Raw genomic sequence first — 140,476 nt, forward strand, 5'->3', positions numbered from 1 at the left:
TGTTTCAAAAGGGACAGGGAGGGAGGTAAAAGAGGTGGAGGAGCAGCATTGCTAATCAGAGATAGTATCACAGCTGTAGAAAGGGAAGACGTTCAAAGAGGGATCACCCACTGAGTCAGTGTGGGTGAAGGTCAGAAACAGGAAGGGAGCAATCACTCTATTGGCAGTATTCTATAGACCCCCCCAATAGCAACACACTGAGGAACAGATCGGGAGGCAGATTTTGAAAAGGGGCAAAAATAACAGGGTTGTTGTCATGGGTGATTTCAACTTCCCTAATATTGATTGACACCTCCTTAATGCAAAAGGTTTGGATGGGGCGGAATTTGTTAGGTGTGTCCAGCAAGGATTCCTGACACAATATGTAGACAGGCCAACTAGATCCTTCTGGATCTGGTACTAGGCAATGAACCTGGTCAGGTGTCAGATCTCTCAGTGGGTGAGCATTTCAGAGACAGTGACCATAACTCCCTGACCTTTACCCTTGCCTTGGAGAGGGATAGGACTGATTGGGGATAGAGGAGGAAACATGTGCCTGGAGTTGGAGGAGGTAGGGGAGGTCCTTAATGAATACTTTGCTTCAGTATTCACCTGTGAGAGAGAACTTGATGTTTGTGAGGACAGTGTAAAACAGGCTGATAAGCTAGAACGTGTCGATGTTAAGAAGGAGGATGTGCTGGAACTTTTGAAAAACATTTTGAAAAATTTTTGAAAAACATAAGTTCTTGGGGCCAGACGGGATTTATCCCAGGATACTATGGGAGGTGAGGGAAGAGATTTCTGAGCCCTTGGCGATGATCTTTGCATCCTCACTGGCACAGGAGTAGTACCAGATGATTGGAGGGTGGCAAATGTTGTTCCTTTGTTCAAGAAAGGGAGTAGGGATAACCCTGGGAATTATAGACTAGTGAGTCTTACTTCAGTGATGGGAAAATTATTGGAAAAGGTTCTTACGGACAGGATTTATGAACATTTGGAGAAGCATAGTCTGATTAGAGATAGTCAGCATGTCTTTGTGAGGGGCAGGTCATGCCTCACGAGCCTGATTGAATTCTTTGAGAATGTGACAAAGCACATTGATGAAAGTAGAGCAGTGGATGTAGTGTACATGGATTTTTAGTAAGGTGTTTGATTAGGTTCCTCATGGAAGGCTTATTCAGAAAGTCAGGAGGCATGGAATCCAGGGAAACGTGGCTGTGTGGATTCAGAATTGGCTCGCCCATAGAAGGGTGGTGGTAGATGGAGTGTATTCTGCCTGGAGGTCGGTGACCAGTGGTGTTCCACAGGGATCTGTTCTGAGACCCCTGCTCTTTTGTGATTTTTATAAATGACTTGGATGCGGAAGTGGAAGGGTGGGTTAGTAAGTTTGCAGATAACACGAAGGTTGGTGGTGTTGTGGATAGTGTAGAAGGCTGTCGAGGGTTACAACAGGACATTGATAGGATGCAAAGCTGGGCTGAGAAGTGGCTAATGGAGTTCAACCCAGAAAAGTGTGATGTGATTCACTTTGGAAGGTCGAATTTGGAGGCAGAATACAGGGTTAATGGCAGGATTCCTAGCAGTGTGGAGGAACAGAGGGATCTTGGAGTCCAAGTCCATAGATCCCTCAAAGTTGCCGCGCAAGTTGATAGGGTGTTTAAGGCAGCGTATGGGGTGCTGGTGTTCATTAGCCAGGGGATTGAGTTCAAGAGCCGCGAGGTAATGTTGCAGCTCTATAAAACCCTGGTTAGACCACACTTACATTATTGTGTTCGGTTCTAGTCACCTCACTATAGGATGTAGAAGCTTTAGAAAGGGTGCAGAGGAGATTTACCAGGATGCTACCTGGATTGGAGAGTATGTCTCATGAGGATAGGTTGAGTGAGCTAGGGCTTTTCTCTTTGGATTGAAGGAGGATGAGAGGTGACCTGATAGAGATGTACAAGATGATAAGAGGCATAGATCAAGTGGACAGCCAGAGACTTCTTCCCAGGGCGGAAATGGCTAACACGAGGGGGCATAATTTTAAGGTGATTGGAGGGAAGTACAGGGGGGATATCAGAGGTAAGTTTTTTTTTACACAGAGAGTGGTGGGTGCGTGGAACACGCTGTCAGGGGTGTTGGTAGAGGCAGATGCATTAGTGATATTTAAGAGACTCTTAGATAGGCACATGGATAATAGAAAAATAAAGGAGTATGTGGGAGGGAATGGTTAGATTGAGCTTAGACTAGGCTAAAATGTCGGCACAACATCATGGGCTGAAGGGCCTGTACTGTGCTGTAATAGAACATAGAACTTAGAACAATTACAGCACAATTCAGGCCCTTCGGCCCACAAAGCTGTGCCGAACATGTCCCTACCCTAGAAATTACTAGGCTTACCCATAGCCCTCTATTTTACTCAGCTCCATACACCGATCTAACAGTCTCTTGAAAGACACTAACGTATCAGCCTCCACCACAATTTCCGGCAGCCCATTCCACGCACTCACCACTCTGAGTAAAAAACTTACCCCTGACATCTCCTCTATACCTACTCCCCAGCACCTTAAACCTATGTCCTCTTGTGGCCACCATTTCAGCCCTGGGGAAAAGCCTCTGACTATCTACCCGATCAATACCTCTCATCATGTTATATGCCTCTATCAGGTCCCCCCTCATCCTCCGTCTCTCCAAGGAGAAAAGGCCGAGTTCCCTCAACCTGCTTTCATAAGGCATGCTCCGCATTCCAGGCAGCATCCTTGTAAATCTCCTCTACACCCTCTCTATGGCTTCCACATCTTTCCTGTAGTGAGGCGACCAGAACTGAGCACAGTACTCCAAGTGGGGTCTGACCAGGGACCTATATAGCTGCAAGAATACCTCACGGCTCCTAAATTCAATTCCCCGATTGATGAAGGACAATACACCATATGCCTTCTTAACCACAGAGTCAACCTGCGCCGCGCCACTTTGAGCGTCCTATGGACTCGGACCCCAAGATCCCTCTGATCCTCCACACTGTCAAGACTCCTACCATTAAGACTATATTCCGCCATCATATTTGACCTACCAAAATGTTCATTGTTTTCTCTAAAGTTCTTGAACACAGAACAAAGTTCTCCCATCAGGTGTTCAACCTGAATTCACTGAAGTGACAAACAATCTACTGGAGGAACTCAGCAGGTTAAGCAGCATCTGATGGTGCATGATCCGCTGAGTTGCTCCAGCAGATTGTTTGTTGCTCTAGATACCAGCATCTGCAGTCTCTTGTGTCTTCACTGAAGTAGCCTTGATCAAAGGCATAAATGATATTCTCTATGTAATGCACTGTCCTTCCTAGTTTGGCCCTTAGGATTTGTCCACCCTTATGTGTCCCAAGACATCAAACATCTCTACCTTCTTAATACCTACATGGTCCAGACAATCAACATTTCCCTCCCTGAACTCACTACCCTCCACGTCCTTCTCCTTGGTGAATACCGCAGGAAATATTCATTTTGGTCCTTGCCCACATGCCCTGGCTCCACGTATTGATTACCCCTTTGGTCCCTAAGGAAACCCATTCTTTCCCTAGCTATGCTCTTGCTCCTAATGTACTTATAGAGTGACTTATGATTCTCCTTAATATTACTTGTCAAGAATATTTCATGACATCTTTTTGCCCTCCTAATTTCCTTCTTAAGTACTCTCCTACACCCTGTATAAGCCTCAAGGGATGCTCTTGATTGTAGTTGCCAATACCAGTGACACACTACCTTCCTTTTCCTGATCAATAACCTTTATCATCCAAGGTTCCCTAATCTTGCCATCTTTTCTTTTCACCATTACTGGAACACGCTATCCTTGAACTCTTACCAACTCACTTTTAAAAGACTCCCACTTGTCAGCTGTTGTTTTACCTGCAAGCATCTGCTCCTAATTTACTTTCGCCAAGTCTTCACTTGCACTTTCAAAATCAGCCTTCCTAGATTTAGGACCCTAACTTGAGGATCAACCTTATTCCCTTCCATTTAAACTGAAAAAAAAACTGTGATCACTCTTTCCAAAGTATTCCCCAGCCAACACTTGTCGGTTTCATTTCCTAAGAAAAGGTCAAGTACAGCCCTTCTCTGGTTGGACTATCTATGTTTTGTTTCAAAAAACTACCTAGGATGTAACAAATTCTGCCTCATCAAAGCCCCTTGCACTAAAAGGTAAGATTTATCAGTCACACGTACATCCAAACACACAGTGAAATGCATCTTCTTGCATAGAGGGTCCTGGGGGCAGCCCACAAGTGTCACCACGTTTCCGGCGCCAACATAGCATGACCACAACTTCCTAACCTGTATGTTTTTAGAATGTGGGAGGAAACCGGAGCACCTGGAGGAAACCCACGCAGTCACGGGAAGAACGTACAAACTCCTTACAGACAGCAGTTGGAGTTGAACCCGGGGCACTGGCGCTGTAATAGCGTAACACTACCGTGCCTCTAAATTGCCTAAATAAAGGCAATCCCAATCAATACTGGCAAAGTGAAAATCCCCCTCCTTGACAATACTAATGTTTTTACACTTTTGTTTGCACATCTGTTCTCTAATTCTCTCTGACCATTAGGAGACCTATAATAAAGTGATTGCCCCTCACTAAAATTATCTAATCTAATAGTACACCAGAGCTGGGTAAGTAGGAGGGAAAAGGTATAAGAGGATGTACAAGCAGAGTTAAATGAAATAGGGTGGGATAAGACTCATTTACAGCATACCAGTTTGGACAAATGGTCCATGGTGTCAATCTCACAAAATTGGTAATTGCTTGCAGTTCCTATTTGTAAAGAAAATCTTTAATTAAACCTTTCCAGTACCAAATAGAAATTCAATCCTTTGGTGAACTTGGAAACTTTTTGGAATATTTTTGAATATGGTCCCCAGTTCCATATAGAAATCACATATCAGAGGAGAAATTCAAGCATCAGTAACATCTACACTTCACTTCTCTCCTGCTATCAGCATGCATTGATGCCAGCATACAACTGACTTGTAAAGGTGATGGTAAAATGTGTGGCCAGAGAAAGGTATTCCCTCGTTAAAGAAGCACTGCCTATAGCTTTGCAACACAGCAAAGTATTGGTAGAAACTTTATAACTTGACTTAAAATGATGAATTCCTTCTTTCTAGAATATTAGTCAAATGGATTAAAACTCAAAAACTCATGTAGCTGCAGAAGGCCTATTTTTTCATGGAAACCCATGTACTATTATTGCCACTATTGCAAAATGCACAGCTATTTCAGAACTAAAACTGTTGCTGGTCCTGATTGGACTGCCCATTAAAATTATATGAAAAGATTTAATCATCCTAAGAGAATAAGCAAATAACTGATTGACATGCACCTTCACCCTACTCTAGGATGTGAGAGATGGATAGGAAGAGGATGTCGTCGTAATTTGTCTTCTGGAAAGGGGCTGTTCTGGATATTTCATTAGAATCTTAATTGATCCTTATTACCATCCTCTAAATTGTACCCATTCATTTGGTTTTAGATACAGAAATTGAACTTTATTTTTGTACCTCTTCCCATTCTACTGTCATCTATACCACACACACTCTCTTAACTCCTTAAATTTAGGAGATCACTCAAGATTTCCTAAGTTTTCCACTCACCCTAGGTTCATAGCATATTAGGTTCACATCAATAGACAGTCGACCTACTTTCAGATTCTGTGAGATTGTAAGGTGCCACATTTTCTGGACCCTCCCATACCTGCTGTTAAATCTTCTCTGGTGACCTTGATCACAAGAAAACTTTAATCAGTCTATGATCCCTTGAGATCCGTGCAGTCTCAATGCAGGACGCATTATAAGCAGCACTCCTCGAATCTCTGGAGCTCAAATTTAGTCCACAGTAATAACCAGGACAGTAACAACTTTGAAAACAGCTAAGAAAAAAAATGGTAATTTTCTACAGTGTTACTGGCAAGGGCATTGTCTTTTCATGAAGGTTTTCCAGGTCAGTTAGATTTACAGATTTATAGATCTGGTAATACGATGGCCAATTGCAAGATGTTATTGACAGTGCAATGTTTCACATCAAGTCCAGAGGATATCACACAACACAGTTAAGTCAATAATGTAAAAATAGGCTAATTACTCTTTAGTACATCTTAATGTAACCCTGCAGCAGTATTTCTAAGATGACTTCCACAACAAGTATTGGCTAACACTCTTAAATATGCTAAAGGTGAGCAAGCTAATTATAGATTAAATATTAACACTGTTTACTAAACTTCACATCTAAAATTTTAATATCAAATTGGACTGACCAAATATTTGTCAGTTCTATGTTGTTTAGAATTATACTGCAGTATAAAAAGAAAAACATAACTACGTAGCTTGACAAATGTATAAGAGATTTATGCATTTTCCATGCATAAAACCTCAATGGCAGTTGCAGTGATTTGTGATTGAATATTTTCATCAACAATTTTTATTTAATTTTTCCGTGTTAATGCTTATACTGTGATTGCAGGCTCTGGCCACCTTCTGTGAAGTGAGTTTCTGAAGTCTCCCTCCCAACTGTTACTATGTTGTATACAAATGAAAATCATATTGATCAATTGTCCATGAGCAATGCCCCAGGCAAGTTATTAATAATATATTAAACTCTTGCATACAACATGCACTGCCTGTTAGAGCAACATTTTCTTTGTTATACTTCCTTGTCATGCTTTTCGTCTCACGGTCTTATACTTACCTAAATCCTTCACCCCTGCATTCTCTTGGGAGTCATCACACAGTGAAGATCACGTCCATTGTGCCTCATGAAGGCGGAATCAGCACTTTGATTCAGGGAGCAGCTCTTTGGTCATTGGGTGCAGGAGGCTGAGGACGACCCTGACGATGACTTGCCCTGTAGAAGATAGGAGAGAGAAAGAGACCCCTATGTAGTTACTGCAATCAGATTTGTCTCTCGATGGTCACAATTACAGTGTCTCTGAGGTCCCCTGACATGTGCTTTCTTCCCAGGCATGAGATGAGATTGTGAATTTGTGTCTGAAGTTCATCTCCAAGTTTTAGAACTTCAGCAGGGATATCATCTGGTCTCTTGGTCTTGTTGCTTCGCATTTAATATATGATCTTGCCATTCTGGGGTGGTCGTAAGACTGTTCTGGATTGTTAGCTGTGCGATGGGACTAAGAGCACTCAGAAGCTCTTTTAAATGTTCTTCCAGTGGCTGCTGACTCCCTCTATCATAAATTTACCTCTGTTTGCAGTTATTGGTCTTCACATCACTGAACAGTCAACCATGAGATGGTTTCCAAAGATCTTTTAGACCCATTTGAAAGAACCAATGAGGCCCCAGACTAATAGCTTTCCTGAAAGATGGCAGCTCCGGCAACATAGCCCTGTAGTGAAGTGGCAAGACAAATTATTGCTCTGGAGTGGAACTTGAACATTCAATATTCTGATTCAAAGTTCCAACAGAGAGCCAGTGTTTAAGGTCAAGCCTACATACCACCTCAAACATCCAGGACTTTTAGGTAGTTGAAGAACTGATCATACTTGAATTCTAAACCTAGATCATAGCAAGGGTCATTTTCGGTTGGAATGATTCTAACCTTTCCATCCCAAAAGAGCTTCTCGGTGTTAAGTTTGTTGCGGTTAAAGTTCTTAAACCGTAGAGCCATAGAACAGTACAGCACAATACAGGCCCTTCGGCCCACCATGTCGTGCCAACCTTTAAACCACGCCTAAGACTAGCTAACCCCTTCCTCCCACATATCCCCCTATTTTAAATTCCTCCATATGCTTATCTAACAATCTCTTGAATTTGACCAATGTACCTGCCTCCACCACCACCCCAGGCAGCGCAAAGTATTCAAGATATTTTTAATAACAGAATAGTATTGAATCTTTATTCCGCTATATTCCACTCCCCTTAAATTACTACTTGTCTTCAGATCATTTGATGTCCACCTTTTGCTCAATTGCAATCTTCTTATACAATGCTCAACAAAGGTACAACTAATAATCATATAATAATAATGACAAATAATCAACCCACACCTCACAGTGGGATGGGGCCACTCAAGGCACTCCACTCAATGAGGGTAGACGATGCAAATCTTTGCACCCGATCCCCTACCTCAACTCCCCAACTTTTAATGCAGCTATTTTAAGAGAGAGCTATCGAAGGTCTGATGTCCTTCCCAGCAACTGGTGCGGCAAAGATGTGGCGGTTGGAGAGATATTGTTATTTTTAATGCATTTTTACCCAATTTCAAGACTTGCTGCAAGGGATCTGATTGGACATTAACCCTTTACACTGCATATGTTTACAGCATCAGAAAAAGGATGAAATCCAACTTCTTCTAAGATGAAGCAGGACAACAGGACTGAAGATTCACACACACTGGAAAAGCCTTCAGTAAACCACAATTACTTTCTCTGAAAGAACTTTGGTAAGAGTGTTTTATGGTGTTCCAAAACATCATACCCACAGTATATCTACATCTTTATTTGCACTTGCAACTTTTTGTCACACTATCATTTACAAAAGCTCAGGTTTATTTTTCTTTGTTTTAGAGATTAAATCTGTTCTTAGATTAGGTTTAAAGAAGCTGTAATTTTGATGCCAACACAGTCGAATATATAATTATATCTGGATTCTGATTAATCCACCAAGATTACCTGGGGTGATCTGTAAGCCTGTTGATCATTGCTTACAATGCTACTTCAAATAGACTCAAGAATTAAATGACCAGTAATTTCCATACTAAATTCACAAACTTACTGTTGAGAACTGCTGCATCATTATTTTAATTACTTTTTTTTAAAGCCAATCATTTAGATTCTCCAGTACCAAAGCACATGTCACAAATCATTTTTCCAGAGTCAATACTGGTGATTAAAATTCAATTAAATTACTTTTGCAGGACTATGTATTTTTATTTCAAACATCATTCCAGTTAAAGCTCTTTTAAAACAATGATTGCAGGTAAATAGTTTCCACACTTAAAACAAGCTCTTGCTAGGAACTCCTTTGGGTTTACTGATCACCTTCAAGGGAAGATCAGCATTTCTAACCTTCTGTTGAAAATACAATATCTGATCAGGAGAACTCAACAAGGAAATTCCAAGGATTATATCCATTAGAGTTTAAAAAAAAGTTATTAGCTTTATACATACAAAATTGTAATAGTAAGGATGATCACAATTTTTTCCAATATTTAGGGTACTTGTGAGGTATTGGTGCTAGTAAGGGTGACAAAAGTAAAAACTTATAGGAACATAAGAATTTCTGGACAAGTAAAGACAAAGGTCCATCTAGTTTTCCTCCCACCATTCCAGTAGTTGGAGGAGGATAATGAAGTTGTTGACTACTCAAAGTTAAAAATATCTTTTCAATTAGTCAACAACTAGAAATGATGCGAGGAAAATGCCAATGGTGAAAAGTTTTAGAAATTAGGAACACAAAGTCACCTTTTCCCATCCAAGCATGCCACCCTAACTGTGGTATGTCTCACATTATTCATACAATGTAGTCAAAATGTTATTTCTTGTAAAAAAAAATCTATTTAAATCAATACTGATTTAGTCAAAATTCTCCTCAGGGAGTCTTTTCATGGACTGACCTAACTATTCAATCACTGAAATATTGTTTCTGCAAATTAGTTTGAATTTATCCCCCTTCAGGCAAATGTCATGTTCTCTGCTTCCACCATTCTGTACAAAATGAAATAGTTGGCCATGATCTACATTATCTACTCCCTTTAGAATTCTGAATAAAGCAAACTTATCACTTCAACTTTTTCCATTCCAATGAAAATACAGAAACCAAAATGAAAATGATTTCCAAAAAATATGATGGAAAACAACAAATACCATGAGAATACAGCATCAGCATAAAGTAAAGCATCAAGTGAAAAGTCACAGACAGATGAATATCCGATTTTAGCCACATAATGAGTCCTTAAACTCCCTACATTGCACTTAGAAAGAGATAATGGACCAAATCTCATTGACCCAGGCCTGTCACTCAGAATTCATGCTAAAAGTGTCCCAACACCTATACTTACCTAGTTCAGATACAGGGGACTTATCTTGTTGGCCCAAAATGTCCTGGACATCAGATATGACTGGGTGCAGGACCTCCAATTGCACATAGGAAACCACATCCTCAAAACAACCTTGAATGCTTTGACCACTGGCAAAGCCCTGCCACTAACGTTTGCCATTGCAGAAACTGAGAGATTTTGAATAGTTTGTAAACACCTGACATACAATGGCATTAAAAAACTATAAGATAAGATTTCTTTATTAGTCACATGTACATCGAAACACACAATGAAATACATCTTTTGCATGGAATATTCTGGGGGCAGCCCACAAGTGTCGCCACGCTTCGGGTGCCAACATAGCATACCCACGCCAACATAGCATACCCACTTCCTAACCCGTATTCTTTGGAATGTGGGAGGAAAATGGAGCACCCGGAGGAAACCCACACAGAAACGGGGAGAACGTACAAACTCCTTACAAACAGTGGCTGGAATTGAACCTGGGTCGCTGGCACTGTAAAGCATTACGCTAACCACTACACTACCGTGCCTGCCCAAAAGAGGATGGCTAAAGCACATGCTTGGACAGCATGGGGATTGAACCCACAACCTCAGCATTATTATCACCACGCTTTGACCAGCTGAGCTAACTGTCCTGCCTATTGAAAATAAATTAAGTTTATTAATTTAAAAATATGTTGGCTAAAACAATTAAAAACATTAAGAGCTTACTTCTGTGAAAAATTAACTTACTTTCAATTTTGCTTGGCATGCACAGAAGCACAGAACTAAAATCCTTAGGAATAGAGAGATTTCCCTGCATAAGTGCTATAGAATCTCAGCAAAATGGGGATCTGCCATGCAATTCCATGAGCAGTCCAGTGGCAGAGCAAAAGGACAAATTCAGTATTTAATCCCAGACTTGCTTCCACTTACTTGGGCAAATGAGTACAAGGACAAAGGTAACTGCCTGTAAGTGGATTTTACAGTCGAGTTGCATGCTTGGCTTAAGGGGAAGCATCCTTATGGATGGAAGAAAAGGGTTTGTTTCTCCAAATTATGACAAAGTTATCCTCACAGTCGTGTAAAAAAAAGAAACACATAAAAATCTGAAGGTATTTATTAGCAATACACACGTTCCATCCCATTAAGTTTCAGGGGAACACACTAAGCAGCTCAGTAGATGGTGTCCACTAACTGGCAGAGTTCAATGAAAAACATTATAATTGTAAAATAAAAAAAAATAATTAATGCACAATCAGACGAAGAGCACAGTTGGCAGTTATGCTACGTTGGCGCCGAAAGTGTGGCAACACTTGTGGCCTGCCCCCAGAACATTCTACGCAAAAGATGTATTTCACTGTGTGTTTCAATGTACGTGTGACTAATAAAGACATCTCACATCTTACATAATCACATAATTCACATTCCTGCAGTAAACTAAGGTTCAGCAATGTTAACAGCCATTACTATAAATATTCTACATCAATTAATAGACATATTTATTAATATCATTTGGCTGAATAAGGTAACTGCTGGACAATAAGGACACAAGACTTCAAACCAGTGTTAAATGTATGACTGTACATTTTATTTCTGCCACTAGATAAGTAGACTTGTAGTAATAGCACATTTCACATAGTGTTTACACAGTTTACTTACAAATATGAGCGTGCACAATCACGTCTGAGCACTTAATATCATATACCAGTGTACTTGTTGGATACACAGTAATTAGGCATTAAAATGCCTAAAGGATACAGTGAATTTTCAGGAAACTCTTATCTCTTAGGAGAGTTCAGAGTTGTAAAGAACATGCTTTCCTTTACAATTAAGATAAAATTGTACAGAAAAAATATACTTTTACAATATCCAATTATGAAATACAGGGAGCTCAAAAAAAGTTAGGCAGGAGTTACTTTTAGTTTCAGCAAATTAAAAGCTACATTGAATCAGTACCTGTAAACCTACTCCAAATAAGTCAACTGGTTAAATACTATTTCAGCCTATTTTAGAAAATACAAATATAAAATCCAATAATATCCATCTCAATAGCAATGCACCCTGGTATTTATGTACATGCTATACCTAGTAAAAGACAAGTACATACATTTTGTTGAGTTACCCTTAGGAAGATGAATACTGACCCTTGTCAGGAAAAAAATTTATATTTAAATGCCCCTTTCTAAGAACATGACAATTCTAAAACAATTAATATGCTAAATGTACAGCAATACAGTAATCACTAGACTTGGGGAACTATTATCTACACAATGCCATATTCAAAATGGTTCTGGCTACTAGAAAATCTCCTACTGACTTAATGTTAAATGTATTAGTATAGACCTAAAAGTACAAGCAATTGCATAATAGCATAACAGCCATCTAGATTTCAATTTCAACAAAACTGATGAAAACAAAATCAGGAATTGAGAACAAAGTATGCAAATAATATTGCTACATAAAAAGCACACCAAGGAGATTTTAGTCCAGTAGAGAACTGCTTGTTGTAAAAGAACAAAAACTGAATCATGCCCGAAATGTATTTTTAGTTTTGTTGCATTCTGAGTTTTTGCAAGGGAAGAATCATTGTATGTATCATGCTTTACAATATTACCAGTGTTAACGTCTCTATACTTTGCAACATGACCTGGGACCTGAAGTAGTTGAGTGCTCATCATCATTAACTTAAAAGTATGAATCCCAAAGTGGCTGATCACTGGAACACACATGCGTGGAAAGCTTTCATTTTTCCCAACACTCTGACAGGTGGCATTTTGAATGAAAAGAACCATACTCTCCTCACTAGAATCATAGCTCCTCCAGACAAAAGACAGCACTGATGGTGACTGTGGAAGGAGTTAGGGCATTCTGCCCTCCTGGCTAGAATAGTACATGCATCTCCAAGCATTTTGCAATGGAAGAAAAGGGCAGGGATGGAATTAAAAACCAAAATAATTATTATAGTTTATATTTCATACTTTAAAGGTATGGTGCTAATGCAAAAATAAACTGTATTTCAAGAAATTGCAAGTAAACAAGAACCTCTGCAAATTTATGTGGGGGACTGTTGTTAAGTTTTTGTTTAAAATTAAACAGCCAAATCACTTCTGCTGCAACCAAAGATAACTATCCACAGTTGTTACACACAATGCTAAACAGGAATGTCGCTTCCTTACTAAATTGGAAGTTAGAATAGTGTTCGTAAATGTGTCAGTGAAATTGAATGCTTCATTTCCTGCTGCCATAAGGTTCCTCAGGCAAAAGGACTATCTTTCCGAAATGATTAGGGAAACATCTGACTTGCTGCTTATGCTAATATCTAGCACTAGCTATTGTAAACTATCTTCTTCATTGTATCTACAGCTTTTTCCAAATTGTGGCAAACCTACAGACAGAATTCTTCCTGCTGATTGGCTGGTGATCTATTTATTGAATTATATTTCTGAATATATGCAGAATTATTTGAGCTTTTAAGGAAATCAAGCATTTTCAAATAATTTTAAGGTTATAAATAGCTTATATTGTTGCAGTGATCTACTAAGCCTTCTAATGGGGAATAGAATGCACTTTTACTAGGTGCTAATAGGAAAAGACCAGATCAAATTTACAGCAGATTAATTCATCACTATCAGATAATTTTAGGAAGCTGTCTGTGCCATTAATAAAGAAAATGATGATTCAGTTACTGGGAAATTTTCTTTTGATGGCAATGAAATTTCTACCATTCCAGCACCAGTGCGAGGAAGATTCGCATTAACCACATGCCGCTGCAAGTGCTTGATCCAATCTTCTTGGACAGAAAGCGGACCCCGGAAGACCAGATCACAGAACCTGCAGATTAGCAACAAAAGCACAATTCTGATTAATCTAGCATTTATGTTGCTGGTTCTATTGCTATGACATTGTTTTTTAATTTAAGACCACAAATTAATATCCAATAAGATTAATTCAGAAAAAATTGCAAGTAATGAAAATGTTATCTATTTATTGAAAATACCTTAGAATGTAACTAAATCCATTTCATCTAAAACAATCCTCAAATCACCATTCGGCAATATTGTTATTGAGATGTAAATAATTTTAATCTGCAACATAAGCCTGAAACACACTTGTAATCAAGCTCCTCACCTGCATTTGAGTACATAAGCATCATCAAGAGAAGGAACAAATAGGGAAGACTTCTTTTTGGTCCCAGACCGTGATCTTGACCTCTTTTGCTTGCAGTCAAAAGCTGGAAAAAGATAGCTTTAGGAATAGGTTTCATCTTTCTTGCAAACAGTAACTAACTTAAACTTTTCATTTAGCCAGATATTACAATATTATAAGAAATGCTTCAAAAAGGAAATACTCTATTTGTTACCAAATTGATACAATTACAAAATATTTAACTGCATCCACAAAATCTTCCTGAATATACCACTTATATAGTACATATAAATATCTTGATCATTCAAAAATTTCTAATTAATATTCAATTATTCACTTCAGTAATATCTGTTCCTCCACTAGCTCAGAGAGCAAAACACACCACATGTGGTAATGGACCATACATATAGATCCAGGATTGATTTCTCATCTATTAAGTCCTAAAAAGTGTCAGCTGGATTGGAGTCAGTGCAACAACTGTCTTCATAGGATGGAAGAAAAAACATTAATCAACTACAATGCCATTTCCTACTATTGGAAAATCTACAGGTGTGGACCATGTTGGGCTTAATTGTGACAATGCACAACAAAAAAAAACCTGCCTGCTATGACTCATTTCATACAAAAAGAATATCATATGGCTCACTACCAAAGGCCCATTGTTAACTAGAAGTTACACCACAACATGGGTCACCCCGCTTTCAGGAGGTGAGATAAATTGGTGGGTGAAGACAAACATATCATGTACTATAAAAGCAATAATGATCATGGCATTACAACTGTATATTTCTCTCATTTTAATTACATTGCTCCAGGTTTATTTTTAAAAAAATAAAAAATGCAAATCTTAAGACTAGAGCAAGAATCAATTAAAATTATAAATAACCTTGTTATTCACGATGAAAGAAAATAAGTGCACAATCAGTCTGAACTGATGCAATTATTTTACTGTAATGAGTAGAATAAACCACTAAAATAATTTTTGAAGTTAAAACCTCAAATTTAACCATAGTGTTCTGTTATTCATATTTGACTGGTCTCCAATAGTGTGCTGGTTCATACCTTACCTCAAATACATAAACAAGTATTCATTAAATCTCATAACTGAAAACTCACTGCTTCATGATAACTAAGGCAACTTATGAATTCGAACAGAACTAACAAAAATTCAAACGATTCACATCAGAGTTGCAATCATCCATTTTCCTGTTAAATGGATCAGTGGGAGTCACAGGTCCAAGCTGAAACACATTCTTATTTATAGGATCACAACTTCGTGCCAGATCTTATCCATACATTTTACTGCAAACTACGTGCACTGGGCTGCAGAGTGAGATCAGGAAAGCTTCGTATTCGTGTTGGGTCAAGGACTGAAGTTGGATCAAGTCCTTTATCCAACACAAGATGAAACTGCCTGTATACCTGGGTTTAACATGAAGGAATACTTTAGGAGTCATGATATCAGATAGAATAGATTTGCCACAACTTTAACAATTTCGATCAATCACCACAGTGGGAAGTATTAATCTCAATGCTAGTTAGTAGTCAATCCACTGTTCACAAAAATTATTATAAAAATTTCAAAGTTAACTACTTAAGATGTTATAAGGCAAGTGCTCAGCAATTTGTCCACTTAAAATTTTTTTGCATGCTATTTAAAGCCTACCCAAAGAATCTTTAAAAACAAAAATAATGAAAACTTACGAGTGCCAGTCAGATCCCCAGCTTGCTTTCTTCTTGCATAGACTCTGAGATGATTTGCCAGGCTAACTGCACTTGTAAAGGTTGCATGACAATGGACACAAGTTCTTAACTTCACAGGATGTCCTTTTGACAAGAATGGAAAGTAATAATTTTAGGTAGATAAATTTTATTTGCTTTTAATTAAAACTTTTGGAAATTTGCAAACATGTAAAATAAGGCAATTTTTATAGTTTTACTTTCTGCATTTGATCAGTATTAATATAATATCTGTATTTATATTGCATTTGATAAATTCTAGCTTTTTACTCAAAATACTAAAAGTGACTGGTTAATATTTCAATTCCTCTTATACTCAAGGCAAATGTTCACCATAAGTGATTAAAAGCCTTGACATTCAAAGTGGGGATTAATGATATCGTAAATTACCTAATGTCTATTCACAATCACTTCTATATTGAACACATCTTGTGCTACAATGTACAAGGTGTATAAACAAAGGGTTTTATGTAGGATCCACAAGACACTGGATTGCATTGGGAAGACTTATGGCACTGGATATGCTGGAAGTCAAGCAGCACTAAAGTATTGACAAAGTTGTAAATACAGTGTTTACTCAAGAATTGAGGAAAGCTGTTCGGGGAATGAAGGGACTGTAAATGGCTCTTTTACTTCACATGAAATAGCTGATGAAGGCATGGGAGGTAAGGTGGTAAAATAAAACAGACTGGTGAACAGCTGTTAAATACAACACTTAAATTAGTGCTTTTGTACAGTCATCACTTTGCATGTGCAGTCAATAATGAAAGCTAATGATATGTAATTCTGATGGCTGCACTCAAACCTCTGCATTGAACAAAAGAATGGACCAATATCTAAGCAATTATATAAACAAATAGTATACACTATAGTATGGATAAAATGTAGCATCAAAAACATGTCCAATTAGTAATCTTGCATCTACTATTGTAAGTTTTTAAAAGATGGGCGTTATGATCAAGAAATCTAAGCCAGCTGTTTACCCTGTAGTGGTGAGATGTGCAGACTGCTATTTTAGGCAAATACAAAAACACAGGAAAAAATTGACAGCTTAACTATTTTGATTAAGGGATTGCAAAAACCTGAAAACATTGTCCTTTTTCCAACTGTGTTGTCCTTCTGAACTCTCTCTTAAAATTCACTTTTTTTTCTCAAAAAAAAACAAAATATATCTAAATGATTTTAGCATCCACAGGACAAGTGTCAAGTTTCCCCCAGAATGGTCACAAAGTGGAAGATGTATGGTAGAGAGATAGTGAGGGAGAATGATCACATTACTTGCTGGATGTTTATGACGCTTACGCTATTTTCACCTATCCTCCTTATTCTAAGTAATGGGGGCAAGTTAACACCACAAAGGGCTAATCATCAGGATTCAACTGGGGAAAATGCTATTCAAAGCTAGACTGTAAGACTTAAAGGAAAGACACTGTGTGCATTGTGGTGCTGCACCGCAAGTATTACGATCATTTTATTCTAAAGCTAACTACTATTAACATTTATCTGTTTTCTGCAATGTCCTGTAAATGCTGAAGACAAAGGACATGGTTTTTCCTGCCGATGGAAGGACAGCATTTTGACAGCATTTGTTTAAGCTAGAGGAACATGTGAATGCTGAAAGATTATCACCTGGCAGTAATACCATGTTTAATGATTGACCTGGGAAACTAAGTGTCCCATTCGAAGTTTTTACTTTAAATTCCATTGAGTCTTGTTCCTCTTTACTGTAACAGGAGCGATAAAATTATTACATTGCCCATTTGCAGAGTTTGTCTACAAAAGACCAGAAAGATAAAGCATATCCCGCTGACATCTACCAAAGGGTTTTACCATGAACATACAAGGCCATGAATGTGGAGCTGATGGATGCCCAATCTTTGCTTTGTAGGCTCAATCGAGAGAGTTTAAGCACCTGGATCAAGCAGGTATCTCAGGTATCCCTGTCGAATGCAGGCATGCACAGCAATGCTACCTGCATAATAATAAACCAATCATAAAATTTCAAGGCCAGTCACTTTCTTAGCCACAGGTGTAATATTCAACAAGCGAAGCGGAAATCACTCAATGTGCTTCTCCTTAAGGAAAGGAATAGATGACCTGTACACCCACTTGGATTAAGCCGTGATGCAAGCTTCTATCCTTCTGCTTCTTTCCGAAGCTCTGGGACTCTGGGCTCTTGCCTGCTACTCTGTTCCTCCTTCTCTTCCTCTTCCAGTCATATATGAATCCCAATTACTACATCTATTTAGTAACCCAGGATTTGCCATTGGCACCAGGTCAAAATGTCACTAGATAATCTTCTGGAAAATTTTAAGTCAATTTCAGCAACTAACACAACCTAAAACACAAAATCAACAAACTTACGATTTGCCTAAGACTGGGTGATAACTGCTCTATATGAATGTGATAATGAAAAGGTCCCATTTATTCATGATTTGTAAGTCTATTGTAGAAATGAAGAATACGACAATACAAATCCTGATTTTGATATCTGGAACCAAACCTTACCTTACATGAATAAAACTGGCTTTGTTCATTTCAGGACACACTCAAAATGACAGGGGATATAAATGGAAGGTAAAGGATAGTCAGAAATTTTTACCAATTTTCAGGGTCCAAGAGACCACATTATCTTGTTGAAACTTAATTCTTATCCTTCAATAGCACAGAATGAAACATCAATTATCTCCCAAGAAAGCTTTGATATTAACCATGGTAAATAAAACTAGTCAATCAACGAAGTTTAACAGATATCAGTTTCAAAATGCTTGTAAGTGCATCAAAATTTCTAAAACCCTTTATTTATATATTCCATCCTCTCAATTTCTGTTTATTTCATAAATTAAAGATGGCTAACCTGTTTGATAGGTTATATCTGCACTTGTCATTGGTTGCAATGATGCACTAGGCTGTAGAACTGAACTGCCAAACTGTGGCTGAAAGGGACGTCTGTGATTAGGCAGTCGTTTTTTTGCAGTTTGAACATGACCTCTTCCTGGCTGAGATTTTGTTGGTGATGATGTTTCCTTTCCAAATTTATTCTTAAGAATTTGCATCAGAGAACTTGACTGTTCATGTGCCTCACTATATTTTCTTGGCTGCAGGTCTGGGAGATCATCATTGAAGTCTGATTGTGGTAAGGGGAAGGATTTTGTCTTCATCTCATTTTGCTGCAGTTTTATAGTTATACCATTTGGAGCAAGAAATAAGCCATCACTTGTCGCAAATTTCTGTGATACAAATGGCTTATATCTAAATTGTTTGCTACTCAACAACTTTGCAATATTTTCAGCTTCTGCTTCATTTTGCATCATTTCAGTCAAAATGCTGAGTGGGGATTTGTGTGCTTCCAGTTCTGTTTTCCCCAACCTCTTCAAGTGACCACGGACATGATTTGACAGGCCAACCTTTGTGTCAAACCAACCCCCACAAAGAGGGCAGGTATTCTCAGTTGATGATCCAGATTTTACTTCTGTGGAAACAAAATGAGAATGAGATTACCCAGTCTAATTAATTTAAAGAGGAAAAAAGTAATCATGTGACTTCTAAAATTTAAAAAAGTGATTAATCAATTAGGTCTGATTAATGTGAATAAAAATCAGTTTAAAAATTTAATTTAATGGAATCATTAACAGTTGAGTCAAATTTATTTCTGCCTAATAATGTCACGATTTAATGCAGAACAACTCATCAATTTTAAATACACTCATTTACACAAAAGAGTGACTAGTTTCTTTTAAAATGTTTGACAAGGAGAATTCAGTACATATTGCCATCATGGTGGTTGTTGAAACAGCTAGATTACTAATAACAAATCACAATGCTTAGGTTAGCAGTATGAAATCACAACTTGTATGGCTTCTAAGGATCTTTGTTTAGCCTAATAGCTCTTGTCACTGTATTCTATGATACTGGACTCATGTTTCTGGGTCAAAATTTATCAAAAGCCGAATGCAGAAAATAACGCTGATTTAAAATATGTTTCTATACCTTTTTTTATTTTGCTCTAACTCAACACTTTTAGCAATTCATCGCAATTCACAGCCAGTGAAAATTTGATGAGTCTTTAATAAAGTACTCATCTGTTTCATTTAATGAAATCTGTGACAATAATTGCACCATGATCTGTACTTCAACAATTTTTTTAATTCTCTATATTTCCAATTTTCATTTCTATATCTTGTTTCAAGTGTCCATCTTTTTCTTCTCTGTAGTCGATAATTTCAAACCATTTTTCCTTGCTTACAATTTATTTTTCTTTCTGCTTTTTTTTAAAACACTAGAATCACAATTTTTGTTGTTTGCCCTTTCTCAGTTTTCAACAAATTTATACGTCGAAGCTCTACACATTGAGCTGCTAGATGCTCAAACTAAATCTTTATGAAGCAATTGGAAAAGAAAACTCTGAACAAAGCCATCTGCCTTGGGAGAAGTGACCAGTCTTCAAAGATCAAAATGTTTTGTGACCCAACTCACGGCTGGTTTTATGGACAATGGTTATGATACATGAAGTGTTTTACTAGAATGTTGCCGGGTCTTCAGGAGTTGAGTTACAGCGAAAGATTGAACAGGTTAGGACTTTATTCCTTGGAGCGTAGAAGAATGAGAGGAGAGTTGATAGAGGTTTACAAAATTATGAGGGGTATAGACAGAGTAAATGTGAGTAGGCTCTTTCCACCTAGATTAGGAAAGATAAGTATGAGAGGACATGGCTTTAGGGTGAAAGGGGAAAGGTTTAGGAGGAACATTAGGGGGAACTTCTTCACTCACAGTGGTGGGAGTATGGAACGGGCCGCCATCTGACGTGGTAAATGCGGGCTCACTCTTAAGTTTTAAGAATGAATTGGATAAATACATGGACAGGAGAGGTCTGGAGGGTTATGGACTGGGTGCAGGTCAATGGGACTAGCGGAATAAAGTTTAATCACAGACTAGAAGGGCCGAATGGCCTGTTTTCTGTACTGTAGTGTTCTATGGTTCTAAGTGATGATGTCATCAAATCAAGCATCTCAGAAGACAGCTCAGCTGGAAAACTGGTTTTCCTGGAAAGACCTGTGTTAGTTGCCAATAAGTCCTTGGTAGATCAATGTCCTGATATATTTGAAGGAGCTGCTAACAAACTCTAAGGTCATACAAGAGGCCAACATTCAGTTGCCATTCAGCCACTGGATGCTTTAATAGCAATTCCTAGCAGAGATCTTTGATTTATGTTTACTCCCTTGCTAACCTGAAGCTAAAATAGAGAACCAAGCTTGGCAAAAATTTTCTGGAGTGCATCCATTTGTAAAATGGAAGACTCATCAAGTTCTTCCACTAAACACAGGATGTGTGCACAAAATAATCTGGCAAGTACTCACCAGAGCAGAAAAAAAAAATCCAGTACAAACCTGGAACCCCAGTGTCAGTAAAAAAAAACAATAGGTCAAAAATCAATCAACCATCGCTAAGGTGAAACAAGCCAAGTAGACTAAACCATAGAAGAACTGACTGGAAAAATAACTGAACTGTAATTAACAATATTGCACATTTGTGCAGCTTCATAGTAAAAAGTACTAGTTTTTCAATGTACTACTTTTCAATAACTATAAACAAAAAATCCTTACCAATTGAAAAACTTTTGGATTGGTGAACAGCTAACATGAATGTGGAATATCATCTTGGTTGGTCTACTAAAAATTTAGGTTGCAGGGTTGTGGAAGTAGTGGAAGGGAAAGAGAGAGTTACAGAGCTTGGGTTAAACAGGATAGAAAGTATGTCATATTTATGTTGGAGGAACTCGTTTCCAATTGAGACCCTTCATCTGGGCCCGCTGAGTTCTTCCAGCAGTTTGTTTTTTGTTCTAGACTCCAGCAGCTATAGTCTCTTGCGTCAGTTTTATGTTGTTCTCCAGTGGGTGGGAAGTTTTGGGTAGTGCAAGTAGAATGCTGCACACATTAGCATATTCTGGCCAAATTTCTGCTCGATTCAAAACTTAAGTATCAGTTCTCTCCGGAAGATTACAAGATAGCTTTTTTAGTGTTGAAATTGTGGTTCATTATCACTCCATTGTGATTGGATTTAGTCATAGCAAATTTTCTGGTAGGATTTATTAGAGTTAGAATAACAAGTGAGGCAGGTGTGCATCATTCTAACTTGCATGTAATAAATGATTTGTACTTAATGAAAATTAATGTAAACTCTTAGTAAATGTATGGAGTCACATTCTAAGTAGAAGCTACAGAATTAAGTGGTAAGTGAACCTTGATTTTATGTATATATTTACGAGTTTTGGTATCAGCACACATTATCAAAATTTCCAAGCTACATAGTGAAAAATCAGACCACTTACACAAAATATAAATGAGTCTCAATTCTATCTGTAAGTATTGATTTATCACTCTCAGTATTCTACTGTACAACACTAGTTGGCTATTACAGTCCATAAGAATCTTCTCTAAAACAATTGGCAGTTGGCATGCAAGAGTATTCCACATAAGTTGTCATCAGCATGTTAGTTACTTCCTAACACACACATACATTGGCTATCCCTACTTTCAAATAAGAAATATGCTCAATACTCTGTCATGGATAAATATTCTTGCTTCTGAGTCAGAAGGTTCCAAGTTCACATCACACACCAGAAACCTGAGCACTAAAATTTGGGCTGACTCTTCAGTGGAGTACTGAGGGAGTGTTGCACTGCTGGAGGTCCTGTCTTTTGGATAAGATTAAACCGAAGTCCCATCCACTTTCTCAGGAGGTCTTAAAACATCCCATGGTAATATTGTGAAGTAGTATGGGAGAGATATCACTTAAATCTTAGCCAACATTAATCTTGCAACCATCATCAAAAAAGGAATATTTGGTCATTTTCACTTCACTATATGTGGGAGTATGTTTTGCACAAATTGTCTGCCCTTGTCCTACAATAGTTACTACAGTTCCAAGATACTTCACTGACTGCAATTGTGCTTTGGGAAGTCTTAAATTAATGTGAAAGGCATTATATAAATGTATCTTTTTACTTTTTATGCCTGCTCCAACTACAGAAACTATTTGGCACTTTGATTTTTGTTTGGTATAAGCACTCAGATTTCTCAACAGAACACAAAATTGGACTTGATAGATTTTTCTAGACACTATGCAGGACTTGAGAATATATCAAGTCGAAATGGCATGGCTCCCTAATTGTCACTCCACACCTATTTCCCACAGATTCAGGCACATTCAATAAACTTGAATTGATTGCTGAATCATGCTGCAGCCACAGTCAACTATTTCTCTTTCTGATTTGAGTAGAAGAATGCATTATTGGAACCAAAATATTTCTCTTAAGGATGATTTACTGTTATTTCCTGATACTATGCAGCTGGAAGACTTTTATCAGCTCCATTCAGCAAAGGTGGCAATAACGAAACCATTTTCTTAAAATTCAGATCCTCAAAAAAGTCAGAAATGTTTACATTTTACTTCTTTTTCTTTTCCTTTTTGCACCATATCCACTCTCCTGTTTTGGACAATGATTCTAGTCATTCTCTAGACATTGCATTAGCATTCAATTCAACAACAGAAAGTATTAGAGCTAAAAATAATTTTGCCTTTGCATGTCCATTGCCATGCACTTCCAGTCAGAGATGCACTGAACAGCAATTGGAATCCCGATGGTCCTCTTCTCTGAAAAGGCAATAAGGTCAATTGTGGTGTCCCTCACTGCTTTCTGTTGTCCCAACTGTGACAGGAAACAGCACAACCTAGTGGATTGAACTCATGCCTAGATCTTTAGAGATAACAACAATCAGATATATACATCTGCATGCAAAGCTAACCAGTCCAGATCAATATTAAATCACTAACATTTTATTTTAAAAAAATCAAAGAAATGATTCCTTATTGAAAATAGGAATCAGAAACGAAAAATTCCAAGAGGCTAAGAGAAGTGTGAAATTTGCCATCAAAAAAGGCAGCAATACAAACTGTACAAATGGACTAAAGAAAGATTTCTGGAGAAGGGAAAACTATTTTAAGAATGTGTGGGTAAATATATATCAACTAGCATAGACTATCAACACAAAAAATAAAAATAGATAGGCATGATCATTCAGATTAGATGTATCTTTTTTAAAAATTCTTTGGTGTCTTTTCTGGTCATCCAAATACCTTGTATTTACTAAATTCAAGTGTAGTTATAACTCAACACTAAGGTATTGGGTGGTTTTCATGTACTACCTGTAAGAATCAATCTTCATTCCCATTGGCAAGACACAATATATGCCCAGATTCCATTCCTCTGCATTTGAAAGGAATATGCTGACTCCTTTTGCTATTAATTGACATTATCAATGAAAAGAAAGATTTAAATATAGCAAAAATCTAGTGTTGAAACATATATGCTCTCTCAAAGTACATTGGGTAGTTTGATCATATTAACAATCTCATCTTTGAGATTTCATCTTTGATGCTGCCATGATGGTCTTAGATCCATCAACTGGAGCAGAAAAGATCTCAATGCCAATCAGAGAGTTCTCTAACCAACCTGTTGCACCTTCATGTTACTGTAAGCAACTCAATGGAATACTGAATTACTCTTCAGCTGAAATTCTTTTGATAGGGAGTTCTTGTGAGGAAGTCATTGGGAGATGAATAAGTTCTGCATTCTCATATGTTGATTCTTACCGAGGATTTAGTTGGTCCTCTGATTGGAAGAGAGGGCACACATATCACCTATCTAGTTATATAACCTTCCTTTTATCTGGTCTTACTCCATCCATTGGGAATTGATCCTCTGAAATACAGTATGCTTTGAATATCTGGACTGATGTCTTTTGTCCTTTGGTATCATTTTGTTTCACTTGTAATTACTGTCTGTGTGTTTTAGATATTTTTAAACAAGATATGTGCATTTCTCACTAAAGTTTTACACATATTGAACAAAAATTCAGGACTTAAAATCTCAATTTTGATTAATTTTAGATACGCACATACAAATGAAGCTTACCTTTCTTTATTCTCCTAACAGGAGCATCATTTTTTTTGATCCGTCGCCTCTTATCACTGGATGCTATTTGCTCTGGTGGAACCAAATGACGGGCATCATAAGTTAAGCCAACTCTATAAAGATGTCCTCGCACATGATTTGACAAGCCAACACCTGTGTCAAATACAGCTGGACAGTATGGGCATGGTCGCTTCTCAGTGTGAAAATCAGTCCAATTGTAGGTTATATTAAGTGGAGCATTATGTTGATAAAGAACTGGATCCATAACTTCTATACATTTAGCATCATTATTGATATGAAAATCTTCATTAATAAAATGGTTGTGAGTAACATCTTGATATTCCGCTGAGTAAAGGCTTTGGTTACCGTAGTCATTGTTGCCATAATCATGAATGTCATTATCAAAATCAAAATCATCGTCTTCTTCACTCTCATCATAAGTATCAAAATCATCATCATCACCAATGCCATTTTCATCAACTAGCTGTACTTCAGTACTGAAGTACTGAGTTTCTTTATCACCAATATCAAAATCATTCTCAGCAATAGTCATTGCAGAAGCATCACTCATACAGTTAGCAGTTTCAACAATATCACTTTCTGGTGAGTTTTCTTCACCATCACATTCTAATGCATTTGCACATGGATCAAGTTTATTCAAAACAACAACAGGTGCTTTGTGAAATACATCTGGATATTGATCCAAAATATCATTGCCAACAGAGACACTAACCATGACATCCTTAACAGATTTTCTAACCGATATAGCTCCAGCATCTGCACATTCTGTTTCTCCTGACATTTCTTCAGCATCAGACTGATGGAAGTTCAAAGCCGATTGTATATCTGTATGTTTTGTTTCTATTAATGTAGATGAAGGAGGCAAATCTTTTACTATCTCTACATCATTTTCAGATTTCTCAAGATTCTGATAACCAACAGCATGATCCTTCGACAACAGGATTGCATTGTTCCCTTTGATGTCAATTTCTCCCTGCTTTCTAATATGATCTTGATGTAGGAAGCTAACCTTTTGGTTAACAGAGTTTAATCCTGTCAGAACCTTTGTTGAAGATTTACTATAATCTATCACAGAATCAGATGAATGGTGTATATTTTTTGTGGCTGTATAGCTTGGCTTCTGAGTAATAGCATTATCAGTGACCTTGCTGTACAATCCCGAGGAATTCCCCAGTGTATCAGGTGCTTCAAAACCCCTTTTTATACCTCCCCTTATAATAGATTTGTTTAGATATTCAGATTCCTGTGATGCAGCCTTATTGTCACTCACCAAATTAAATGGTTTTGAGCTCAAGCCAGGTATCTTTATTCCATGTTCATTTTTATGCTGAACATGATAAAGACGCTGATGCAAGTATTTGACATGCTTTTTAAAGATACTCCTAGCTGGTGTGGTAAAAGGGCATTTCCTACATACATATATGCCTCCTGACTTACAGTGACTTAATAAATTTTCTAATGATACACCTTTCAAAGGTTTTTGAATGGACTTGTTAATAACTGCATCATGAATATAAATTTGATGACCTTCAAGTTCATCCATTGATGCTGCCATGAAGTTGCATTTATCACAGCAGTAGTATCTTTTGTCCTTCTCATGTGTTTTAGCATGCTGCACAAATGTTTTGGGGCAGTTTGTTCCAAATACACACTGTGGACACTGTAATTTTGCATTCCGGCCTTCATCCTGAAATGTGCGGAGCTCACGAATCTCCTCCATCAACCGCTCTCTTTTTTCTTGATGAAGACTCCTATGCTTTTGGAGAGGTGCACGGTCACGAAATGCAATTCCACATTCTTTACATATATATGGTCTTGGCAAATTTGTTTTACTGTGTCCTTCTAAGTGATAAATCATGTGTCTCTGCAAATGTTTTTTTTCCCTGAAATTGACATTACATTTAGTGCAGGGGTAAAATGATGGTTCTGTCTCAGTATCATCATCTGACGGCGACTCAGAACCAGTTTGTAGATCATCTATCTGTATAGCACTACCTGGAGGAAAAACTGTTGAACCAAAAGGTAAACTTTCTTCTATGTATGCAGTTGCAGCAACATTTGTTCTTGCTGCTTCTAGGTTTTTGACAGGAAATTTATAATCACTGAAGATTAACTGTTTAATTGCTTCCACTGTTTCTTTGGGAAGGTTTGATCCTGTCTCGCCAACAAGATTTTTTTTGGCAGGCAAATATTTTGGTTTTACAACTGAAACTTTTGCTTCACCATGTTCCATCCCTTCCAAATTAACTGCAGTCTTTTTAGGTATAAGGTGCATGTCTGGATTTTCCATTTCAGAGAAATCCACCATCTGAACAATTTCCATTTTCCGTTTCCTTTTTCTTCCATAGTTTAGATTTGATTGGACTTGAGAATTTCCATCAATTTGAACCATCTGATCATCCTTTTCCTTTGTAAGCAGAAACTGCATGAATTCTTTTTCAGGGTCCCAATTTAAGCCAACATCATTTAAAGTTTCTGATTCAACCACATGAATATCAGAAGAACTTAACATTCTTTTTCCCCTTATATCTCCTCTATTATCTTTTGTCTTTTCACTCTCTTTACAATATAACAGCTGACTTGTAGAAGCACCATTTGACTGGACTGTAGATGGGTGGTCCACTATTGGCAAAGGACTCATCATTTTAGGCTGTGTATTAACTTGACCCTGAAAAGGCACTAAATTGGGGACCAGCAAGAGGACTGGGGCTGGGGCTACTGGCTGAACTCTATCTGAATTGCCAGATGATGTTGGAACTTGAACAGACTGAACAAAGTGAGATGATGGGCTAGAATCTGCAACTGGCTGGCACAGAGATTGAGAAATATTTAAGGAAACATCAGCCTGCTTTGCGTTGGAAGATTTAGTTGAGGAGGGCTGTGGAACTACATCCCTCACAGCAGTTCCTGTAGGCAAGATAAGTTTTGCATTTGAAGCAGTAGGAGCACCAGTTTGCATTAACACAGTCTGCTGGGTTCCACTTAAGGCTTTTATAGAACTGTCCCTGGACAGATGTTTAGACAAGTTTAACGTATTGCTTTTGGGAACTGACATTTGATTCTCTGTTAAGGTCTGAGGTATACTTGTGGTAACAGTGGTTGATGGGAGATCTTTTTCGTCTCCAAATCCGCTCTTAGCACCAGGAGAACTAATGTGGGTCTTCATGCTATCTGTATTACTCATCTTCAATCCAGAGGCTTCAATTTTGTTAATCCTGAAAATAATAAAAACAAGTTATTGCACATGTACAAGTAAAAAGTAAAACCTTTTTTTAAAACCATGAATATTAATGACAATGATGTTCTTGAAATTCAAGAACCATCTACCATTAAAATGGTTGCACCAGGCATCGAACAATACAATTATCATCAGTAATAAAACAATCCACAAAGGAAGGTTATAATTTTTGCGTTTACAGCATCATCAAGGTTCAAGATAGGCCTTTTATGATGGAATGCAATAAAATCACATCCATAATAGAGATCTCTGAGACAAGTGCACAACCCAAAGGCTTTGGGTTAACCTGGTATGCAAACCTATAAATTTAAATGCCAATTAAATTATAACCTTGCTGAACACTAAAAGTATGAACTCTTTATACTTCTATATTCCCTTAGTATATTTTGATCTGTGTATTTCTATACACATGTAATTTTTGCACATACAGTTTTACATAAGAACACTGCTTAAATATGTTAAACATTGTCAAAGACAAAATCGATAAATTTAAGCTAGTGTTTTATATCTGCAATGTGTATTACATAATCAGAATGGAGTAAAGTGTTTGTAAATTATGAAATAAGTTTAACCTATAAGCCTTCATGGGCTTATAAATCATTCAAAATCTCGAGAATACATTCAATTATATATTAATCAAAGACTGCTCAACAGAATTCTTAAAACAGACAATTAAATTTTATTTATAATATTTTTACCTTAGCTTAACTGTATGAATAAAATAATTATAAAGACTTAAATCAACTGAGTTAAAAGGTGCAACTGCTTCATCAACCAAGAGATTAGTGGTTTCAACAACTATTACATCTACATCTTGTCTGTTGCTGAAGAAAAACGATTCCTGCTGTCGTTCTCAAATACTGGGGACTTTAATTATGTGTGAAGAATCAAAATTCCACACATTTTAGTTACAACCTTCCTGTTTCCCCTTCAAAACTCTCAGCTGCTGCTAAAATTGACCAATTTCCATGGGAACAAAATACACTTCCAATGAGATCATATTCAATGTTATCACTCTAAAATGGTGCTAAAACAGTTCCCAGCATGAGTCTCTGTGTTAAATACGCAGCAGAAGCTAAGGGGTGGGCACGTACAAACAGGTGCTAAGAATCACGACTGAAAATGTCAATGAATAGGAAAACAAGCCTGGAAATGCTATAATGTTTGTCTCATTTACCTTAACTGATTTTAATCAATATGAGCAACCTGTACAGAACAAGTGCTGTAAAATTAATTGCTGTGACAGTGAGCAATGGGAGTTTTATAACACATCCTTCCTTCCAAAAGCTCTCATTTAATTTGTAATCAAACAAAAAAAATAACAAGCATTTAAAACCAGCTGAAACACACACAGAAATGGTGAAAGCTTTAATTTCAAAATGACTCTGGTGTCCAAGATCCATAGCCAAATGTATGCTCAGTTAATTTAATATGCTGTACCTGAACTAGCTTTTCTCAACAGGAAGCAACGTTGCTAACGAAGTGGTAAATTCAGTGTTAATGAGTGGTGGCTTCACTGTTACCACCTCAGAGGTAAAACCTTCCGTGCTCCATATTCTACCCATCTGTTCTGGTGTTAGGGGTTCAAAGAAAGAACAGACGTTTCCCACTAAAAGCAAACTTCAGTGGTACCCTCTGAACAGCAGGATAGCAAACCCTCACAAAATCACGAATGGTCTTAGATTGCTGTTCTCATTATTAGAAGTTTTATATTAACAGCCCCATCTACAAGTTACATAGAGGCAGCACATCCAAGTCCCATAATTTCACAACCTTATGTGCTTTTAAATCAATGTCCGGGATGGAGAAGGATGAAATCATCTAATTAAATTCTGTAAGGATAATAAAAATCAACAAAATTAAAAGATACCAGTGCAATATAAACATAAAGCAGCGGTATGAATTCTTTGTGCACTCATTATTGGGGTGTTTGACAAGTCATTAAATTCACAAATTACAACATAAAATATTGTTGAAAATGCAGACCTTGCAGCATATGCTGGATTCCTTTCAATACTGCAATGAATGTGGATACCTTCCTTTATAGCTGTGCATCCAAATCACAAACAAAACCCACGCTCATGAACAAAACATGTATATAAAGGTCAGAAATTTTTTATTCATTATGATAAGAGACCATAATGAAGCTATCCTTATTGACTTTCCTTAGAAATCTCAAATGTCAGTATTTTTGCAAACTATCAGCACTTGCTATAACACCCATATTGCACTACATCTTGAGGGTAATGCAGAAAAAATGAGGTGATAATTGCATATTAACATAATTATTCTGTAATCCCTTTGAGCAGCCTTCCTGGGTCATTTAGTAATGCAGATTAAGTACAACCTTTCTGTCATCAGAGGTATGTTGCCCACTTTTTTGTTCTCTAACGATTATTTATGATGGAATAGTCATCCAAAATTAAATCAACATGGCCAGCTTAAAGGACAATTTTGTATGATTACATCTGACTAATATTTCTGAAGTAGAATGCCAACAAAGAATCCATGCACAAAATTATGATAATATTCATATAAAGACAATTAAAGCAAATACTTCAACAAGTCATTGTTATACTGATCCATCACAGATAGCAATTCATAGTTGTTTTTCAATATTATGCAGTTTTCAATGGGTTTCAAAAAATCAAGGCCAAACTGCACATTGTAATGTTCAATTAATAAGATAACAAAATTACAACTTTTATATCCAGAGAATTAATAACATTCATTCGGAAGCTACACGAGGCATAATGTTTATCTCCTCTTTCCTCAATCCTATTTTTGCCTCTTAGAAAGATTTCACCCTTCTGTAGCATTCCTCCGAAAGACACCACAACATGGTGGTGGGATTGAGCTATGATTAAGTCTTTATAACAAAATAATTTGGAATCTCATCCATTTGTTTTCTTCAGCATGAAATTGAACACTAGCTCAGGCACTGTGGAATTGGAAATCAGTATTTTCCTTTCTCCTTCATTTTCTATCTTTTTTACCAAAAATAACAGAATAGTTGTAGAGCATAAATTATCATACTCACATTGCAATGATCAGTACATTGCAGATGGCGTCTTAAAGAGCCAATGAGGTGAAGACCTGGGTCCTATCCATGCACAGCAGAAACAAATTGCCTGAAGCTGAACTAGATAACTAGAATATGGTGAGTTGGAAGATTCTTCTATCAATTAAAAAACTAAAAAAGATTAAAGTGGATACATCTATTGCTGTATCACTGACTTTTTGACCGACTAAATGAAATACCATGATACAAGAAATAGCAATGGGGAGCAAACAAGCACAAAAGGCAGCTAATAAAACAAGACTAGCAGTCAACATTTAATGAAACACAAAAGGAGTAAAAATGTAGACAAAGCAGGAATGGGTCATTTGGCTAGGAAGTATGAAATCTCATCCATAGTTCTTCATCTTAGGCAGATCTTTGGCATATAGGATAACTTCCTTCCATTCTAGTTCTGTGGATTTCAAAGAGGCTCACGAGACCAATGAGGGACCCGCAAATTCTGCCATGCGTGGAGCAGGACAGGCAGGTGGACAGTATTGGTGCTCTTTCCATTAATTACACTAGCTTTCTGTTTGCTCCTGGTAAAGGGACTCGAGGTTCTCCATACCATCACAAATGTTCCCTTTCATTTTGAACAGTCATGGGCGAAGTTGTAATGCCCCACCGATGCCATGAGTTGGTGAGGACACTACAACTTTTCAAAGAGATTTTCAGAACAGCCTTGAACCATTTCCTCAGTCCACCTGGTAATCACTTCCCTTAAAAAAGCTTGAAATAGAGATTCTCAGTGCAAGGCCTGCAAACTACATAGCCTGTCCATCAAAGCCACCTGAGTGTAGATGGGAATTTTGGCAAGAGAGATTTCACTGATATTGATTTGCTTACCCTGCTGGTTAATTTGGAGAATTTTGCAGAGACGGTGTTGGTGGTACCTCTCCAGTTCTCTGTAGTGCCCAATGTAGGTAGTCCATAACTCAGAGGCATACAGATGAGCAAGGATCACTGCTACCTGGTAGACTGTAAGTTTTGTGCCAGGTTTGAGTTTGAGTTGAGGAGGACAACGTGACAAGAAACCTCAGTCACCGTAAGCGTGACCATCTTCAAGACAGAAGTAAAATGCAATTGCAGAAACTACAGCAGAGCTCCCAGCTACCTACCACAGGGAAAGTCATCGCAAGTGTACTCCTCAACCACCTCCCCGTAGCTGCTCCCCAAATGGTGTGAAATTCACCCATCTCGAGGCAGAGTGGACATGAGTCTCAGTGCATCAACTCCATTCAAAAATGCAAGGAAGCAACTTCAACTAATGTACACTGTCTTTCTGACCTCCCAAAAGCCTTTGACTTTGTCAATCAAAAGGGACTGTGGCACATCTTTGCTCCTTCTAAAATTTAGTTGCCAGCAGTAATTTATCCCTATGTCACGTCTGCTACATGACCATAACCAACAGGTCCATCACAGACTCGTGCCAAGCAATGTCACTTGGTCATATAGCATGGAAACAGGCCCTTTGGGTCATCGAGTTCTTACCAATCATCAAGCACCCAGTAACACAAATTTCATTTTATTCTCTCCACATACCCCCTTCCGAATTCTAACACACACCTATACAGTAGGGACACATCACAGTGACCAATTAACCCACCAACCTACACATCTTGGTAATGTGGGAGGACTGAAGCACCTGATAGAAACCCACATGGTCAGAGAGGGAGAACATGCAAGCTCCACACAGGCAAAACCAGAGGACAGGATTGAAAGCAGAGAGAGGAGCTGTAAGGCAGCAACTCTACTAGTGGCACTTGTGCCACTCTCTATGTTGTGTCACTGCCCCAACACTTTTTCCAAAGCTTCTCACTACAATGCTGTATCTCAGCTAGAACAGAGCTAATTTGCAGGACAATTAGAAAAAACATTCAACCAATAGGATTAGTTAGATTGGCATGGTTGGCACACACATTGTGGGCTGAAGGGCCTGTTCCTGTGACATACTTTTCTACGTTCCATGTTCTATCCTATTTTGGTCTCTCAGCTGTTCAGATTGCCCCAAATCCAAGCAGATTGGGACTTCTGGATTGATTTTATGGAATCCATAATACGCAAGAATGAACATGAATTTATAAAGCAAATTTCATATCTTCGTATTTGTATTGGTTTATTATTGTCACTTGTACCGAGGTACAGTGAAAAGCTTGTCTTACAAACTGATCGTACAGGTCAATTCATTACACAGTGCAGTTACATTGAATCAGTACAGAGTGCATTGAGGTAGTACAGGTAAAAACAATAACAGTACAGAGTAAAGTGTCACAGCTACAGGGAAAGTGCAGTGCAATAAGGTGCAAGGTCACAACAAGGTGGATCATGAGGTCCTAGTCCATCTCATTGTATAAGGGAACTGTTCAATAGTCTTATCACAGTGGGGTAGAAGCTGTCCTTTAAGTCTGGTGGTACGTGCCCTCAGGCTCCTGTATCTTCTACCCTCTCAAAGTACTTCACAGGCAATCAATTGCTTCTGAAGGGCAGTCGAAGCTGCTTTACCAGCAAATGCAGATAATTGTTATCAGCAAGTTCCCACAAAAAGCAGAGAGATAAATATCCAACTATTCTGCTTTGGTGGGGATGGTTAATCAAGATAGTCAAAATGGATGAAAAGAAAATAACTTCAAGATGTCACTTTCCAAATGGGGAGTTGCACTGACAGGAAATAAGAATTATGAGCAGAATTATATAAAAAAAACAATGTCAGTTCTGACAACCAATGTTCCACGAGTACAGCATTACAACTTTCACCACACAGCCCTCACCTCCTAACTCCAGAATTACTCCAAAACTGTTTAAGATAAGAGATAAGATATTAGTCACATGTACATCAAGACACACAGTGAAATGCATCTTTTGTGTAGAGTGTTCTGGGGGCAGCTCACAAGTGTCGCCATGCTTCCGACACCAACATAGCATGCCCACAACTTCCTAACCCCTATGTCTTTGGAGGAAAACCATGCAGACACGGGGAGAACATACAAACTCCTCAGAGACAGCGGCCGGAATTGAACCTGGGTCGCTGGCGTTGTAATAGCGTTACACTAACCGTGACACTACCGCACCTGCTGTGTTTAAACAGAATCGGATGGTTTTGATCAGCTGTGGATTTCAGAAGATCATGTGATTCTGCAGAAAAGAAGTGGCAAAAGTTAAGACAGAATGTAGCCACACAGAAAGAGATACCAAAAGCAAGAGTGAGATAGGTAAATGAGTAGTTTTCAGATAACTTGATGCGGGCAGTGGTGTGTTCCATATAACTGCAATGTTCTAATCCTTTTGGATTCCATTCATAGTTATGATATTTTCAGATTCATTTTCAAGATCCAGCTGTGACTGGGAAGGCCAGCACGTGTAGCCCATCCCTAATTCCTCTTGAGAAGGTGATGAGCTGCCTTCTTGAATCATTGCAGTCCTTAATTTCCAATTGACAGTGGTTAGCAGAAGAACACAAGAAAAAGCAGTAGTCCACATAACCCCATGAGCCTGTTATATCATTCAAAATCAAGGCATAGTCAGAGTATCAAGTCCATCTTCCACATTCCCACTTACCTTAACCTTAAATTTACTCAATGATTGGACATCCCACAGACAATCGAAAGATTTGCATTTACTGCATGCAGAAAATCCTTCTCTGACCCCTTATCCTGAGACCATGCCCCTTAATTCTATACCGCCCTGTTACACAAAGCAGCCTCCAGCGAACTACCCTGCCAATTCCCCTCAGAATTTTGAACATCTCCTCTCAATCTTCTAAGTTTCAGAAAATATATGCCAAATTAATCTGTCTTCATGGGAGAACCACCTCATCCCAGGAACTAAACTACTGAATCAAGATTGCATGGACTCCATTGCAAGTATTTTCTCCATAGGGTACGGAAAACAAACCTGAACAAGGTACTCAAGATAGGTTTTCACAGAAACTTTTTAAAATAGGGAAGTTTTGCTGAAATTCTCTCCAAACCCACCTTACAATGAAGATTAACACATCACTTGCCTTCCTAATTGCTTTTTACTTTCTGCATCTACTAAACTAGCAAACCACAATCCCTTTGTACACCAACATTTATGAGATTCTCACTGCTTAAAAAGTATTGCATTTTTCTATTTTTCCTTGCAAAGTGAATAATTTCACAATTTTTCAATACTTCTTGCTAACTCTCTTAACCTTTGCATCCTCTTTGGGCCCTAACAAGTCATTTTCCAGCTAGCACTGAATTACCTGCAAACTTGGATACTTTACACCCTGCCTTTTTATCCATATCATTTAATATAAATTGTGAATAAATAGTATTGATCAATGTGGCTATCAATACCAGTCTGCCAATGTGGAATTGACCTACTACAATAAAAACAGAAAATTCTGGAAAATTCAGGAGGTCAGGTTGCATCTGTGGAAAGAAAAGCAAAGTTAAGGTTTCAGGTTGATAATGTTATTGAGACTATGGCCCTTAGTTTTAGACTCTCCAGTTATAGGAGACAGCCTCTTGGCACCTACCTTGTCAACTGCACTCACAAGCTTATATGCTGTTTCAGGTTTTGACCCAGAACATTAAGTGCTTTCCTCTCTCCATAGACGCTGCCTGACCCGCTGAGTATTTCCAGCGTTTTCTGTTCTAAATTTCAGATTTCCCATATCTGCAGTTTTAAAAAGATTTTTCAATTACTGTTTATCCTGGCACTTGTCTCAATCCTTTAACCAATTTTCTATTTACCTCATCCCGCAAATCCTTATTTCATCTAAAAAACTTTTGTATAGTACTGTATCAACTGTTGCTGGAAAATCTAGACATTCTACATTCACTGGTAACCCTGCTACTTACAACCCAAAAAAACTCATTAGGTTTGCCAAACACTCATGATTTTTCTTTCATTAAACTGCACTGACTCTGGCTAATCTTAAAGTGCCCTATACAACTTACTTCACAGATTATAACTGAACACAGAAAGAATAAAAGGAAATATACCAGGAAATGGTTTATAAGGTGGAAGGAAAATTTATGCAAATATGAAACTTTAAACAGTATAAAATGCTATTAAAAAGCAAACAGGATTTTGGGTTTGCATATAGGTCTATTGAAATCAAAAGGATGCACACTGACACCCCACAGAGCACTAATGCATGATAGATCTCTTGGTCCTCCACACCAAAGATCCAAAGGTAAGTATCCAAAGATAAGATTTCGATTAGCTAGTACGATTGGACGTCCCAGATTTATTTTACAGCTAACTAAATTAAGTACTTACATTTCTACAGCATTAATGAGACCTAATGTTTCTGTTACTACAAAACCCAAGATACTTTTAATCTCCTCCCAGTGCTTCTCAACTAATTTTTACTCAATCCAAGCAGACTAATATGTGGGGCAATTTTCCTTCATCAGCATTCTTTGAGAATCTGGAGTATATTCCAGAGATTCCCCATTTTTAAAATAAAATTACTCATAACAAATTAGTATTGTTCTTGGTTTCTTCTAAGATATTCCTTCCCCTCTATAATTTGCTTACAAAGACCATCTGGACTGAATTATTTTACTTTATTGGCTTGCACTGGCTAAGCTCAACAAGCTCCTAAAAACTGAAATTATGTACAAATGAACCTGAAAAGCACTGAATCTATGAATCATTATGGATATCAGTCCAGTATTATTGTTAATATTGTTTTAAGTGTGTTGGCACCTTGAGCCCTTCACAAGAAACATACACGAAGTGCATTTCTCGAAGGTCAGAAAGGCTGCTTTAGGTCTGATGTATAAGAAAACAGATGGCAGCACTGGTCATACATTAACATGGAGAAGAATTCTGAGTGCTTTCTTGTCAAGTAATTGCAATTCTTAGCAAAATGGCAGTTTTGAAGCACAGCCATTCAGTTTAAAAATAGAACACAGCTAAGTTCTGTAAATCCTGTGAATATTACCAATTTGCAAATAACTGCAACATTTCTGCTTTACACCATACAAATGTATATGATTTTCATATAGTTTTAAAACACAAATATCATAATTTAATATTAGATTTTGTTAAACAACTGCAATGTTTAAAACATAGACTGAAAAAGCTGAGCTTCAGTTGTGTAAGTCATGAAAGTTTCTTTCACAAACTAAAAAGGACATTCCAAATGATCACTTAAATCTGTGTATTCGGGTATCAAAAATTACTCCTCGTAACTGAAGTGTTTCCCTTCTTAAGAAGATCAAGAACATCAATTTAAAATTCAGATTTAATATGAATTCCACCCACTTAGTTTGTTTGAGAGATTTGCTGATTACAATTATTGACAGATTTCCTTTAGCATAATAAAACAAGCCTGCTGCACTACAAATCACATATTCTGGCGACAGGACAAACATGAGTCTGTCCTGTTAATCTTGCAGTCAAGAAAAACAATGAACCAGTATTAAGGCAAGCAGAAAGAATTAAATTGCTTTTATGAGGTGTGCATTTGTCATTTGAATATAAACCCATGCTTTTTTTCCTATTAGCAAATAATAAATTAAACTGCTTTAGCACCAATTTGTGAATAAAAATTACAGAATAACACACATTACAACCCTTTGTTTTGTTAGTACAAATCTGGCAAAGTCTCAGCAAGACATTGACACTGGAATAAAGCTAATGAGGCAGCCAACTTGGAGAACCACAAGTCTGCTGGAGCTTTTAGAATGTTAAGGCACCAAAACTCTACATACCGAATAATTGTCTTCAAAACAAGTATCAGCTTGAACACATTTTTTAATGCTTAAAATTAATGCCTACATAAAAATGTCCCAAAAGCTTGGGATGATCGTGTTATTCTCCCCACCATCTAAAACTTCAAGCCTAAACTATGATAAAAATCTCATTACCATGCAGGGGAGATCAGTTCCTGTGACTGGCAAACTCAATCAAATTTGGAATCAATTCACTACCTCCATTTTCAGCACCATTGTCACTCTGCGATATTTGATCAGTGTGTATACACGACTGCAAATCACCAGCATCTCTATTCCTTGTGACTTTTACCACCATGGGGGAAAAGAGCTCTGAAGTTTTCTCCAAGTGCGCGTGACTTGAAAATATTCTGTCATCACAAGGTCAATGTCCCAAATTCTCGACCTAAAATCCCTCCAAGGGTTACAGCAGATTAAGGAAAAGGCCCATCATCATCTACTCATGGCAACTAAAGATGTGCAATCTTTACCAGCATCCCTAAACACAAGATCTTGGGAGGACAAGACGACAAAGCTGCTGAAATGAAAACTATGAGGCATCCTCGCCTTACAGAACAATTACGTCCAATAACAAGCAAGTTATGCTAAACGGTGGTTAGACTACTGCTGGAGTATTGTCGACAATCCTGAGTGCCACAGTTTAGAAAAGAGAGGGTGTACAATGATCCCTGGGTTAATTAACTTACATCAAGTGATGAGCAAAGCCGAGATTGTTCTCCTTAGAGCAGAGACTATTATACTGGACACAATTTTTGATGAAGTAACAAGAAATTGTAACTGGTAGGCAAGAGAGTAACCGGTAGACAAGAGAGTAAGCAGAAGATAGTGATTTAATGGGAAACAAGAGAAGTCTTTTTAGACAGCAACGTCACAGTCCTGAATACACTGCTTAAAAGAGTGGCTGTAACAGATTCTACAGAAGCTTTCAGAGACGAACTTGATATAGAATGGAAAAGGGACAATTTGCAGAGCTTTGAGAAAAAGTGTGGCAGTTTGGGCAGAGTCAAGATCAGCACGTTGAACTCAACAGTCTTCTTCAGTGCTACAAGAGTTTATGATTCTAGGCAGTGTTTTATCCTGAGATCCCTTTTCACAGAGAAATTTGCGCTACTGGTTTTCTCTAAGAAAAATGTCCCACGAGAAACTTTAATTTGTGTCATTTTACATTTTTCTCTCTCAACTTACCTGCACGTGCAGTGACTATTTTTATCTCATCAAATGCTGCACAGGTGATGGACCACAGCTATGGGTGAATGGTGAAATATTGCATGATATATTAACTTGATTTAAAAGGCAGGATTCTCTCTTCTACGTCAGCTGGTAGTGGGTGCATTCTTTATATGAAACACTCAGCTACTGCTTTGTTGTCTTATTCCAGAGAAGGTTAAAGATCCTATCATACTAGTGAAGAGCACGGGGTTCCTACATGCCTCCCTCTCTCAATACCAAACAGACTATTTCACCATTCACCCATAGCTGTGGTCCATCACCTGTGCAGCATTTGATGAGATAAAAATAGTCACTGCACGTGCAGCTAAGTTGTTGCAAGTGAAGCACTACATTTGAGAGAGAAAAATGTAAAATGACACAAATTAAATGCCACTCTTTTTCTATGCATGCTAATAGGTTTTGGCTTAAATCCCTAGGTTGGAATGTGTATAAAGCTCTTTAAAATGCAACTTATCTGACTATAATAAAACAAACACATACATGGACAAGTTCCTGTATTTAGATTATATAAATTTGGTTCATAGTGTTTTTCAGGAAGCCACTAATGCATCAACCACAGATGGTGCTAACCTTTGAGCTTGAAATCTCTTTCAACAACCAGGCTATCAATTAGAATCTTGCTGAATCTGTAAAGAAGCTGGCTTCCCGAGTTGAGAGAGAAAAGCAAGACCTGGCTGGCATTACTCATTAGAATGTCGCATAATCATGACTTGCGAGGGGTTAAAACGAGTTTATTGAATTGAAAGGATTCATTTTTGCTTTCTGGAAATCCTACAAATGAAATAGAAATGAAACGTGCAGGAGTTCTTTTGTTCACTTGGAACAATGGGGTATCCAGAGTTCACAATTGTCTGTTCCTGCTCCAGTCAAAATACAGCAAGAGCTTTATGTCCGTTATTGAAAATTGAGCAATTACTAGGCAATACCAAGTTTCAGTGATTTTCTGAATAATTACTGCATGTACCATTAGCTAATTATGCTTCTGTTTTAGAGTATGTTGAATGTCTTCAAAGTACAACAGATACATGAAAAATCTAAACAGAAAATGAGTTCCCATCCAGAGGAAGATCCAGTATTTTTCTCTCCACTAATGCTGCATGTGTTTACTAAGTTACTCCAACACTTTCTATCAATTCTTTCGCTGCATTGAGACAATCATAAAACTTTCCTTCCAAAATAAAAGCTAATCTATTCAGAAATCAGACTAGGCAATAAACAAAACAAAGTAGTGACCATGTGCCAATAAAGTGGACCACTATGTGTTCGCCATGAAAACATAGAGAGTGGCCCAAAAGAGAGAGATCACCAGATTCATAAAAGAGAATCCTGAAGAAAAACTGTATTATAGTTTGCCTAGTGAGCTACAAAAGTGTAACAACTGAGTAAAATGTCTAATCATAGAAATAGGACATTAATTTAAAGCAGCTGCAACAAAGGACTTTGGCAGAGCTATTATGGCAATAAGATGAGAGAAAGACCCTTACATTTAAACTGTGGAACAAACACGTAAATGACATTGAGGTCAGTAATCATTATATCGCCTCAAGGGTGGCATCTTTAACATAATGCGGGACTGGAAGATCATATCAATAAAAGCATAATACTATGTTGTCTTAAAAATAACATTCCCCAAAGTCAACTTTTGAAATTAAATTTGAGAGGTGGACATCACTTAACAAGACCATCAATTACTGCTGACCTATAGCTGCCTAAATGAGTTGCCTGCTGGTGCAATTAATTGTCAACCATATCGGTGTGGCACAAGAGTCAAACCAAACTAAAGCCATCAAGTCTCTTTTCCTCACGAAAATGAACCAGCAATCCAACTACTTCATGGTCATTTCACAGCTACATTGTTATGTTTCCAGAATTACTCTTCGTTTAAATTGAATTAAAATTTTCAACCAGCCAGGGTGGGATTTGAACTCAATTTCTGAATATTAGTTCAGAGAATCCAAGCAGAAGTGATCATATTCTGTGATGGGTGCCAAAAGCTGCAATTAAATAACTAAATATTTTTCTGTTGGAAAATGTAGGAAATCACTGAAAAGCTAAAATAAAAATATTTTCAGCTAATTACGTAAAACTGTAGTTATTGCCAAAGTCTTCAAATTAATTTTAAATTAAGTGACTCCACTAACTTAGATCTGTCAGTTCCTTTATTGATTCATTTATCGCAGTCGTTTAGTGTCCCCTCTACAACGAACCCAAAACAGAAACAATATCTGATGAAACTGAATGCATTTCCAATATTTTTAAACTTTTTTTTGTTTTCAATGTCTTATATAAATTCCCTTGCTTCATAAAGGAAGCATTTTCAAAACCAACACCCACCTCTTCCGTAATCCTATGTCTGGAGCTAAATCAGATTTTGTCCCTTGCTCAGAACCAAAGCAGACGTATCTATATTTGTATACAGCACTTTCTGTCACTGTGACCTTATTGCAATATCCCTACACAATCACACCATCATCCTTCAACCTTTTTTTAAAATCAAACTTAGTCAGGATCCCTTTGGTTTCACTCTTGCCTATCTAATTGCAGCCAAGGCAGCTCTTTCTGCTTGCACTATTGCAAAAGTCAATCCTTCTCCCCTCCATTTCATCAGATTCCATATAATAGCAGCAACCCTTACTCTCCACCACCTTTGTCAAGTGATCAATCATTTTTAATACACCAAAAACTTCTTAGAAATTGTACTTTCTTCCCCATCACTGATTCAGGATGAAGCAAACTGACTGCAAGGTTGACATCCTACTAGACCCTGCGCTGAGCACCAGGCTCATACTGGCGATTACAGCCAGTCTACTTATACCAAAGAATCAGAATCCTGATGGATCTGAATGGGGACTCTTGACCTCGAGATTAAGTTCAGTTATTATTTAAACTTATCTTACCTTATCATTCTTAATTATTGTTGTTAATGTGTCTTTAATAAATTTTACTCTTTTATGAATTTCAATAATTATTTAAATCTTGAGTACCAGACACATTTTAAAAACACTTAAAGCATGAAAGATTTTGACAGAAGGCAAAGTTCCACTCCCTGCCTTTCACTGTCAACCGCTGTTAGGCATTCCAAAGATAGGGTCTCAGCAGAACACTGGCTGAGGCCTGGTTGCTGGTGAGGCCTCAACAGCAATCAGTAACACTGAATCTCTGGAATTTTCTGTTCCAGGGTGTTGTGGAGGCTAGCTCATCAGAAGTATCTATAATGGAGGCAGATACATTTTTGAAAGATCAGGGCACGAGGGAGTTGGGTCTGGGGTGGATCAGCCATGATCATATTGAATGGCAGGGCAGGCAGCCTACTTCTGCTCCTATTTTCATGTAGTGTTCACTACAATTCATCGCCTGACTGTGAATGCAAGAGGTCTGGGATAATAAGACTCAAAACATTTGGCTGGTGTAGCACCCCTGGCATTGTTCATCATGGATCGACATCTGGGCATAGAAGAGTTGTTGATTTTAGTAGTGTTCTTTGGAGATGAGAATGAGGGGGTGATCTTGCTGAAACCCTTAGGGAACATGACAGGATACGTGTTAAGATGGGAGAATCTCCAACAAGGGGACATGGTTACAAGATTATAAGGTAGTTATTTAAAACTGAGGTGCTTGGGAACTTCTCGCAAAATATGGTAAAACACTGGAATTCTCTACCGCAGACAGTTGTGGAGGCTAGATCATGGAGAGTATCTAAAGAGGAAGTAAATACATTTCTGAAAGAGCATGGAATTGCGGCCTAAGGGGATCTGGCACAGAAAAGGAGACGAGCCCTTGGGTAGATCAGCCTTGATCATATTGAATGGTGGGGCTTGAGGAGTCAAGTGGCCTATTCCTTCTCCTATTTTCTTATGTTTGTTTGCCAGCCTGACAGTTTTATGCATTTTTTTAGAACTGATATTTAAAATTGGAATGATTGAAACATAGTAGTTGAGGGTATTCTAAAGACATCTTGACTACGCTTCCTTCCACCCCACTTCTTCTAAGGACTCCAATCTATTCTCCCAGTGTTTCAGTCTCATCTGTTCTGCTTTTGATATATCCTTCACCACAAATGCATCTGTTCCATTTCCGATAATTTTGGTCTCACCCATCTCCTCCTGCTTTACCAGGCTCCCAATTCAGCATATCATGCTCTGTAATTTCTGACACCTCCAACCTTATAGCACCAGACACATTTCCCCTACCCTTTTGGTATTACAAAGGGATTGTTATCTTAATGGCATTTTGGCCCACCTCCACAAGGACCATTCCCCTTCTCATGACATCTTTCCACACAACTGAAGGAGATCAACATCTGCCTCTGTGCCCACTAGTGGAATATGCCAGTGGCATACAGCAATTGACCTGTGGCCACCAAGAGAATACAACAGTTTTATATGGGTCTAGAACTAGATATGGACCTGGTGTTATATTCAGGCCTAGAGCACCAGGCTGGGCTTGATAGGGTGCCTGGGTACGTTAATGGACTTTGGCCCCAGACCTGTACCAGGCATCAAGGTGAGCTACAAGGATCAGGAGGGCCTTGGAAGACAGTGGAGAGAATCAAGTCCTACCTCAGATCTACAGTTGCAACATCCATAGAGCTCTTCCTAGTCCCCATGTGATTCTGCCCAATAACATCATAAGCTACTCCTTTCAAGGAGTTGGGCTCTCTTGGGGATTCCCAGCCTCACCCCATAGGATCAGTTTTTTTTAAAAACAGGAAGATTGGTGTCCTGAATCAATGTTAAGCAGGACAGCCAATTTCCCTTTCATAAAATTCAACTTTGGCAGCCTTATCATAGCCAGATATCAGTTCGGACAGCAGCAGACCTCAGGGATGGTAAGTGCAGGCGAGCCAGATGGACCCATCCCATGTGCTGGATATTACATCATGGGTCATATGTTGTGCACCATGTTACTGGACTTTCCAGCTTTTCAAGTATTTTATAATATGCTTATTTTTAAATTTTTATTGAAATGCCAAATATGGGATCTTGACATATTATTAATTGGTTCAGTTTCCTTTAAATGGTCTAACCTCCCCTGCTTCACTTAATTTCAGTAGGAAATTAGCAGCACTAACATTTTGGACCACAAAATTCACTATTAATTGATACATCCATAATGAAAAGCAATGATTTATTTTAATCTATGAAAAGATTTGTACCTATACCATGAGGCTTCAGAGTTGTAATGGCAATAATAAACATTTTAGGGACAATAAATACTTTCATATTTTTATGATCTTAAACATGTCAAGATATGACAATAAGATACTTCGAAATCTAGACATTAAACATTTTACAACTTAAAAAAATACAACTAAAACCTGAAAGGCACTTACTCCTTACACTCCTCAGCCCCATCTGTATCTTTCAAAGCCATGGTGTAGCTGGAGGCCAAAGGATCTAAACACCGACAATATTGGTCTCAAATTCTGTTTTAAAAAAGATTACACAAATTCACGTCATTTCCAAGGATACTTTGCATAATTTTTAAAAAAGTATCAATTTAATTGACTTAACATTTTCAAAATTACACAAACTCCAAACTAAGTTGTTCATACACTGCAGATTTAGGACTAGAACCACTCAATAGTTAAAAAGTTGAAAACAAAGATAAAACATACAAGCAAAATACAAACACAGAGAATCTTGTATGAGAGAATTATTCTGGCTTTATTTCTTATGATAGTTCAAAACTGCAGCTGTCATTAATTTTGAAATATAAGTTTTTGTTAGCAATTTTATTAGCAAAAATGTGCAATTCAGAAATCTTAGTTCACATTGGTGCATTAATTGTCTCCAAGATAGAATGTTGAAATGTTATTCAACACCATCGTTGTTTGAATGTTAGCAATAACTGACATTTAAAGTTGGTTATCCTCAGTGGCTTTGGCCTCATTGGTAAAGCATGCTATTGCAAGAAAGCATTTCCTATTACTGATACAGTATAGGCCCATCCCCACTCAAAGTAAGCCGTCAAGTAACTGATACTGATAGTGGCTGCAAATAAATCTTACTTTCTTGGTTGAAGAAGCACTATTAAAGAAACAGACAGACAAAATTAAAGCAAGGCAAGATTACACCGAAATAAATTCACTCTTCAGAAAGCAACCTTTTTGTTGTGATAATCATTTAACGCAAAAGAATGAAAAATGTAAGGAAAAAGGTATGACCCAAAATAAATAACCTCTTATTAATAAAAAAATTAAAATAAGTATGTCAGAAACATCCTGACATGCCACTATTTAATGTAGCCAATTGTCAGTACAATTTTAGAAATGCACAACCACTTTAGAACAATATTATCAAATAAAATTACATTATTGCATAGGTTCCTAAGCATTTTCTATAACTCCAGTTCATTCTGTGACTCAAGTTTTTGAGTGATCGGGTAAGTTCTCATTCCATTGTTCCATCTGAAGCCCTGCTTCAAAGAATGTCATGCTTCAAGCCACTTCTAGCTCTGATTTCTCATGTAACAGAATAAAAATCTTTAAATGTCTGTCTTGTGGAGTTAACTTTGTTCTTTTTGGCAGGTGTAACACAAACTGGATGCCTGTTGTTTAGTAAAGTTTGCTTATAATATCAAAGTAAGAGTAAAATGTTTAATTGTTTGGCTTATGCAAGATTATTCACAATACTATATTATAATTTTGATATTATCTTTGAAATTATAAGCAAACAGTCATCCAGCTTTGTGTTATACCTGCCAAAGATAACAAAATTGGCTGATTGCAACCACAAGATATACCTACTAATAGGTCAAGGAAGCAATCTAGTCTGTACTTAACTATGACATTGTCAGGGCCTTAATTTTACAGCTTTCTGCCTATAACTGAAAATACATCCAATAAGATTGACTTAAAAAAGATGTTTTTTTCTCTGCTGTGTTGGCAATATATTTTATCACGTCAACCATCCACTTTGATTTAACAATGCAGCTTTTAAAATGAGGATATTCTACAATGATTATTCTGCAATGGGTGTAAATATACAACGTTGTAAATGTAGATATTCTTTGTTATTAGCATTATAGCTGTAATTTATTTTAGAAACCATGATAACACTCTCTGAACCAAACCAAAATTAAGAACTGAAAAGTTCAAGCAATCACCATTGTGTAAGATCTGATAAAAAAAGTGAAAAATCAAAATAGTATTTCATATAAAAGAGTTGGTCAGTTACCAAATCGGGATTTAACAAATGTTCTCTGATACAATGAGCGAATAATGTATATAATTATATTTTCTCTCAACTTTCTTCTCTTCTAAAGGTGTTGACTACCTCTATAGAAAAATGGCTCATGGGTGCCCTTGATCACCTCACTGAGATACTAATTATTCACATGTTAGTCTTATGAATGAATATTTGCAAGCTATTCAATTATGGCAATCAGTACACCTGAGCTTGTCTTCATCATCGTAGACAGTTCCTTGAGAACGAGGATAGCTTACTTTCACTCCTGTTTTGAGGGTTCAATGTAGGAACAGCAGACTCTTCTACAGATGGAGCAGGAGTATCGGACAGAATGGGCAGATGGGTAGATTGTAAGGTGGTGTGCTACTTCTGCTATTTACTCAGGGCCTCTGCATGGACTCAAAGTTTTCAATTCCATCTAAAATGCCTCTTCCACATTATCATGGCCCAGGGATTCTCGGGAGTCTTCTTCAAGGAGTCTTGAATCTTTTCTGTGGTCAATCTGGTAATTTCTCCCTATGACAGAGCTCATTATAGTGTCTGTTTCAGGAATCTATTGTTGGGCATGCAAACAATTTGGCCTGCTCAATAAAGCTAACTATGGTCTCGGTACTGGGGATACTGGACGCAGAGAAGACACCAACTTTGATTCACCTATCCTTTTACAGTGAATTTGGTGGATTTTGCAGAGACTTCATTAGTGGTATCTTTCCGGCAATGCAAGATGCCTTTTGTAGGTAACCCAGATCTCAGAAGCAAACAGGAGAGCAGGGATCACCGTTGCCAGATAGAACATGCATTTGTGCCAGGTTTGAGATTTGATCTTCTAATAGTCTTTCCTTCAACCAACCAAAGGCTGTGCTGGCCCTATAAAGGCAGTGGTGAACTTCATCATCAATGTTTGCTTTCACCACGAGATGGTTCCTGATATGTGGGAAGTAGTCCACATTTTTCAGGATCTCTTCATGGGGAGACATAGCGTTGCAGTTATTACAACTGCTGCCTTACAACTCTAGTGACCTGGGTTCAATCCTGACCTCTGTGCTATCGGTATGGAGTTTGCACATTTGGATCTGACTGTGCGGATTTCCTCCAGCTGGTCTGATTTCCTCCCACATCCCAAAGACTGATTAATCTTCCTCCCGCCCTCCCCACACACAAGCCACACAAGTCCAACCAATTACTGTGCCCCTTACTTCTAATTCAAAATAACTCAGCAGAGACAGGTATCAATCTTTTGCGCTTCATTGTTCATGTGCTCAATAGATAAATTTGCTGATGCATGAAGAAATCCATGTGAGAAAATATATTTAAATTGATCTTCACCAGCTTTCAAATTTATGTTAATTATACAGGGAATTACAGTTGAAAATAATTTTAGTAGGTTGCAAAAGCATGCATCTTTTCCCAATTTTCTCTTCTCTAAGGTCTTGAACATCCTGCTAGAGTACTGGCACATTTGCATCTCCTACCACCTAGCAAGGTGGCAATTATTCTCACACAAGTTTCAACAGCAAAATTCACCATATATTGACAGACAGTTAATTTTCACTTGAGGGGTCCTTCCAATCTTTCATTGATGATTTCAAAATTTAGCACGAACACAAACCAGCAAATCAGAAGCTACAAACAGCAGCGAAGAAAGTAAGTTAGATGGAATTATACTAAAGTGACTGCTGATGAGTTGCTTTACCAAGATAGGAAAACCTGGGTTGAGTCGACATGATTGATAAAATCAAAGTGAGAAAAACAGAACATAACAGAGAGAATGACAACAGCAGCAGTATTGTGAAGAAAACTGAATATCATAAGGTGATATAGTGAAATCAGCTTCACATCATGTATGAGCACTTTGATTTAAAACAGATCCTATCTTCAGAAACCAAGGCATTATCAGCACCATCTAGTGGTCATCTTTTCTTTTTGATTTTGGTACCTAGTTAGAATTTACATCACTAGATGTCACTATTATTAACAGTAAATTCACAAAAACACGTTAATTTTCTGCTGCAAGTATCACATAGTTATTTCACAGCAAACAAATTGTAAATATTATGGCCACAACTTCTGTTGTTTCAATGACATTTATTTAAAAACACATTTTCATAAACTTGCCAGATTTATTCAGTTTTGTGCCAACTGTGAACTGTAATGGTGTTTTGGTCTTCATCTGTTGGGAATTGGGTATGGGCTGCCCAAACACATTTCATTTAGAACCCTTAGAGAGACTTTAATCCCATCTGTCTCAGATCAGTATTCCAACTAACACCACCAGAAAATCATTTGAATTTGCCAATTTAAAGAACAAACAAATTAATTTTTTAAAGTCTCATAACTGTAAACACAGACGGTAACCATATAAAACAATTACTTCCTCATTCCAATGATTAAAAAAAATCCATTTTCAATTTTACAAACTGAGCTTCTTATTCCGTGATTTATGTCAAATCCAGCAGGACCTATCTTGTCAACTGTGATGAAATGCTGCCATCCACAGGCTGGTGCTTCCTTTCACTTAAACTTATCTCAATTTGTTTTGAAACAGTCTGTACTTACAGGCATACAAAAATGTATCAGGCAAAATCTGAATTAATTATTTTTAGGTCAATAACTGCAATAAATACACAACTCACAATAGAGTCCTCAAATTGTTCAATTACCAATATCTACTTTCGTCGGCCACTGCTGTAAGGTGAATTTGCCAAATTACATTTTTAATTGCACATTTCCATATTTTTTTTGACCAGTACTGTTCCCATTATAATTAGACCTACTGGCTATACTGACTGAATAACTGTGACATTTTTAATTACTTGGGATTACAGGTTATACCTCTTCCAAATGTAATGCAACCATCGCTTTCTTTGGTAGAAGGTTTTCAATATTTATTTCAATTGTTCATGGGGGTGTGAAGGTTACTATCCATTCCTAATTGCCATCCCTACCTATCAATGCTCAATTGTGCCTTGAACTGTAGCTTGCTAAGCCATTTCAGAGGTCTACAGCAACCTCTCTGCAGCACCATACTATACCTAACCCTGTAAAGCCATATGAAGGGCTCCTGCATGACTGAGTTGAAAAGTCATAGAATTTCTGCTCTATTATAAAGTACTCTGATTCCACAGCACAATGTCAAAAAGTTAGAATTGCCCTTAATGAATAAAAATTGAATGAGATTTCTCTTAAGTTCAGATATCGCTCAAATTCTGCTATTCTAATCTCAATAGCATAACAAAGACTTTCATGCATCATATAAAAACAATATTTTTGCAATATCCACATCAAATCTTAATATGACAATAGAACATGCTTTAACAAAATAATATGAATGCTTTGTCCCCTCAGGTGAGGGTAGAAGCTAGCAATTGCAATCTAATGAAAATTGAAATACGAAAGAATTTTGGAGAAACAAACTCTGCCCTGTCTCACACGCACATAAACACATGTAGCTAATATATTTGACAATCCATACATGCCAAATATATTCACTAAGTTAAAACAAAATCAATTGTTATGAAAGTTGTTCTACCTTATAACCCAAAAACAAAATACTGCAGATGCCGAATATCTGAAATAACAACAGAAAGTTTTGGAAATAATCAACAGACTAGGCAGCAGCCATGGAGAAAGAAAGAAAGTTAACATTTCAGGGCTTTGACCTTTCATCTAAACATAACAATTTAGGGTTTATTTTTAAAAGTTTGCATCTTGACAGAAATAAACAATTCAAAATCAAGCATCAAACTTTAAACTGAAGAATCATCTTCAAACATGCTTTCTGGTATCAATGAGTAAGATATTCCAGCTTTTCCCAGCAGTTTTAGCAATATTTCATTAAATTAATGAAACTTCAGCTTCTACTAGTAGAATTAAAATAGGCAGCAACTAGAAACTGTTTACACAAAAGAGTGCAATTAAAATATGATCAACATAGTTGATGACTCTTAATGAACAATTCCCATCCTCCCTCCAAAGATATTTCGTTAACTTCCACTCTTCCTACATTAGTATATTTCTCTTAGTAAATTCGCTGATGACACCATTGTTGTTGGTAGAATCTCAGATGGCGATGAGGAGGCATACAGGAGTGAGATAGATCAGCTGGTTGAGTGGTGTCGCAACAACAATCTTGCACAATGTCAGCAAGACCAAGGAATTGATTGTGGACTTCAGGAAGGGGAAGTCAGGAGAACACACACCAGTCTTCATTGAGGGGTCAGCGGTGGAAAGGGTGAGCAGCTTCAAGTTCCTGGACGTCAACATCTCAGAGGTTCTATCCTGGGCCCAACACGATGCAATCATGAAGGCACACCAGAGGCTCTATTTCGTTAGGAGTTTGAAGAGATTCGGTATGCCACCAAAGACTTACAAATTTCTATAAATGTATGGTGAAGAACGTTCCGACTGGTTACATCACAGCCCAGTATGGAGCCTCCAATGCACAGGATCGCAGGAGACTGCAGAGGGTTGTAGACTCAGCCAACTCTACCATGGGCACAACCCTCCCATGGCACAAACATCAAGGACATCTTCAAGAGGCGGTGCCTCAAGAAGGCAGCATCCATCACTTAGGATCCTCTCCATCCAGGGCATGCCCTCTTCTCGTTACTACCATCAGGGAGGAGGTGTAGGAGCCTGAAGACCCACACTCAACAATTCAGGAACAGCTTCTCCCCTCCCCCATCAGATTTCTGAATGTTTCACAAACTCTACTTTGTTATTCCTTTTTTTTGCACTATTTAGTTTTGTAATTTATAGTAATTTTATATCTTTGTACTGTACTGTTGCAGCAAACCAACAAATCTCATGACATATAAGCCAGTGATAATAAATCTGATTTGATTCTTTTCCTCTAGCCCCCTTTACCCTTCAAGGGGCTCATCATGCTTAGGCAAGAATAAAATGGAGGCACAATCCAGATCTGTTGAAAAGGATTCTCGATGTAAACAGAACAGATTTGAATTTGACACTGATGTACACAAAGAGGGAGATTTAAACTGAAGAAGCTTAAGTGAGATTAGTAAAATCTATTTTCATTTGGAGAACCAAATGGAGTTTGAACATTTATCTATTAACAATTATTCAATGAACAAATTCAATGATTGTACAGTGGCATGCAAAAGTTTGGGCACCCCTGGTTAAAATTTCTGTTACTGTGAATAGCTAAGCGAGTAAAAGATGACCTGATTTCCAAAAGGCATAAAGTTAAAGATGACACATTTCTTTAATATTTTAAGCAAGATTACTTTTTTTATTTCCATCTTTTACAGTTTCAAAACAACAAAAAGGGAAAAGGGCCTGAAGCAAAAGTTTGGGCACCCTGCATGGTCAGTACTTAGTAACACCCCCTTTGACAAGTATCACAGCTTGTAAGTGCTTCCTGTAGCCAGCTAAGAGTCTTTCAATTCTTGTTTGGGGGATTTTCACCCATTCTTCCTTGCAGAAGGCTTCTAGTTCTGTGAGATTCTTGGGCCATCTTGCATGCACTGCTCCTTTGAGGTCTATCCACAGATTTTCAATGATGTTTAGGTTGGGGGACTCTGAGGGCCATGGCAAAACCTTCAGCTTGTGCCTCTTGAGGTCGTCCATTGTGGATTTTGAGGTGTGTTTAGGATCGTTATCTTGTTGTAGAAGCTAACCTCTTTTCATCTTCAGCTTTTTCTTTTACAGACAGTGTGATGTTTGCTTCCAGAATTTGCTGGTATTTAATTAAATTCATTCTTCCCTCTACCAGTGAAATGTTCCCCGTGCCACTGACTGCAACACAAGCCCAAAGCATGATCGATCCACCCCCTTGCTTAACAGGTGGAGAAGTGTTCTTTTCATGAAATTCTGCACCCTTTTTTCTCCAAACATACCTTTGCTCATTGCGGCCAAAAAGTTCTATTTTAACTTCATCAGTCCACAGGACTTGTTTCCAAAATGCATCAGGCTTGTTTAGATGTTCCTTTGCAAACTTCTGACGCTGAATTTTGTGGTGAGGACGCAGGAAAGGTTTTCTTCTGATGACTCTTCCATGAAGGTCATATTTGTGCAGGTGTCGCTGCACAGTAGAACAGTGCGCCACCACTCCAGAGTCTGCTAAATCTTCCTGAAGGTCTTTTGCAGTCAAACGGGGGTTTTGATTTGCCTTTCTAGCGATCCTACAAGCAGTTCTCTTGGAAAGTTTTCTTGGTCTTCCAGACCTCAACTTGACCTCCACCGTTCCTGTTAACTGCCATTTCTTAATTACATTATGAACTGAGGAAACGGCTACCTGAAAACGCTTTGCTATCTTCTTATAGCCTTCTCCTGCATTGTGGGCATCATTTATTTTGATTTCAGAGTGCTGGGCAGCTGTTTAGAGGAGGTACTCAATGACTACCAACCAGTGGCTCTGACATCCACCATCATGAAGTGCTTTGAGAGGTTGGTCATGGCACGCATCAACTACAGCCTACCATACAACCTGGACCCATTGCAATTTGCCTATCGGTGAAACAGGTCTACAGCAGATGCCATCTCCCTGGCCCTACACTCAGCTCTGGAGCACCTGGACAGTAAAGACACCTACATTAGACTTCAACACAATAATTCCGAGCAAGCTTTTCACCAAACTCCGAGACCTAGGACTCAACACCTCCTTCTGTAACTAGATCCTTGACTTTCTAACAAACAGACCGCAATCAGTGAGGATAGGCAGCAATACCTCCTGCACGATTATTCTCAACACTGGTGCCCCACAAGGCTGAAACCTCAGCCCTCTACTCTACTCCCTATACACTCACGACTGTGTGGCCAGATTCTGCTCTAACTCCATCTACAAGTTTGCAGGTGATACCACCATTGTAGGCTGTATCTCAAACAGCGATGAGTCGGAGTACAGGAAGGAGATAGAGAGCTTAGTGGAATGGTGTCATGACAACAACCTTTCCCTCAATGTCAACAAAACTAAAGAGCTGGTCATTAACTTCAGGAAAGGGGGTGGTGTACATGCACCTGTTTACATCAATGGTGCTGAGGTCGAGAGGGTTGACAGCTTCAAGTTCCTGGGAGTGAACATCACCAACAACCTGTCCTGGTCAAATCACGTATATGCCAAGGCCAAGAAAGCTCACCAGCACCTCTACTTCCTCAGGATGCTAAAGAAATTCAGTTTGTCCCCTTTGACTCTCACCAACTTTTACCAATGCACCATAGAAAGCATCCTATCTGGATGTATCACGGCTTGGTACGGCAACTGCTCTGCCCAGCAAGAAGCTGCAGAGAGTTGTGGACACAGCCCAGCACATCACGGACACCAGCCTCCCCTCCTTGGACTCTGTCTTTACCTCTCGTTGTCTTGGTGTAGCAGCCAGCATAATCAAAGACCCCACCCACCCGGGACATTCTCTCTTCTCTCCTCTTCCATTGGGTAGAAGATACAGGAGCTTGAGGGCATGTACCACCAGGCTCAAGGACAGCTTCTACCCCACTGTGATAAGACTATCGAACAGTTCCCTCATACGATGAGATGGACTATGACCTCACGATCTACCTTGTTGTGACCTTGCACCTTATTGCACTGCACCTTCTCTGTAGCTGTGACACTTTATACCGTTATTGTTTTTTACCTGCACTACATCAATGCACTCTGTACTGACTCAATGTAACCGCACTGTGCAATGAATTGACCTGTACGATCGGTTTGTAAGACAAGCTTTTCACTGTACCTCGGTACAAGTGACAATAATAAACCAATACCAATACCCATGGCTGCTGATTGTTGGGACAAGGTTTGAGTCAGGGTATTTATAAAGCTTTGGAATTTGCATCAACTGGCCTTTCCTAACAGCCATTGCCTCCACCACCACTGCACCAAAGCTGCACTGTGCATCATCTATATAAGGCATTGCAGTTACTCACTCAGGCAACTCTGACAGCACCTGCTAAACATGCAATCTCTATCACTAAAGACATATGGGAATATCACCACCAATAGGTTTCCTACCAAGTCGTACACCATCCTGATCTGCAAAGATATTTTTCATCCTTCAACATCTCTGGGTCTAAAACTCAGAACTCCCTAACCAATAGTATTGTGAAGGTTCAAGTAAACTCATCACTATGTTATGAAGAGCAACTAGGGAGGAACAAATGATGGCCTTGACAGCTCCACACCCTGAAGAATGAATTTTAAAAAACTAAGTATTCAAAAGGAGGAAACGCTTACTGACATTCTTCATTTTGACAAAGGTTGACTTCTAATGTAATGAAAAAAAATGAGCAAATCTGTTAGAGGGAGATATTCAAAAAAGCATTTTAATACACAATTGGGTGAAATCCCAAAGTGACGAAAGCCCTATTTTCCCAAAACAAAACTATCAATGGATCACTAACAACACATGGGAAACTGTAAAACTGTCAAAAGAAACATACAAAAGACCAAAAACTAGAACCAGATCTTAGCAACCGTGAGAGAAATAAAGAATAGCAAAAGGTGACAAAGCTAGAGTAAGAACTACAAAAATGGAATACGAAAAGGAATTTGCAAGGGACATAAAGATTTTGATTTGACATCAGATTGAAATTTTCAAGGTTTTACGGAGAACTGGTACAGTAGATAATCTATTTCTGCTGGTTGGGGATTCTGTGACAAAAGATCATAACCTAAATGTGAGATTCAGACATTTTAGGAGCAGCCTAAAACCTACACAGAGACTGGTAGAAATCTGGCCCACACTTCAAGTGGCAACTGATGCCAGATCAATCATTTAAATTAAGTCTTAGATTGTCAAGATTCTTAAAAAAACACCATTATTGGATAAGTGAAAAGGTAAGCACGTGCAGTTAGGTCACAGATCAGCCACTGAATAAGATGGTATTAATAAGTTAAGTAAGTAGAGCTTAACTTTATGGTAATGACCAATTGACAATCCAAATTACTTCCAAGGTTCAATCACATGAAACAGCTTTCATTTGAACCAGCTCTAACCAGAGACTGATTTTTAAATCATGCACTTAAAGACATAAATACTCCTGTTATCAACCTAGTTTCTGTTCATATTTTCCAAATCAAATCACTCCACTGATGAGACAACACCACTTTGTGTGTATCCATTTTTGAGTGAGCTACAATTGTCATTGCCGCAAATTCCCTTCCCATGACCTGACTTTAATCTGAACTGAGCACTAGATATTTCATAACAAAGTTACCCATTTCCACTTTTATAAAGTTGTTGCAGAAGTACAGTCTTCAGTCCCTCGGGCTTACTATACTAGGTTCATCTGCATCTTCACTTCATCTAACTGCCCTGGTTTTGCAAATTTTAATAGTCTTGTCTGACAAAAACAATGGCCCTTCCAGCCCCATTTTGGCCTTTTGCTGGAGTCCACACCTAACCTTTGTCACTTTGCCATGGAATTTATAATGCTCATTGCTGACATTCCATTCTCCACCTTCCATAATTCAAGGTCTCTGAGTAGCTCGGAAGCAGGTCTGATTATGGGCTTAAGATCAGTCCATAGCTTTATGATATAGAATAAAAAGTTGCAACCTATTAAACACTCTTCCAGAATCATCAGTGCTGCAGTCTCATTGCGGTTTGGAACCATCTTCCAGGGAAAAGGAAATTTAACATTCGCGTGACAGATGGATATGTGCTGATGTAACTTAAACTGCTGATATGCTTGATACAGGTATCTTTGTACATCAAGGACAAACTGAAGAACAGCAAAAAGCACTTTTCACATCAGTACAGTAAGATTTTAGTTAAATGGAACATAAAGACAAATAGCATAATTCCGTGAAGAAGCCTGGTAGCAAACCAATTCTACAGGAATTAAGACTCAATCAAACCAGAGATGCCCTAAAGCACCTTCTAGTGGTTCTGGTACCAGACTAATAATTCAGTTGGCAACTACAAACGCAGCCACCACAAGTTGTACTATATCACTGCACTTCAAATTAAAAATCACAGCTCTCAGATCCAGCATCAAGTAAATCAAACTGTTGAAAGGGCAAAGGGAGAAACTTTAACTCAAAAGATCTCTTCTTGTGCGGCAAATTTCTGATTCTATCTCATCAAGACATTTTTGCAAAATGATTTCTCAAATACGTTGCATATGAACTGTTTTTAACTGAGAAAGCCACTGGCAAGCAAACAGCACCATGTTTCAGCATATTGAAAATGGATAGCTTCCCTAACATTGACTCTACTGTTATAAAGAAAAACAAGGGCAATTTTGTATTGAATTACTACAAAATTCCTTCAGGAAATCACACATGGAACCCAAAAAACAAGTAAACAAGTGACTTTACATTCTAGCAGACAGTAACGACTGCCCAGTAATGAGAGCTTCTAAGAGAAAAAAACCACAAACAAAACCCAGCTATGTCTAAACCTGCCAATTGTATTTTCATGTAAACCGTTTCAATGCTCTACTGATTGCATTCACTCTCCCAAGGTGGGCCAGAGGGAAATATTGTGCAGGTTGAATGTAGCCTGCAGGCCATACATTGTGCACAACGGGATAAATAGCCCACTCCTGTTTCAATGCTCCTGTGTTCCACAGTACAGTCACGCAGAATATATTTACTTCAAAACTAACTGAGGTGGAAGCATTAACTTATTCAAAATGAATCCAGTAAATACAGCAATAAGTATCAACAGTGATATGAAGTCTTCAAGGTGGCTATACTTCTGGCTCGTTGAAACAAGTTGGGGAAACGCATGTACAGATGGCAGGCCCTAGGTAGAGCAGTGAGATGCAAAAAGATGAGTGTTACAAGATGCAGAAAAGGGTAGAGTTTACAAAATAACATTTGTGAACAAAGAAATAGGTTTATAAAACATTCTCCAAAGAGAGTTAATGAATGGAATAAAGCCCATGATAGAGTGGATAGGATGGAGAAAGCAGTTTTAATCAACTCTGTTTTCTTTCTTATTCCATTTTAATACTCAAAACATACAGTAAAATAATCTGGTACACTGGGAACATTGGTAGCATAGGACAAGTAGATTTTCCAGACTATTGGATGTTATTCCTATTAATATACAAACACACCTTTATTTCACTTTTTTTGAACATGCTATTTAGTCGTACAATAAATTTTCCAGTAAACCCAGTGTGTTTAATGGGAGCAGGAAATATACAAGCATACCTGGACCCCAGCTCCAGCCACACTGCTGACCCCTGGCTCTGGCAACACACCTGCTTTCATTCCTGACCTCAGCCTCACATTCTTGACATTCATGAGTGAGCCAGATACCAAACTTTCAAAATTCCAAACAGTCGAATGCTGGAATATCAGAGTTTTATTGTTCATATTTCACACAAATAGAAGTATGGGATTTTAATCCTGTTATGCAGAGTAATCTAGTGGTTTAAAATGACAAAAACGTTACTTGCAGTTGTTCTTTTGGCATGACAAACTCTTTATTTTCATGTCTTTTCCTCCTTGATATCGTCATTTAATTGGAAGAGTGGATAAATGAAATGATTATCTTCTTTAGCATTCTAGTTTAGTGTTAATGGTTTTTCATTCATAAATAATAGATGGATTTACTTTTCAAGCTAACCTAGAAGTACACCATTCTATCACAGGATTCATGCAGGATTTTAAGAGCAATGAACTTGCTGAATATTCCCCACCCCACCCCACCCCACCCCCAAAAAAGACAAAATCAAAATTCAAAGCCAAGTGTATTCTAACAGAGCAAAAAACAAACTGCTGGAGGAACTCAGCAGGTCAAACGGCATATGCGGAGGCAAAGGGATAGTCGACATTTCGGGTTAAGACCCTGCATCAGTTCCTCCAGCAGTTTGTTTTGTTGCTCTAGATTCCAGCATCTTCTGTCTCTCATGTCTCTGCATTCTAACAAAATTCGGTTCACATTGTTTTACTTCACAGTATTGAAGATACACTTACCATGTTATCTGATTATTTTCACTTTGCCGTTCATGGTTGCTCCCTCACCATCATCCAGGGAACTAAACAACCCGTCCAGGTGAGGCAAAGATTCACATGCACTTCCTCCAAACTTGTCTACTGTGTTTGGTGTCCCAAGGTGGCCTCACCTACATTGGTGAGACTAAGTGCAGACTAGGCAACCGGTTTGCAAAGCACCTGCGCTCTGTCAATAATAGCCATCCCAAGCTCCCGGTTGCATGCCATTCCAATCCCCTTTCCTTTCGCACACCAACCGGTCAGTCTTCAGACTTCTCCATTGCCAGGGTAAGCCAAACGCAAACTAGAAGAACAACACCTTATATTGTGCCTGGGCAAACTGTAACCCAATGATATGAACACTGAATTTTCCCATTTCACAGAACCCTAACGTCCTGTGTTTCCCTTTTTCTCTCTCTTTCCAATCCACCTATGTTCCTCTCATTTTTGTTCCCTTCCCCACACCCTTCCTCCATCCCCCCATTATCCATTTTCATCCCCCTCCCCTCCTGGTTCCATCTACCTACTACCCACATACTTCACCCGCTGCGTTCTCTCTCCCATCCCGTTCCATCTACCCTTCATCTCTTCTTTGGTGGTTCCCATCATCACATTCTTTACTTATCAGATTCCAGCACTTGTAGCCTTTGTGTCCCTGGCCTCATCACCCTCCAGCCTCTGTCTCCACCGTCACCATCACCTCCCCCACCTGGCTCTGTCTGACTCTTTTTTTCTTTTCTAGTTCCACCCTATCACACACCTGCCTGTCTCTTTATTCCACCCCTTTTTGGCTCCTTCTGCCCATCATCCTTCACCCCTCCTTGGTCCGCTGATCACCCACTAGCCCCCGACTCACTACTCCCCCTCTTCTCTTTATACTGGTTATCTCCACCATCAGTCCTGCTGCAGGGTCTCAACCTGAAATGTCAACAATTCCCCCTCCTCCCCCCGAGATTGCTGCTCAACCCACTGGAATTCCTCCAGCAGTTTGCTTTTGCTCCAGATTCCAGTATATGCAGTCTCCTTTCTCTCCATAGTCTTTATCAAACCCAGGTTGATCCAACAGTCAACAAAATTTAAAATGAGCAAAAACATAAATTAACAAATACCAAATGACAAAAGTGCAGAAAAAGAAAGGAAATGAATGGATAGGAAGAGTGATCAACTGTTATCATAAGCAAGGCTAACAAATTTACCTTCAGTTTACAGTGAAAGAACTGCCAAATTCAGCACCCCTCTCAGTATTCACAGGACTAAAATTATATTCTTAACGTGATTCTGTCTTCACAAAAGCAGTACAATTCCCCATAAAGGGTTGTGATAATAATCAGGCATTACAATTCTGCTGTGCAATCATAACTATTACAACTAATTCAACAATAAATAAATAATGATAATGTAGCACTCATCTTGTGACACAATTCTCTAATTAGTGGCTGTTAAGAGTATGCAATTCTTTCAATACGTTAATTAATAGCAATTTACTAAACTATCAATATCAACTTCAGCTTTAAAGTCATTATACTTGGACAAAAAGATGCATTTTCCCCACTAAGTATCCAGGCAATATCTACAGATATTTTGCTCAGCTGTGACCAGTTCCTAAGATTATAATTTAACACCAAAAATCCAAACAAATTATTCAATTTTCAGCTGTAGTTCACTAGCTTCACAAACGTCATTCTAGCTCGTATTTTGTTTTTGCAGTAGTTGCTGGATGAGTTGGGAGCACAGAGAATATCGTGATCAGTTTTCAGCATGAAGTGGCAGTGAAGTTTTGCCATTCACTGGGATCACTGGACAGAAATCATTAAGAACAAACTTAGCTTAACTGTGTTCTATTTTCTTAATATTCCAAGAGATGATTATGGTTGAGATCCAATTCTGTAGTGCAGAGCAGGAAGTGAATCTGAGACTTGCTGCTCTATTAGGATGAAGTTAATGCTTTTGTCTAATTAAAAAATGTCAATTATATTTTTAAAGCATTTTTTCTCAGAAGCAACAATTTGGTCTAAGTTCTTCATCCTCAGTAGATTGAAGTATGTCCACCGTGATCAGTTATTGCAATCTCAGAAAAGCAAAATAGCATCTCTCCTGGTATTTAGTTCAACAGTTTGAAGCAATAGCAATATTTTTGGCAGATATGCATCATCTTTGAACATTACTGCAGGATAACAAATGGTTCACGGGAATCTCCTGTTACAATAAATGAGCTTATGGCAAAGTTGACCATCATCCACCATCTCAGAGGATAAACCTCAGGAAAATAAACTTGTTTCTCAAGTACAAAGTCTCTTCCTGCTTCTTTATTTCTCTCCCTCTCTCTTTTACACACAAACACAAAAATGCAGCCAAAAAAATCAATAATTAACTACTTAAAGAAAACACTGGAGTAACTGGGCTGATTAAACACCACTGATTATTCCTGGGAAATTGTGCCACTGCAAATATTTAACTGGAGAAAGTGCCATCAGCCAAGAGCCACAAATTAGTGGGGAAAGGTGGGTTGAAAATCAAACCCAGGTGCCCAGTTAAACTTGCAAAATCTTGATGAAGGTATCAAAAGAAAATGATTTACCACTGTACACAAAAGTAAACAATAGTCTTGAGAACAAGGTAATGCAATGATTTTGTTTACAAGCTTATTTTATAGATTGGAAATTCAATTATAAATAGCAGATAAAACATTCTGCAAAATGTGATTCTGAAAAAATTAATTGGACGTAAGTTTGTTTGGCTATTATTCAGTCCAGATCATTTTTCAACACAAGATACAAGCTACAATTCTGCTGGTTGGTTCCATCCACTGCATGTATACATCACCTACACATCATCCCACAGCCCTGGACAGAACCCTACCATGTCTAACACCATTGTTTGCTATCTAACCATACCACCAAACATGGGTCTTTTTGACAGGCACGAAACAACCCAAACCACCTGAAGTGCAGTTCTTAATAGTTTCTATCCTCACCTTGGCTAATTTCCATCTACTAGAAAGGGTAAAAGAAAGAGGGATAAGGAGTAAAACAGGAAGATAGAGAAATAGCAAAATAACATTTACAAACAGGAAAGTAAAGAATCAGTTGTCCTGACTTTCTCTGAGCAACATTTTAGAAACAATTACAGATACATAGTTCCTGAAAATGGAGACATTGGTAGACAGGGTGGTGAAGAAGGTGTTTGGCACGCTTGCCTTCATCAGCCAGAGCACTGAGTACAAGAGTTGGACATCATGTTACAGCTGTACAAGACATTAGTGAGACTGCACTTGGGAGTATTGTGTGCAGTTCTGGTTGCCTGGGAAAAGAAGGATGTCATTGAGCTGGAAAGGGTGCAGGAAAAATTCATGAGAATGTTACCAGGATTGGAAGGTTTGAGCTATAAGGAGAGAGTGGATAGGCCGGGACATTTTTCCCTGGGCTGTAGGAGGCTAAGGGATGATCTTATAGAGGTTTATAAAATCAACAGGGGAATAGATAAGGTGAATGGTCACAGTCTTTTTCCTAGGGTAGGGGAGTCTAAAACTAGAGGGCATAGGTTTAAGGTGAGAGGGGAAAGACTTAAGGGATCTTTTTAACATAGAGGTAGGTGGGTTTTTGGAAAATGGTAGAGATGGGTACAATTACAATGTTTAAAAGACATTTAGGCAGGTACATGGATAGGAAAGGTTTAGAGGGAAACAGGGAAATAGGACTAGCTCAAGTAGACAACATGTTCGTCATGGACAGGTTGGGCTGAAGGGCCCCTTTCTATATTGTATGACTCTAACATTTTGAGTCACATTATCCTTAATTTGGTCTTCCACCCTGAAATTTAGATGTCCTGAACAACTTTGCTACAAGATGCCAATTTTCCCATAAAAGATGGCTACAGGGATTAGATCAGTCCTAAAACCTTAAAAGAAGCAGCTGGTGGCATTACCAGACTGTTTACCATGCACACAGAAGTCTTACTTGACTCTCTACTGCGGTATGGGAATGCAGTGGAATTTGTGGCTGCAGCACAAAGGATACTCTTGACTTGCTCCACAATCTGTCCAAACCCCAGGGTCAACCCAATTCTAGCCTGGGTCCTCGTAGCCTACCCAAATGTTGGTTTGCACCAGAAACTACACTCCATTTGGAATTAGACTACAATCCAGCAAAGCAAAGTGACAGGTGTGCCAGCTACACAAGTTCAGAACGTACTCATCTGAGAGCAGCTGAATACCAAAGGTTCCCTTCAGAGGGACCGGCCTGAGCCAGCTTAATTCACCCTGATATTGTTTTTTTCTTGTCGGCCACATTTCACATATATAACTATATCAATATGTAGAGAGCAAAATTGTTTGGGGTATTACACTAGAGTTTACAAGAAAGTTGAAACTGAACATGTTTAAAATACTTATATTGACAACAGAGTAGTTAACTAGAACAAAATATTTACTGTATTCATAACTCAATCATCTCTACTCAAAAATGAAACAAAAATGATCAGCAATTTACTACCAACAAAAGAAAAACCTCTCCTCATTCCTTTTCAAGTTGCTTATTCTGGGAACCTGAATCATTTAAATATGTTAGTAATATTTTATTAATTAAAAAAGAACATTGAAAGATCACATCCTGAAATTTACCAGGATCCTTAGAAAGAAAAATTATTCTATCCCCAAAATCCAAATTTGTCTGATAAAGGTCTAGTTAAAAAAGTATGATTTGGCCAGTCAAGCTTTTTCCTTAATTACCATTGTCAAGCAGGTGAACTTCCAAAAAAAAATAAGAACTAAACTAAAATTATTATAGACTGGATTGTTAATGATGTCACAAGCTCTAGACCGGTGTGTGTGTGTGTGTATGTATATATATATATATCAAACTCTACAGAGGACAAAACTGCTTGCTGAATTTAATTAATTAAAGGGTTATCAAAATACTACATATAAAAGCCCAAATCTACCAGGTAATCAATATTTTTTTTGAAATTACTGAAAAAAAACTTTAAACAAATAATTGAGCAAGTGTTATTATTTCATCCACAAATCCATTTTTTTTAACCACAATATTCAAAGTAACCATCCAACCATGTACCCTGGACAGGTAAGTAATATGCTACATGTATGGTTCATTACCAAGATTTTTGGCATTCAGTACTCCAAAGAGAAGTAATGAGAAATTTAGAGAAGGAATGAACCACAGGTCAAATTTCCAAAGGCAAAAGGCCATCATTAATATCTCAGAACAGTCATGCTCTATGGCCACATGAGGAGAGTGTGGGAACAAAACGGGGGAAATCACTTTGACTGGGTCCTTATAGTCAGCAGGAGCTAGAGGAGCAGATATGCAGACAAATCAAAGAAGTGTAAGGGTCATAGGGTAATAGCCATGGAGGATTTGATTTCCCCAGTATTAACCAGAATCACCTTATTGTGAAAGGCTTAAGGGTGGAATTCTTAAAGTACATCCAGGAGAGTTTTTTTTGAACAAGTAAATAGTTCTACTAGAGAAGGGGCAGTACTGGACCTAATCTTAGGGAATGTAGCCAGACAAGTGGTTGAAGTGTCAGAGGAACAGCGTTCTGAAGGTGACCAGAAGGTAGTTATGTAAAAAGAGATAAGGATTGTCCAAAAATTTAGTTCTGAACTAGGGGAAAGCTGTTTTCAATATCATAAGACACGATTTGAGAAGAGTAGAACAGGGAGTGACTACTTGCAGGAAATCTATATCTAACAAATGGGAGTCATTCAAAAGTGAAACAAGAGAGTTCAGGACAGTATGTGAAAGTTTATGACAGTAAGACAAGAAACATGGTTTGTCAAGGGATATTGAGGGTTGGATAAAAAAGGAAGCATATGGCAGATATAGAGATCTGAAAATGAGGCAGGTCTTCAGAAGTATTGGAAGCAAAGAGGGGTACTTAAATAAGAATTTAGGAGGACAAAGGGGGGCATGAAATATCACTGATGCACAAGATTAAGGATATTAGGGGCAAGAGGGTAACAAGGGAAAGAGTTGGGCCCAGTAGGGACCAAAAGTTGCCAAAAAGGGCAACCTATAGCCAAAACAAGTAAGGTATTAAATGAATGCTTCTCATCTGTATTCACGAAGGAGAAGAACATAATCATCCAAGAATTCAAGGAGATGGTGAAATTCTCAAACATATTATCATTAAAAAGGTATTGGATGTTTTAGGGATTTAAAAATAGATAAATTCCTAGGGCCTGATGAAAAGTAAACTAGGCTACTAAGGGAAACAAGGGAGAAAATTGCTAGGATTTTTAAATCTTCACTGGCCACAGCTGAGGTGCCAAATGACCGGAGGATAGCAAATGACATAGTGGCATTCAGTGCAGAAACAGACCCTTGGGTCACCAACTTCATACTGACAATCAACCACCTATTTACACTAATCCTACAATAATCCCATTATTCTCCTCACATTCCCATCAACTCCCACAGATTCTATCATTCACCTACAACTAGGAGCAATTTACTTTTTAGGGCCAATTAACTTACCACCTCATTGGGATGTGGGAGGAAACCAGAGCACCCTGGGGAAACCCACACGGTCACAGCGAGAATGAAAAGCACCAGAGGTCAGAACTGAACCTGGACTGTTGGAGCTGTGCCACTGCCATGTCCTAAATGTGATACCTGTATTCAAGAAGGGTAGCAGGGATAAGACAGGAAATTGCAGAAATGTCAGTGGTAGAAAAGTTATTGAGAAAAAAATTCTAAGGGACAGGATAAACCTACATGTGAAAAGGCATGGCTTTGTTATGGGGAGGCCCTGTCTGACCAATTTGATTTAATTAAGAGGTAACAAAATGTATTGATGAGGGCAGTGCCATTGATGGAGCCTTTTATGGCCTCAGTAAGGCTTTTAAAAGGGTACTCCATGGAAAATTGATCCAAAAGGTTAGAGCCTAGGGGATTCAAGAGCAAATTGTATCCAAAATTGCCTGTTAATTTGGCTTGCTAAAATTGGAAAAGGCTGATACAGGATTGTTACTATGATTGGAAACTTGGGCAGGGGGGGGTGGTGTTAATGGATGTGCACAAAATTATGAGGAGAACAGGGTAAATAGTAGGATATTTTTCCTCATAGCAGAGATGACTAAAACTAGAGAGCATGTATTTCAGGGCATGATGCAAGAGCTTTAGTTACCACCATTGGGGAGGGGATACTGCAGCCTAAAGACCCACACTCAATGATTTAGGAACAGCTTTTTCCCCTCCACCATCTGATTTCTGAACAATCCATGACCACTACCTTGTTATTCCTTTTTTTTTGCACTATTTATTTATTTTGTTATTTATACTAATTTTTATGTTGTTGCATTGTACTGCTATTGCAAAACAACAAAGTTCATGTCACATAAGTCAGTGATTCTAATAAAGGGAATCTGAAGAAGAATGCATCCACCCAGAGGGTGATGGAATCTGGAACGCACCACTTGAGTAGATGGTGGTGGCAGGTACTCTCACAACATTTAAAAGTACTTCAATAACAAAGACACGGAAGGCTATGGAGCAAATGATGTAAATGGGATTTGTATAGAAGGTTACCAAGGACATGGTGGGCTGAAGGGCCTATTCCTGTGCTATATCACTCTATAGTTCTATAACTCTCACCACATTGCCAGTATTCTTTTACTCTCTAATACTAATCATAATTTCTTTCTTCTCCAATTTATTGAAGTTAATATATGATCTTTTCGTCATTAGTTTTCCTATTTGTTATTTAAAATATTTTCAGCTGCTAAGATCATTTGTAATAGAGCAGAACAGAGTAAAACACAACAGAAACTTTGGCTCAGATCTACATAATTCAACAAACATAAAATAGGTTCTGCCAAAATCTAAACATTGTTTTATTTAAACACACTGCTTTACATGACACCTGGTTAAAGTTTTCACCCAGGCAGAGTGGAATTGCACTGAGCACTCCCTTTAACCATGTAGGATAAGCTAAGGGCAGCAAAGATGAATTCCACAAATGATTGTGCTCAGATCACTAAGCACCTTTTCAGTCTTTACTTCAGGCTTGTTATTCACTTCTTTCTCCAAAGGAATACATAGAACTAAAAATGGCTATTCCTTTCATCAGTTAATTTACCAAAAATCCAAATATAAATATATACATTTTTTGTTAAATGGGGGAAATGCAAGAAAGAGCTTCTACTAATAATTGAGATGTCCTACAGTTATCAAGTTGATTTAAATATTAGAGTGGTTAGTTCTGAAGCAAAACAAGTAGAATGCTTCACAGTTCAATAAGTTGAAAGTAAGCATACCAGCAAGATCAACACCTCCAAAGCCAAAATTTTACACCAACCGTTTTGCCAGATCACAGTCCCCTGGTTCCTCAGAGCCACTGGTTAGTACCAGATATTGGAAGAACTGTGTTATACTCTAAAAGACACAGGCAACATAGGGAGAGGACTGTCAAAAACAGTATAGTAATTTTTTTGCCCCCTACATGTGGCTCCATTTATCTAAAATTTGAATGCACATGCATCATAATGCACAGTTAAGCAAAATAACCCAAATCACCTTCAAATATAGCAAATAGCAACCAAAATGGTTATTCTCAGTATATTATGTGTGTGTCGTTATGAAAGAATGTTCATTTACACAGCATCTTTCATAACACCCCAAAGTGCTTTATGGACAATTGCATACTTTTGAATCATATAATGCAGGAAACCATCTCCCAAACTATGCATAGTAAGTTTGCACAAACAGCAGTAATAAGTGCACATCATTCTCAAACTGATGCCCAACCAGTGCAATATGGGATTTCATTTGCTTAATGCTTATATATGCATTACACTTAAATATGCAAAGTCTTATGGACTTTTTGCCCCAAAATGTACTATTTCATCTTTAACCAGATGGAACTGCATGTACCGACCACCTGCCCACACTGGTAACTTGCCTTTGACATTCTGTTGTCTCTGGCATTCTTCTATTTGTTTTGCTAAAGAAAAAAAAATTTGCTGTAGATAGTTAGAATAACAAATTCCAAACTTCATATTTTAAAGAGTTCAAATGGAAATAGACCAAAAGAATACTAAATACACCAGAAACTTTTTAAATTCAGGTTTAGAATCATGTAATACTACTACACAAAATGATATGTACTATTAACGAGCTCATTAATGAAAATGAAGAGCACAATCAAATTAAAAACTTTATTATTGAATTGAGGATTTACATGTTCACAGGACTATTGGGTGGGATTTAGATCCAGCGATGATAAAGGACCTGCAATATATTTCTAAGACTGCGACATAGAGAGGCATTCCCATGCACCCACTGCCTTTATTCTTCTTGTAGTACAGATTGTGTTACAATCATGAAAACTTTCACTAGGGTAGACACAGAGAATATGTTTCCACTTCGAGAAGACAGATCTATTCGGGGATTTAAAAACTCCCCAGTCATCAATTTAACATAGTCAATAATATATCAGTAGGGAATTCATGAAATTGTGGTAAGAATAGGGAATGCATTGCTAAGAGTAACTGAGACAAATAACATGTATGCTTTTCAGAGGTAGTGAAACAAGCAGGAGCAAAGGTCAGGCTATCATGGTCAGGTTAGATGAGAGATTGCATGAGCATGGCACAGATTAGTTTCCCCACATGGCCTTCCTATATCACAGACTTGATGAAACTAGATGCTCTTTTAAAATAATTAGCACTTAGCTCCTCTTTAATATTACTTTCCAGTGTTACACTCAAATTAAATCCTGAACACAAAAAATAAGTTAAACATACATAGAAATCTGAAAAAATTGAAAAATGATATCAACAAGGGTCTCACAAAAGTGAATTATCATGTGAATAATTCTCTTACATTTCCTTCAATCACTTCCTTTTCCTATCGTTTCTCACTCTCTTGCGATTCTGTACACAGCCTCTTTTATGTCAGCAAAGTTACTTCTTAGTAACTCTCCTCAGATGCACTGAGCTGTTTCTTTTCCCAATTGCAATGAATTCATCTGCAACTAAAAATAATAAACCTTAGAGCATTTCAACTAAATTCAGTTTGAATAATAACTTCTTCCATAGTAGTACTTACATTTTAAAACATTTCTCCTGAATTACTAATAAAATACATAAAATTCATATCCTGAAGTCAAAAATTGATATTAGCTTCAGGGTCTAAAATTAATTCATTAGTTCGCTTACACAGAATACTCTGTGGAGTTTTTGAACTGTAAGCAGCTGTATTATGGAGAAATCTAGCATGTAATGCAGCAGACATTTCTATCTGCATAATGACTGCACTGGAATAGTTAATAATGGGTCCCAAATGGGATAAATTATCTGGAGTATTGAATGGAGAAAATACTGCTGTGCCTATATACTTCATGTACTGCATCCTCTCTAGCACTACAACTGTGAACAACAGTGAGCTTCAAAGAAAATAGTAAAATGCTGTCATTAATGCAACTATTTCTGTTGCAAACTGAAGTTCATATTGAAATGTGTTGGTTCTGTAAGTTTTTCTCCCCAACTTCTTTTCTGTGTGCCCTGTTATTTCAGGTGACAATCAATCCTTTACACAAAAAAATGAGCGTTTCTGATCAGCAAGGTTGAAATGGACTTTTGGTTGACTTAAAATTGTTTTGAATGGTATGCAATCCCCCGTCAATGTTGTATCTTTGTTTTCATAAATTTGCTCTTATCAACTAACTGGAGACCTCTGCAATACTAACTCTTAAAAATAAAACTGTCCACATATGACACAAAGACTTAAATTAGCCACATTTTCCCCAAACATTTTTATTGCAGTGCTTTAAGTCTTTTCAGCATGGTTAGAAGAATGACTCCTCAAATCACAAGCAGCAGCTTAGACCATCTGCAGCCATTATATCAACCACACAACTGTCACCTAATAGATTGAATCAGGGGTCAGAATTTGGATAGGGATGTTGAAAGAGCATTGAAGTTCAGCCCTGTTGTATCCAGCATGGAATAATATTTTGAAGAGTTCCATTTGATTTTTCTCACTGCTATGTCTGCTAGATTTTCCAAACTTCACCATTCTAGAGTAAAGAATATTTGCTCTCAACAATGACTCTAAATATGCTGATTAGCAGTTTTCATTTTCTGTCCCTCTGACTCTTCATTTACTATGTCATTTGTAAGTTAGTTTTGAACCTGGAATATAGTTTTGCACTTGAAATCCAATTACCAGTGCCAATGGCCATCACTCTGCAGCCTAAAGGTGACAGACATTTATTAAAAGCTTCTAAAAATATACAAAATGAGCTGCTGTTCTTAGCATTGCTCAGGTTATTATGCTGGCAATGTTTACATTTATTTCCATGCAATCAGATTTTATAACTCTTCTTGTAAATGAAAAATTCTAACTTAAATATATAATTATTCCATGAATAATATAATTAGAGGGTTAAAAATTATGTAGTTTAACTAAAGTTACCAATAAAAACATACACATTTAAAATAAATTTGTACACACATTTATTTAAAATAAATGTGTATACAAATATTACATTTAAGTTAGTTCTCTTGTAGGTATGTATCATTGCACAATATGTAAATGTACTTCATTTCAATGCTGAAGTGCTTCAGAATATACTTTCTTTCTTTTGAATCTGGTGTAAAAATGTACAGATTCTTTTTATCTCCAACTCTGAAGCAACCAACATATAGCAGACCATGGGAAAAGCATTGGGTTGCGAGATTAATGCCAACAACTTTTAGTGATTATCCTTGCACCTTGCTCACAGCAAAACTAAGTTTAACAGTGAACTGAAGTCACTTGAATTGATAAAGTAGATCCTATGGAATAATTGGTATCCAACAGATGTAGACATTTTCCCCAACAGCATTACCAGTATTTATTGGTAGTGATATTTTGAACCAACAATCTTATGTCATTGTGTAGTGGTGGTGGATCCAAATTCCTGAGTAGCAAGATCAGAGTTCCTTCTTATTTCAAGATTACGTGACGGCACACTAGGTGGTATGGAGAGTTTAAAAATTAAATAGGAAAATGTACAGCCTCCTCAATATCTGTGTAGGTTGTGAGGAAGCTTCGAAAGGGTCTTTATTCATGGCTTGGCTGCGATATTTTTTGGTACAAAAATTGCTCTTTCAAGCAATTATTGGTAATTCAAATAATGTTGTGTGACATTTGGGAAAACATTAGATCATGAAGTGATGTAACAATTTAGCCCAACTTTTTCACTGAAACCATTTCTGTTGCATCTTCATGTTTAATTTCCATAATTCTTGTGCAAGTTCGAAGCCAACTCTCTTTCAGATGTCAACTCAACTCCCTGTCAAATGCATTCACGTACTGGTTTTCAAGTATAATCTCACTGAACTTGATTCTTTCTCTAGGATATATTCATCTAACTGGTTTAAATCGTAGTTGGTCTCTTGCAGAGACTCAGTGCACTAATTTTCAATCCTTTCTCTGGTTCGGGTAGACAGAAAGGACTTAAGTGAAGTCTACCCAAATAGTTAGTACCGCAAAATTAGATCTGAAAAAAAAACTCATCAATTTTCAATGGGGAAGGTTAAAATTAGGCCCCATTTGGGCTACGGAGCTCCTCCTATGGGGGATTTAGAAAAACGAAGAGTGTATGCTAAACCTAACTTACATGCAAAATTTCAGATTTCTAGGTTGTTTTGCAGGACACACAAAAATAACTCTAAATTACCCAAGAACATTTTATAGGACTGAAATCAGGTTAAAAAAACATACATTACAGAGATTTTTAAATTAGTACAAAGTGTTGCATTGTTGTTTACCCCCAACATTTCAGAAAGCATCAAAACAAACTGCCAGGGGAACTAAGTAGGTCGAGCAGCATTTGTACGGGGGGGGGGGGGGGGGGGGGGGGGGGGGGAAGGGGAGGAATTGTTCACGTTTTGGGTCAAAACCCCGTATCAGGACTGAGAGTGGAGAGGGGAGATAGCCAGTACTGCAGAGTTTCAACATTGACAATTGCTTCCCCTCCACAGATGCTGCTCGACCTGCTGAGTTCCTCCAGCAGACTGTTCAGATTCCAGCATGTGCAGTCTCATGTGTCTCTATTTCAGAAAGCATGCTACGATACAGATAACATTTTCCCTTCCCGTCTGCAAAATTTATGAGTTGTGTACATGTTAAATTACATCTTTTTTTAAACTGTTTATAATCAGAATCATAAAAGATTTATTTCAACTTCTTGCTATGAACCTCAGTATATTTTAAAGTTTATGGTGAAGTAATGATACACTGAAATTTTCTTTCTCAACTTGAATTCCTCGTGATTAGGATCTTGAAAGCGTTGGTTGCCTGCTCAACCCAAAGTCTTAGTCCCTCTCCAAATATTTACCTCCCTATCAGCAATATAGAAAATAAAATTCATTTAAATAAACTTCTCAGATTTCTAATGAGTTTAAATTGTATAAAATTAATTTGGAGGGACCTGGATCAGAAACTGAATAGGGCAACCTTTTCACTAAAGGACCCAGTCATAACTCTTCATTTATACATAGAAGAGTACAGCACAGTATGGGCCCTTTGGCCAACGATGTTGTGCCGACCTATATAAACACTTACGCCCTGATCAATCTAACCCTTCCCTCCTACAAAGCCCATAACCCTTCATTTTGCTTACTTCCATGTGCCTATCTAGGAGTCTTTTAAATGTCCCTATTGTATCAGCCTCTACCACCACCACCCCCGGCAGTGCATTCCAGGCACCCAACACTCTGTGTGTAAAAAAAACCTACCTCTGACATCTCCCCTAAACTTTCCTCCTCTGACTTTAAACTGATATCCTCCGGTATTCACCACTGCTGCCCTGAGGAAAAGGTGCTGGCTGTCCACTCTATCTATGCCCCTCACAATCTTATACACCTCTATCAAGTTGCCTTTCATCCTATGTTGCTCCAAAGAGAAAAGCCCAAGCTCGCTCAATCCTTCCTCATAAGACATGTTCTCTAATCCAGGCAGCATCCTGGTAAATCTCCTCTGAACCCCATCTAAAGCTTTCACATCCTTCCTATCATGAGGTGACCAAAACTGAACATAACACTCTAAGTGTGGTCTAACCAGAGTTTTATATATCTGCAATATTACCTCGTGGCTCTTGAACTCAATCCCCCGACTAATGAAGGCCAGCACACCATATGCCTTCTTAATCACCCTATCAACTTGTGCAGTAACTTTGAGGGATCAATGGACTTGGACCCCAAGATCCCCTCTGTTCCTTCACATTACTCAGAATCCTGCCATTAACCTTGTACTCTGCCTTCAAGTTCATTCGTCCAAAGTGTATCACTTCACACTTTTCCAGATTGAACTCCATCTGCCACTTCTCCACCCGACTCTGTATCTTTTCTGTATCCCATTATAACCTACGACAACCTTCTAAACTATCCACAACACCTCCAACCTTCATGTCATCTGCAAACTTACTAACCCATCCCTTCGCTTCCTCATCCAAGTCATTTATAAAAATTGAGAAGACCAGGGGTCCCAGAACAGATCCCTGCTGAGCACCACTAGTCACCGACCTCCAAGCAGAATACTCTCCATCTTACTACCACCCTCTGCCTTCTGTGGGCAAGCCAATTCCGAATCCACACAGCCAAGTCTCAATAGATCCCACGCCTCATGACTTTCTGTGTGAGTCTACCAGGGGGAACCTTGTCAAATGCCTTACTGAAGTCCATATACACCACATCTACCCCTTAGCCTTCATCTATTTGTTTTGTCACCTCCTTGAAAAACTTAATTAGGCTCGTGAGGCATGACCTGCCCCTCACAAAGTCATGCTGACTATCCCTAATAAGGACTAGGCTTCTCCAAATGCTTGTAAATCCTGTCCCTAAGAATCCCCTCCAACAGCTTGCCCACCACTGATGTAAGACTCACTGGTCTATAATTCCCAGGATTATCGCTATTACCTTTCTTGAACAAGAGAGCAACATTTGCCATCCTCCAATCCTCCGGTACCATTCCTGTCACCAGGGAGGATGCAAATATCATTGTCAACGCCCCAACAATCTCTTCCCTCACCTCCTGTAGTAACATGGGGTATATTCCATCTGGCCCCGGGGACTTATCTTTCCCAATGTTTTTCAGAAGCTCCAACACTACCTTTCTTAACCTCAACATGTTCCAGCACATTAGCCTGTTCCACACTGACCTCACATTCATCCGTCCCTCTCCCTAATGAACACTGAAGCAAAGTATTCATTAAGGACATCCCCGACCTCCTCCGATTCCAGGCACATTTCTCCTTTATCCCTGAGCAGTCCTATCCTCACTCTAGTCATCCTCCTGTTCTTTATGTAGGTGTAGAAAGCCTTGGGGTTTTCCTTAATTCTACTCACCAAGGCCTTCTCATGTCCCCTTCTTGCTCCCTAAGTCCCTTCTTAACCTTCTTCCTGGCTACCTTATAATTTTCAAGAGCCCTGCCTGATTTTTGCTTCCTAAAGCTCAAGTATGCTTCCTTCTTCCACTTGACTAAATGTTTCACCTCCCTTGTCAACCATGGTTCCTTTACCCTACCATCCTTTCCCTGTCTCAGTTGGACAAACCTATCCAGAACCCCATGTAAGTGTTCCCAAAACAGCATCCGCATTTCTTCTGTGCATTTCCCTGAGAACATCTGTTCCCAATTTACGCTCCCAAGTTCCTGCCTAATACCGTCATAATTAGCCCTTCCCCAATTAAAAACTTTCCCATATCGCCTGCTCCTATCCCTGTCCATGGTTTGTTAAAGATCAGGAAGTTGTGGTCACTATCTCTAAAATGCTCGTCCACTAAGAGGTCTGTCACCTGACAAGGTTCATTGCCTAGTACTAGATCCAGTACGGCCTCTCCGCTAGTCGGCCTGTCCACATAGAGTGTCAGGAATCCTTCCTGGACACACCTAACAAATTCTGCCCCATCTAACCCTTTTGCACTGAGGAGGAGCAAATCAATATTAGGGAGTTGAAGTCTCCCATGACAACAACCTTATTATTTTTGCACCTTTCCAAAATCTGCCTACAGTGTCCTGGTGACTATTGGCGGACCTATAAAATACCCCCAACAGGGTGATTGCTCCCTTCCTGTTTCTGACTTCAACCCACACCTACTCAGTAGACGATCCCGCCACGACATCCTCCTTTTCTGCAGCTGTGATACTATCCCTGATTAGCAATGCCACTCCCCCCACACCTTTTTTACCTCCATCCCTATCCCTTTTGAAACATCTGAACTCTAGAACACCAAGCAGCCAATCCTGCCCTTGCGACAGCCAAGTCTCTGTAATGGCCACAACATCTTAATTACACGTACTGATCAATGCTCGAAGTTTATCACCCTTATTCTTAATACTTCTTGCATTAAACATATTTCAACCCATCCAACTGACTGCATTTATACCCTATCCACTGCCTATCCTTCCTCACAATCTCTCTGCACAATGCATCTACCTTTACACCAACTGCTCCATTGTCTGACCTAACACTCTAGTTCCCATCCCCCTGCCAAACTAGTTTAAACCTTCCCCAACAGCTCTAGCAAACCTGCCCGCAAGGACATTGGTTTCTCTCGAGTTCAGGTGTAATCCATCCCTTTTGTACAGGTCATACCTTCCCCAAAAGAGATCCCAGTGACCCACAAATCTGAAACCCTGCCCCCCTGCACCAACTCTTCAGCCACGCATTCGTCTGCCATACCTTCCTATTTTTACCTTCATCGGTGCGTGGCACAGGTAGCAATCCAAAGATTACTACCCTTGAGGTCCTGCTTTTTAGCTTCCTTCCTAACTCCTTATATTCCCTCTTCAGGACCTTATCCCTTTTCCTATCTATGTCTGTGCAGCCTTGTAGGTTTCCACTATATACCTAAGCATCACAGAGACAAGCAGCATGCACTTTCATGTCGCACACAAACAACAATTTGTAATGCTCTTAATGTAGCAAAACATTCCATGCCACTTCACAGGAATGTTATCAAACAACATTTGACATTGAACCACACAAGCTGCAATTAAGGAAGATGACCAAAAGCTTACTTTAAGATAAGCTGTACAGAACATCTTTAAAAATCAAAGTGTTGCTTAATGTGGAGCCTATTTAAGTCAGCATGCATGGGGATGATGGGTGAATAGCACAAGTACAAAGGTAGCTATATTTTAGGTAATCTTATTTACGGAGGTTAGAACCCAAGAGTGCACTCATATAGTCAAGTTCAGAGACATTAAAGAAAATGAAAAGATTTCCCTAGCAAATGAGTGGAAGAAGGGACAGAAAGTAGTACTGTCATAGAAGCAAAATACAAGAGCGATAGTGGCTGACTGTGCGATTAGAAGCTCATTTTGAGGTCAATGATGGGTACAAGGCTAAAAATAATGTGGTTTTGTTTTGGCCAGTTGCTGTAGAGAAGAACAAAATCAGTGACTAAAGAACAAATTTTGTGGTGGGAACCAAAGACAATGACTTCAGTCTTCTCAGCAGTTGTAGGAAATTTCTGTTCTTCCAGTACAAGATGTTTGACAAGGAGCCTGACAATTTGGAGACAGCGGCGGTTATCAGCAAATTTGACTGGCTCTTACTGAAGATACTCCCAAAGTTCTGCCCAATTACTGTCTGCTAATTTTTTCTTAAAATTACATGACTATTTTATTTGTAAAACTGCATCTTCCTTATTTATCATATCTATGTCTTTTACAACTAAGTCACAATCCTTAAATTATTTGGATACTTAAACATAAATGTATTTTTAAGATACTGGAACAGACTATGGAAGTTCTAATGGACGAAGTATGAAAGATAAATCAAGTCAACATCTACAGAAGGTACTTGACAAGAGAAGGCACTTCAACATCAATACAGTGAGCAACATCAATGCTGTGAGCAAGATCCAGCTGATCAAGCTGCAAATCCAGAAGTGTTTAAAGTTCTCAACAGTTCTCTCATAAGATAGAACTCGTTCTATTCAAAGTAAATGCTCTTATTTAATAGACAACGTGGGGTGACTTTGAGGCTTACAGTCCAGTAAATTGCTAAAAAAATGCTTAGAGAATGGGGGTGATGAGGTTGTAGGTGTGTCTCCAACTCAGAATTGATACAATTGTTTTCATGTCTCAGTTGATAGTACTCTCATTTGAGTCAGAAAGTTATGGGCTCAAGTTTCACTCCAAATAATTAAAAATCTAGCTGGCACTCTGGGACAGCACTGAGGAAATGATGCATTTTTGAGGTGGCATCTTTCAGATAAAATATTAAACATCAGCTTTCAAAATGTAATTACAATATTTTGTGAAAGAGCAGGGAATCATCTCAGGCACCCTAGTCATTATTTATCCCTCACTAAGCACCACTAATACAAGCTGCCTGTGGGGTTCAATGTGCACAAATTTGTTGCTATTTCTGACATTACAGCAGTAACTACACTCACTTGCAAAATGCTTTAGGATGTCCTGAGATCAAGAATGGCATGATGTAAGCTTTCTTTCACATCCTCTCCTCATGCCAACATTAAAGGATAAACTAAAACACAGTATTCTGTAAACTATTTCACTGCAAGTTATACTTAAGGAACTTGCAATTACATTTAACTAAACAGACACTTGACAATGTGCCATGAAAATACAAAGAACATTGTGATATAGGTAGGTAACTGCTTGAGAGGTTGGATAAATAAATTAATGTGAAGGGAATATTCTCTGATAGACCAATCAGTAGTGTTCGTTAGGGGTTTCAGCTTTGCACTACATATATGAATGACGAAAGCCAAAAGAAAAAACTAACTCACTGATGCCAGTAAATTGGAAGGTATTGTGGGTTGCGCAGGTGGGTAAGTAGGAATACTGTCAAAGCAAGTAGACAAACTGAAGACAAATAGAGTTCAGTGAGGGGAAGTGTGATTTCACCCACACTAGATCAGAGAAAGACAAACAATGAGTATGAGCTGCATGAAGATTTACGGGATTTACGTGCCTTAGATATAAATCGTTGAAAGCTAGTGCATAAGTACAAAGGATTATCAACACTGCCAATGAAATATTGTCCTGTCTTTCAAGGAAGTTGGAATAAATAAAATGAACTGACATTTTGATCAGACACAACTCTTTTCAGAGCCCACATGGAGGACCTTTTAGGACATTGAATGTCTCAATGAGAGCTTGACTGTAATCGTAAGGGGGGGACTGCATGTCATCAGAATGCCTGTGAAAATTGCTTTCTGCTACACTTTCAATTATCATTACCTGATAAAGTATGATAAAACACAATAATAACCACTTAGACCATGCAAAAGTAGGGAAGTACAATGGTTGCACTCCATTCCAAAGCTGAGTGATTTTGTGACAGTTTGTTTCTATACAGAACTTCTTACGTGAATAACATACCAAGGCACTATCCATATGCCGAATCAGATAAACACGCAAGCCAAAGGAGGTATTTTATTAAATGCTTGGTCAAAATGGTAAATTTCAGAAGGATCCTATAGGGGCAGGAGACGGCAATTGAGTTGTCTAAAGTTCAGGGCCTAAACATCACACGACAGCACTAAGGAACTTGAGAATACACAACTAGCTAACACCAAAGAAAACTAAGTCCCAGTTGGGTCATAGGTGTTGCAAAGGCAACAGAAGTTGGGAAGACTTGAAAGGATTTGAAGGCAAGGAATTTTAAATGGGAGTGTTCAGATACTAACAGCCAGCTGAGACCAACAAATATAGATCTCATGGATGACTGAAACTTGACACATAAAGGACAAAAAAATTTGGAATCAGCTAAAATTTATGTAATATGCATGGGAGACTAGGTCGGAGGGCAAAAAAAATTCACATTCTTGAGATAACTGAAGGATGCTAAGGATTCCACCACTTGTAGCCTTTGTGTTCCTGCTTATTACCCTCCAGCCACTTTCACCCTCCCTTAACCCCATCTGCTATTTTACCACCCCCCCGTGTCCATTTCCACTTATCCCCCTCCTGCCTCTTTCTCCCAAGTTCCCTGAAGTTGCAGAATTCAACATCAAGTACAGAAGGCTATAACATGCCCAGATGGAAGATGAGGTGCTTTTCCTCAAGTTGGGTTGGCCCTCATCATAACAGTACAGGAGGTGACAGACAGAATGGGAGTGGGATGAAGAATTAAAGTGGTAGGCAACCTGAGGCTCAGGGTCACTCCAAAGACTGAACGCAGGTGTTATACAAATCTGAATTCACACAATCTGAATTCGGTTTCTCCAACGTTGAAACTAACACATTATATACACCAAATGCAGTACACTCGATTGGAGGTTCAAGTGAATCATTGCTTCATCTGGAAAGACTGCTTGGGTCCCTGGATGGTGGGAAGAGAAGAGGTGAAAGGGAAAGTGTTGCATCACCTAGGAGTTGCAAGGGAAAGTGCCATAAGGAGTATGGTTAGTGGGAACAGAAGAGTGGACCAGGGAGTTGCGAAGGGAATAGTGAAAATGTGAATGGTGGTGGAATTTCTTTGAAGGTTGCGGATTTGCAGAGAGTGATTTGTTAAATGCAGAGGCTCATGGTATGGGAGGTGGTGACCTTGTTCTGTCCTGGAAGATAGGGGGGTGAGAGCAGAAGTGTGGGAATTGGATGAGATGCGGTCAAAGGTTTTGTTAACAACAGTAAATGGGAAGCCACCCTTCTTTATTAAGGCCCTTTTCCTTGCAACCACAGGCAATACAATATTTGCCCTTTCAAGTTACAAATCAGCCATGATCTCATTAAATACAGAACAGTCTCAAAGCTCAACAGCCTACTCCTATTCCAATATTCACATACTGCTTATTCATATATGTGAAACATAAATATTAGTAAGACCAAAATTTATTACCCATTCCTAATTTGGTAGAGGACCTCAATCCTGAACCACCAGAATCTACCTAGCACAGTGTTGTTAGGTAGGGATTTGCAGTATTTAAAACTGGCAACAATGAAGTAGTCACGATACATTTTCATGTCAGGATAGTGTGGAACTTGAAGAGCACATAGATGGTGGCCTTCCCATTTACGTCTTGCCCTCTTCTCTGGGTTGTTGAGAACTTGGGAAGTGCAATTAAAGTCCTTCCAGTGCACTAAATGTCACACACTATGGTCACAGTGACCCAGAGGTGGAAAGACTGTTGGATGGGGTATCAATAGGGGAGAGGGACAAAGGGAGGGGGGGGGGGGATAAGAGGAAGGGAAGACTTAAAGAGGGAGCAGATTATGACGGGGCATGAGGGGGGAGGGGATATTTAGTCAGAGGAACTGAGTTAGAGAGCAGGTGATTGTGGAAACATCTTTCCCACCTCTAGCCTGTCAAAACCTTTAAGCATTTTCTATGTTTGAATATCTCCTCTCATTCTTCAAAAATGCTACAGAATTCAGTCCAGTGTTCTCTATCTCTCCTCATACGGCAAGCCTGCCCTGGAACCCTATGAATTTTGGTTGCATTTCTTCTATCGCAAGAATATCCATCCTCAGTTAAGGAGACCAAAACTGTATACAATTGTCTAGTTGCAGTCTCACCAAGGTGCTTTGCAATTGCAATAAGACTTCCTTACTCCTATGGAGACACAAAAGACTGCAGATGTTGGAATATGGAGCAAAAACAAACTGCTGGAGAAGCTCAATGAGTTGAGCAGCATCTGTGGGAGGAAAGGAATTGTCAACATTTCGGGTTGAGACCCTCCACCGAGACTAAGAGCAAAGAAGGACGATAACCGGCATAAAGGGGAAAGGGAGAGAGAGAGGGAGGGGACAGATAGGTGATGAGTGACCTTTTTTTCCTTACTCCTATATTCAAATATAGAGGCTAAAATGCCATTTACTCTTTTAGTTGCTTGCTTCACTTGCATGTTGATCTTCAGCAATTCATATTCAAGCACACCTAGGTCCATTTGAACATCAGCATTACTCAGATTCTCACCATTTAACAAATATTCTACATTGCTGTTATATACACCAAAGTGGATAAGCTCACATTCTTCCACATTATGTTCCAAATGCAATATTCTTGGACACTCACTCTGCTTGTCCATATCTTCTTGAAGCCTCTTTACATAGTCCTGCAGACTACCACTACATGGTACTTCATTCCCTCAGCCAAATTGTTGATATGAATTGTGAAAATTGGGGCCCAAGCACCAATCCATGTGGTACCTTACCAGTCACAGCCTGCCAACCTGAAAATGTTCAATTTACTTGCACTCTTTGCTTTCTGTTCAATAACTAATTCTCAAACCATGCCAAATATTACACCTAATTCCATGTGTTCTAATCTCGTTGATCAACCTTGTGTCTGTGATTTTAGCAAATGTCTCCTGAAAATCCAAACACAGTTATGAGGCCTCCTATACACTGGAGAAACCAAATGCAGATTGGGTGATCACTTTGCCGAGCAGCTACACTCAGTCCACAGGGATAATCCTGAGCTTCCTGTTGCATGAATTTAATCCACAGTCCCACTCCTATTCAAACCTGTCTGTCTGTAGCCTCCACTACTGCTATAGTGAAGCTCAACATAAAGTAACGGAACAACATATCTTCCATCTGGGCACCTTGCAACTTTCTGGAATAAACAATGAACACTCTACCTTTACCCTCCCCTCCCCCCAACTGGGTCCTTTTAATCTTTATTTCTATTTTGCATTCTTTATCAATTTCTTCGCCCTCCTTTGCCGAGTTCCAAAAAGATCCAAATCCTCAGGCAACTGCTATTTCTGGCAACTTTATAAATGTCATTCAGTGGTGATGCACTGAAGCCACTCCTTGGAGATGGACAGTAAAGTCACCCAGCCAGAGTGCAATCTGTGCCTTTGCTATTCTCAGTGTTTCTTTTCTTAGTGCTGTCCAACACTGAGAAACAAAGATGCATCAGCTCAGTGAAAATCACCAAGAGGTTTTCTTTTTAGCATAGCAGTTAGCGTAACACTATTACAGTGCCAGCGACCCGGGTTCAATTCCAGCCACTATCTGTAAGGAGTTTGTACATTTTCCCTGCGTCTGCATGGGCTTCCTCCGGGTGCTCCAGTTTCCTCCCACATTCCAAAGACGTATGGGTTAGGAAGTTGTGGCCATGCTATGTTGGCGCCGGAAACGTGGCAAGATTTGTGGGCTACCCCCAGACCACTCTACGCAAAAGATGTATTTCAATGTGTGTTTCGATGTACATGTGACTAATAAGAAAGTCTTATCTTTTGATCTGATGTCATGGGTTAGGGAGACAATGTTGAGGACTCACAGGCCCAGTTAATCCACACTGCATGCCACTGAACTGTTATAACTTATGATTCTGACCTGATGGTGAAACCGCATGGAGCCTTGGCAGAAAATCACATTCACACAATCATATCCATGTCACTGTTAACCTTTCTGTGGGACAATTCTTTCAGTTTTGCAACTAATGCCCAGATGTTTCTGAAGAGGTTTCTAAAGTCAACTGAGCTAGCTGTCACTTTCTAATCTTTGTTTCATAGTATTTAATTTGTTTCTCCCAAATTGCTAAGTAGATTTATCAGGGATTTGTTGTATATGGCAACTTGATTTCCACTCTGTAATAAGTGAGCACATTTTTTGATACAATATTTCCTATATTTCTGTCAGTGGTTGTTGACAACATTTGACTACTCATAGAAGTCAAATTATATTCTGTGGCAAAAGTGATACAGCATCAATAAAAATTGAAATCGAGTGTTTAATAATTTTGTTATTAATTATCACTTAGCAATCTTCCCAAAATATTTTTAAAGCCAGTTAGGGTGGGACAATATGAAGATGTCAGAAGCTACTGTGATGGATGTTAATTAAAAAAATTGAAGATCTCTTTGGAGCAACATTGCCTGTAAATGATGCCTTGTGCATATTTGTGCTACGCCTGCTGATCTGAGTCTGCAAACTGCAGTTCATTTTAAACCTATTCCCTCCCCACTCACACAGATATTCATCTCTTGTCCTCTTCATACTCCTAACTCCATGACAGCATTCCCCTTTTCCACTTTGCCCACTTCATACTAGTTCCCCTTTACTGCCTGCCCCATGAACAGGTTTTCCATTTGTGATCACTGTCAATGGCTAGAAAAAGTTTGCCTGCAAACATCGACTAAGTGCAGGATCAAGTCACAACAGAAGTCAACTGAAAAAATGGTCATGTTACTTACAGGCTTCAGGTTTGGGCTTGGAATCAATGTGCCTCGTTGAGGAATCAATTGAGCTTGCTGGCACTTGCTCTCCACTGCATACCCTCCACTATCACATCTGCTGGATCTGACTGCTTTGATTGAAAAATGGCCACAAAGGTGAGACAGCAGAGGCTGCTACCATCTGTGGAAGTATATGAATAATTCCACTTTCAGGAGGAAAGAAACTGGATGAGAAAATGTTTGATACCAATGGTTCCTGGATCACCCTAACACAGTTTGCAAAAGTCACAAAAAGATCAAGATCTTCCAGTCCAAGTTTCACAGATCAGCACTATCAGGTTTGCCTGTGAATCAGCACACTAAAATGTAGTGTCACTTTCAGCACACTGTTCTCCACTGATCAATCTCATGCTCTCGTAGCTGCCAGCATTTACCCCAGCAGGCAGAATCTCAACAGTCAGTTCTTAAAGGGATATAAAGCAACATTCAATAGCTACTGAATTTGTTAATTCACACAGTAGCAACACACCTTCTGGCTACAGAGGTGCATTGCTACTGAATGAATGGATGCTCCAAAAATTGACAAGGTGAAGTGAAAGTAATGCTCCTGGGCAGGCTGAAGAGCAGCATTTGCAGGAGGCATGTTCTTTGTGCATGGAATCACAGAGCCTCTTCAGGGCTGTATCCAGGCATTCCTCCAGGAGGATGCCAGTGAGGCCACCATAAAGGAAGCCTACAAAATAGGTAAATATCATTGTCCATTCTGCCTTTTCTTGTGGACTGACAGAGAAATAAATGAAGTCCCCTTGCCTCAAAACAGAGCACCAAACAGTGAGGTGTGACAGCATGGAATGATCCCGAGGCAAGGAGGCTGAGTGACTGACCTCGACCTCCATTGGCAAAGTAGTCCAAGCATAAGACAGTATTTGAAATTGCAGGAGAACACAGATCTCACTGAAAAACAGTTTGAATGTCGGCACTTTAAACTGCATGGTTTCAAGGTAAACTGATTTAGCACAACCCAGTTGTTCTGTGAATAAATTAGGACTTGTCTTTAGACTAGTGAGATCTCACTGCTGATGAACTTTGGATGTTGCACTACTTGTGACAATGTTTAGCGGAGAGTTTTACACCAGAATAAAAGGTGCTTGGGCAAACAAGAATCCTGACAAAAAGTCAAAGATAAATTTCCTGGTAGGTGTAAAAATACCCAGAAATGTGCACAAAATTGCTATTTTGGGTTAAACTAGTTTTCAACTGCATAGCATTTTATTGGAGTTGTGCAAATGAATTTCTAGGCCAGGATTTATAAACAGTACAGTTTACAAACAGCTTTATTTCCAAGCCAGTTGAATGAACACCAGCACCAAACCTTGTGTCAGATTTTGAACTTCAAAAACATAGCCAAACACTTTATTACAAATAACATTTTCAATTGTTTCTTTCTTTGACTCAGGAAAAATCAACTGCAACAAATTAATGGGCTTAACTGTACAAATTACAGATGCTTAACATTTGTCATTTCAAAGATAATTCTTCATGAAATATGCAGAAATTTCAATTGTTATGCCTGTCATTTTTTTGTCAATGTGACAGTCACAAAATACTTGTGGTATAAGGATTCATGGAATTTACAGGCTTCCTAATCCATAATTATACACAATTGCAAACCTCAAATTGTTCAGTCAATGGTACCAAATATTTTGAACAATAGATTCAAGAATAGTCTGCTCCTGATAATCCAAACTTTTTTAAAAATGAAAACATGCATTATTTGGTAATTCAATCCATGCAAGAAAAAAAATGGCAAAATAAGAATTTAGTCCTAAACAAAAACTAAATAAAAATTGAGTAGACTAGAGTTAATAATATCAAATTGAAAAGAAAATTACACATAACTCAAAGACATTCATTGCACAAATTATATTCTGGATTATTTGTTAAATGTCAGAATTTCTGATGGATTTGCGAGATAATTATTGACTTTTATCGTTTATTTTCTCTCCTGCTTCACCCCAAATTTTGGTTTTATTTTGTTATTTCACTCTTCACAACATTCTTTTGCATTTTACAGGAAAGGAGAGATATTGAACTAAAATTCCTTACACAACTTCAAAAATACTGTTGGGCACTTGAAAATTGGCCAAACTCAAGAGTAGCATGATTTTCCACACATTTCTATGTATCCATTATTCAAGAAATTTGACCCCTAACTTTTCAGTGAGATTTTCATTTGCCTTAGCACCTTTCTCCCAGTATAAAACTTCATTAAATTATGACAACAGAAGTGCTGCATTCAAAATTTGTCTCCAGTTAGATCTTCAAAGTCACTGGTCTGAGATATCAACTATTCTCACTTACATTCAACCAGATTTTAGGAAATATTTTTCAACAAAAATCTTACTCCTTGAAGGGCCAACAGTCAAACTACATTCCTTTTCCTCGGTAAGATCAGTGATCTGCAACCTCAAATACAACCTCACAAGTGTCTTGCCTGTTTTACTAATGGAGTTCAGGCACCCAGCTACTTTGAGTTTCTCAGCTTCAAAATTATTCCAGGCTGCCTGCCATTCCTCACAGCCTAGTGCTCATTGTTGCATTTGGGAGGCCAACCAAACTCCATATTCATGGAAATAAATATCATTTATTATACCTTCAGCCAGCAACTGAAAATTTTTAAAACTTGCAGATACTGGAAACTAAAACAAAAACAGAAAATGCTGGAAATATTCAGGTTGCATCTGTGGGAAGAGAAGAAGAGTCAACGTTTCAGGTCAACCTGAGAACCTCTACCCACAGATGCAGCCTGACTTGCTGAGTATTTCCAGCATTTCCAGTTTTTGTTTCATTTATCCTTCAGCCTTTGGTGCAGGCAGATCAAGCATTACATTGGCCTATTTGCAGTGAATGCCTGCACATGTGCATATGATAACTGGCCAGACTGTAGGGATGAAGGGCCTGCGTGACCCCATGCACAAAGAATGTACCTCCTGCAGGCACTGTTCTTCACCAGCCTGTCCAGGGTGCTCTGACCCTGACAGCACTTTCTCTAGGCCCTCCCATCATCCTGACATCCATTCATTAGTTGAAAGTATGTGGCTTGTATTCTTTGCCCCCCTTTAAGAATAGGCTGCAAAGATCACACGTGCAAGACTAAATTCCAGAAACTGTGAGAAGACAGATAATGATGAGACTGACATCACACAGGAAAACCCAACAGTGCTGTCCTGTGATCTTCACAATTGAAGATCTCAACCTTTATACTTCTTCTACATGAGGTGGCCTACAATGCTGTTTTAATGCCATTAAAAAAAATGTAGTATTGCAATTTCTAGCCTATCAACTTGATTGTACTGTTGTAGGGGGTTGTGATATTGCGATGCTTATATGTGTCTATCATATATTTCTTTATATCTTGGATCATTTATCTTAACCTTCAAGGACTTATATTATTAGACATAAAATGCTTTGCTTTTTTTTCTTACTGCTCCTCTATTACTAGCCCAGCATTTCAATGACAAAAAGTTGCATAACACTGACAAAGTGGACTTGTAATTGTTCATGTTTTCGGAGTGGTAACACAGGTCAAAAATTTGATCGAATTCTGCAGAGAGATCCTGTTCAAGGATATAAGTTTTAGAACCCTGGCACCCTAACAAGATGGATATATTCAATATTAATGTAACATTCTATTCATTGTACACATTTCAGAATTTAATTTTAATTAGCTATTTCTTATATTCCAGACTTCTAAAAAGTTTGTGATGCCCCATTCTAACCATGCATTATAGGCAGGTATATTATCAATGCACCTTCACAAATACAATCATACCACATTGTGAGGTACATTGGATGCATTTTGTGATTCCAAAAACAGTTTGTGATCAACAAAATGATGAACTATGAGTATTCAGCATAATGGTGGAGGAAATGTAATAGCACATACTGAAGTATATAAACATGCAAAAATTAAAATATGCAACATATTAAAATGTGGAAACTTAAAACTTTCTATTAGTTATTCCTTTCTCCTCCATTTGGCACACCGTGATATAATCAATGATTTGACATAAATTTCAGGAATTCATAAACCACTCACGTTAAGAACTTTCAGGCCTAATCATGCTGAATCTGCCCCACAACACAAAGTCACCAACTGCCCCCCTCCCTGAACAAAGCTAATCCAGATGTAAAAGGACAATTTCACTAGCCCTCTGTGGCTTGGAGCTAGATAGCAAGGACTTGGCAACGACAAGGCCTCAAGTGTTGTAGTACAGGCCCTGCACCCATAACACCCAGACAGAAGGCAAAATTGTGAACAGATCGTCACCTACTGTCAAAGACTGTTAAATGAATTTAACAGTTTAAACGTTTGACATCCAGAGAAATTTAAATTGATATAAATAACTGAAAATTATTTCTGCTTATTTAAAGATTATCTTAAAATTAATTAAGACACATGAAAACACTTGGAAATATTTAAAAACACTAAGCTAAAGTGAAATAATTTTTTAAATACATACATTCCCCATTTTGCAGGCTCAGAATGCTTACTGAAATGAATGGGATCTCCCAGTCCTGAGCCAGGTCTGACCTGGTGAAAAACCCAGTGTAATGCTGTGGAATCCCAGAAACGTGTCTCATACTGCAAGCATTAATCTTACACTGGGTCCTGCAAGTCCAGGACTTGCTTCACTTCAAAGGGCAAAACAACGGCCAATTTTACTAAGGCTAAGAAGTGATTCAGCAAAAGTGGAATGGAATCAGCTTTTTGACAGTAAATAAATCTCAAAGCAAAGTCAAGAAGGAGATTCCCACCAAGAAAAAGGATAGGGCTGCCAGATCAACAGCTCTCTGGATACCCAAGAGCACAGAAGGCAGCAAAAGACAAAAAATAGGGAAGCTCATATCAGACACCAGTAGCGTAATACTGAGGAAAGCCTGGATGAACACAGAAAGTATTAAGGGTGAAATGAAAGAGAAATTAAAAAAATAGGAGGGCATGAAAAAAATACTAACAGGTAACATCAAAGAAAATCCAAAGAGCTTTTGGAAATATAGAACGACAAGGAAAAAGTAGGACCTATTAGTAACTAAAAACATAACCTATAAAGGAAACAGAGGATATGGGTTGGGTTCTTAACAAATACTTTGTAGCTGTCTTTACCAAACACAATACCAATGTTACAATTATGAAGGAAGTGTATGAAATACTGGACGAGATAAGAGAGGAAATATCAAGCAATTTAGCATCTTTGAAAGAAGATAAACCACCAGTCATGGATGAAATACATCCTAGGCTGTTTAAAAAAAAGCAAGGGAGGAAATGCAAAAAACCTGACCGTCATTTTTTATTCTATGTAGCTTCAGGAATGCTGGAGATGCCAATGTCTGAAAAGGGAGGAAAGGGTAAACCAAGTAATTACAGGCCAGCTATCTAACTTCAGTGATGGGAAAATTATTGATCATGTGGTTGAGAGGGAGGAAGAAAGCTTCCGAAGTTAGTTAAAAATTATTGCTTTTGCTTCTTGATTTACTGTTTTGGAGATTTCTTCAAAGTGATTAGCTGCGTAGCCTGCTTTATAACATTACTGTTACTGAATGAGAGAGATCCCCTGCAGCCAACCCTGACAGCAACTAAAGGAGAAATCCATGCCATATTGGTTCCTAAACATTTGCAATAGTTTTCTCAGGTCAGCAGTAGGTACTGCCAATTCATTGCCTACAGAAAAATTGAAGCCTTAAGCCCTTCTATAAACACTTATATTTTCAAGCTTAATATCATACTGCCCATGAATTGTAGGAATAGATTTTGAATCTTTTTAAGATGTGCCTGATAACATTTTCCCTTGGAGGAGGTTGGTAATATTTGAGGTAAAAAATGACTCTTTTTCCCAAATTTGCCATGTTTTTCTTCAATATGCACAAAATATCAGCAGTAAACTGAAAAAAGTTGATGTTAATAGGTTTTTACTCATCTCATTTCCTGTTTCCTTAATTTTGTTGTATACAGTTTGCCCACAAAACAATGATGGTAATTCATCAAGCTGTGTAAATGAAGGGAAATGGTCAGGAGGACCTGCAAAGCATCCAATCTTCTGATGATTCTGGGATTACTTCCCAATTAGGTCAAAAACAGAGTACAGGATCACCAGCATGAAGCAATATGTCGTGGCCAACCACCCCACACAATCGCATCAGCAGATACTATGGAGGCCACATGATATGAGGGATTAACAGAGGATTTAAGGAGGCATTCTTCTCTATCCTATCTCAAGCTGCTGTAGTGGGCAAGTGTAACACTTACTCAAATATAGAATGATTTATGTGGTGCCAACCAGGACCTCAAGTATTCCCACGGATGTTAGAAACATGAAGTATTTCTGAAGTGTAGTCACTGCTGTAATATAGGAAATACAGTGCCAATGAGCACAGCAAGATCCCATTTAAATCAATGTAGCAATAACCCAACAATCTTTTTTTTTGGTATTTATCAAGTGGGCATAATGCATTTAGGCTATAAGGTATAACTCAGAATTAGAGAGGGCAGTAGAAAAAATCATGGTTCAGGCAAAAAAGCAGATTCATTTTACTGATGACTTCCTCATAATAAATCAATCTGTAGCTCGCATCTTTGAAAGCTTACAATAGTCCTTATTTTTAAAATACTGATCTTCCTAAAGTGTTTTCTGTAAGACAAATCCAAATTATAGATGCATCTGCAAATTATAAACATTGAGTGATACTATGATAAATGTTTAGACTGCCTGATTATTTCCATAGGTCAATGACTGTGTGGAATGTTAGAGAAACTCATTTCCAATGGAAATCTACTGGAAGGCCATATTTTCCCAATTTGTGTTGATTCTGTAATAATCACTTCAGTCGGACTGAAACATTCAAGACTAGATTTGATCTTCAATGCTGTTAGTGAATTTCACAATGACTGGTTTGCACACTCTGGAACAGAGGAATGGGAAGGAATAGACCCTTTGGCCCACCACGTCTGCACCGACCATGATGACAATCTAACTGATCCCATCTGTCTGCATGTGGTCCGTATCTCTCTATTCCCTGCCTGTTCCTGTGTTTGTCTAAATGACTCTTAAACATTGCTATCGTATCTGCTTCTACCATCCCTTGGCAGTGTGTTCCAGACACCTAATACTCCGTGTAAAAAAAAACTTGCTTTGTTCATCTCCTTTAATCTTCCCCTCTCTCACCTTAAATCTGCGCCTTCTAGTAATTGACATTTCCATCCTGGGGAAAAGACTCTGACTATGCCTCTCATGATTTTATATCAAGTCACCCCTCAGCCTCCAGTGCTCCAGAGAAAACAATCCATGTTTGCCCAACCTCTCCTTATACAGTAGCTAATACACTCCAATCCAGGCAACATCCTGATGAGCCTTTTTCTGTATCCTCTTCAAAGCCTCCATGTCATCCCATAGTCAGAACTACACACGATACTCCAAATGTGGCCTAACCAAAGTTTTATAACAGCTGTAATGTGACTTGCCAACTTTTATTCTATGTTCTATAATGAAGATACCCTCTATTGTGCTGTGTGACATGACCATCATGTTACATGGGATAAATTCAGAACAAATTCAGCATCTCAGAACTGGACATCCATGAGGCAGGATGCATCATCAGAAGCCACAGAGTGGAATTCTATCATAACATGCAATAGCATGGCCCAGCATATCCCTCACTTGATTACTATCAAGCAAGGGGACTATCCCTGGCTCAATAAGTAGGGCAGGAGAGCATATCAGAAACAGCACATCCTAACTGGGGTGTCATCCAAAAAGTTCACTTTCGATGATGGGCCAATTAAGCAATTACAAAGATGTGGTGGCCCCACGAATACTCTATTTTCAATAATGGCTGAGCCCAACACATGAATAAACAGACAAGGAGTAGTTTGTAAGGATCCTCGGCCAGAAGTATTGTGGCTAAGACATCTCAATCTCCTCCTGGGAGGTCGTCATCAGTTTAATTCAATCCACAATATCTAGAAATGGCTACCACAATGGATGCAGCATAGACTATGAACCCTTCCATCATTCTTCCTCTAATACTGCTGATGTGCTCCAGAAAAAGCTGTGCCTCTAGTAAAATTATTCTCATTGAGCTATTAAGTACAGAATCTACTCAGCAAAGTGAAAAATTATCTAGACTGGATCCACCATGCAAAATCCGATTTGACCTATTCCTGATCCATCCGTCTTCTGTAAATTCAAAGTGATGATCCAATGTCATCAATCTCACTCTCACCAATAGCATTCTCACCAATGCTCAACTTTGGTTCCATCTGGTGTTTCATCACTAGACCTTCTTCCAGCCTTGATTCAAATATATTGACAAAAGAGTTGAACTCCAGCGGCAAGGCAAACATAAGAACACACTACATATGAAATACAAGGGTCCACTCCTCCCTGTGAGCTTGTTCTGCCATTCATTAAGAGCATGGCCAATTCCTATCCAATTCCTCAATATCTCACATATCCAAAAGTCTATCAATCTTTGGCTTATATCTTGGACCACACTCGACAGCTGAAACTTAACACATAATTGTGAAGGGATAACTATGATAGGAAGAATGATGAAAGCCAATATAATATAAAAGATGCTGCTCTAAAGAGGATGCAGGAACAGAGATATCTGGATGACAAATCTTTGAAGGGTGGTAGAACAAGCTTAGAAAGCATTTATAAATAGGGTCCTTGGTTTTATTTATCAATTGAGTGAAAAAACAAGGAAGTCATGTTGAACTTTTGTTAAAACAAGAGTTTGACAGCAACCAGAGGATTACATCCAATTCTGTTCACACCATTGTAGGAAAGATATGAAAGCCATATAGATTTTATGGAAGAAAATAAGATTTAGTGCAATTGTCCCAAGGACAAGAGATCTCAATTATTTGGACACTGCAGAAAGTTCAGCAACAATTCGTACAAAAACATCAAGAGTTCGGACAAGGTGAATGAAGAGTCGTTGTTTCCACTAATGGCAGGTGATTGATGTGAAAAAAAGTGTTCCAAATACAAGTACCCGAAATTTGTATTTAATACCTGAAATTTAAAGAGAAGAAAAAAAATTGTAGGCCAGAGCAATGGGATAAATTGGTAAATTGGTTTACTATTGTCATGTGTACCAGGGTACAGTGGAAAAACTTGTTTTGCATACCATTCATATAAATCAATTCATTACAACAGTGCACTGAGGTAGTACAAGGGAAAACAATAACAGAATGCAGAATAAAGTGTCACAACTAGCAAGAAAGTGCAGTGCAGGTAGACAATAAGGTGCAAGGACATAACAAGGTAGATTGTGAGGTCAAGAATCCATCTTATTGTACTGGGGACTGTTCAATAGTCTTGTAACTATTGAAGCTGTCCTTGAGCCTGGTGATACCTGCTTTCAGGCTTTTGTATCTTCTGCCCGATTGGGGGGGGGGGGGTGGTGAAGAAGAGAGAATGTCCATTATGTAGGCTACTTTACCAAGGCAGCGAGAGGTGTAGACAGAGTCCATGGAGGGGAGTCTGGTTTCCATGATGTGCTGAGCTGTGTCCACAACTCTCTGCAGTTTCCTGCGGTCACGGACAGAGCAGTTGCCATACCAAGTCGTGATGCATCCGGATAGAATGCTTTCTACAGTGCATTGATGAAAAATTGGTGAGGGTCAAAGAGGACATGCCAAATTTCTTTAGCCTCCTGACAAAGTAGAGGCGCTGGTGAGCTTTCTGGTGCAGGGCCATGGAACTGACTGAATGTTCTGCAGAGATTTGGCACAAACTTGATGGGCTGACAAACTTCCTTCAGAGCTTTAACAACTCTATGATGCTAAAAATACTCAACAACTAAGCCTCCACTGGATACAGACTGCCATAAGATTCACAACACTCAAACAAAGTTTCTCATCTTAGTCCTGAAAGGCTGACTCCTTATCACATGACAAAAATCCCTGGTTCTAGATTTTTTAGCCAAGGGAAACCACCTCTCAGCATCTATCCTGTCAGTCTACCACAGATCCTTATGTTTCAATCAGATCACTTCTCATCTAAACTTGAGTAGAGACTCATTCTACTTAATGGTTTCACAAAGGAGGCAAGAAGGTAAGCTCCTTCATCAGTTATCAAAATAGTATTCCCTAAGTAGAGCTTCTAAGGAAGCATATCCATTCAATGGTTAAGGAGACTAAAACCACACAAGGCCCAGAAGAATGTTATTTTCCTTATATTCCAAACCTTTTGCAATGAAGGTTGCTGGCAGTGCAGCAATTCACCAAAGCTTTTCTGACAGCATTTTCCAAAACCACAACCTCTATTACCTAGGACAAGGGCAACAAGCACAAGGGAACATGATCACTTCAAATTTCAATTCCACACCACACAGCATCCCAAAATGGAAGGGTATTATCATTCTTCTGTCATTGTTGGGTTAAGAGCTTGTAATTCTCTAGTGGCTCTCTGGCAGTATCCTCCCCAGTCAGAGGACAGCAGTTTGAGATAATGATGCACAGCCTTCTCAAAGTTAATTACGGATGTGCAATAAATGCTGGTATACATTTGATACTGAAAAATGAGCGGTGACTATTGGTCTCCTCATAAATAAAGAAAAGCATTCAACTGGAAAGAATGTTGGAAAAATTAATTCCCTTTATTGTGTACAGTTTCATCAGGGTTGCATGAAGTTGGAAATATTTATTCAATAGTACCAAAATCAGCAAACACACCGCTCTAACGAGAAGTCACAGGATATTTTTGTTGCCTTCAGCACTAGCTTTAATTTAATGTACAGTATAAATTATGCATAATTTGTTTTTCTTGTGAATGTTGTGTATCTGATGCTATGTGCCTGTGATGCTGCTGCAAGTAAGTTTTTCATTGCACCTGTGCATACATGTACTTATGCACATGACAATAACCTTGACTTTGACTATCGATGAAACCTGAAACATTATACATTTTATGCAAAAGTAGAAATCAAACAGCTAATAAAGCATACATGGCTCTGCTTTCCAACATATATTAAAATATCCCATGGAGCAAAAGAACCATTTTAATTCCATTCCAATTCACTTGAGTCCTTTGTTCAAATGTGGAGCCAAAATATGCCAAATATTTTCCAACATAATTTCTAACACACTTAATTTTCAGCAAATTCAATGTAAGAAAGGAATTTATGATTTTTGTTTTGCAATGTTATTCATAAAAATTTTAAATTCATAGATTCTGTTTAACAGACTCTTCCCAACTTCTAAAAAAAGTTACTGGATAGTCATTGCACCAAGTCCAAAGAAATGAAACTTTTGATGAAAGTGTGCCACAATTCTTTGTGACTCTCAGTTAACTGACGTTAATGGACATTTTTTTTTAAACTATGCTAACCTATATTCTTAAATCAGTTGAGTTTAAATGGATGGTGATGACAAACAGTCAAATGATATTTCTGAGTGCATGAAAATAATCTATCTTGTAACTTTTATTGGCAAGAATACAAGTTTTTAAACAAAATTTTAAATTTAAAAAAAGTCTTTAACTGAGAACCAACCCTACACCCTGGCCATAATTACATTGTAAATATTTGAAATATGAAGGCAAATATGACAGTTCTGGCAATTATAAACAGATTGACAAGGAGGGAGCTGAGCATTCTGCATGTTACAAACTCTCCCCATATCCCATGAAAAGTATTTCACCTTGAAATGAAATTCACTTGAAATCTAAGAAAATGCAAAGAATAAAAATGAAACCATGAAAACCACATGCTTTTATAATGTACATTCAGAAAAGCCAGAATGGCTAACATCACCCTCAGCAATCAATAAATAAGATAGATTATGCATTCAAGCACCATTTATGGGACATTGTTATGTACAAACTAGACACTGTGCTTGGCTACAAAATAATTGACATAATTCAAAAGTAATTCTTAAGCTATAAAGCACACTTCATACAACTGCAAATCTCCAATGGAGATAATTTTAGAAACAATATTAACTTGGGGGTATTTGAGACCAGCCAGGAAAAAAAAGGCATGTGTTACAAGTTTTTAAAAACCAAGATAATGAACCACTACACCTTTGTATTTCTAATCTAAAGTAATATCATCACAATTAAAACTTGAAAATTACATTGTTATACAGCCCATTATTATGGCAGTAGTGAACTTTTAACCACCTCACATTTCAAAAACTGAATTATAAACTGTTACTTCTTATTAGAAGCACCCAAAAGTCATACTTGCAAAATTTACAGCTTGTATAAGTTATGCAAACATTTAAAACATACTTTTGATGCAATTCTTCATTTTATCTACATTTAATTTACTTTCAGACCCTCCTAATAGTCATTATCCTATTACAGCATTAGCAAAACCACACAGGAATCCAAAGGTTAATGTTGTGTACAGGTATATCATTGGCCTTGGTGCTATTCCTTGGTAACAAAAGCCATCTAACACCAAGCAAATTAAATGTTAGCATTTAGCATATGTGGGACATGTTTCAAGACTAGCAATCCAAGTTGAAGGGGATGGAATAGAAAGCCACAAAGTGCAAAACCCTTTTAATTCCTTCAACACTTTCCTGATGTTCCCCCATTTTGCCCAGAATCAAGGATTGATTTTACTTTGTGTGCGAGTGCATGGAGAGTTGCAGAACCCATTCGAAAAGAAAGCATTTAGTGTCTCGAGGCTCAAAATTTGAAACAACAATATGAGATTAAAAAGCTAACTTTATTTATTTATTTATCTGTTGGGGTGGGCAATAAACCCAAGAATTGGTCCGGAATGTCATGTTGGCGTGGCAAGAAAGACATGGAAGCGGTGTGTGTGCCCCATGCCGCCAGGTTTGTGTCAGCGTGAACATGTCACGCTACCGTGTTCGCTGCTCCCAAACGCCAAAACCCAACCAAGGAGCTGGGCAAGGCGGGGGGGTTGGGAGGCTGGCACACGAAACATGTACTTCAAAAAAAATAACCCATCCAAACGGAACAACCACCGTCAAACCCGAGCACCAAAGCGAGCCGCTGAGTTCCGGCGGCACAAAAGTTTTGTTGTTTTCTTTTTAAAGAAAAGGGCACATACCTTTGGCACAAGGGGAGGGTGCGCGAAGCGGCCGGGCTGCCTGTGTATGTTGTTTTATTATTGTCAGCGGTCGTCCTCCATCCATTCCAGCGCCGCCATTTTGCTTTACTATTGTGCGAAGATGGCGGCGGGAGGGAGGGAAGGAGAGATGGCGCTGGGAAAAGCCCGAGCCCTCCCCCCCTCCCCCTTCCCCTTCTCCCCCACCCCCCAGGCCCGGCCGGAGCCAAACCCAAGCCGCCTTTTCCAACACAACAGTTCTCGGAGAGAGGAAGCAACCACACAAAAAAAAGCAAGTAAGGTGTTTGGTTTTTTTTTCCGTTGCGACGGCGGCCAGGGCGAAAGTTAGGATCCTTTGTCCGGCCGCCGTGCGTGGTGTGGCGGGAGTGGAGCTCCTCGCCGGGCAGCTGCAGCTCGGTGGCTCTCCGCTGGTTGAAGTGGCAGCAGCAATGCAAATGGTGGTGGCTTCCTAGCCAGGTGTTGGCACGGTTCTGCTCCCCTCTCCACACACAAACACACGTCCGATATTAGATATAATCCTACCCCTTTCTGGCGGCACTGGGTGAACTTCACCGCAGCATAAAATCAGCAGGCAGGTGTTAAAGAGAAAAGCGTCAAGACCAAGGAAACTCGACGCTTCTTTCACCCTACTCCAAGAGAACAATAATTCTTGGCTGTTGGGCCAGCTTTCCAGCCCAACACACTCCCACCCCTTCATGAGACGTTGGGAAGCCATAGCCCTCAGGAAAGGAGGACAGCCAAATAAAATTAGTTGTGGAGAAAATAATTAAACATCCAGATGAGAACTCCCCAATAACAATGCAATCCTACATTATTTTTCTATATATGGGCAAAATTGTTGCAACATCCACACTTAGAATAAATATTTTGCGAACACGTTTTCTAATTAAGCTGTTGAAAATAAAATTTGAAGTAATACACAGGAAAAAATGTACTGAGGTAGTAATGCCCTTGCCTTTTTGGAAGAGTAGCTGTTCGTGCTGGATAGCATATTAATAGGAATTATTGACACAATTTAACTGCTCATTTACGATGTAGACTTGATTACTTTCACAATTCCACAACTTTTTCCTTTTGCCATTCTTATGGAAGCTTCAATTTCAGCATATTAACCAATATTGATATTTTTTTCAGGCACCTGATCCTTTATTTTTCTAAAATGTTTCATTTTAGCCCTTGATTTTATATTTCATCATACACAATACACTCAGGAAAATATTGATTTTTTTATAGAAAATAAATAGATTGCTTTCATGTATGTAATAGAAACAATATAACTAAATAACTTAACAGACATTCACTAAGCTTGACCAGCGAAAGATTTTAAGTTTCAAATGGAAAATGACTGAAGTTAAATTAAGCGAGAGCAGGAAGCAGTTTGGAGAGTAAGTCTCGGGCTAATTGGGCAGTAGCGGCCAATAAAAAGAAGGTAAGCTCAAGTGGAGTGGCCATTGTGTGAGTGGCTCAGTGTAAGAGTAGGACCTTAAGGCTTTGGCATGAAGAGGCGGAGTAAGTGAGGAGAGGCTAAGTTGAGTTTCGGGTAAGGTCTCTGTTTTTCTTATTGCACAGTTTGGAGCACTGGGAATGGCAGGCAGAGCAGTAGTTTGCTCCTTTTGCAGGATGTTGGAAATCAGGCAGACTTCCAGTGTCCCTGATGACTACACCAGCGAGAAGTGCATCCAGCTGTAGCTCCTTACAGACCATGATAGGGAACTGGAGCTGGATGAACTCCAGATCATTCGGGAAACTGAGGAGATGATAAACAGGAGTTACTGGGAGGCAGTTACACCTAGATTGCGGGATGCAGGTAAGCTGCGGTAGTGATAGGCGATTCACTGGTTAGAGGAACAGATAGGGGATTCTGTGGATGAGAACGGGACTCCCAGTTGGTATGTTGCCTCCCAGGTGCTAGGGTCAGAGATGTCTCAGATCGAGGCCACAGCATTCTTAAGGGGGGGGGGGGGGGAGGGAGACCATCCGGAAGTCGTGGTACACATTTATATCAATGATATACATAGGAAAAGGGATGAGGGCCTGGAGAAAGAATATAGGGAGTTAGGAAGGAAGCTGAAAAGCAGGACCTCAAGAGTGGTAATCTCTGAATTGCTGCCAGTGAGGATAAGAATAGGAAGATATGGCAGACAAATGCATGGCTGAAGAGTTGGTGCAGGGGGCAGGGTTTCAGATTTGTGGATCACTGGGATCTCTTCTGGGGAAGGTATGACCTGCACAAAAGGGACAGGTTATACCTGAAATCGAGAGGGGCCAATGTCCTTGCAGGCAGCTTTGCTAGAACTGTTGGGAAGGGTTTAAACTAGATTGGCAGAGGGATGGGAACCAGAGTGTTAGGTCAGATGATGGAGCAGTTGGTGTAAAGGTAGATGCATTATGAGGAGAGACTGTGAGGAAGGATAAACAGTGGATAGGTCATAAACACAGCCCATTGGATGGGTTGAAATGTCTTTAATGCGAGAAGTATTAAGAATAAGGGTGATGAACTCAGAGCATGGATCAGTATGTGGAATTACAATGTTGTGGCCATTACACAGACTCAGCTGTCGCAAGGGCAGGATTGGCTGCTTGATTTTTCCGGGGTTCAGATGTTTCAAAAGGGATAGGGAAGGAGGGAAAAGGGCGGGGGGGGGGGGAAGGTGGGGAGACAGTGGCATTGCTAATCAGGGATAGTATCATAGCTGCAGAAAAGAGAACATCGTGAAGGGATCGCCTACTGAGTCAGTGTGGGTGGAAGTTAGATACAGGGAGCGATCACTCGATTGGGAGTATTCTATAGGCCCCCCAATAGCCACCAGGACACTGAGGAACAGATAAGTAGGCAGATTTTGGAAAGGTGCAAAAATAACAGGGTTGTTGTCATAAGAGACTTCAACTTCCCTAATGTTGATTGGCACCTCCTTAGTGCAAAAGGTTTAGATGGGGCAGAATTTGTTAGGTGTGTCCAGGAAGGATTCTTGACACAGTATGTGGACAGGCCAACTAGAGGAGAAGCCATACTGAATCTAGTACCAGACAATGAACCTGATCAGGTGACAGACCTGTCAGTGGGCGAGCATTTCAGAGATAGTGACCACAACTCCCCGACCTTGCGCATAACCATGGACAGGGATAGGAGCAGCTGATATGGGAAAGTCTTTAATTGGGGTAGGGCTAATTACAATGGCATTAGGATCTTGGGAGCGTAAATTGGGAACAGATGTTCTCAGGGAAATGCACAGAAAAAATGTGGAGGCTGTTTAGGGAACACTTGCATTGAGTTCTGGATAGCTTTGTCCCACTGAGACAGAAAGGATGGTAGGGTAAAGGAACCATGGTTGACAAGAGAGGTGACATATTTAGTTAAGAGGAAGAAGGAAGCATACTTGAGATTTAGGAAGCAAAAATCAGGCAGGGCTCTTGCAAATTATAAGGTAGCCAGGAAGGAGGTTAAGAAGGGACTTAGAAGAGATAAAAGGGGACATGAGAAGGCCTTGGCGAGTAGAATTAAGGAAAACCCCAAGGCTTTCTATACGTACGTGAGGAACAAGTGGATGACTAGAGTGAGGGTAGGACCGCTCAGGGATGTAGGGGGAAAATGTGCCTGGAGGCAGAGGAGGTAGGGAAGTTCCTTAATAAATACTTTGCTTCAGTGTTCACTAGGGAAAGAGACTTTGATGAATGTGAGGTCAATGTAGAACAGGCTAATGTGCTGGAGCATCTTGAGGTTAAGAAAGTGTTGGAACTTCTGAAAAACATTAGGATGGATAAGTCCCTGGGACTAGACAGGATATACTCCAGGTTACTACAGGAGGCAAGGGAAGGTAGATTGCTGGGGCGTTGACGATATTTGCATCCTCCCTGGCCACAGGAATGGTAGCAGAGGATTGGAGGATGGCTACTGTTTTTCCCTTGTTCAAGAAAGGTAATAGGGATAATCCTGGGAATTATAGACCAGTGAGTCTTACATCAGTGGTGGGCAAGCTATTGGAGAGGATTCTTAGGGACAGGATTTACAAGCATTTGGAGAAGCCTAGTCTTATTAGGGATAGTCAGTATGGCTTTGTGAGGGGAAGGTTATGCCTCATGAGCCTAATTGAGTTTTTTGAGGAGGTGATAAAACAAGTAAATGAAGGTAGAGGGGTGGATGTGGTACATATGGACTTCAGTAAAGCGTTTGACAAGGTTCCCCATGGTAGACTCATCCAGAAATTCATGAGGCATGAAATCCATTGAGACTTGGCAGCGTGGATTCGGAATTGGCTTGCCCACAGAAGGCAGAGGGTGGTAGTACATGGAGAATATTCTGCCTGGAGGTTGGTGACTATTGGCGTTCATCAGGGATCTGTTCTGGGACCCTTACTCTTTGTGATTTTTACAAATTACTTGGATGAGGAAGTGGAGGGATGGGTTAGTAAGTTTGCAGATGACATGAAGGTTGGAGGGGTTGTGGATACTTTAGAAGGTTCTCGTAAGTTACAGTGGGATATAGACAGGATGCAGAGTTCGGTGGAGAAGTGGCAGATGGAGTTCAATCTGGAAAAGTGAAGTGATACACTTTGGAAGAATGAACATAAAGACAGAGTACAAGGTTAATGGCAGGATTCTGAGCAGTGTGAAGGAACAGAGGGATCTTGGGGTTCAAGTCCATAGATCTTCTGAGCAGTGTGAAGGAACAGAGGGATCTTGGGGTTCAAGTCCATAGATCTTTCAAAGTTGCCATGCAAGTTGATAGGGTGGGTGTGCTGGCATTCATTTGTCGGGGGATTGAGTTCAAGAGCCTCGATAAAACTTTAGTTAATCCACACTTAGAGTATTGTGTTCAGTTCTGGTTACCTCATTATAGAAAGGATGTGGAAACTTTAGAGTGGGTTCAGAGGAGATTTATCAGGATGCTGCCTGGATTAACAGATCCCACCATATCAACAATATGACTATTTGGTTAAAGATGTTTCAGGAAGACCCAAGAAAACTTTAGAAAAAGGTCTTGCCAATCTGATTGTAGTTTTTCGTGGTGGCTTCAGAGGAAACCTAGTAGACATCACATAGACTTTCAAGAGGGTTTGAGGAAGGTACTGCATAAGAAGCTTCTTGACAAGATTGAAGCCTTAAGTTTAAACATCAAATACTGCTCTAGATTTAAAACTCATAGGGAAAAATTGTTGTAGATAGATTTGGATCAGATAGGAGTCTGGTCACCATTACCTGGGATCAGTTTCTATCTGTCATTTTCATTAATGACCTATATGTTGGTTTTGAGGAAAGGGTTTTTAGAATGCAAGTTATACCAAGGCACATGTGACAGGATATTAGACCATGCTCGACTACTAAATGCAGATCCAAATGTTCTGGTTTGTGACTTGCAAACATTTGGTCTCGTGGCTGACCTACCTCATCCACTTTCCTGCCTGATCACCCCAGCTCTTGATTACTGTGGTGTTCATAAATCTTTCAACCACAATGTTGAATAAAGTCAGTGACTGAGAATTCACACACCTCTAGGCTGGAGAATTCCAAACATTCAGAACCCTCTTAGTCAATAGCAGAGAAGCAAAGGACTGCAGATGCTGGAATCTAGATGTAAAACACAATGATGCTGGAGGAACTCAGCAGACCAGGCAGCATCCGTGGAGAAAAGCAGTCGGTCAATGTTCTGGGTCAGAAGGACCAAAACATTGACTGCCTGCTTTTCACCACAGATGCTGCCTGGCCTGTTGGGTTCCTCCAGCATCATTGTGTTTTCCTCTCAGTCAGTAGATTTCCCATCAATTAAAAATATCTGATCCCTTTTCTGTGATTCTATGCCCATTTGTTCTGGGGTCTCCAACTTGAGAAAGTTTCAACATCTCTCAGAGTCTTGTAGTTTTAACATTAAGATTTCTTCAACATAGATCTGTAAACATTCTTGGTCAATCACATGATGCAAAAGCAGGAGCTTACTGGGTGCGTTTCCAGGACAATGCATAATAGAACAAAGTATGCTGTTTTGTCCTTGTGCATAACTTTTGGTCTCAGTGAGAATGTTGTTCCACAGTCTTAAAGCTCTGGAAAAAATGTGAGGTTTCTTTTGTGTTTAACCAGAATTTTTACAGTGCTGTGAAATGTTACAGTCTTATTAAATTTGTATTATATACGTTAAAGCACATAATGACAGTGACCACTTTAAAAGGTAGATCCCAGGTTGGGGCCACGAACTTTGCAATAAGGGTTCACCTCTGGGCAGATGTAAATAGGGAACACCAAGAAGGCAGCAACTCAAAGAGTAGGGGAAAGTTAGTCATGGGATGAAACTTTTAGATTGAGAGCAAGGAAAAGACTGACTGTCAGAGATGGATTTCAAGTGGAGGCATCAGTAACAGTGGCATGAGACAGCAAGATGAAAGCAAAATACTGTGAATGCTAGAAATCTGAATCTAAAACAGAAAAAGCTGGAAATATTTGATGAGCATCTTTGGAAAAAGAAACCATTAACATTTTAAGTCAACACACACAAAATGCTGGAGAAACTCAGCAGGTCAGGCAGCACCTATGGAGGGAAATAATCAGTCGATGTTTGGGGTCGAGACACTTCATCCCAGTGCTGATGAAGGATCTCAACCCGAAACGTAGAACTTTTATTTCCCTCCATAGATGCTGCCTGACCTGCTGAGTTCCTCCAGCATTTTGTGTGTGTTGCTCCAGATTCCAGCATCTGCAGAATCTCTTGTGTCAACATTTTAGGTCATTCATTGTTCATCAGTACTGTAAGAAGTTTGAGACCCAACCTAGGAAGGAAAGATGAAGGAGCTAAACAATCAAAACTAAAGCTCTTTCTCAGTTCTGATGAAAGGTCCCAGGTCTTAAACATTAACTGTTTCTCTTTCCACAGATGCTGCCTGCCTGATCTGCTGAGTTTTTCCAGCATCTTCTCTTTATAAATAAAAGGTCTTTGAATAGGGTGGAAGACAAGAGTGGTTAACTAACAAAAGGATGTTGGAGGAGGCAAAAGGACACAGTAGTGTGACATGCAGAGAAACTAAAAGGTGATTCTAAATGACAACAATAGAACTATTACCAATATCTGCCATTAAATACAATGGAAGTAGGGTTAATATATGAAGCTGTTGAAGTCAACATTTAGTAGGAAAGTGCCTAACTGAAAATGATTTTTCCCATGCTCCTATTGAGCTTCATTGGAACATTAAAGATCAAAGTGGAAATGGGTTAGAGAATTGAAATGGAAAGGTAGTTGAAACTCAAAATAATGCTTCAGTAGTTTCAAAAAATCAATCACCCAGTCGTTGGTCTCCATGAGTGGAGGACAGTGCATTGCTTCAGATGGTACAGTAAAGAGAAGGAAGAACCAAGCTCACCGTAAATCAGTTTCACATGAGAAGTGTATTTGGGGCTCTGTGTGATGAAATGGGAGGAGACAAAAGTGAACTTAGCAATAGGAGCAGGCCATCTAGCTTCTCAAGTCTGTTCTACCAGTTAGTGGACTAAGAAGTTAAGTGGTATTTTGGCTCTCATAGCAAGAAGTTTTGAGTGCAGAAGCAAGGACGTCGTAATACAATTTTACAACCCTTGGTGAGATCACACACACATATTGTTTGAAGTTCTAGTCTCACCTAAGAAAAGGTATACTTGCCATAGAGAGATTGTAATAAAGTTTCACCAAACTAATTACCAAGATGGAAGTACATTCTTAGGAGGAAAGTTTATGAACCAGAGAGATGTTCTTCAAAAGCAAAATACTATAGATTCTGGAAGTACTGGGCAAATTTGCAGCATCTTTGGAGAAAGAAACAAATGACTTTCTTATCACAAGTGGGATAGGGTAGTTATAAACACCTTTCAAGATATAGAGAAATGGAGGAGGGCAAGAAACAAAGAAGGGGCTGTAAATAGGAAACAGAAGATGTTAAGTGATAAGGATGACGGCTCAGTTAACAAAACTCTAAAGGATATGTGGATGTAGATTGATTATCTGAAATTATCAAAGGAATTTGGAATGAATGCATTTCTAACATTTTTCAGTTTTGATTTCATATTTCCACCGTACATAGTACTTTGCCTTTGCAAATAATAGATCCAATATTTTGATAAACTTTAAGGGAGCAAAGAATTCATAGTCTTGCACTGTTCTGTTTGAATGGCTTTCCTTTTCATTAATGGCGTTTGCACAATGATTGAGTGGCTCTTTGTAACGTAGTTTGTAGCACCCTCACCTCTGAATGGTGCTCATTAAGATGGACAAAGTAAAATCTTCTGACAGTCTTCAGAAGGAGAATACTCCCCGGTGTCTCAACCATTATTTATCTTTCTTATCAACATCACTAAACACATATCCTCCTGCTAAGATCACAATGCTGTATTTAGGAGCCTGCTGCATACAAATTGGTTGTCATGTTTTCTACATTACAATACACTTCAAAGATGCTTCAATGGCTGTAAGGCACTGGCATGCCCTGAGTCTTTCTCATTCATTTTCCCCTCCCAAACATTACTTTCTGCAGTCTTCTGAGGAAGATGCTTCTCAGATCCAAGTAGGGCAACATTGTTTTGATTACAAAGTAGTGTTCCCCCTTTTTACAAATTTCTCTTAGGTACATTCCCCTCCTAACATACATGGTAGCAATTGAACACCACCACTGTTGTCAATTACAATGTTAATTCACCTTCAAGGCAAAACAGAAGGCCTTTAAATTTGTTTCTTCCTGAATCACCTTCTCTCTTAAGCAGCAATGTTCACTGTGCAATGTGCAATTTATGCAAGGAATGGACAAATAATATTTAAGTGAAAGGAGCTCACATACATGTTTGTACACAGCAATGACATGCCAGCTGAGGCTAACTGTGATGTCAGTACCAATAAAACGGAACAAGATATCCTATTGTTCAAAGGAAACCCAGAGACACATGAGATTCAACTAAAGCTTGACCAATCTATAATAAGATGGTTATGTATTATACATATTTATAGGGTAAATTTAGCAATTCCAGTATGGAACCCCACTGGAGGACACAGGAGTGAGACAAAGATTCAGAATTGCAGAGCTGATTCTCCTGTTATGCTTGTTTTAAGCATAGCTCCCCACAAGAGCACCTAAATTAATCCTACTCTACAAACATATGTAAATGAATGTCAATTGTAGATTATGTTATTATATAACACAACATGACCTCTTCTCATTTGGGAGGACCAAATAAGTGTTTATGAAATGGCCTTTGTTAGCATTCATGTCAACTGAGAGATGCAGTCATAATAAATAGGGGCAGTAAATGAGATGCAGTGTTTGAGTTCATCTACAACATGGCTCGGAGGAATTTCACCCCCTGTTCTTTTATAGTCACTGTACAACAATTTTAAAGACAGAAATATCTATTGAACGAAGCATGTATCTGAATATATCCAACACAAAGTATGCCTTTGGATCCATCATTCCCTCTGTATTAGAGTATTGATATCTAGCAACTGTGTGATTTCTATAAGAATAAAACATAGTCCAAGACTTAAAATTATATGACACAATAAAATGTTGGTTGGATTACTTCGGTTGGACCATCATTAAAAACTAGTATATGTGTTTATTTTGTAAGCTAAAAACAAGGGGATTTCCCCAGTTCTGGTTGAGAAAATAAAATCTAATGGATTTACAATAATGGACGGAAAATATCACTGAAAAATCAAACTAAATAATTTAGAAAGTTCAAATGGCAAAGTGCAGTTGTATATAAAAGACTTGTTCAATTGCTCAAAAAAAATGGTTGATATCCACGTTAACAATATTTATGGGGGAGATGAAACACTAAGTTAAATATATATTTAAATGAAATAAATTATTGACTTCCTCATTTGTATTGAAACAGCAACAATTTACAAATATTTAGAAAAAGTTCTTAAAAATTTAGAAAAATTTCTTAAGAAAGGCATCTTTAGAAAAATGTTCCAATATACTCCACAGAGGCCAATAGCTTAAAGACACTGCAAACAAAGGGGATATTAGAAGCAGGATCGTAAACTCATTTGAAGGTATGTCAAGGAAGAAGAACGAATTTGCTAATGGTAAATGGGCCGAAGACTTCAAATGGTGCAAAATCCACTGTTATGAGGAAAGTACAAATGGGTGACCAATATTCTAAGACCCTTTGGAGCCAGGGACCAAAAATGAATTTCTACTTTGGTGGGACTTTGTGGCTGAAGGCACATCTATCAATAGAAGAATAAGACGATGCAAAGGGACAGAATTGTCTCAGTTTATTTGTGGGATGTAACACTGAGGAAGGGAGGAGAGCATAAGGCAAAAGGATTGTCCTTTAATCTTCTGTACAGATTTTACATTGTGGAATTTTTCATAAAACCTAGAGCTGTACAGCACGGGAACAGGCCCATTAGCCTACCACTTATCCATTAATCACCCATCTACATTAACCTCTTTTTTTTCTTTTGCATCCTGATTAAATCCCACACCTTTCTTGCCAGCCACCTACATTAGGGGCAATTTACAGTAACTAAGCCATTAACCTACCAATCATCAGAATCAGATTTATTATCACTGGCATATGACGTGAAATTTGTTGTTTTGCGGCAGCAGTACAGTGCAAAGACATAAAATCTATAAATTACAAAAACAAATAGTGCAAAAAGAAAGGAATAATGTTCCTGGGTTCATGGATCGTTAAGAAATCTGATGGCGGGGGGAAGAAACTGTTCCTGAATTGTTCAGTTTGGGTTTTCAGGCTCCTGTACCTCCTCCCTGATGGTAGTAATGAGAAGAGGGCATGTCCCGGATGGTGAGGGTCCTAAATGATAGATGCCACCCTCTTGAGCATGCCTTTGGTATATGGAAGGAAGTTGGGAGTACCCAGGAGAAACTTGTTTGGTCACAGGGAGAAACACACAGACAGCACCCAAGGTTACAACCAAATCCGGATCTCTGAAACTGAGATAGCAGTGCTAACTCCTGTGCTACTGTGATGACCCAGTTTTTGTCAAATATGTTCAGTCAGGAGAAGTGTTTCTAGGGAAGGAGTGATTTAAGGTCTGAGGCAGCCTACAGTGATGGGAAAAGGTAAAGGCATTTCAGGGATTTATATACAAAGGTGAACGTATAAAACAGGCCCTTCAGCCCAAGTTGTTCATGCTGACCATGGTGCCCACCAAACTATTCCCATTTGCCTATATTTGGCCCATATCCCTCTAAACCTCTCCTATCCACGTACTTAACCAAATATCTTTTGAATGTTGTTATTGTACCTGCCTCAACCACTTTTTCTGGCAGCTCGTTATGTATATGCACCACCCTCTGCATGAAGAAGTTTCCCCTTAAGTCCCTTTTAAATCTTTCATCTCTCACCTTAAACCTATGCCTTTTAGTTTTAAGTTCCCCTTCCCTGGGAAAAAGACCATATGTATTCACCCTATCTATGCCCCTCATGATTTTATACACCTCTATAAGGTCACCCCTCAATCTCCTATGCTCCAAGGAATAAAGTCCTAGCCTGCCCAACCTCTCCCTATCACACAGGCCCTCGAGTCCTGGCAGCATCCTCGTAAATCTTCTCTGCACTCTCTCCAGTTTAATGATGTCTTTCCTATAACAGGGTGACCAAAACTATACACAATACTCCCAAGTGCGGTCTCACCAACATCTTGTACAACCGCGACATAATGTTCCACTCCCATATTCAATGCCCTGATCAATGAAGGCCAGTGTGCCAAATGCCTTATTTACTACCCTGCCTATCTGTGATGCCACTTCCATCGAACTATGTACCTGTACTCCTAGGTCCCTCTTTTCCACACCACTCCCTAGGGCCAGACCATTCACTGTATAAGTCCTACCCTGGTTTGACATCCCAAAATGCAACACTTTGCACTTACTGAATTGAAAGCCATTTGCCAATCTTCGGCTCAGTTACCTAGCTGATCAAGATCCCCCTATAATTTTTGATAACCTTCACTATCTATAATACCACCTATTTTAGTATCATCCGTAGACTTACTAACCATGCCTTGTACAAGTACATCCAAATTGTTTATATAAATAATGAACAACAAAAGTCCCAGCATCAACCCCTGTGGCACACCACTAGTGACTGGCCTCCATTCTGAAAAGCAACCTTTGATCATCACTGTCTGCTTCATACAATGGAGCCAATTACGAATCAATTAGCTATCTCTCCCTGGATCCCATATGAATCAGGAAAAAAATTGGTCCAATTAGGTATGATGAAGCCATAAATAAGCGTTGATAGTATGGGGGCTGCAGTTGGAACAAAGCAGGGGTAACATTATAAAAGTGAACGTAGGCATTGGGTATGGTTAGGAGCTCAGTTCAGAATCAAACAGAATGGCAAATGTGCAAACAATCTTACCATTTTCACTTCCCAAGGATGTGCTCTCGCCCCTTCCCTCCATTCCCCCATTAATAGTTCCTATCTACCCAATCACTCCATGACCTTTTTATTTGGTACAGAAAATAATGAAGAATGTGTAGATCACTGGGAAAAAAAATTAACCTGGTGTGGGCACGCTGGCTGTGGGATTCAATCTGTCACACGCAGGAAGACCGACAACCTGGAACTGACTCTGAGCCTAAGTTGAAAATTAATCAATTAGACAATGTTGGATCTTCCCAGCTTCCTGATGACTACAGCAACTGTTTCCCAATCCAGGCTAATCTTTTGCCTGCCCGACGTTTGCCTGCCCAGTCAGCACACAATCATTTTTTGTAAAATGCAAGTTGATGGTACATTTGGTGGAGAGTATTACATATACGTAGGTGTGACCATTATAACATGTTTAGGGAGGTAAATAGAAAGAATCTGTTGATTTATTGATTTAAAGGCCAGGGAATAGATTCAGAGCGATGACCAAAAAGTGTGATTGTGAGGAAAATGCTCTGGAACTCACTCCCTTTAAGGGTGTTGGAAGCTTTCAAAAGGGAATTGAATGTGCTGGTGTGAAAATAATTTGTAGGGTTTCGGGGAGAGAGCAGGGAAGGGGACTGAGTAGATTTTCATGCAAAGACCTACCACAGACCCTGCAGGTCAATTACCATCCACCCCACCATGTCGTAATGAGTCTATGAAAATGAGCCAGTATAACATTTCAATGTTGTGTTTCCCAATTATTTTTAAAGCCTGGTGTCTTTTATGTGTTTAACATGATGTAAATGGCATTCCTAGTTCATGGCAGCATTTTTCTCTGAGCCAGAAAACCGTGGATTCAGGATGCACATCAGGGTTTCTGGGAGATATTCAGACTATTATTTCAATCATTTGCTAAGTGCGTGCTGCTCTATTTGAGATGCTGTCTTTCAAATAATATATTAATCCAAGACCCCATCTCGCCTCTAAAGTGATACAAAAGATGCCATAGCATTATTTGAAAAAGAACAGTGAAATTCTCCCCGTGTTTTGTTCAATATTTATTTCTCAATATAAACTGAAACAAATAATCTGGTCATTTATTTCAAAGCTGCTTTTGTAACCTTGCTTTAAACCAACAGCTGTATCATAACAGTGACCACAGCAGTGGTTGTAAAGTATTTTGGGATATCCTTGAGATCATAAGTCATGAAATATAGTGTATAAATGCAGGGTATATTTGATTATTATGTTCCCCTTTCTATCACATTTAAAGATAACAAATGGTCTATCTCATGTTCTGTCTCCAGGCAAAATCCTTTCTTATGCACTTCTGGAAGATCTGCTGCTGAACTTCCCTAGATTGAAGAGGAATTGGTACACACAGAACATAGTCTGCACAGTGACGAACACTACCATATCTGTTGAATGCCTGGTGCGAGCATATAACATGGCATTGCAATACCTCCACTTGAAATGCAGGTAGCAGAGCCTGTGTGCAAGCCTTTCTCTCCATTAGAGGCCTCATTGACAAAGTACACTGTTTTGTGAATAAACAGAATTGACTTTCCATGATGTCTAAAACCCTGCTTTAAAGGAGGAAATTTTAAATGGAAAGGGAAAATGGGCGGTATTTAGTATGCAAGTTCAGTCCAGTATAACAAGTTTTCAGGCATTGCCCTATCACCTTTGATGTCTCCACAACTCCTGTTTCTCACAACCCAAATGATTTATAGGGTGCCTATCTGGCTTGATGCTCTATGTGGTGGTGGTTTCCAAAACTATTAAGCAACTCTACTGAAGATAAGATATCTTTATTAGTCACACGTATTTCAAAACACACAGTAAAATGCATCTTTTGCGTAGAGTGTTCTGGGGGCAGCCCGCAAGTGTCGCCACGCTTCCGGCACCAACGTAGCATGCCCACAACTCCTAACCCGTACATCTTTGGAATGTGGGAGAAAACCGGAGCACCCAGAAGAAACCCATGCAGTCACAGGGAGAACGTACAAACACCTTACAGACAGCGGTCAGAATTGAACCCGGGTCGCTGGCGCTGTAATAGCATTACGTTAACCGCTACACTACTGTGCCTGCCTCTGCACTGAGTCTTGGGCTATAAGCAGAAAATATGAGCACAATATACGTGATACAAACTTTATTGCATAAATGGAAAACCTGACCTGTAGAGAAAAGACAAAGTGAAATACCTAAAAATCAAAACAAATTGCAGATGCTGTAAATCTGAAATAAAAATAGAAAATGCTGGAAACACTCATCTGGTTACGCAGCATCTGTGGAAAGTGAAATGGCATTTCTCCTTGCACGGATGCTGTCCAACGTGCTGAGTGTTTCCAGCATTTTCTGTTCATGTCCTCAACACATGCTGCACAGAGCATTATCAGATATGCTGCTAAAATCCATGAAATAGGGAAAATATACAGTATTTTGAACACAGAATTGTGCAGTTCCTTTCAGAAGCTGCACGCAGAGCTCACAATTACTGTATCATTTAAGCACAGAAAATAGAAGCAGGAGTACACCCTTCTCCCTGTTCTGCTATCCATACAATCATGCCTGATCCTCTGTCTCAGAACTATATTTCCATTCTTTCCTCATACCCCTCAATTGCTGCTCCAATCACATGGATGCACATCAGAACTAAAAGAATGCTTCCTCTGGCAGCCACAGAATAGCTGCAGAGAAAGCTGCCATGGAGATGAAGGAGTTTATGGGAGGGTAGGGGGGACATGACAGAGTCCTCTGTGTCTGTGCAGGACACCACCCCCATCTCCGTGCAATGATCTGACTAGACTGATTCCCATGCCATGAGTGGCCCATTGGCACTGCAAGGTGCAAACTAATCCAGGGCTGCTGAACACATGCAGCTCTGATATCATTTATACAGAAATGCTCTGAACAGTTAAAGCACCATAACTGAACCAAAACCTTACCATTGAAAACTGAGGTCAACAGATACTCTGCACAAGACATTAATGTCACTGTGTAGATCCATCAACTGACATGTCATTGCTGTTCGTTCCACCATGTGCTGCTAGCTTTTTTGTGTGCTGTGAATGAAAGTCATAGATAAAAACTAAAAGCTCCCATATATTGACAAATAGAGGAAATTGCAATGCACAGCCTGTGATGTCTTTAGGTGTATGACTGGCATCAGGTTGTCAGGCTGCAGACATGCACAGGCCAATTTCCTGATGGGCATAATTTTACCTGAAATGGTCACTGGAACAATCTGCCCCATGTAAAACTGCTTTGCACATCTGTGCATGAGTAGACAAATGACTCTAATTTATAGACTGTAGTGACATTGTGTGATTAGACTAACATGTATCACAGACATGGCCTCCCAACATCTGTTTCACCAACCCCTCAATTAACCCAGTGCCAAAGATATTAATATCTTTCTTCATATGGATTAACCAGTGTCAACATCAGTCACACATCATTACTGAAGGTTAATTTATTAGGGAAAAAGAGTTATAAGCTTTGAGATATTAATTGAAGTGTAAGCAAACCTTTGTAAGATTTGTCAGATGTTCAAACTATAAGTCAACAAAAGTAAAAAAAAAATGCCTTCTATAGCAATTTTGGCAGGATGAAAATTTGAATTCTACTTAAATGAAGAGCTTGTGCAAGTGAAAGTAATCCTAAAGTTGACTGATTGCCATTAAAATCCAACTGGTTTACTAACTTTCCCTTATGAAAGGAGGTCCACTATTCTTAACAAGTGTGGTCATATGAAATTCCATTCCCACATCAACATGATCCACTCTTAACTGTCTTCCAAAATGGTCACGCAAAGTATTCAGTTGTATTAAACTGTGTGAAAATATAACAAGAACCAATCATACAGACAAATCAAGGTTCAATTTAGTCATTGAATCAGGGCACCTAGCACCCCTGCACACCCACTCAAGGAACTCTCCACACTTCTTCTTGTTAATATCTAGGAGGAGTGGTCTAAGCTTGGAGACTTTCTTCCAGACTAGGCAAACAATAGTCCAAATTTTTACTCTCTGAGCTCTGTCACCACTCTATAGGAAGGATGTGATTGTGCTGGAGAGAGCCCAGAGGGCATTTACCAGGATGTTACCTGGATTAGAAGACTTTTAGTTATGGGAGAGATTAGATGACTGGGCTTATTTTCCTGGAGCAAAGGAGGCTGAGGAGTGACCTAACAGAAGTATATAAGATTCTGAGAGATATAGATAGGGTAGATGGTCAAAATCTTTCTCCCATAGGAGGGGTATCAAAAACAAGAAGGTATAGTTTTGAGGTGAGAGGCAGGAGTTTTAAAGGGGATCTGTGTTTTTACAGAGAGAGCGGTTGATATCTGTTATGTGCTGTTAGAGGAGGTGTGGGATCAGATACAATAACTATGTTTAAGAGGCACTTAGAAAGACATTTAAATCGGCAAGGCATGGAAGGATAGGGTCCTAATGTGGGATTAGAGTAGATGGGTAAAAAGGTCAGCATGGAAGAAGGGCCGGTTTCTGTGCTGTACAACTTTATGACTCTATGTCCCTCAGCCAACCTCCCAAACTCGTCAACTATCATCACTGAGTGCGTCCTTGCCAGTGCAAGAGAGACTCACCACAAGGAGGCAACAGTGATGATCAAATGGTAGAGGAGAAGGAAATGAATAGTTCCAAGAATCTAATAGTTGACCCATGAAGATTTACAGATTCAGGTTACATATCAGCAGAGAATCTTGCTGATCATTGCACCCATTACCATACCATAAATAAATCTCTACTGTCCATGTAGAATGCCACTTGGCGGAAGCACTGGGAAGCCTTTATCATCCATCACCAAGACATGCTTGGTAATGCCAGCAATTACTGAACTAGTTAAGTCCCAATGGAAGTAACCAGGGTTAATGGACCTACCAGAGAGGTGTATTAATTCCATTGAAAAACATATCTTTTGCTTAGCTTATATACAAAATATGGGAATTTTGTTTTTTTATCAACCATTTCTTCATGGTCACTCCATCTAAATCCTGGAATTACCTACACATCAGCACTGTGGATATATATTCTCCAATGGACTCAGCAATTCAAGAAGTTCTCGAGGGCAATTAGGCATAAGCAATAAATACTGGCCTTGCTACCAATAAATGAATAAATAGCGATGTTCTAGTTGCTCTTTCCCTCAATATGTTGGTTTGTTTTGAAAGACATTTTAATCAAACAATTTTTTTCCCCAATTTCCTTTTTACAACATAAAACAAAGCTATTTTGACCCATCAAATCTGTGCTGGCTCATAGAGCAACTCCTTTCACCACTAATTAACCTGTGAACTATTTTCCCTCCATTCCCATCAACTCCCCCAGATTTTACCATTCATCTACATTAGGAACAATTTACAGAGGCTAATCAACCTACCAAACTCATGTCTTTGGGATGTGGGTGGCAACCAGAGCACCTGGAGGAAACCCATGCGGTCTGAGGGAGAACATGCAAACTCCACAGAGATTTACATTGGGAAAGCAGTTCATTTCCGAGTAATCATTTTTTGTCTAAAATATCCTAGCCTTTTCATACAACTGAAAAGTATGATGTTGAAATCAGAATGGATAATAAATAATGATACCATGGTAGAAGGAATTCAGTTATGTAAAGGGACTGGAGAAGCAGTGACAGTAGAGAAGGTTTAATCATAGTGTTCAAAATTTGCAGGGGTTTTGGTGGAGTAAAGGAGAAATGTTTTTTTTCCCAGTGCTGGGAAGTCAAGGAATATCAACATGAGAGTTACTGGACAAGTAATCCAAAGAACTGGAATATCAATGCAGTTCAAGTCCCAACATGGCAGCTGGGATTTAGAAATGTAGTTAATTAAGTACTCTGGAACAGAATGTGACTCCAGATCAACCACAATATGGGTAACTCTGAACTATCCTCTGAATGGACCAGCAAGCTGCTATCATTTGTCTACGTGTGGCAACAAGGAGCCCTGGTAAAGCTGAAGTCAATGGGCATCGAGGGGAAGATGGTCGGAGTCATACTTTGCACAAAGCAAGCTGGTCATGCTTATTGGAGGTCACTCATTCCAACTCAGGACGTCACTGTAGAAATTCTAACCATCTTCAGCTGCTTCATCAATAAAATTCCTTCTCTCAAAAGATCTGAAGTGGGGATGTTTCTTTATAATTGAACACTATTGAATTCCTTTTGGAATCCCTCAGGAAATGCAGCAAGACCAAAACAGCATTCATGGGCTGCTAATTGACAACTAACATTCACATTACAGAAACAGTACAGAATGATCATCTCAACAAAGAGTCCAATTAACTAACTTTGACAAACAATGGCATTACCATTACTGATCCACATGCCTTCAAAATCCTAGGGCAACCAGTGACAGAAACCAGAGTGGATAGGCTAGAGGCTTGCTTATATGCTGTGGCAAATAATTTAGGTTGTGACAGCTAAAAACCTTTACACCCTCTATAAAGCACAAGTCACGAGTGTGATAGAATACTCTCCAGGTTGGTATGATATAAAGAAATTAGGATCATTCGTGTCCCTTTTTTAGCCACTATGAATGCCCTTAGAGCTCTAAAAAGGCAACTGTGGTTTGTGTGCATGTACACTTGTGAAGGGAATCATGCTGCATCTCATATTGTAGAAGGTGCTATCGTGCATGCAGTGAACACCCTTATGAAGAGGTGGAGCAGGCAGTGCTGATGCAAATCAGCAAGTAACATTTGACATTAGCCTTTGCAGTGGCTAGGTCTCACCATCTTTTGAGTGTGTGATTGTAGCGCCTCATAGACTCCTTCTTACTTTCAATTTCCTTCACCAAGACTACCAAGACAGCTTGAACCCACTCTCACAAGTCAGATTCATTTTCCTCTCAGCTGTCAACACCTGCTTAAGCCTCAGCACACTTCACCTTTAAGGGGCACTGGCTAGATTTAAGCATTGGAGGTTGACTTTAACTAGGACTACCCATTCACAGTAATGGCTTTCTGGCATCTAGCAGCATAGCTAACAATTACCAAAGACATCATTCCAAGCAGCATAAAGTTCACATGATGCCTTAATTATGCCATGTATTGTAATGCCACCTTTCTCCAGAGCCATACTCTTTGTCAATTTAGTCCTTGTGAATCATGATCACTCACATTTCCATGGTTCTTAGCACCCTCTGATACCTCACAAATACTTTTGGTTACTGGTGAAATCTAACAGTGAGTACCACCAGAATATTCAATCATATGGGCAGCCTGAACATAGTCTTATCCTCAACTGGAGGAGAAGATGGAAATCATGCCTCTGATCACTGTGTACTAACTGAACATTAACTGTTCCTGCATCTTCCATTTTTAGCAATTATGCTTAGTTTCTTGATAAAATATTGTCTCAATGTTCATTCAGATGCCTACCAAGAGCATCTACAGAGAAATCTACATCCCTTTACCTAAACTGGTCAGAATAGCAATGTAAAGACTGGCTCATCTTTAACTTCTCTGACCTAATGTACAGAAAATTCTCTCTTCTCTCTTCTCCCCTCTCCCATCAGGCAGAAGATACAGGAGCCCAAGGGCACATACCACCAGGCTCAAGGACAGATTCTATCCCACTGTGATAAGACTATTGAACGGTTCCCTCATACGATGAGATGGACTCTTACTTTCACAATCTACCTTGTTATGACCTTGCACCTTATTGTCTACCTGCAATACACTTCCCTGTAGCTGTGACACTTTATTCTGTATTCTGTTATTGTTTTTACCCTGTACTATCTCATTGCACCGTGTAATGAATTGATCTGTATGAATGGTATGCAGGACAAGTTTTTCACTGTATCTCAGTACAAGTGACAATAATAAACCAATACCAATACCAAATTAGTATCCAATCCAAGATCAGTTAACACTGCATAGCCCAGGAATTGAACCTGTGCCTTTATACTCTGAATGAGTGTTCTATGCTTTATTTATCAACTGCACCACTAAAGTAGCTGACACTGTTATTATAATTTTGTTTATTTCTATATATGAGTTCAACGAGGCATTATATTTTAAATTACATTTTACCAGCAGTTATCCTGAAGAACATTAGGCCAATTCTTTGGCTAGTGGAATGGAGAGTTTAGTTTTACAAAAGAAAAGAATACATGTATTAATGAAAATCATAATTCTTTATAACAAACTGACTTGTAGATGGCAAATTGATAATGAAGTATCCACTTTAAAGTTTGGTTATAAAAGTCCATAAAGTGACCAAATCAAAGTTGACCATTTTACCCATAATTTCCTGAGATGTAGTTGATCGGCATGACATCTATACAGTCTTCTTTCCTTTTTTTTAGGCAGTCTGGTTTGAGTACTGTGCAGGGAACATCACATTGTTTGAATCACACAAAGTGAGCTCATGGGCTATCTGGGGACCAGAGCATCATTACAATGTTAAGCTGCTGACATGACCTGTCATTTCAGGGCCCTCTAATCAGTCAAGTGGTCTAACAGTGTCAGTCGTACACAGGACTGACACTATCGGATCAATTAGACCCTAAAAGAATGGAACTGTTGGAAGTATATTACAACTGGTAGCTGCTTAGGTTCTTGGGAAGAGACTGGGTAATCTGAAAATCAAAATCCAGCAAGAAATGGCTTTCATCCTTTCTGTTCTGACTACTTATAAAAAATGTTTCATGATATTTGTTAGCATTTTATACAAAGTGTGACATCTGGTAATGATTCTTTTCTCACCTGTATGTTTGACACTATTCATTTCAAATATTTTCACTCCCTTTCTGAGTTTCTTCTACATTATTAGGCAAAGTTTGCAAGTATAACCAACCTAGTGAAGTTCCCCACATATAACGTTCACCGGACACAAATCATGGTAGCACAATCACATTTTCCAGCTTTGCAGAATTAACAGATATACTCATATTCTCTGGATTTCCCTTGCTTAGAAATTCTAATGCACCTAATTGGGATGCAAGATAAGTGTTGCATTTACCTGCTAATAACCATTTCACTTGTGGGTTTGTTGTTGTAAAATTAGATAGCTGGAGTCTCATGCACTGCTGAAAGCATATTGCACTTCTTAATAACAGAAATTATGGCAGCCAAAGCCCAGGCTGGGCACCTGGGCTGGGGAGAGGCAAGGACCAGTTGCTGCTTCCAAAGCAACTTGGTCTTATTTCTTCAGCAGTGCTCCAAAGGAGAATTGCATTGAGATTGCCACTGACACAGAAACTGTGTTAGGGTTGCAAGGGCAAATCATGTTGGAAAATGTCCAGACAAACTTGCAGCATGATGTAAAACAACCCAGAAATGGTCATTATTGCATTTCACTCTGAAAAGTATTGTTTTATTAATCTCACAACACTGAAAAAAATGCTATCTCATTGAATTCCTAGGCCACTTTTTAAAACACTTCTCCTTTGTACTTCTATTTCGACCTTTAAAAGGCTCCGTTAACCCATTTCTTTGAGCATATCTTTTGATCTCTCGATTAATTCTACAAATTGTAGTCTTTCCTGTTTTCAATACATTTTTAAATGCATGTTGCTTTCTCATTATAAATGGTTATCATTGCTATACAACAGGGTTTTAACATTATTATTAACTGGTAATCTCAGTGCAGCTACAAAGCAGCAAGATCAATGTAATCACACTGAACATCATGTATTCCTATCCATGAAACCTAACATTACTTCATGTGATTTATGGAAACAAAAGCTCCTTTTCATAGATGAGGGAGTTGGTACCCCACCTTGAGTATTTTCTGCCTTTGTTTTACACTTGTTGACATGTTGTTCAATATTTCTGTTGGCCCAGGACAAGATAGGGACCATAACTCTTTACAATATACTGTATATAAACGACTTGGAGGAAGAAAGTGAATGTGCTGTAGCCAGATTTGCAGATGACACAAAAATAGGTGGGAAGATGAGGAGAGCATATATTGGGACCAGAGGTTTGGAGGAATAAGAGTGGGCCATTCAGCCTCTCAACCTCAGCATGCCTTTCAATAGGATTATCTGACATTTCTTAAATCCACCTTCCTTTCCTTTCCTAGGTTAGGTAAATGGACAAAATGTTGGCAAATATAATTTCATGTGGGAAAATGTGAAGTCATTCATTTCAGAAAAAGAACAAAAAAAAAGTATTATTTCAATGGAGAAAAATTGCAGAAAGCTGCAGCACAAAGGAATTTGGGAATCTTTGTGCATGAAATGGAAAGCTAGAACACAAGTGCAGTAGGTCCCAGGAAAAACTAATGGAATGTTGGTCCTTATTTCAAGGTAATATAAAAATAGTGAAGTCTTACTGCAACTGTTCAAGGCAACAGGCTACTGAAACCACATCTAAAATATTGTGGACAATTTTCATACCCATATTTAAGAAATGATATTATTTCATTGGAGGCTGCTCAGAGAAGGTCACTAGGATAACCTCACATGTGGAAGAATTATCCTTTTGAGGGCAGGCACGGTAGTGTAGCAGTTAGCATAACGCTATTACAGCACCAGCGACCCAGGTTCAATTCCGGCTACTGTTTGTAAGGAGTTTATACGTTCTCTTCGTGACTGCGTGGGTTTCTCCAGGTGCTCCGGTTTCCTCCCACGTTCCAAAGATGTACAAGTTAGGAAGTTATGGGCATGCTACGTTGGCACTGGAAGCATGGAGACACTTGTGGGTTGCTCCCAGAACATTCTACGCAATAAGATGCATTTCACTGTGTATTTCGATGCGTATGTGACTAATAAAGAAATCTTATTTATCTTAGTTTGAACAGGTTGGGATTCCAATCACAGGAGTTGAGATGAATGAGAGGTGAGCTAATTGAAACATACAAGGTTCTTAAGGCCTGACAGAGTAAATGCTAAGAGGGTATTCCTTCGCATGGTAGACCCCAGAACCGGAGGGCATGGTCTCAGAATAAGGGGAAGAATTTCTTCTTTGGGGTTTGTGATACTTTGGAACACCTTGGCACAGAGAACTGTGGGGATAGAGTCTTTGGGTGTTTAAGGCTGTTAGATTTCTACTCAGTAAGGGTATCAAGGATTATTGGGAAAGGAAAAAGCAAAGTGGAATTGAAGAATGTCAGATGGAGCGTAATCCTATTGAGAGGCATGGTGAGGTCAAGGTGCTGAATTGTCCACTCCTCTCCTCTGACCAATGGTCTTAATATATGTTCACTTGCTAAGTACCATTTCACATTAGTGTAGTTAACTGATGTTCCTGAGTTGCTCTACTTCCCATACACTCATGACCACATGGCCAGATTCTGCCCTAACTCCACCTATAAATTTGCAGATGATGTCACCATAGTGGGCTGTACTTCAAATAACGATGAGTCAGAGTACAGGAAAGAGATAGAGAGCTTAGTGACATGGTGTCATGACCACAAAAGAGCTGGTCATTGACTTCAGGAAGGGGGGGAGGGGCGGTGCATATGCTCCTGTCTACATCAACGGTGCTGAGTTTGAGAACTTCAAGTTTCTTGGAGTGAACACCACTAATAGCTTGTCCTGGTCCAGCCACGTAGATGCCATGGCTAAGAAAGCCCACCAGTGCCTCAGGAGGTTAAAAAAATTTGGCATGTCCCCATCGACCCTTACCACTTTTTATCGATGCACCAGAGAAAGCATCCTATCTGGATGCATCATGGCTTGGTGTGGCAACTGCTCTGCCTGTGACCACAAGAAACTGCCGAAAGTTATGGATACAGCTCAGCACATCATGGAAACCAGCCTCCCCTCCATGGACTCTGTCTATACTTCTCACTGCCTCACTAAAGCAGCCAGCATAATTAAAGACCCTACCCACCCTGGACATTCTCTCCTCCCCCCTCCCACTGGGCAGAAGATATAAAAGCCTGAAAGCACGTACCACTGGGCTCAAGGATAGCTTCTATCTGCTGTTATAAGACTATTGAATGGTTCCCTAGAATGATAAAATAGACTCTTGACCTCACAATCTACCTCGTTATGACCTTGCACCTTATTGTCTGACTGCACTGCACTTTCTCTTTCACTGTTACACTTTATTCTGCATTCTGTTATTGTTTTACCTTGTACTACCTCGATGCACTGTATAGTGAATTGATCTGTATGAACAGTATGCAAGATAAGTTTTTCACTGTACCTTGGTACATGTGACAATAATAAACCAATCCAAATTGTAATTGGTTTTTATTGTGAACCTCATTTGTTTGTGAACATTTGTTTGTATTTTAGTTGTGGTAAGACTTCAGTATTTTTATATTCCCTTGAAATGAGGACCAAAATTCCACTAGTTTTTCCTAGTATCTGCTGCACTTGTTTTCTAGCTTTCCATTTCATGCACAAAAATTGCCAAATTCCTTTCTGCTGCAGCTTTCTGCAATTTTTCACCATTTAAATAATACCCTGTTCTTTTGTTCTTCCTTCCAAATTGAATGACTTCACATTTTCCCCCAGAAAATTATATTTGCCAACATTTTGTCCATTTACCTAACCTAGGAAAGGAAAGGAAGGTGGATTTGAGGAATGTCAGATGAGCCATAGTCCTGTTGAAAGGCATGGTGGGATCAAGGTGTTGAATGGCCCACTCCTGTTACTCTAACCTATGGTCTTAATATACATCCATTTGCTAAGTACCCTTTCACATTAGTACAGTTAACTGATTTCTTGAGTTTCTGTTTCAGAGGCAAGCTGATTCTTCTAACTCCCCTCATGCCTCCCTTTATTGAGATGTACAAAGGATAGAATACTTGTTGGAAGGAAGTTTTGCTTATGTTCTGCTCTTTTTATAAGAAAAAATCAGAACAGGCAACAAGGAGCAGAAAAATCTGGGCTTTTTGATCTTGCATCTTGGTTTCCCATTATTCCTGGCTTAGTACCAGGAAAAATTTGTGCAACTTGTTCCCTGCTATGTTGAAAACTATGGCTACACAATTATTTATGAATACATTGTTTTTAATGCAAATTTACCAGAAAAACCATTTTCCCACCCATGAGGAAAAAGACACAACTTCCCATCTTTTGCTCATTTTCTGAGGTTGTTTATCAATCTAGCATAATATTCCTGAGCAAATTAACTTGGGTGCTTTGGATCATTTTATCACAATGAATTGTTTGGTTGCCACTAGGGGAGCATGTATCAAGTGCCTTTGCAGGTATCCAACCTATCATACTTGACACTTAAAGAATGGTGAGAAGCAGCCATTAGCATGCTACAATATAACATAATCTGCTGATGGAACGATGGAATTCCAGAAGTATTGTTTATATTTGGTGCCTTTCATCTATCACTGAATGTGCTGCTTGCTGTAGTTTCAATCCTGGAAATGAGGCTGCCAGTATAGACTCAGACTGAAAATGACAAGATACCCAACATTCAATTGATTCAATGTTCATGTTACTTTCATTTTTGACTCCAGATATCCTTACTTTCCTGTAAATTACAAGAATATCTGCAGAGATGGAAGCAATGTAATATCAGTTTGATTGCGCAGAATGTTTTGAAAAGTGCTACATCTGCAGAAGAATGGTAAAAAGATCAAACATTGTCCTGACAGAAACAGTTTTAAGAGATGTATAAATAAAATAAGAAAAAACAACCATACTTCTATGGGGCTTTTCATAACCATAGGATACACTGAAGTGCTTTGCAGGCTTTCGAAGTATAATCAGTGTTATGATATGAGAAATATCTAATTCTTTATTGTTGAGCGTTTCCTAATTTTTATTATAATGTATTTTTTCATCCAATGGTGCTAAAAGCAACAATGGGCTCCATGAACATGAAAAAAATTGCCAGTTGCGTCATTTGCTCAGAATTAAAGAGACTCTTTGGCACAAGTAATTCCAAGATAATGCCCACTCATCTGCAACTGATCCATGCAAATGCTGATTGTACAAATATCTGTAACTTGGATACAAGTGGATGTCTGTCTTTATCACAAGTTATTATATTAAATCAAACTTTGTTCATGTTCTCCATCACATCGGATTATAGATTTCCCTAATCCTCTTAAACTGCATTTTTAAAAAGTTAAGAGCTTAATTCTATGTAGCTCTTTTTGAAACTGATTTTGTTCTGGTTTACTTGTTTTTTCCCATTCTTAAGGGAAGATAGGCTGATTGGCAGAAGGCAGAGTGGGAATAAAGGGGGCCTTTTTTGATTGGCTGCCGGTGACTAGCGGTGTTCTGCAGGGGTCAGTGATGGGTCTGCTACTTTTCATGTTATATGTTAATGACCTGGATGACAGAATTGATGGGCTTTGTGGCCAAGTTTGTGGATGATACAAAGATAGGTGGAGGGGCAGGTAGTGTTGAGGAAGCAGGGAGTCTGCAGAAGGACTTGGACAGGTTGGGAGAATGGGCAAGGAAGTGGCAGATGGAATACAGTGTAGGGAAATGTACGGCCATGCACTTTGGTAGAAGGAATAAAGGTACGGGGAGTGAATTCAGAAATCGGAGGTGCAAAGGGACTTGGGTTAAATTGCAGGCTGAGTCAGTATAAGGCAATGCAATGTTATCATTCATTTTGAGAGGACTAGAATATAAAAGCAAGGATGTAATGCTGAGGCTTTATAAGGTGTTGGTAAGACCACATTTGGAGCATTGTAAGCAGTTTTGAGCCCCATATCTAAGGAAGGATGTGCTGGCATTGGAGAGGGTTCAGAGGAGGTTTACAAGAATGATCCCAGGAATGTGAGGAGTGCTTGATGGCTCTGGACCTGTATTCACTGGCCATTTTTGAGGATGATACAAAGATAGGTGGAGGGGCAGGTAGTGTTGGAGGGGAAGGATGAGGGGGGATCTCATTGAAACCTACTAAATATTGGAAGGCCTGGATAGAGTGGACGTGGAGAGGATATTTCCAGTAGTGGGAGAGTCTAGGACCAGAGGGCACAGCCTCAGAGTAGAAGGACGTCCCTTTAGAATAGAGATGAGGAGGAATTTCTTTAGCCAGAGGGTGGCGAATCTGTGGAATTCTTGCCACAGACGGCTGTGGAGGCCAAGTCATTAGGTATATTTAAAGCGGAGGTTGATAGATTCTTGATTAGTGAGGGTGTCAAAGGTTATGGGGAGAAGGCAGGAGAATGGGGTTGAGAGGGAAAAATAAATCAGCCATGATCCAGTGGCACAACAGGCTCAAAGAGCCGAATGGCCTCATTCTGCTCCTATGTCTTATGGTCTTATGGAATAATGCACAGTCACAAAGATACTGAATCCTTTGGGCTGAGATTCTATCTGTCCTTAAATATAAATTCAGCGTGCTCAATCTGCCAATGCAGATTGTAAATTGGTAAATTGGTTTATTATTGTCACATGTACTGAGGTGCAGTGAAAAACTTTGTTTTGCATGCCATCCATACAGATCATTTCATCACATCAGTACATTGAGGTAGTACAAGGGAAAAGCTACAGCAGAATGCAGGATAAAGTGTTACAGTTACAGAAAAAAGTGCAGCACAGGGAGACAATAAGGTGCAAAGCCATGACAAGATAGACTGTGAGGTCAAGAGTCCACCTTATCACACAAGGGGACCGTTCAATAGTCTTACAACAGCAGGATAGAAGCTGTCCTTGAGCCTGGTGGTATGTGCTTTCAGTCTTCTGTATCTTCTGCCTGATGGGAGGGGGGATAATATTTGAATGACAGTTTGTCTAATGCTGGGTAATAAGCACTAGAAAGCTTTTTACTTCTGAGAAGAAAAGCATCCAAACTTGATCAATAACATTTCATGGAGATGACACAGCAGAGCAAAACCTAGCTGATTCATCTGACTGCCAGGCTCCTGGTTCAAATCAGATAATTCAGTACAGCAAAGGCAAGAGACATATAAACTTGTTGGCAGGAACAGCTCAGTTTCAATTGGTACTTACTGAGGCGAGGATGAAGGTTTTAAAATTGAGGCATTGTTGATCTGAGAGCCACTGAAAATTGGCAAACACAGTTAAAATGGGTGAATGAAACTTGAGTGGGTTAAGATACAGGAAGCATATGGGTGCAAATCTATGCAGGACAGAAAATGGAAGGACATTCAGAAGAGCACTGGTATCATCAAGTACAAATCTAACAAGTGCCTGGATGAGGGTTTGAACAGCAGGCAAATTTAAGCAGGTGTGAAGGCAGATAATGTTTTGAAGATGGAAATAGTTTTAGTAGTGCAGTGGATACTTGGACTAAATCTCAGCTCAGTGTCCGCAAGGATTGCTCAGATGGATTGGGAATTTCAGGCAGGGAGCTGAAATTGTGGCAGGGACCACGGATAATATAAAAGCAAAAATATGCTGATGCTGGAGATTTGAAATGAAAATGGAAAACGCTGGAAATATTCAGCATATCAGGCAACATCTGTGGAGAGGGAAAAAGAATTAACATACCAGGTCGAAGATCTTTCAGCAGATCATTGCAAAGACGTACGGGTAGGTTAATTTGGGTTTAAAATGGGCGGCACGGACTCGTTGGGCCAGAAGGGCCTGTTACTACGCTGTAAATAAAATTTTTAAAAAACTGTCAAAAGTGAGAAAGTGCACTCCTACATTCACCTCTCTTTCCTTGGTCTCTTGCACTATTCCAATGGAGCCCAAAGGAAGCTCAACGAATAGTACCTCCACCAAACACATTGCAGCCTTCAATACTCAACATTGAATTCAACGATTTCAGATAACCAGTCTTTCCTGTCCATGCTTAAACTGCCCATTTCTGATGAAGGTCATCAACTGGTAATGGTAAACAGTTTTTCTCTCCACAGATCCTATCTGACCTGTTACATATTCCCAGCATTCCCTTTTATTTCTGGCTTCCAGCAACTGCTGTGTCCTGTGTCTCAAAATTTCAACATTTCTTTCCTTTGCTCTGCCCTCATCCATCTCCATGTACTTACATCTCGTCTAGACAGGTCAGCTATGATTAACAAGCCTGGACCACCCTCTCTCAGACAGCACCAATAGCATCTGTGCCATCTGGATTCTCTTGGTTTCCAACTGATCGCAAACATTCCCTTTCATTTCTCTCCCCTTCCTCCTTCTCTGCAAGTTAACACACTTGGTTTCTAGCTTTTCACAGTTCTGATGAAAGGTTATTGACCTGAATTGTTAACTCTGTTTCCTCAGATACTACTTGATTGCCAAGTATTTCCAGCATTTTCTGGTTTTATTATAAAAGGTCATACAATCAGTATTCTTCATATTGAATTGTAAGAAATTTCCTCTCATCCAATATTGGATGTCAGATAATCGTTAGAAATCTGGAATGGTGTTCAAGAGAAAGGGTAAAGTGACATCAGCGTAAATATATATCTTGATGTCTTCTAAATGGTACCAAGTATTGGCATGCAGAAGAGGAGTGGATTCACAAGGAGCTCCTGAATTAACCTGGTGAGAGGAGGAAGAGAAATCACTGAAAGTAATTTGCCGATAGTATTTTGCATCAGTCTTCACTGTGGAGGACATCAGCAATATACCGGATAGTCAGGGGTCTCAAGGGATGGAACTGAGTTCAGTTAAGATTACTAGAGAGAAGGTGCTAGGAAAGCTAAATGGACTAAAGACAGATAAGTCTCCCGGACCGGATGAGGTGCATCCCCGGGTTCTGAAGGAGGTGGCTTTAGAGATTGCGGAGGCATTGGTGATAATTTTCCAGGAATCGATAGACTCCGGCATGGTTCCAGAGGACTGGAGGGTCGCAAATGTAGTTCCGCTGTATAAGAAAGGTGGGAGGCAGCATAAAGGAAATTACAGACATATTAGTCTGACATCGGTGGTGGGAAAGTTATTGGAATCGATCCTCAAGGATGATGTTATGGAATACCTAGAGGTGCGAGGCAAGATAGGTCCAAGCCAGCATGGTTTCATGAAGGGAAGATCCTGCCTGACCAACCTATTGGAGTTTTTTGAGGAAATCTCAGGTAGGGTGGATAAAGGAGAGGCTGTGGATGTTGTGTATTTAGACTTTTAAAAGGCCTTCGACAAGGTGCCGCCTAAGAGGCTGATTAATAAGATGAGAGCTCATGGAATTACAGGTAGGATAGTAGAATGGGTGGAGCATTGGCTAGTAGGCAGAAAGCAAAGGGTGGGAATAAAAGGATCCTGTTCTGGGTTGGCTACCGGTTACTAGTGGTGTTCCGCAGGGGTCGGTGTTGGGGCCACTTCTTTTTACTTTGTACATTAATGATTTGGATGATGGAGTAAATGTTTTTTGTGGCTAAGTTTGCAGACAACACCAAGATAGGTGGAGGAGTAGGGTTTATTGAAGAAACAGGAAGGTTGCAGAGAGACTTAGATAGTTTAGGAGAATGGGCAAGGAAATGGCAGATGAGATTCAATGTTGAGAAATGTGCCATTGTACACTTTGGAAAAAGAAATAAACAGGCACATTATTATCTAGAAGGGGAGAAAATTCAAAGTACAGAAGTACAAAGGGACTTGGGGGTACTCGTGCAGGATACCCTAAAGGTTAACCACCAGGTCGGATCGGCAGTAAGGAAAGCGAATGCTATGTTGGCATTCATTTCGAAAGGTATAGTGTATAAAAGTAGGGAGGTGTTGATGAGGGTCTACAGGGCACTGGTGAGGCCTTATTTGGAATACTGTGTGCAGTTTTGGGCCCCATATCTTAGGATGGATGTACTGATGTTGGAGAGGGTTCAGAGGAGATTTACGAGAATGATTCCCAGAATGAAAGGGCTTACATATGATGAGCTTTTGTTGGCTCTTGGACTGTACTCACTGGAGCACAGAAGAATGAGAGGGGACCTCATAGAAACATTTAGAATGTTGAAAGGACTGGACAGAGTAGATGTGGCCAAGCTGTTTCCTTTGGTGGGCGAGTCCAGGACCAGAGGGCACAATCTTAGAATTAGAGGGTACAGGTTTAAAACAGAGATAAGGAGAAATTTCTTTAGCCAGAGGGTAGTGAATTTATGGAATTCTTTGCCACGTACAGCTGTGGAGGCCAGATCATTGGAAGTGTTTAAGGAGGAGATAGATAGATATCTAATTAGTCAAGGTATCAAGGGATATGGGGATAAGGCTGGAAATTGGGGGTAGAAGGGACAGTATTTTTTTCTTTCTTTTTCTTTTCTTTTTCTTTAGCTCATGGAGCAGACTTGATGGGCCGAATGGACTACTTCTGCTCCCTTGTCTTGTGATCTTGTGATAGTAATTCAATAATAAGATGAGGACCAAACAGCAGCTGGGCAATGGAGAAAGTTGCTAGAAGATGCTAGAAGTAAAAAAAAATAATTTAATCCAGTCATGAGGTTAAAATAGGTTTCAGGTTATCAATAACTAGGAAATGGTATAAAATACAGCCATGTCATTTGCAAATAATGTTAACATTTCAGCTCCTGACAAAGTATTTTTGTATATGCACAAAATAATGTTTTTCAACTGACCTTTGGGAAAGAAGGTACTTCAATGACACAATAGCTAATAAACAATTATGCATATAAAAATCTTACTAGATTAAAAATATGAAACCTAACTTCATCCACAATTCCAACAACTGTGGAGAACTGCAGGGATTCAAACATGCTGCCACTGGATTCTATGAATTATGTGATATAGCAATAGAAACCAGTACCTAGATATCAGCACAAAGACCAGTGCTGACATGTTTGCTTGCAAGCATACAATCTCAGATGCTAAAGAAAAACCTTTTTCAAAACGACAGGGTACACACATCACAAACCAGAATCCTCAGGATATGAATACAAGTTGACTGTTGGATCTGTTTTAAAAATTGGATAATCATCTAGTCTGCTTTTGTTTTGTTTACATGTTTGTTCAATTGAAAGTAAGGATTCAGAGACAGTGAATGTCAGCAAATAAAAATGTGAGGAATTAATGGGACTTCAAGCAGGGCAAGATATTGCCAGCTGAATGTCAGCTGGGGGAGGGATAGTATTAACATGCCAGTCCCGATTCAGGGTTCCGATCCAAAACATCAACAATTCCTTTCCTCCCACAGATGCTGCTCAACCCGCTGAGTTCCTCCAGCAGATTGTTTGTTGCTGCATGGTATTAACATGGTTGAGCAAGATCTGGTATTGAATGATCAGACCAAACCTGCACCAGATGAATTCAATAAAGGGTGTGACATTATGGACCTGGGAAATGTATTGGAGGAACAACAGGAGTGAGAAACTATGGAGATGAACTTATGCATGGTTACTTCTGTTTGTTCTTCTTCCCTTGGTTTGAAATGTTTTGCTTCCACTAAGGTTTTAGGTGGTATCTACAGATTCTGCCACAAGGTAGACAAGCAGTGCCTGAAGGGCTAGTGTGTGGTAGTTGTGGAAGTTATGCACACCTTCTGCTATTTGCACATGGCACTCACATGCTCCTTTCATACAGCTCAAGGTGCTTAATATTTTCCAGATGCTACTTTTTCATTGCAGCTCCTTTTCCATTGCAGCTCCTTTTCATTCTAGCTTCAGCAGGAAAATCATAAAACACCATGAAAGAACTAAGCTTCCAAAAATATCATGTGTCTCTTTTGTTCAGAGCTCCTTTGCTAGTTCAGACAGATATGCAGGTGAACACCTGTGGGAATTCACTCCCTTTGAGCACCCTGAAGAGAAAGAAGCTTTAAAAAAAAATCAGACCGAAGACAACTTTGTCCAGCTGAACAGCATTGTGGCAGGCAGATTGGTGGAAAAGGGATATAATAGTGAGAAAACTCAGATTTTTTCCCCCAAGAGGATGATGACAGAGGCAAGTGAGGTGAGCAGGAAGATATGCATAGTGAAGAATACAGGAATCCCTGGAAATTGTATCCATTAGTGTCAGTTTGTCATGCTCAAATCAAAGTGATTTAACCTCCATTGGACTGCACTAACAATCATTTTAAGATGAAATCATACACATCAGGAAATTGGCCTGGATGATTCTGTGCACATTCCACTTCTGCAAAGGGAGAACGTTCCTTCAAGGTCTCATGTCCTTCCAGGGTACAAGAAGGACAATGACACAGCAGAATTTCTGGCACTGGTCCCTGTTAGTTTGTGATTCCAGCATCCTAACACAGTTTCTGATATATTTTTCTCAATTTCACAACTTTTTGAAGAAGATCCACTTATGCATTGGCGCAATATACAGTGCATGTTTAGCGAACTAACAAAGAGTGAAATATTTGCTGGCAATCATCATAAGGAGTGCCTCTGTCACCATCGAGCTTTAAAGCCAGCAGTGCCACGCAGGATAAAGTGCAGGAGGTGACTTAGTGAATCTCTGGAGATAATATATGCAGAGTGATAATGAGTGAAGACAGAAGGCCAAGGAAGTCAGTAAAAAGTTTTTCAGGATTATTTAAATGAAAGAGTGAATGGAGTATAAATTAATGTTATTTTAAATGGAAATTTGAAGTCACTGAGCTGCAAAATCACTCTGAAAGCAATGAGGTCACTGAGGGACTTGGGAACATGGTGCACACAAGTAGACATGATGAGCAATACCATATGCTTATGTTCTCACTCATGTCTAATTTCACTCGCAAAGATATAAGAGCAAAGACTAAAGGGTTGAAAGAGGATGATTGGGTAAAATGTGAAAAAGCTGATAGATGCAGCAGAGTTGAAAATCCATTGGCATCTACAGATTTTAATGAAAGGTCAGGGTGCTATATGTCACTTCAGTGTAGGGAAAACCAATCACAAGCTGCAATTGAAGTTTCAGTCGGAATTGGGATGCAAGGAGACTCATGTTTAATGAAGATCTGGAAGGGAAAGACTTTATTAACAAAGGAGTCCCTAATCTTAAGTCAACAAAGAGCCACTTAGAGTTTGGGTACCTCTCTAATGTTTATAAAGGGCAGGAGAGGGAGAACATAGGAATGGTCTTCAGATTAAGGAACTCAAGTTGTCAAGATTGTCGCTTTGTGGGAAACAACAATGGCTGCCATAATGGAAGTAGTGGGTGGAACTTCGAGTTTGGTGCAGTGAAACTGTGGGCACATTTATGGAACCCAAGGCCAAGAGAGCTACAGGAGTGTGGGAGTACAATTGAATGATGTGAGGATACATTACGGGTAGAAGAAGTGGAAAAATACAAGAATTAGGCATTGAGAGTAGAAAGGGAAAGGAAGCATTCAGCAGGGATCTGCTTCTGCCGTCCCTCAGGTTTGGAGATAATTTAGTACCACTCCAGTTCTGTGGGTTCTGAGATAGCTGAAAAGTCCTATGTGGGATCTAAGGACTCGGCCATAGTTGGGAAGGGTGGAGGTTGGTTAATTGGGTTCTTGCACACTTCTTTGGCTGCTTGGGTTTGGCCTCAATGAGCTCCCGCCAGAGGAACACAAAATACTCAGAGCCTTCCCAGATAGCAGTTTGAGAGGTTATAGACCAGGTTATAGACTATATTAGTGAGAATTTCACATTTCTTTGAGTTCTTCTTGAAGCATTTTTTCTGTCCTCCTGGAAATCACTTAATGTAATAAAACTCAGAGTTTAGAGCTTGGTTCAGAAGTCTGGTGTCAGGCATGCAGACAATGTGGCCAGCTCAAAGAAGCTGTCTGAGCATTATCAGAGTTGTGATGCTGCGATGTTGGCCTAGAAGAAAAGCCTGACGTTAATTTGCCGATCTTGCTAGTGGAGTTGGAGGATTCTGTGAAGGCAGCATTGGTGGTACTACTGCGATAGTGCAACTGTGGTAATAGAGAGATCTCCCTGCTATGCAAAACAGGGAAAGTCATCATCAGCATCCTTCTCAACCACCTCCTTCCAATAAATGAAGAGCTGTTCCCTAAATCTCAGTGTTGATCAAGAGGTTCAATGGATATTACCTTCACCATGCAACAACTCCAAGAGAAATGTAGGGAGCATCACCAGCCACTTGCATAGTTTTTTTTTGGCTTCACCAGAGCCTTTGATTCCATCAACTAAATTAAAGGAAGATCATTTGGGATGCTGTGGCTTTGAGAGGGGGCTTGGTAGTTGGCACACGCCTGTATTAGCACTGTAACTAGAGGCACCATTCAAGTGAACCACTTTGTCCTGGGACATCTGATCATGAGTGTTATTGGACCTGACGCATGGAAGTGGAGAGTACAGTATTCCTTCTCACCCCTGACTTGTGACTTGGTGATGCAGGAACAGACAGACCTGGGTATATACGTGCACAAATCCTTAAATGTGGTTTGACAGGCTGATATCAGAAAAGAATAATGGGAACCTATGCTTTATAAATAGTATAATGGAGTTCAAAATCAAGGTTATGTTGACTTTTTTTAAAATACTAATTCAAACAAAACCAGAGTAGTTTCCACTAAGCCCCAACTAAAGGAAAAATAAGGTTGTCCTGGAATCAGGATTTAAAATTTATGCTGTTCCCGAACTTTGCCTGGAAAGAACAGTCCAATATAAAAACATAAATTGTCATAAGCAGATCACTTAGATTGTCCATCCCACTCCCATTCTAACTTCTCTGCCTTTACCCTCCTACACTGTTCCTACAATGCCCAAGCTCGAGGAACAGCATCTCATCTTCCTTCTGGCATGTTGGGATACATGTTGAATTCAGCAATTTCAGGCAACCAGCCTTTCCTGTTTGACGTTAGAGCTGGCCAACCCTGATGGAAGGTCACCTACCTATAACATGAACTCAGTTTTTCCTCCCTCCACAGATGCTACCAGATCTTCTGGCTATTTCTTTTATTTTTCAGAATCTGGGCATTTCTGCCAAGGGTATCATTTATTGCCCATCCCTAATTGAGAGTATATTGGCCCTGAACTTACCCTTTGATGCCCAATGACCAGTTTTATTAGGGTGCTTTGATGTCACATTTGGTCACGTGATAAGTGATTTCATAACTCCTGTGTTTAAGATTCCCAATAACTATTGTGCTCTGTGGACAGCTCCAACATTTCCTTTACTTTCATTTCTCAAACTGCCAGCTCCAAAAGTAATTGTTTTTCTGGACAAGCTTGCTCTCCGCCCTTTCAGATATTCTCTTTGAAATATCAATTTCTCCCCTCTCACGAACTTATTATTTTCTCACTTTTCCGGTTCTGATGAAGCATCATTGACCCATAATATTGTTTCTCAGATGTTCCTCACTTGCATTTTCTGATTTTGTTTCAGATTTCCAGCATCTCTAGATTTCTGCTTCAAGAACAATCCATTCTATGTCATTTTTATCCACAAATACTGACAATCTTACATAATAAATAGAGAATGCTAGAAATACCAAGCAGATAGAACATAGAACAGTCCAGCGCAATGCAGACCCTTCGGCCCACAATGTTGTACCGACCTTTAAATCTCCCCTAAGACTATCCGACCCCTTCCTCCCACATAGTACCATAGAAACATACAGCACAAAACAGGCCCTTCGGCCCACCATGTTGTGCCGTCCATCAAACCACCCTCACACTACCTAACCCCTTCCTCCCGCATATCCCTCCATCTCACATTCCTCCATATGCCTATCCAACAAGCTCTTGAACCTGTTCAATGTATCTGCCTCCACCACCACCCCAGGCAGTGCATTCCATGCACCAACCACTCTCTAGGTGAAAAACCTCCCCCTGACATCTCCCCTGAACCTCCCACCCATAACCTTAAAGCCATACCCTCTCGTCTTGAGCATTGGTGCCCTGGGAAGGAGACGCTGACTGTCTACTCTATCTATTCCTCTCAATATTTTATATACCTCTATCATGTCTCCTCTCATCCTCCTCCTTTCCAGTGATTAAAGCCCTAGCACCTTAAGCCTCTCCTCATATTCAATACTCTCTAATCCAGGCAGCATCCTGGTAAATCTCCTCTGCACCCTCTCCAACACCTCCACATCCTTCCAATAATGAGATGACCAGAACTGAACACAGTACTCTAAGTGTGGCCTAACTAGAGTTTTGTAAAGCTGCATCATCACCTCGCGGCTCTTAAACTCAATCCCGCGATTTATGAAAGCCAACATCCCATTGGCCTTCTTAACTGCTCTTTCCACCTGTGAGGCAACTTTCAATGAACTGTGAATATGAACCCCCAGATCCCTCTGCTCCTCCACACTGCCAAGTACCTTGCCATTTACCCAGTACTCTGCCCTGGAGTTTGTCCTTCCAAAGTGTACCACCTCACACTTCTCCCGATTGAACTCCATCTGCCACTTGTCAGCCCAGCTCTGCATCCTATCAATATCCTTCTGTAAGCTCCGACAGCCCTCCACACTATCCACAACACCGCCAATCTTAGTGTCGTCCGCAAACTTACTAACCCAGCCCTCCACCCCCTTATCTAAGTCATCTATAAATATCACAAAAAGTAGAGGTCCCAGAACTGATCCCTGCTGGACACCACTAATCACTGCCCTCCAATCTGAGGGCACTCCTTCCACCACAACCCTTTGCTTTCTACATGCAAGCCAATTCCTAATCCACACAGCCAAGCTTTCCTGGATCCCTTGGCCTCTGACCTTCTGAAGAAGCCTACCATGAGGAACCTTATTAAACGCCTCACTAAAATCCATGTAAACCACATCCACCGCACTGTCCTCATCAATCTTCCTGGTCACCTCCTCAAAGAACTCTATCAGGCTTGTGAGGCAAGATCTTCCCTTCACAAAGCCATGCTGACTGTCCCTAATCAGTCCATGATTCTCTAGGTGTTCATAAATCCTATCCCTTAGAATCCTTTCTAACAGCTTACCCACCACAGACGTGAGACTCACCGGTCTGTAATTCCCTGGACTATCCCTACTACCTTTTTTGAACAAGGGGACAACATTCGCAATCCTCCAATCCTCTGGCATCATCCCCGTGGACACCGAGGACTCGAAGATCCTTACCAGCAGTTCAACAATCTCCTCCCTAGCCTCTCAAAGCAGCCTGGGGAAAATCCCGTCAGGCCCCGGAGATTTATCTGTCTTAATATTATTTAACAACTTCAACACATCCTCTCTCTTGATATCTACAACCTCGAGAACATTACCCCTACCAGCACTCCCTTCCGCGTCATCAAGACCCCTCTCCCTGGTGAATGCCGAAGAGAAGTACTCATTGAGAACTTCTCCCACTTCTGCCACCTCCAGGCAAATTCTCCCACCTTTGTCCTTCATCAGACCTACCTTTACCCTAGCCATCCTCCTACCCTTCACGTACTTGAAAAAGGTCTTGGGATTTTCCTTAACCCTACTAGCCAACGCCTTTTCATGTCCCCTTCTAGCTCTCCTCAGCCCTTTCTTAAGTTCCTTCCTTGCTACCCTATATTCCTCACGGGCCCTGTCTGAACCTTGCTGCTTATACCTCATGTACACTACCTTCTTCTCCCTAACAAGCCGTTCCACCTCTCTCGTCACCCATGGTTCCTTCACCCTGCCATTCCTTCTCTGCCTCACCGGGACATATTTATCCCTAACATCCTGCATAAGATCCCTGAACATCGACCACATCTCCATGGTACATTTTCCTTCAAAAAGGACATCCCAATTTACACTCCCAAGTTCTCTCCTTATAGCCCCATAGTTCGCCCTTCCCCAATTAAAAATCCTCTTGTCCTCTCTGCACCTGTCCCTGTCCATGACAATTTTAAAGGTTATGGAGCAATGGTCACTGTCCCCCAAATGCTCACCCACCAATAGATCCTTCACCTGTCCCAGTTCATTTCCTAAAACTAGATCTAACATGGCATTCCCTCTAGTCGGCCTGTCAACATACTGCATCAGGAATCCCTCCTGGACACATTTAACAAATTCCGCCCCATCTAAACCTTTGGCACTAAGCAGGTTCCAGTCTATATTTGGGAAGTTGAAGTCTCCCATTATAACAACCCTGTTATTTTTGCTTCTCTCCAAACACTGCCCGCCAATCTGCTCCTCTACATCTCTACTGCTACCGGGGGGCCTATAGAATACTCCTAGTAGAGTAACTGCTCCTTTCTTGTTCCTTAATTCCACCCATATGGACTCTAGAGATGATCCTTCTACAACATCCATCTTTTCCACAGCCGTAACAGTGTCCCTGACCAGTATCGCCACCCCTCCTCCTCTTCTCCCCCCTTCCCTATCCCTCTGAAAACACCGAAAACCAGGAATATTCAATATCCACTCCTCTCCTGATGTCAGCCACATCTCAGTAATAGCCACGATATCATAGTCCCCCATACTTATCCAAGCCCTCAGTTCATCCCTCTTATTCCTGACACTTCTCACATTTAAGTAAACACACTTCAGTCCATCTACCTTACTACTTTTATAGCCTGTATTCTGCTTCTCCTTCCCCAAAGCCTCTCTACCTGTTTGATCTAACTTTTCCCCATTCCCTTCTTCCTCTGACCTACTCCTCCGGTTCCCTTCCCCCTCACAAACTAGTTTAAACCCTCCCTAACCACCCTAGCAAATCTAGCCGCAAGGATATTGGCCCCCTTCTGGTTCGGGTGTAACCCGTCCTCTCTGTACAGGTCCCTCCTTCCTGAGAAGAGATCCCAATGATCCAGAAATCTAAAACCCTCTCTCCTACACCAGCTTCTCAGCCATATCCCTCTATTTTAAATTCCTCCATATGCTTATCTAGTAATCTCTTGAATTTGACCAATTACCTGTCTCCACCAGATCTGACAGCATTTGTGGTGAATGATTCTTTAACTCCGCTGACGATTTTCATCATTCACTCTTTTTAATACTTTGTTTGAGCGACTCAAGTGGGGGAGGCAGCCTCCAGTAAAAGTGCAAAAACCTATTGTTTCCCTTTCCACAAATGCTGCTGAGTTTTTCCAGCGTTTTCTGTTTTTGTTTCAGATTTCCAGCCTCCATAATGTTTTTGATTTTCATTTACCGCAACGTTGCTTTGGTAAATCAAAGCTGGGTTTATTGTCGAATGCACAGGTGCAAATGAAAAACTTACTTGCAGCAGCATCACAGGGCACATAGGATCACATAAGCAGCTTATAATTCTACAATAGCGGCTATAAAGATGGGTCACCATAGATAATGATCACTTAGAACAACTACTTTGATGATGTTGTCCTGCACCGGTCCAGCCCTCCGGTATCGCGATGTCACGGCAGCGGCCGACAAGCGGGCGAGGGCCTCGGAAACTCGCGCGCGGGAGACCCGTGGGCCGTCGGAGACCGGCGAGCGTGGGGCGAGGAACCGGACCGGGTTAGGGCAGACTGGACCGGGCTGGACGGCACCAAACCTGCGTGTGAGGCACCGCAGATAAACAGTGAGAGCTACGTGGCGTCCGTCCATCCTTCCCTCACGGCGAGCGGTCGCGATGGTGCCGTGGGCGGGAAGCCGAGGAGCGGCCGGACGCCTGTGCGAGGGCACCAAGAGGGCCGAAAGTTCTCTAGGCCCTGCTGCTCTCTGTGGCCTCGGACCAGCTGACGTGAACGGGGGGTGACACCAGTCTTCAATCTCCATGTGGGTCCTGAGGCAGGGTCGACTTCTCTGCCTCCACAGATGCTGCCCGACCCGCTGGGTCCCTCCAACAGTTTGTTTTTAGCCCCTGATCCCAGCATCTGCAGTCTCTTGTGTCCCCACCACTCTCCAATTTTCTAGAAACTTGGCAAAAGGGAGACTTTGACAACCCTCTAAGCTTGCATCAAATTGTTAGTCCTGGAGAAAATTTATGGAACAAAACATTTTTCCGTTCACTTTGGCTATTTTCATTTGTTTTAGCTGCAATAAAAAGGCAATGGGGAGAAGAGGATAATTTAACCCCCAAAGTATCAAATTTGAACTCAATTAGCCTTGAACCCTTCCATTTTTTATTTTAAACATGGTTGTAATCATTTAAGTGTGTTAATGAAGCTGTGTGGCTTTTATTTTGCTAATAAGTCAGTTCTGGTTAGTAACACCAAATGTATGGTAATCACAAGATCACAAGATAAGGGAGCAGAAGCAGGCCATTCGGCCCATCGAGTCTGCTCCAAGGAAAAGGGAAAAAATGGGGTGGGAAAAAAAGAAGAAAAAAAACTATTCTAATCCCATTTGCCAGCCTTATCCCCATATCCCTTGATACCCTGACTATTTAGATATCTGTCTATCTCCTCCTTGAATACCCCCACTGATCTGGCCTCCACTGCTGTGCGTGGCAAGGAGTTCCACAATTTCACCACCCTCTGGGTAAAGAAACTTCTCCTCATCTCTGTCTTGAAACTGTACCCTCTAATTCTAAGATTGTGCCCTCTGGTCCTGGACACGCCCACCAAGGGAAACAGCCTAGCCACATCTACTCTATCCTTACCTGTCAACATTTTAAATGTCGCTACGAGGTCCCCTCTCATCCTTCTGTACTCCAGCGAGTACAGTCCAAGAGCCGACAAACGCTCATCATACTTAAGCCCTTTCATTCCTGGAATCATTCTCGTAAATCTCCTCTGAACCCTCTCCAACGTCAGCACATCCTTCCTAAGATGTGGGGCCCAAAACTGCACACAGTATTCCAAATGAGGCCTCACTAGCGCCCCGTAGAGCCTCATCAACACTTCCTTACTTTTATACACTATACCTCTCGAGATGAATGCCAACATAGCATTCGCTTTCTTAACCACCGATCCAACCTGGTGGTTAACTTTTAAGGTATCTTGTATGAGTACCCCCAAGTCCCTTTGTACTACCGCACTATCAATCTTCTCTCCTTCTAGATAATAATCTACCCACTTATTTCTACTTCCAAAGTGTACAACTGCACATTTCTCAACATTGAATCTCATCTGCCATTTCCTTGCCCATTCTCCTAAACTGTCTAGGTCCCTCTGCATTCTTTCTATTTCCTCTATGCTCCCTACTCCTCCACTTATCTTGGTGTCATCCGCAAACTTAGCCACACAACCATTTATTCCATCATCCAAATCATTGATGTACAAGGTAAAAAGGAGAGGCCCCAACACCGACCCCTGCGGCACACCACTAGTAACCGGTAACCAACCAGAACGAGATCCTTTTATTTCCACCCTTTGCTTCCTGCCAACCAGCCAATTCTCCACCCATTTTGCTACCCTGCCCATAATTCCATGACCTCTCATCTTATTAATCAGTCTCTTGTGAGGCTGCTTCTGAAATTTGGTTGGCTTGACTCTGATGGAACTACAATTTGGAAACGGAGTAGCACAGGCACCCACAACTATATAGGGTGTATCATCATTCTGACTGGAAGATACATTTTGAGGCATAACTCTTTCTCTGCTTAACTGCCGGTTGGCTGGGTTTGTTTGGGTCCTTATAAAGCCTAGCAACTAAAGGGACACAAGGCTATTTGGAAAAGAAAAGTGCTTTTCTAGCACTGTGTGCCAGCAAAATAGAATCGTAAAACGTGAGGAGGCCATTTGGCCTATGTTGCTTGAAAAGAGCCACCAGCCTACTTCCTAGCTCTTGGTCAAAAGCCCTGTAGGCAATGACATGCCAGGTACTTATTAAGAGTGCCAAGCGTTTCTGCTTCCACCATCTTTCAACCATTAAATCCCACTGTGAGTGAATTTCTTTTCCCACAACCCTCTAATCCTCTGGCCATTTACTTTAAAGCTATGCTCATTAGTTTTTAATCTTTCTGCTAGTAAAAACAGGTCCTTCCCATTCAGCCTTTCTAGGCCTCCTAAATCTATATATTTTAATGAAATCTCTCCTTAGCCTCCTCCTTTTCAAAAAAACCAACCAAATTTCCTTCAATATTAAATTCTCTAAATGTGGTAAAATTATTGTAGATCTTGTCTGTATTCTTTCCAGTAATATCATAATATGTATTCCAGTAATATCACTTAATATGGGGACCAGGATTTGCATGCAGTACAGTAATTCTAGCCTGATTAATGTTTTCCCTCCTTATATTTTATACCTCAACGAATATAAGAAATTTATCTATATGCCTTCTTAACCATCTTGTCTACCTATCCAGACCAAAAAGAAGCAGCAGTATCCTTTCCTTCAGTTTTTACAACATTTCCTGCCCAAATCAGTTTACAGAATTATGTTCCACAGTTTAATGGGATTTGAATTCATGGCCTCTGGATTTCTGATTGAGTGCCATAACAACATTATGCTATCCTACAAATGTGCTTATAAATGTGTTCAAAAAGAATTAATGTATGATTTGGCTATCACCATCCCCACCTTATGTTCTTATCAGCAAATGCCATGCTATTCATTTATTAGGAAAATTATATCTAAAAATAAATGTAGTCCCATTAGCAGTGAGAACACACAGGTGGATGTTAAGGTATAGATTTCTGATCTAAAATATTAATCTATAACACCTCCTTTCAAGTGATCTGTGGTTGCAATATTTTTGTTTCTGTTTTATTCGTTTTCTTTGGTGCTGAGTAATGATGAATTTTGCTTTTATTTTAATCCATTAAGAGAAAGTGATTTTGCATCCAAGATGCTTGAATTTGAAGAGGATTGTTTACTCCCCTTGGATTCTTTGTTTTTTGAAAAACCTTCACCAGGAAACAAGTACGTACTCTGTGTATTACCTCATAAAAATTCTTTATCTTGGCATATGCTGTCTACAGATCAAACATGCCAAAGACCCAAATTACTTTGAACTTGGCCTGCTTCAGCTGTTATGACATGTTCAGCTAAGTTCCTGCTGAAACATAGAATATACCGTAGTTTGCAGTGAGACATGGTAAACACTCCCAAAAGTGACATTGACCTGACATCTCACCAAAGCCAGTCAAGTTAGCATTATGAAAAAAGATCACAATTGATCCTATCCCTCTCCTGCCTGAAGCATATACTACCACTATTTTCAACTGGCACACGTCAATTTAGTTTGTATTTTTATAACTTAGGATATATAACTTATAGCTGCTTTATAATGGAAATTGGAAATAATTAACCCTAATAGTTTCTATTACTTAAAGGGCTGCTCCATATTTATACAGTTGTTTTCTGCACACCTACATTGAGATGTATTCCACTTATCTTTTGCATTTCTGCATCTTCATTGCTCCAATCTTGTTAACAGCCCATTTAAAAATTCTTTTGCCATATTTTCCTACATTACTAAATTAACACTGCTATTAAATAATTCATGTTACATGAAGCTCTAGGATATTTCTATGAAATTAAGCCCTATTTAAATGCAAGTCTTTGAACAACTTGTAAGCCTCTTCCTTTTATTTTTCAAATCAACCTCTCTGCACACATGAATTGATTGGCAGTATCAAAGCTAATAGAAAGAGGTTTATAAGTTCTTTATCATTAATTCAAAGCTAAATTAGATGATAATAAGCATGCAACAACAGCTTATTTTAGATGGTGCATTTGACATTATAATATGACCCTTCTAGCACATTATCAAAATTTGAATGACCTAAGATGAGCCAAAGCATTTTGAAATAACATCTAAGAAGGTGGAAAGACATATGCAGAAGTTTAGGGTGAAAGTTCCAGAGCTTGGAACCCCAGCAGTTGAAAGCATAGCCACCAAAAACGGTACATTAAAATTTGGATACTCTAGTGGCCAGAACTGGCAGACTGTAGGTATATTGGGTGGCTGCAGTGCTGGAGGAGACTGCTTAAATAAAAATAAATGTCAATCTGCTTGATCTAAAGTATAATATTTAAAAAGTATACTTAAGCTTCCCTGATTTTCAACATTTGATGTAATGCAAGTGATGATATCCTATGACTAGAACTTATCTGCTGCTCTCCTGTTTCAGCTCACCATATTCATGATAGAAATATTATTGTTGAAGTGGGACTATTCCATATAAACTACTTAATTATCTAGAATCAAATGTCAAAATGTAGATGTATTAACTG

General features: G+C 39.4%; 1 protein-coding gene and 1 long non-coding RNA gene across 8 annotated transcripts; one reads left to right on the forward strand and one right to left on the reverse strand.

Moving 5' to 3' along the window:
* Window positions 1–11,585: 11,585 nt before the first annotated feature.
* LOC127568563 (zinc finger protein 644-like) lies at window positions 11,586–95,990 on the reverse strand. Of its 7 annotated transcripts, XM_052012463.1 has the most exons (9): window positions 95,430–95,559; window positions 68,067–68,217; window positions 44,459–44,551; window positions 35,685–35,824; window positions 24,864–28,099; window positions 18,747–19,361; window positions 15,854–15,976; window positions 14,132–14,234; window positions 11,586–13,834 (listed from the first exon to the last, which is right to left on the reverse strand). In XM_052012463.1, the coding sequence occupies exons 5-9, from the start codon at window positions 28,066–28,068 to the stop codon at window positions 13,642–13,644; spliced, it is 4,239 nt and encodes a 1,412-aa protein (XP_051868423.1). In that variant the 5' UTR covers window positions 28,069–28,099; window positions 35,685–35,824; window positions 44,459–44,551; window positions 68,067–68,217; window positions 95,430–95,559; the 3' UTR covers window positions 11,586–13,641. The 7 variants fall into 7 exon arrangements, with proteins under 7 accessions (XP_051868423.1, XP_051868419.1, XP_051868421.1 ...); XM_052012459.1 differs by lacking the exon at window positions 35,685–35,824; XM_052012461.1 differs by lacking the exons at window positions 35,685–35,824; window positions 68,067–68,217; window positions 95,430–95,559 and adding an exon at window positions 95,970–95,990.
* Window positions 95,616–110,055, forward strand: LOC127568564 (uncharacterized). Its single transcript, XR_007956031.1, has 3 exons — window positions 95,616–95,722; window positions 102,307–102,460; window positions 109,100–110,055. It is a non-coding gene; the product is annotated as an uncharacterized LOC127568564 (long non-coding RNA).
* Window positions 110,056–140,476: the final 30,421 nt, after the last annotated feature.

The sequence above is a fragment of the Pristis pectinata genome, chromosome 3 (genome assembly GCF_009764475.1).
Source record: "Pristis pectinata isolate sPriPec2 chromosome 3, sPriPec2.1.pri, whole genome shotgun sequence".
In the NCBI taxonomy this organism is placed as follows: Eukaryota; Metazoa; Chordata; class Chondrichthyes; order Rhinopristiformes; family Pristidae; genus Pristis; species Pristis pectinata.

Excerpts from the sequence above, each read along its gene's own strand:
- LOC127568563 (XM_052012461.1), bottom strand. The coding sequence starts at position 44,499 with ATGGCTTTGAAAGATACAGATGGGGCTGAGGAGTGTAAGGA. Across the intron at positions 15,977-18,746 it reads AGATATAACCTATCAAACAG|GACATCCTGTGAAGTTAAGA; the intron begins GTTAGCCATCTT and ends TCTTGTCAAAAG. Across the intron at positions 14,235-15,853 it reads TGGGGATCTGACTGGCACTC|CTTTTGACTGCAAGCAAAAG; the intron begins GTAAGTTTTCAT and ends ATCTTTTTCCAG.